The following is a 121,896-nucleotide window of genomic DNA, read 5'->3' as shown; positions in this document are numbered from 1 at the left end:
TTCCTTGTTTGGTTGACACAGGAGCGTCACGCAGTCTGTTGTCTGATTCAGTAGTCCCTCCACACATGACGTCCCGTGACACCATACCCATAAGTGGTTATGACGGACTCCTGACTGATGCCCCACTGACTAAACCTTTAAAAGTAAAGATAGGAAATCACATGTTTTTGTCACGCTTTTTGATTTCCAGAGGAGCTCCCACTAATTTATTAGGAGCAGACATTCTTCAGAAAATAGGAGCGAACATTACTTATCACCCAGATGGCATGGTCACCCTAGCAATAGGAGATGACCCAGAGGGTATAGAAATCTGTAGTAAAATACAATGCTTGGAAGAAGAACCAGAACCGTCCAATACGCCCTCACCGGAAATAGACCAAATTCTGTCTAGCCTTCCGGAAGGGTTATGGGAAACACATCCAGCAGACGTTGGGCTTCTGCCCATACCCCCGGTTACTCTACAGCTGATTCCAGGAGCAGTTCTCCCTCAGCAGAAACAGTACCCACTCAGTGCGCCCCAGGAAGCAGCTATAGAACTACAAGTGGAGGCTCTACTTAAAAGTGGAGCATTAAAAGAAATACAATCACCAGCCAATACCCCATTGTATCCAGTTAAGAAAAAGACATTGGGGGATGGCCCAATAAGGTATAGGATGGTACAGGACTTAAGGGCAATAAACAAAATATTGGCCCCAATAACGCCATTAGTACCGAACCCGCATACCTTACTGTCAGAAATACCATCAGATAGCTCCTCATTTACAGTTGTAGACTTGGCAAATGCTTTCTTTTCTGTACCCCTGGCGGAGGAATGTCAACCATGGTTCGCGTTCCGCCTTCGAAACCGTCAGCTAACCTGGACACACCTACCTCAAGGAATGGCGCATTCGCCAACTCTATACTCACAAGCCCTGCAGACAGTGTTAGGAGAATGGCTACCGCCTGACACTTGTGTATTGTTGCAATATGTAGATGACTTATTGTTATGTTGTCCAGATAACGATACTTGTTTAAAAGCCACTCTATCACTGTTACAATTCCTGGCTGAAAAAGGGTGCAAGGTGAATAGAACTAAGTTACAGGTATGTCAGAAAAAGGTTGTCTTTTTGGGCCACTGTATATCCCAGGGTACTCGACATCTCACTGAAGACCGAGTCCAGGCCATAAGACAAATGAATATCCCACGCAACTTTAAGCAACTTCGTATGTTTCTGGGAATGGTATCATATTGTAGACAATGGATACCACATGCCAGTTCTCTGATGCAGCCATTATATGATTGCTTGAAAATAGTACCCTATGTACTCACAGAAGCAGGTCATGAATCTTTTAGCACCTTAAAAAGGTTACTAATTTCGGCACCTGCGATAGGGATCCCTGATTATACCAAAACATTTCATTTGTACATTGCTGAAATCACGGGACACGCAACAGGGGTGTTGACACAACAACACATCAAACAAAGGCCGGTAGCATACTTCTCGGCGGCTCTCGATCCTGTCTCTAGAGGATCACCGTCCTGTGTACGAGCAGTCGCAGCAGTGTCAATTATCATTGACAAATCCTCAGAAATTGTCTTAGACAATCCTGTAGTGGTACATACCACACATGACATACACGCCATCTTGTCACAGGTCCAACCAAAACCACATATCAATGGCAAGGCAGCTGCGTCTACAATGCACTTTGCTCCTACCCCCCAATGTTACCTTTCAGCGATGCACTTCTTTTAACTTAGCACAGCTTTTACCATTACAGACAGATTTGACAGGGGGGAGTAATGATGATAATGGTGTAGATACAGCACAAGATACTCAGGATTCTGACACACTTTCATTTCATGACATAACATCTGATGAACACGATTGTTTTCAACTTATGGAACAAGAAACCACGGGGTTCCCACATGTCACAGACATACCCATTGCAAATGCAGAACACACACTGTACATAGATGGTAGTAGATTTGCCGATGACAAAGGTAAATATCACACAGGTTATGCTGTGGTAATGGACACACAGGTAATTGAGGCAAAGTCACTACCAGCACACATGTCGGCACAAGAAGCGGAACTAACCGCTCTAGAGAAAGCCCTAGAACACTTGGAGGGACAAGAAGGGAACATTTACACTGATTCCGCATACGCCTACGGTGTTGCACATGATTATGGCCACATATGGAAAGCTAGAGGTTACCTTACAGCAGCAGGCACACCTGTTAAACATGGTGAAGGAATCAAAAGAGTCCTGAACAATCTTCAAAAGGTTATAAGAGTAGCCATCATGAAGATAGCGGCACACACGAGCGCAAAAACAACTGAGGCAAAAGGAAACGCATTTGCAGATTTAACTGCAAAGAAGGCAGCTCTAGGGGAAGTAAGCCCTGAGACCTTAGCCACGGTACAGGTGAGTATGCCCGAAACCACATGGCAGCAGCTAATGGAACTACAGGAACAAGCAGGGGCTATTGAGAAGGACCGTTGGGTTAAGGAGGGAGCTGCACCAGGCCTTGACAATGTATGGAGAGAAGGAGACAAAATATGTCTACCCGCTTCTCTATACCCCGCAATGGCAGTGGCTGTCCACTTACCCACTCATGTCAGCTCCAATTCTATGTATAGGATTGTAAGCCAAGGATGGCTAGCCCCTGGATTCAGTAGTACTGCAAGGAACTACTGTGCTGCATGCCAAATCTGTCTGATTAATAACCCAGGACAGAGAGTGAAAACCCCACGTAAACATCAGGTCCGGGCCCAATATCCCTTTCAGAGACTGCAGATTGACTACATACAAATGCCTAAGAGCGGCCCCTTTGAATTTGTTCTCGTGTGCATCTGCCTATTTTCAGGCTGGCCCGAAAGTTATCCTGTGAAATCAGCTACGGCAAAAGCCACCGCCAAGAAACTGATTACTGAGCTGATACCTAGGTTTGGTCTCCCAGAAACAATAGAATCAGATAGGGGGACACATTTCACGGGAGAAATAATGCAAAATGTGATGGCAATGTTAGGGGTTCAACAAAGTTTTCATACTCCTTACCACCCACAGAGTTCAGGATCAGTAGAAAGAGTAAATGGTACAATCAAGCTGAAAATACAAAAAGCTATGCAGGAGTTGAACAAACCATGGCCTGAGTGCCTACCTTTAGCTTTGTTCTCTATTAGGTACACCCCAACAGGAAAAACAGGGTTATCCCCATATGAAATACTGTTTGGAAGTGCACCTAGATTAGGTTTATATTTTCCTCAAAGTATGCAATTACAATGTGATAGTTTAACTACGTATGTAATACAGTTGCAACAGCGTCTGACTAAAATCCACAAGAGTGTGTATTCTTCTCTTCCAGACCCTAATTCTGTCACAGGTACACACGATCTACAACCAGGAGACTATGTGTATGTAAAGAAACATACCAGAAAGACACTGGAACCAAGGTTTGAAGGTCCTTTCCAGGTGCTATTGATTACAGCAACCTCAGTGAAATTGGAAGGGAAACCTACCTGGATCCACGCTTCTCATTGTAAAAAGGAGCCAGTTGGCAAATGACAACATGTATCTTTTTATTGTTTCAGTAATTCTGGCTAATAGTTTGGTTACCTCACAGAATAAAATACACAAGGATGAAGGATTTTCTAAAAAAATGTTATTACTGAAGTTTAAATATGCTTATGCCCAGAAGTCAGGATATGAGAAATGTTGGATTTGTAGCAAATTACACCCCAGCACAGCAAGTATACCACTGATGGCAGTTCCTATAAACTATACTGATCTTGCTAACAGTAGCATTAACATAATTAGAACAAATACCAGTGAGACAGTAATGTTTAAGTCAAATGGTCTCGCCTTTTTCCCTGATTGGTGTTTCAACTTAGGGAACACAACGGGAGGAAATGGAGAATGCCAAGACAGCAAGTTTAATTTGTCCATTGTCGTATTAAATGGAAGCTTCTATCCCAGTAATTCCAGCACACACCAGACATTATCTGACTTCCTCACTAACATTGTGGATAATAATGTTAGGTGGTTAGTATCCAACTTATCCCTCTATGGATACACCTCTCGTTATAGAAATGATATCAGTTCAAGATCAGTAGCACTGGGAAATAATATATACATCTGTTGTGAGGATAAATGTTATACTTGGATACCTAGAAGAGCTCAGGGATGGTGCTACCTCGCAAGTTTAGTACCAGTAATGGGAGTAGTAGGTGATGAACGAGGTGATCACCTATTAGAAGCTAGCATGCATCCTAGATATCCCCTCAGGTATCGTAGTAAAAGAGAAATATTCCTGAAGAAGGACATGGCATGGGCTTGGTTCCCGTCCTGGACAGGATGGGGTATAGACTTAATGAAACGACTAAATAACTATACAGGAATTATTAATGATGTTTTGGAGAAAAACTCTGATGACATTACTAAGTTAAATCTGGAGACCAGAGCCATCAGACAACAATTAGAATTACATGAATTAGCAATTGAAAGTATGAGTGCAGCATTGACAGGACTCTGTGAAACTACTGAGGACTATGAGTGCTGTACTTGGATACATAACACCAGCATTGAGGTACCTGATTATTATGACATCATTGCACAACACCGTACGGAAGTAAAGAATTTACAAGAGAAGGCCCGAAATATTGGTCGCGACTGGGATCCGTTTGGTGGAACTTTTAGTTTCTCAGGGTTATTCTCTTGGGTTAAGAAGGCAGCAATGACGATTATAGTGGTGCTCTTATTCGTATTTTTCTTTTATGTATGCTTTAAACTGCTCATGTGCTTTTGCAAGAAAGCCAAGGTAAATGATGCGGAAAAGATGGAACTTTTGTGAAGATAGGTAGATTTAGTTTCTTGACATCACCCATCTGTCAGAAAAGCCACTCTTCCTGAATTTTAGATGTTGGTACTGTCCAGGGGGATGGGTGTATACCCCTCTGACAACTCGCGGTCAGGGAGAGTACTCTGGATATAGGCTGACTAGAACTTGTTCAGGTGGACCCAGGGCAAGAGGGAGGGGTGATGTCAAAGGGGGAAATGTAAGGATTAAGGTATATGTTGAAACAAAATGGTTGACCTTATGTCTTACTAAATACATGTATTTTTCTATCCTTCTCTTTAAAATAAGGACTAGTCATCTTTAGTCACGTACTCATCAAGAAGAGGCCGCATCAGCCCTAAAAAGCAGTCTACGCCCAGAAGATTGTCTTATCAGCTGATAACACCCGGAGAATTGTCTTTCCTTTGCAAAAATGTTGTTTTTTTACATTTGCTGATGTTTGCTCTTTTCTGTCTATAAAAGATGTAATAAAGAAGCCTCAGAGCCAGAGTCAGTCAGAGACAGTCAGAGTTAACGACGGACTTCTGAGCAGAAATACTGAATAATACCTCCGTGTCTCTTTGCTTGGATAAGAACTCTAACTAACAATTGGGAAACGGTAACATAACCTGACAAATAGGTGACTTGTTGAGGTCACACCTAACACAAGGGACGTTTACATTCCTTGGAAAAGGTATAAAAGTGATCAAAATTTTTTTTTCTTTAAATGTAAAGTGTAAAAATATAAAAATGTAAGTAAAATAAACAATAACAAAATAAATAATTAAAATTCCCTAGTCCCCGCGTGCTCACACACAGAAGCGAATGCACACATAAATTGCGTCCGCATATGTAAACAACATTCAAACCACACATATGAGGTATCACCGTGAACGTTAGAGCAAGAGAAATATTTCTTGCCCAAAGACCTCCTCTGTAATTCCAAACACGTAAACTGTAAAAAATGTTAAACCGTCGCCTATGGAGATTTTTAAGTACCGAAGTTTGGCGCCATTCCACAAGTGTGCGCAATTATAAAGCGTGACATGTGAGGTATCTATTTCCTCGGCGTAACATCATCTGTCACATTATACAAAAAAATTGTGCTAACTTTACTGTTTTGTTTTTATTAACCACCTCAATACAGTGCAGTTACACCCCCTTCCTGACCAGACCAATTTTCAGCTTTCAGCGCTCTCACAGTTTGAATGACAATTACTCAGTCATCCTACACTGTATCCATATGAAACTTGCGTCCTTTTTTCCACACAAATAGAGCTTTCTTTTAGTGGTATTTAATCACTAGTGGGTTTTTTATTTTTTGTGCTATAAATAAAATAATACGTAAATTTTGTGAAAAAAATGCCTTTTTCTTCGTTTCTGTCATAAATTTTTGCTAATTAGTAATTTTTCTTCATAAATTTTGGCCAAAATTTATACTGCTACATATCTTTGGTAAAAATAACCCACATTAGTATATATTACTTGGTCTTTGTGAAACTGATAGAGTCTACAAACTATGGTGCCAATCACTGAAAATTGATCACTTCTGATCAGGCCTTCAGTACATCAGGTGTACCTCATTTCTTGAGACACTAACAAGTCAGGAAAGTACAAATACCCCCCAAATGACCCCTTTTTACAAAGTAGACATCCCAAGGTATTTAGTAAGTAGCATGGTGAGTTTTTTTAAGTTGTCATTTTTTCCCACAATTCTTTGCAAAATGAAGATTTTTTTTTTTTTTTTACTAAATTGTCATATTATCAGGTTATTTCTCACCCACAGCATATGCATACAACAAATTACACCCCAAAATACATTCTGCTACTCTTCCCGAGTACGGCGATACCACATGTGTAGGACTTTTACACAGCCTGGCCACATACAGAGCACTAACATTGATGTAGTACCTTCAGACGTTCTACGAGCAAAAATTACGCATCTCATTTCTCAACCACCTATTACACTTTTGAAGGCCCTGGAGTACCAGGACAATGGAATTTCCCATAAAATTACCCCATTTTGGAAAGCAAACACCCCAACGTATAATCTGTGAGGCATAATGAGTCTTTTGAACGGTTCATTTTTTTCCAGAAGTTTTTGGAATATGTGGAAAAAATTAAAACGCATTTTTTTTTACACAAAATTGTCAATTTATAAGATATTTCTAACACATAGCATGTATATCCAGTTGCCTACCGCCGCACGCCGATGTACGTCGGTAGAATGGCACGGGCAGGCATAAGGACTTACATGTACGTCCCTTGCCTCCCGCGGGTCGGGGGCCCGATCGGGCCCCCGCCCGGTGCCTGCGGCGGTCGGTTTTCGTCCGGGAGCGATCCGGGACGAGGGGGCGGCCATTCATTCATGGCCACCCCCTCGCGATCGCTCCCGACGAATAGAAATCCCCGGTGACATCACTTTCTCTCCTGTAATGTAAACACAGGAGAGGAAGTGATGTATTCTCTCCTCCGTGTCGGTATTTTTCGTTCCGACACGGAGGAGAGCGGATCGGTGAGTTGCACCAACACTCTACACACACAGTAGAACATGCCAGGCACACTCACACCCCCCCTTTACCCCCCGATCACCCCCCCAATTACCCCTGCCCCCCAGTCACAGTGACACCAATGTCATTTTTTTTTTTTTTTGCATTGGTGTCATTTGTGACTGTAATAACTGTTAGGGCAGTTAGAGTTAGCCCCCTTTAGTTCTAATGTACCCCCCTAACCCCCCCAATAAAGGTTTAACCCCGTGATCACCCCCCGTCGCCAGTGTCACTAAGGCTGGGTTCACATTGCAGCGGTTTATGAGAACGAATGTGATTCGCACCGCACTGCAGTGCAAATCACATCCGATCTCTGTGCGATTCGAGTTCAGCCATTCGCCGCACCCGCCACACCCGCCGCACCCGCCGCAAATTCGCACGGGACCCTTTTTTTGGCCCGCAGCAGAATCGGATCGCATGGGTGTTCACACCATGCGATCCGAGTTTGCAGATCGCACTGCAATATGCGAACTGATCTGGGGGTGTCAGTAACATTTCACTGACACTCCCAGCAGTTCGCATAGGGCAGTGTGAACTGCCGCCGGGAGGCATGCGATGCGGGAACCCGCCGCGGATTCGCGGCGTTTCCGCATCGCTCCAGTGTGAACCCAGCCTAATAAGCGATCATTTTTCTGATCGCCGTATTAGTGTCACAGGTGACGCTAGTTAGGCAGGTAGGTATTTAGGTTTGCCGCAGCTTTTTATAGCGCCAGGGACCCCCATATACTACCGCATAAAGCCCCCTGATTGCCCCCTAGTTAACCCTTTCACCAGTGATCACCATATAACTGTTACAGGTGACGCTGGTTGGTTAGTTATTTTTTTATAGTTTCAGGGCACCCGCCATTTATTACCTAATAAAGGTTTAACCCCCTGATCACCCGGCAGGTGTCATTTGTGACTAATAACTGTTAGGGCAGTTAGGGTTAGCCCCCTTTAGTTCTAAGGTACCCCCCTAACCCCCCCAATAAAGGTTTAACCCCGTGATCACCCCCCGTCGCCAGTGTCACTAAGGCTGGGTTCACATTGCAGCGGTTTATGAGAACGGATGTGATTGGCACCGCACTGCAGTGCAAATCACATCCGATCTCTGTGCGATTCGAGTTCAGCCATTCGCCGCACCCGCCGCACCCGCCGCAAATTCGCACGGGACCCTTTTTTTGGCCCGCAGCAGAATCGGATCGCATGGGTGTTCACACCATGCGATCCGAGTTTGCAGATCGCACTGCGATATGCGAACTGATCTGGGGGTGTCAGTAACATTTCACTGACACTCCCAGCAGTTCGCATAGGGCAGTGTGAACTGCCGCCGGGAGGCATGCGATGCGGGAACCCGCCGCGCATTCGTGGCGTTCCCGCATCGCTCCAGTGTGAACCCAGCCTAATAAGCGATCGTTTTTCTGATCGCTGTATTAGTGTCACAGGTGACGCTAGTTAGGCAGGTAGGTATTTAGGTTCGCTGCAGCTTTTTATAGCGCCAGGGACCCCCATATACTACCGCATAAAGCCCCCTAATTGCCCCCTAGTTAACCCTTTCACCAGTGATCACCATATAACTGTTACAGGTGACGCTGGTTGGTTAGTTATTTTTTTATAGTTTCAGGGCACCCGCCATTTATTACCTAGTCTCACTAGTGTACCCCTAAATTTAGGGGTGTCTACTTTCCAAAATGGGGTCATTTGGGGGGGGTTTGTGCCATCTTGGCATTTTATGGCCTTCAAAACTGTAACGCCCTTAGAAAGCCTGAAGGCGGTGCTTGGTTTTCGGGGCCCCGTACGCGGCTAGGCTCCCAAAAAGTCCCACATATGTGGTATCCCCGTACTCAGGAGAAGCAGCAGAATTTATTTTGGGGTGTCATTTCACATATGCCCATGGCATGCGTGAGCAATATATCATTTAGTGACAACTTTGTGAAAAAAAAAAAAAAAAAAAAAAAGTTTGTAATTTTCCCGCAACTTGTGGCAAAATATAAAATATTCCATGGACTCAACATGCCTCTCAGCAAATAGCTTGGGGTGTCTACTTTCTAAAATGGGGTCATTTGTGGGGGTTTTGTGCCATCTTGGCATTTTATGGCCTTCAAAACTGTAATAGGTAGTGAGAAGTGAACTCAAAAATTTACGCCCTTAGAAAGCCTGAAGGCGGTGCTTGGTTTTCGGGGCCCCGTACGCGGCTAGGCTCCCAAAAAGTCCCACATATGTGGTATCCCCGTACTCAGGAGAAGCAGCAGAATTTATTTTGGGGTGTCATTTCACATATGCCCATGGCATGCATGAGCAATATATCATTTAGTGACAACTTTGTTAAAAAAAAAAAAAAAAAAAAAAAGTTTGTAATTTTCCCGCAACTTGTGGCAAAATATAAAATATTCCATGAACTCAACATGCCTCTCAGCAAATAGCTTGGGGTGTCTACTTTCTAAAATGGGGTCATTTGTGGGGGTTTTGTGCCATCTTGGCATTTTATGGCCTTCAAAACTGTAATAGGTAGTGAGAAGTGAACTCAAAAATTTACGCCCTTAGAAAGCCTGAAGGCGGTGCTTGGTTTTCGGGGCCCCGTACGTGGCTAGGCTCCCAAAAAGTCCCACATATGTGGTATCCCCGTACTCAGGAGAAGCAGCAGAATTTATTTTGGGGTGTCATTTCACATACGCCCATAGCATGTGTGAGCAATATATCATTTAGTGACAACTTTGTGTAAAAAAAAAAAAAAATTTTTTTTTTTGTCATTATTCAATCGCTTGAGGCAAAAAAATAAAATATTCAATGGGCTCAACATGCCTCTTATCAATTTCCTTAGGGGGTCTACTTTCCAAAATGGGGTCATTTGGGGGGGTTTTGTACTGCCCTGCCATTTTAGCACCTCAAGAAATGAGATAGGCAGTCGTAAACTAAAAGCTGCGTAAATTCCAGAAAACGTACCTTAGTTTGTAGATGTGACAACTTTTGCGCAAACCAATAAATATACAATTATTGACTTTTTTTTTACCAAAGACATGTGGCTGAATACATTTTGGCCTAAATGTATGACTAAAATTGAGTTTATTGGATTTTTCTAATAACAAAAAGTAGAAAATATCATTTTTTTTCAAAATTTGCGGTCTTTTTACGTTTATATCGCAAAAAATAAAAATCGCAGAGGCAATCAAATACCATCAAAAGAAAGCTCTATTTGTGGGAAGAAAAGGACGCAAATTTTGTTTGGGTACAACATTGCATGACCGCGCAATTACCAGTTAAAGCAGCGCAGTGCCAAAGTGTAAAAAGACCTCTGGTCATTTACCAGCAAAATGGTCCGGTCTGAAAGTGGATATAGCAAAAATTACACCCCAAAATACATTCTGCTACTCCTCCCGAGTATGGCGATACCACATGTGTAGGACTTTTACACAGCCTGGCCACATAGAGAGGCCGAACATTGAAGTAGTACGTTCAGGTGTTCTAGGAGCATAAATGACACATCTCATTTCATTCCTACCCATCACACTTTTGAAGGTCCTGGACCACCAGGACAGTGAAATTACCCACAAAATGACCCCATTTTGGAAAGCAAACACCCCAACGTATATTCTATGAGACATGGGCTGCAAATAGGTACTCGGGTACTCTGATGGCCTGGTGACAGGTACTCGGGTACTCCAATGGCCTGGTGACAGGTACTCGGGTACTCTGATGGTCTGGTGACAGGTACTCGGGTACTCTGATGGTCTGGTGACAGGTACTCGGGTACTCTGATGGTCTGGTGACAGGTACTCGGGTACTCTGATGGTCTGGTGACAGGTACTCGGGTACTCTGATGGTCTGGTGGCAGGTACTCGGGTACTCTGATGGCCTGGTGGCAGGTACTCGGGTACTCTGATGGCCTGGTGACAGATACTCGGGTACTCTGATGGCCTGGTGACAGGTACTCGGGTACTCTGATGGCCTGGTGACAGGTACTCGGGTACTCTGATGGCCTGGTGACAGGTACTCGGGTACTCTGATGGCCTGGTGACAGGTACTCTGATGGTTTGGTGACTGGTATTTGGGTACTCTGAAGGGCGGTGACAGGTACTCATATGGACTGTGACAGGTACTCGGGTACTCAGATGGACTGTGACAGGTACTCTGGTACACAGATGGACTGGAACAGGTACTCGGGTACTCAGATGGGCTGTGACAGGTACTCGGTACTCTAATGGACTGTGACAGGTACTCGGTACTCTAATGGACTGTGACAGGTACTCGGGTACTCTAATGGACTGTGACAGGTACTCGGTACTCTAATGGACTGTGACAGGTACCCTGATGGACTGTGACAGGTACTCGGGTACCCTGATGGACTGTGACAGGTACTCGGTACTCTAATGGACTGTGACAGGTACTCGGGTACCCTGATGGGCCGTGACAGGTACTCCGGTACCCTGATGGGCCGTGACAGGTACTCGGGTACCCTGATGGGCCGTGACAGGTACTCGGGTACTCTGATGTGCCGTGACAGGTACTCAGGTACTCTGATGTGCCGTGACAGGTACTCGGGTACTCTGATGTGCCGTGACAGGTACTCGGGTACTCTGATGGGCTGTGACAGGTATTCGGGTACTCTGATGGGCTGTGACAGGTACTCGGGTACTCAGATGAACTGTGACAGGTACTCGGGTACTCTGATGGGCTGACAGGTACTCTGATGGGCTGTGACAGGTACTCGGGTACTCTGATGTGCTGTGACAGGTACTCAAATACTCTGATGGACTGTGACAGGTACTCTGATGGACTGTGATTGACAGGTACTATGAGGGGTGGTGATAGGTCCTCTTTATTGGGGGGGGGGGGGCAATCAGTATGATTGGTGTACACTGTATGCGGTAACGAGATGTTACCGCAATCTCCTCCTCACACACGATCGGTGTGTGAGGAGGAGAACCTGGTAACATCCCGTTACCGCAGTTTGTTTACATTTTTGTGATCGGCTGTGAAAGGATCACAGCCGATCACGTGGGTAAACAGCCGGCCAATGGCTGTTTACCAGCGTCGGTGACGAGCAGTGTTCCCGGGGAACACGCCGCCACCGACGTGCACGCGCAGCGCGCTCGCGCACATGCGCCGTGCACGTTCGGGGTGTGACCATCTGTGATCGGCCGTGACTTCATCACGGCCGATCACGTGGTAAACAGCCATAACGAATGGCTGTTCACCCCCTTCGGTGGCGAGCGGTGTCTCCGTGACACGCCGCCACCGAAGAAACAGGGATGCGCGCGCTCGATCGCGCGCATTCCCTGTTTAAACGGGAGGCCGTCATATGACGGCCTCCCGCCACAATAGGTGCACCGCCTGGCTGTCATTTGACGGCCGGCGGTCAGCAACTAGTTAATGAAAGTGTTTTTTTTTTTCAAAACAAAACGCGTTTGAAAAAATTGCTGTGCAAATAGCGTGTAACATAAAAAGTTGCAATGACCGCCATTTTATTCCATAGAGTTTCTGCTAAAATATATATTTAATGTTTGGGGGTTCTGAGTCATTTTATAGCAAAAAAAAAATGCTGATTTTTACATGTAGGAGAGGAGTGCTGGACTTGGTATGGAAGTGATAGGAAGAAGTGTTTTTCTGCCTATAGCAATTAACAAGCAGTGTGATTGTACATTCTACCAGGACAATATGGAACTGTTATGGGCCATTACAGTAGTTGTGACTGTACAGATCCAGCCATGGACATGGAGGTGAGCCAGCTTCTATCATTCACCTTCTACCTCTGTGCAGGCACCACACAGCCCAGCATGCATTGACCCCCCAGGTCTGGCAAAGTTAGACAAAGTTGTCTCTGTGCGCCTGCGCCTGACGTCATCTCCATAGCAACCAACGCCGATCCCGGGACTGTCAACATCGTGTGAGCACCAGGAGTGAGGAGATCGGTGCCGGTGTACAGGTGAGGAGCGCCGACTCATTACCCCCCAGTGTATGTCCTGTGCAGGGCTGGAGATCCGATCCTCACCCTCCCCCACATGGTAGGTTATATTCCATCCTGTGTGCAGAGTGATCAGCAGTCCATAGAGATCTGACACGTATTTTCCCCTAAAAGTGTTCCAACTATACATACTACGGATCTTATCACAGGCCGCTTAACCACTTCAGCCGCGGAGGATTTTACCCCCTCCATGACCTGGACAATCTTTTTGCTATTCTGCACTGCGCTACTTTCCCTGGTAATTGCGCAGTCATGCAACGCTGTACCCAAATTTATGTTTTTTTTCCCACGCAAATAGAGCTTTCTTTTGGTGGTATTTGATCACCTCTGGGTTTTTATTTTATTTTTTTGTGCTATAAATTAAAAAAGACCAAAATTGTGAAAAAAACTATGCTATAAAATCCAATAAAAAAAAATCGAATTACTTCATAAACGTTGGCCAAACTTTATTCTCCTACAATCTTAATTTAAAAAATTTATATTGATTGTTTTGCGTGAAAGTTATAGATCTGAGGGGTAGGTCTGAAATGAGGGGAAGCTCTGCTGATTTTATCATCCAATCATGTGCAAGATAAAATGCTGTTTTTTATTTTCTTTATTTTATTTTATATGCTGTTTTTGACAGGTATCTGTCCCCACTTCTGATAGATCTCGTGGAAGTTCGGCCCCCCTCCTCCTAAGGCTGGGGTCATTCTGCTGCGGTGACGAGATCGGATGTGATTCGCACCGCACTGCAGTGCAAATCACATCCGATCTCTGTGCGATGCGAGTTCAGCTATACAGATAGTATGGCTGAATTCGCATCGGATCCGGCCCAAACTCGCACAGGACCCTTTTTTTGGTCCGCAGCAGAATCGGATCGCATGGGTGTTCACACCATGCAATCCGATTCCTGTCCGAGTTTGCAGATCGCACTGCGATATGCGAACTGATCTGGGGGGGTCATTAACTTTTCACTGACACTCCCAGCAGTTCACATAGGGCAGTGTGAACTGCCGCCGGGAGGCATGTGATGTGGGAATCCACAGCAGATTTGCAGCGTTCCCGCATTGCAGAAGTGTGAACCCAGCCTAAGGCCCGCAGTGGATTCTCAGCGTTCCCGCATCACAGCAGTGTGAACCCAGCCTAAAGCCTAAGGCTGGGTTCACACTGCTGCGATGCGGGAACGCTGTGAATCCGCTGCGGGTTTCCGCATCGCATGCCTCCCGGCGGCAGTTCACACTGCCCTATGTGAACTGCTGGGAGTGTCAGTGAAAAGTTAATGACACCCCCTGATCAGTTCGCATATCGCAGTGCGATCTGCAAACTTGGACAGGAATCGGATCGCATGGTGTGAACACCCATGCAATCCAATTCTGCTGCGGACCAAAAAAAGGGTCCTGTGTGAGTTTGGGCCGGATGCGATGCGAATTCAGCCATACTATTTGTATGGCTGAACTCGCATCACACAGAGATCGGATGTAATTTGCACTGCAGTGCGGTGCGAATCACATCCGATCTTGCCACCGCAGCAGTGTGAACCCAGTCTAATAGTAAAAGTCCTAATATTAAAATTCAGCAGCTACAGTATTTGTAGCTGTTGACTTTTAATTTTTCCCTGGGGTTTTAGTTTTCTAAACATGTTTTGCTAATGGACTATGTATATATTGTATATTCTGAACGTTGATGTGTATTCCTTTGTTTTCTGTTGAAGTTTTATAATATGGTTTTGTTTTTTACTTTTGTATAAAATTGGTCGCTTGATTTTTTTAAATAAAAGATCAATAATTTTCTTTGGTGTCAGTGGGAGGAATAATTCCCCATCTTTTCTGTCACTGAGAACAATAATGCCCCATCTTTGGTGTCGGTGAGAAGAATAATGTCCCATCTTTGTTGTCAGTGGGAGGAATAATGCCCCATCTTTGGTGTGAGTGAGAGGAATAATGTCCCATTTTTGGTGTCAGTGGGAGGAATAATGCCCCATCTTTGGTGTCAGTGGGAGGAATAATGCCCCATCTTTGGTGTCAGTGGGAGGAATAATGCCCCATCTTTGGTGTCAGTGGAAGGAATAATGCCCCATCTTTGGTGTCAGTGGGAGGAATAATGTCCCATCTTTGGTGTCAGTGGGAGGAATAATGTCCCATCTTTGGTGTCAGTGGGAGGAATAATGCCCCATCTTTAGTGTCAGTGAGAGGAATAATGTTCCGTCTTTGGTGTCAATGGGAGGAATAATGCCCCATCTTTGGTGTCAGTGGGAGGAATAATGTCCCATCTTTGGTGTCAGTGAGAGGAATAATGCCCCATCTTTGGTGTTAGTGGGAGGAATAATGCCCCATCTTTAGTGTCAGTGAGAGGAATAATGCTCCATGTTTGGTGTCAATGGGAGGAATAATGCCCCATCTTTGGTGTCAGTGGGAGGAATAATGTCCCATCTTTGGTGTCAGTGAGAGGAATAATGCCCCATCTTTGCTGTCAGTGAGAAGAATAATGGCCCATATTTGGTGTCGGTGAGAAGAACAATGCCCCATCTTTGGTGTCAGTGGGAGGAATAATGCCCCATCTTTGGTGTCAGTGGGAGGAATAATGTCCCATCTTTGGTGTCAGTGGGAGGAATAATGCCCCATCTTTGGTGTCAGTGGGAGGAATAATGTTCCATCTTTGGTGTCAGTGAGAGGAATAATGCCCCATCTTTGCTGTCAGTGAGAAGAACAATGGCCCATATTTGGTGTCGGTGAGAAGAACAATGCCCCATCTTTGGTGTCAGTGGGAGGAATAATGCCCCATCTTTGGTGTCAGTGGCAGCAATAATGCCCCATCTTTGGTGTCAGTGGGAGGAATAATGCCCCATCTTTGGTGTCAATAACAGGAATTATGCCCCATTGTTAATATATTTGGGAGGTATAGGGGTTAGCTAAAGGCAAATAGACTGAGCACTTTACACTCTACAAGTGCAGTTGCTCCAGAGCTTAGTAAATGAGGTAAAGCTTCACTTTGCAAAGAATACCTACTTGTAATCACATACAAAAAGATTACCGCTCCAAAGTAATGACCTCTCCCAAAACAGCTGTCTCCACAATCCCCTCTGTTTGCAACAGGAATCACAATGTAAAAAATGTAGCTGGATAGCCGCACTTCAAAGTATTCAACTTTATTGCAAAAATATGATTAAAATCATGGCATCTAGGCTAATGTACAGACTAACTGCACAGCCGCTGACATGTTTCACACCAGACACGGTGCTTAGTCGTAGCTAATGTGCAGAGTATACATACAAAGTTATATACACACCCATACAATTAAACAAATAAATAAAATATGTGTATAACCTAATGGCAATCAAAGAAGCACCTGTATACATCCAAAGTCCAAAGATTAACCCTTGAATGGATAGAAAAAAGCCCTTTTACACCTAAATGTAGTTGACATATTGAAAATATATATACCGTATTTTCCGGCGTATAAGACGACCTTTTACACTTAAAAAAACTGAGCAAAAAGGAGGGGTCGTCTTATACGCCGGGTCAGCTGCTGGGATGCCTTCTGGATGTCCGGTAATACTGTATGTAGCTTCGGCTACATACAGTATATACCACTGAACCAATCCCAGTGAGCGATGTATTCAAATGAATACAGAGCCTGCTCGGATTGGAGTAGCAATCTCTGTCAATCCGAGCAGGCTACACACAGTAGCCTGCTCCGATTGGCTTTGAGAGTGAGGCACGGGCTGATGATGTAACAGCCTCTGCCAATCCCAGCAGGCTTTGTATTCATTAATAGAATACATTGCTCGCTGTGATTGGCTCCAGCACCAGCAAGAAGGAAGAAGGAAATGGCTCCAGCAAGAACGAAGAAGAAGGATATGAAGCGTCGGAAGCCTCGGAATGGGGGGTCGTCTTAAACGGTGAGTACGGGCAAAACATTTTAAAAACCTGTACAGTTAGGGGGTCGTCTTATACACCGGCAAATACGGTAGTAGTAATAAATAACATGACCAATCCTATCTTTAGAGAGAAGAATACAGGTGCAACCTAAAAAACAAAAAGAAGACATAAAAATATTTTTCATTTTGTATGTAAAAAATTCCATGCATCGGCCAACACACAGAGGAAGAAAAAGAATGTAAGTCCCATTGTGTGTATATGCCAATGCATGGTGCTCACTAAATGACAGAATCACCAGAAAAATCACATACATAAATATTCCCTGAAAAAGACATATCAAAAGAGAAGAGTTACATTGAAGAAGGATTATTCAAATCTCATTACCAGATGTATCTATTCAAGCCCTCTCCTTTGTTACAACGTAGAAGTTGAAATGAAAACAAATAAATAAATAAAACAAGGATAGGCTAATAGAACGATCTGAACCAAATCGTCTAAAACCAAAAATAAATTAAACGTGTGTATATATATATATATATATATATATATATCCTGAAACCAACAAATGAGGCAAACTGGTAAATATATATATATATATATATATATATATATATATAATCCAGCTGATTAAACACTAATGAATATTCAGCTAGTTAATGACATACTCGGTGAGGCATATTAGGCATGTGCCTATCTACCTGGTTAATCGCATACACAGCACAATACTTTAAACTTATGCCCATCAACCAAATAAAAGATATATATAATAGTGTATTGATTAAAACACACTGGTATTAGCAGTTGCCCAGTTAGCTAGAATAATAAATAAATAAAAATAAACTAATAAAAATAATCAAAACCAAAAATAAATAAATATATACATATAACCAGAACCAACGGGTCGGGCAAAGCTGATAAAAATACCTAGCTAATTAATCGCATGCAAAACGTAACATATCTTATCAGACATGCGTCCACAAAAAGATGGAAATATAAATAAATAATGGCATATCAATAGAAACACACATGAGTAATGAAAGTTACTGCAGCAGCAAAAACATTTTTTGATGCACTCTATGCATGCTGCCATATCCAAAGAACGGTTTTAATCAAATAATTCACTTGTCCTAAATATGGAAATCATGATAAACAGGGAACAATGAATAGAATCTGGTGACAACATAAAAAAAGTGAGCCCAGCAGAACCAGATGAAAAAAGCTTATCAGCACCAAACCAGCTACCAATGAGATAGTAACCATACCTAATAACTAAAGAGACTCTAATCAATGTGTGGAAAATCTTTTTACTCATTTTAATCTTTGGACTTTGGATGTATACAGGTGCTTCTTTGATTGCTGTTGGGTTATACACATATTTTATTTATTTGTTTAATTGTATGGGTGTGTATATAACTTTGTATGTATACTCTGCACATTAGCTATGAGTAAGCACCGTGTCTGGTGTGAAACATGTCAGCGGCTGTGCAGTTAGTCTGTACATTAGCCTAGATGCCATGATTTTAATCATATTTTTGCAATAAAGTTGAATACTTTGGAGTGCGACTATCCAGCTACATTTTTTTCATTACTTGTAATCACATGCAAGGAAAATAAAAAGAACAGCATTTTTGCTTGCACATGATTGGATGATGGAAGTCAGGAGAGTTTCTGCTTATTTACTAAGCTCTGGAGCAACTGCACTTGCAGAGTGAAACTGCACTTTGCAAAGTGCACAGTCTATTTGCCTTTGGTCAATCAACCCCTTAGTGTCTTGCATCAGTGGAAGGAAAAGTGTCCCAATCGCCGGATAAAGGCACGCAAAGGGCCACATCTGGCCCCCAGGCCACAGTTTGATGACCACTTGCATAGAACACACTGATAGGCATCCAATTAAAACCGCACATTTTAAAATGTAACATGCAGTTTATAAATGTGAGCCCAAACATATCTATGATACATATTAATATTTTTTTTCATGTAAAAAGTCATATAATATATAAATAAACATGGAACAGGCAAAGGTAAAAAGAAAAGCAGAACAGTTACATGTGTTGTATTTATGTCTCTTCAGGAAAATGATAAAGGACACATCTTAGAGAATCATACTCTTCCAAGCTATTGAACCTTTCAGGCCATGATGGTGCGTCTGTCGGTTGATCTGATTGCGAGAACAAGCAGTCATCTGCGTAGCCGAAAAGATGAGTCCATAGCCCAGTATTTGAAGAGAGTGACTCATCTGAATTATTCAAATAAAAACATTGACAATGTTGTAAGTACCCCTGTGTTGTGAATAGAATGTATAGTTTTCTTCCTTTTTCTGAAATATGACTTTCATGGTTCCATGCATCCATATACATAAATTGATTTACTAAAACTGAAGAGTGCTGAATCTGGTGCAGCTGTACATGGTAGCCAATCAGCTTCTAACTTCAGCTTGTTCAATTAAGCTTTCACAATAACACCTGGATGCTGATTGCTTTCTATGCAGAGCTGCACCAGATTTTGCACTCTCCAGTTTTAGTAAGGCCCCTTTCACACTGGGGCGGTGCGGCCATCGGTGGTAAAGCGCCGCTATTTTTAGCGGCGCTTTACCGTTGTTTTAGCCTTCGGGCTTTCACACTGGAGTGAAAGGGGCCAGTTTTTTCAGGCACTGTAGCTCCTGAAAACCGCCCCAGTGTGAAAGGGGCCTAAATCCACGCCTATGTAGCAATTACAACTGAATGTGCATGATACTTGAAACATCAGAACCCTAATAAATTGAGTTCTGATAGATGGGAGTTTGCTTCCTATTTGTTTGAAATCTATGCAAATGTATTAAAAACAAAAAACAAAACCAAAACAAAAAAATCACATGTACATCAGTATTTATGTCATTCAGTGCATGTCAGAGCACAAACTAAGCCATGAATTCCAAGGAATTGCCAGTAGAGCTTCCGAGACAGGATTGTATCAAGGCACAGATCTGGGGAAGTGTACAGAAAAATGACTGCAGAATTGAAGGTCCCGATGAGCACAGTGACCTCCATCATCTGTAAATGGAAGAAGTTTGAAACCACAATGACTCTTCCTAGAGCAGGCCACCCAGCCAAACTGAGCAATTGGGGGAGAAGGATCTTGTTCAGGGAGTTGACCAAGAACCTGATGATCACCCTGACAGAGCTCCAGCATTTCTCTGTTTAGAGAGGAGAACATTCCAGAAGAACAACCAACTCTGCAGCACTCCCCCAATCAGGCCTGCATGGTAGAGTGGCCAGGCAGAAGCCACTCTCCAGTAAAAGGTACATGACAGCGCACCTCGAGTTTTCCAAAAGGCACCTGAAGGACTCTCAGACTATAAGAAACAAAATTCTCTGGTCTGATGAAACAAACATTAAACTCTTTGGCCTGCATGGCAAGTATAATGTCTGGAGGAAACCAGGCACCACTCGTCACCTGGCCAAAACCATCCCTACAGTAAAGCATGGTGGTGGCAGCATCATGCTGTAGGGGTGTTTTGTCAGTGGCAGGAACTGGGAGACTAGTCAAGATAGAAGGAAAGATGAATGCAGCAATGTACAGAGACATGCTTGATGAAAACCTGCTCCAGTGCGCTCTGGACGTCAGACTGGGGCAAAGGTTCATCTTTCAACAGGACAACAACCCTAAGCACACAGCCGAGATAGCAAAGGAGTGGCTATGGAACAACTCTGTAAATATCCTTGATTGGCCCAATCAAAGCCCAGACTTAAACCTGATTAAGAGATCTGAAAATGGCTGTGCACCGATGCTCCCCATCCAACCTAATGGAGCTTGAGAGGCCCTGCAAAGAAGAATAGGAGAAACTGACCAAAAATAGGTGTTCCAAAACACCATCTCCAATTTGCAAATAAACTTTACTAAATCGGAGGCCCTAAACATAACCTTACGAAAAGAAAAGATAGACTTGTGTCGACAGAAATTCCTATTTAGATGGAATAGTACAGCCATTACGTATTTAGGCATCAAGCTGACCTCAAATATCGGAAATCTATATTCCAACAATCATCTCCCACTCCTCCTCAAAATCCTAAAAGACCTTAAAGCCTGGTCATCAGGATTGTTCTCCTGGTTTGTCAGGGCGTCGATCATTAAAATGAATATCCTCCCTCGACTGCGGTATGTGCTACAAACGGTCCCCATAAAGCTCCCTCACGCCTTTTTTAAATCATACCAAACAATATGCACCAACTTCATATGGTAAGGTAAACGACCCAGGCTTAGCTGCAATAGACTGACCTTACCTAAAATGAAAGGTGGCATCGGACTCCCAGATATTAAGAAAATACTACTGGGCTTGCCACCTAGCCAGAATAGTCGATTGGAACGTCCACACACACACTAAAGCCTGGACACAATTAGAGAATGCAACCTCCCCGTTACCAACACAACAATTACCCTGGATGGACCCCAAATATGTCCCCCAGTATGCAAACAACACCCATGGATCTCCTGTACTTTGCAAGCCTTTCGAATGTCCTGCCGCACACATCACATCTCTTCTACCCACAGTCCCCTGACCCCGATTCAACACAACCCTGATTTCCTAGCAGGTAAATCAGACACATTCCTTACTGGACTCTGGCCACACCCAGAAATACGTGCTCAGCACTTCTTCTCCAATGAACAATTTCTAGCATTACAAGAGCTCCCCAAACAGAAATCCGGACACCCCTTCCCGCAATGGATTTATTTTCAAATAAGACACTTCCTGACATATCACCAGTTTCAGCCCGATTACGCAAGGTCCCTTACCCCATTTGAAACAATATGCGACAAGACAGAACCGCAACGACACGTTATCTCCAGCATCTACTCGCTTCTTTTCTCAGAACATAACCCTGAATCAAATATAGCTACACGCAGTTGGGAAACAGAACTATCTATATCCCTGACAGAGGATGACTGGATAAACATTTACACTAACATCCATAAGGGATCCTCAAACATCTCGGTACAGGAAAATGGTTTCAAATATTTTCTAAATGGTACAAAACCCCCTCCAAATTACACAAGTTCGATCCTAACATACCACCTACATTTTGGAGATGCGCTGATAACATAGGAACTCTCTTACACATCTGGTGGACGTGCCCACAAATCCAACCATTCTGGAAAGAAGTACACCGTCTTACCCACAAAATCATCACACTTTCCATAGATTTCTCACTAGCACAAATGCTCCTACACCACTCCCCACTACCTAAGAAGACATATCAATGCTCCCTAGCACAGCACCTCTTAAACGTGGCAAAAATGTGTATCCCGATCCTATGGAAATCCACCACTCCCCCATCTATCTCGGACTGGATCAAATTAATATCCAAAGTGGCCGAGATGGAAGAGCTAATACATCAGGCCAAAGGCACCCCACTTAGTTACTGGAAAGTCTGGGCATGCTGGCACCATTTCCGAACCTCAGCAGAATGTTTAATGCTGCTAACTTAAACCTAGATACAATATAAAATACCACTTTCAACCCTAACCCAAATACGGACCAGACCGGATGGACGAATGGGTCTTGGGCAGGTCCGCAGTGCGGTATATGCACCCCCTGTCCTCACCTTCTCTGCCTTCACAATATATAACTAGATCGCGAACGACTCTGATCACCACCCCGACTTTCACCACTTCAAAGACACTACTGGACAAGCCTTCAACAGGGGGGCGGCTTGTCTCCTGAAACAAAGCTGAAATAAGTTGACCAAGATGTAGATCCATCCCAAGGCATTTGTGCTATTAGAGGTACGCGGAAAAATTTCCGTTATAGTATTAGCTTATCACAACTCTTGCCCTTGAAAAGGACAATGGAACTTGATATATCTGTGATAGATACCTGGTTTATATGTTAGATTGTTGAAATCTCATTATAGCCAAGTTGTTTACTCTTGTGAATGTTGCATTATGACTTTTCATCCCACCATGTTTTTTTCTTACAATCTTCAATAAAAGGATTTGAAACAAAAAAAAAATAGGTGTTCCAAGCTTGGACCATCATACTCAAAAAAAAAACTTGAGACAGTAATTGGTGCCAAAGGTGCTTTAACAAAGTATTGAGCAAAGGCTGTGAATGCTTATGCACATGTGATTTTTTTCAGTTTTTTTTTTTTTTTTTATAAATTCGCAAAGATTTCAAACATAACTTTTTCAGGTTGTGATTATGGGGTATTGTTTGTAGACTTTTGAAGAAAACAATGAATTTAATCAATTTTGGAATAAAGCTGTAACATAATAAAATGTGGGAAAAGTGAAGCGCTGTGAATACTTTCCGGGTTTGCACTGTAAATGAAAGGAAATCTGTGTGGGCCCACTGAAGTATGAAAATATTTGACAAAAAGGACATTTTTCATTAGTATAAATGCATTAATTGTTAAGTGCATACAAGCCATACATATATGTGTGGGCTGTATATGCTTCTGCAGATTCCTCCTCATAGCTCTTACAGAATTGTGTTCCCAGGATACCTCATCTTTCACTCTGCCTTCACAATGCATTACAGTGATGACTGAACATTTGAGGTTTTTCCTTTCTTCAAATAATACAACGACACTTTTAAGTGGTAATTGGTGTGCTCACTGTGGCTTGTTCACCCCTGTCAGTGGACTTTTCCTGTAATTTCTGGGTTAGACATTGTCTTAGGAGACTCCCCAAATTGCACTTCAGGTGACGTGTAATGCTTCTATCAAGGGATTGCAAACCTTAAAACATAAACTTTGCTCTTTGCAAAAAATTGTCTAACTCAAAGAAAATTTTGTAGTTCTAAGATATAAAGAACAACTCCAATCAATGAGTAAAAACACTCGGCTAAGCTCCACTAAAATTTGCATTGCCCCAAAGCCTAAAGTGAAACTACAGACATAACTTTTTTTGTGATAGAGGGGTATGAAATGGTTAAATGGTCTGTCAGATTTTCATTTCTTTTCTTTTTCCTTTGCATTGAAAATGGTCATCAACACTGAAAGTGGAAATAAAATCTCTCTAACAGATAATATAGCAATAAAACACAATCTTCAACAGAATGCAAAGTCTTATTGTTAGTTTTTACATTAGTATGTATATTTATTAAGGAGATTCCTCTTGTTTCCTCTCCCATTGTTACTGGCCACTTCATCTGTTAGATCTGTGGTCTCCAAACTGCAGCGCGTGGGCTGGTTTCGTCCCTTTGCTTGACTAAATTCGGCCCTCGTGGACTATTCCTTCCACAGACACCAACAATGAAGCACCATCCTTCTTCTGACACCAACAGTGGGGTATTATTCCTCCCACTGACACCAACAATGAGGCATAATTCCTCCTACTGATAACCGCAATAGGGTACTATTCTTCCTATTGACACCACTGATGGGGCGCTATTCCTCTCACTGACGCCAATGATGGAGTTGGATTTCTCCTACTAATACCAATGATGGGGTACTATTCCTCATCCTAATGACCCCAGGCGTTATGTAATTTTTTTCACTCCCACTGACCTCCGAACCTGAGCCATTGTTTGTTTATTGACCCGTGGGCATTGTCTACTCCCATTACTCACGGTCCAGCCCAACTAAAGTCTAAAGTACAGTTGACTAGCCCCTTGTTTAGAAAGATTGGAGATCCCTGTGTTAGATGCTTAATATAATACAGCCCCTGCTGTTGTCCCTCAACTCCCACACACTGATGACAGCATTGCAACTATGATAGACATCACCGCCGCGGTCACGCCTTCACCTCCATCTACACTTGGCCATTCACGAAAAACACATGGCTCAGTGTAGACAGTGACAGAGACATGACACCAGCGCTGGATATACACTAGTATAATTTTCAACGTTCCTTTTTGACTATGGTGGTAAGAAAATTCCAAAGAGCGGGATGGAAAATTTTTGATTTGGTAAAGTCCGTACATTCCAAAATTGATTGTTAAAAGCAAACAAAATCTTGAACTACTTTCAAATGACATTCAAATGTACTGAGAATTCATACAAATTTTTGTTGGAAATTCTATTAGAATATACCCAACTTATCTGTCAAAAGTACATTTAAAGCGGGAGTCCACCGGGACTCCACGTTTTTTTTTTTTTTTTAAAAGCCAGCAGCTACAAATACTGCAGCTGCTGACTTTTAAAATAGTGACACTTACCTGTCCAGCGCGCCCGCGATGTCGGCACCCGAAGCCGATCGCTAGGTCGTCTGTCGGGTCCTGCCGCCGCCATCTTGGGTATGGGAATCAGGAAATGGAGCCTTTCGGCTTCATTTCCCGGGTTCCCTACTGCGCATACGCGAATTGCGCTGCGCAATAAGGACGCTCCCCGCTGCCTCTGGGAGCTGTGTCTTTCCCAGCAGGCAGCGGGGCACTTGCGGGAAGGGGCGGGCACTTGCGGAAAGGGGCGTAAGTTACGCCCCTTTCCGCAGAGAGCTGTCCCGGAAGTGGGTGCAGTTACCTGGATTATCCAGGTAACTGCACCCCCCTCCCCCCTGAAAGGTGCCGATTGTGGCACCGGAGGGGGGGAGGGTTCCGATGAGCGGAAGGTCCACTTTAGGGTGGACATCTTTTAAGACATCTTTTAAGCTGTATTAGGAAAGCTAGCATATTATTACTACACGTCAGAGGTATCCTCTCTAAAGCTAGTAAAAGGCCCTGCATGTAGGCTTTAAGTTAGGAACCTATTAAGTTTACCTTAATTTGAGTTTCATATTATTTTTCAAACAAACTGAAAAGGGTTTCATAGCAGCTCTTACCAGTTATTTTGTGCTGTGCAGATTTTCTCCATAAAACTCAATTTCTTTGAATGTAGTGCTTCCGAATGTGTATCGGGATGTAAATAATTCCTTTCTGAATGTCCAGGCCATCAGAAATTTGTTATGTTTAAAGCAGACAAGTTTGGACAGTTTTATAAACCATAAATAATAAAATGGGTAGAAATTGTAAAAATGAAGAAAAGCAGTTTCCACTGCGATACTCACTTCTTCTTTGACACTGCTCCCTGCAAAATGTCTGCTTTGGTGGTGGCTATTGATCCTCTTCCAGGATTGGCACTCTGCTTCAATCCACTTTGTGTGAGCCCAGGTTACCGTGGACACACCCCCTGGGGTTGCATCACTAGAGGCACAGTGGCGGCGGAGGACTGTGTCTTGACTCCCGAATGAATGAAAGCAAGCAAACATTTATTGATGGGCACTAGGCTATATTGTTGGGCGCTGGTGAGGGTGCATTTGATGGGCATTTAATTAAAAGGGTGGGGTATACACGAGCAGGACAAAGGGGGTGAGTCAGGGGTGGGGCCAAGGGGGTACGGCAAAATTTGGTTTTGCCTAGGGTGTCAAAAATCGTTGCACCAGCCCTGCACATCGGACAGAGCTTACAGTACGATACCGCTTAGAGAGGGGCTAACGTCATAACATGGATACTGTATTAATGCCATTTGGATCACTACCTACTAAAAGAGCAGATATGACGCTGCATTTCTTTTCCAGGAGGATCTATCCATCTGCAGAAACCTCACAGTTTTATACCTGTATGACAACAACATCAGTCGCATTGGAAATCTTGGATTTGCAACAAACCTAACACACCTGTACCTCCAGAATAACCTCATATCCAGCATAGAAAACCTGAGTGGGCTTAAGAGACTTGAAAAGCTGTAAGTTGCCACACCATACCATGACATTTCACCTCCCAGCTTTAAATGTGTTGCGTAGTGACAGTATGGCATAAACATTTTTCTGCAGGTACCTGGGTGGAAATTATCTCACTGTGGTTGAAGGTTTAGAGGGTCTTCTTGAACTGAGAGAATTGCACATCGAGAGTCAGCATATCCCACCAGGAGAGAAGTTACTGTTTGATCCCCGAACGCTCCATTCCTTAGCTGTAAGTATCCATGTTGTATAGCATACACTTGTTGTATAAGGCAAAGAGCACAATGTTATTCAAATTGCGGTAACAAGTAGCGACCAAATATCAATTTACTGTCATAAGAACAGTAAGGAACTGCTATGGTTTACAAATTTATCCTTACCTCATTGAGTAGGTTAGACAGACAGAGTGGGCTATGCATGATATCTGCTTGTACTAAATATATAGCATGACATTTGACATTTCACATCTATGTACCCTGATACTCCGGGATGGTTGGTTGGCAACTTGTTGAACACAATCTGGGCTCGCCAACCCACTATCCCAGAGCATGGGCATGCTCTTCCCTTGTTGGAGGTCAAGGGCCACATCAGAGGGCTCCGTGGGCCACAGGTTGAGCACCCCTCAGTTACATCTTCAGAATCTGAGAACATTACACGTGGGGCCCAGTTCAAAAATGAGAGTGCATAAAAAATGGCCTCACTATCTTAGATCCTGGGACTGTAGCCAACAAACTACTAACTTAACAATGGTTGAAAGGAAACAGAGGTATCAATCCACTTCAGTGGTAAAATGGAGCACATGTGTTATAGATTTGGAGATGAGCAACATAAATCAGAAGACAAAAATCTTTTGGAAAATGAAAACAAAAGAGAGCTTAGAAAGAGAGGGAAAGGAGAAAGGAAGGTGAAGGTGAGGGAAATATGGCGGGGAGAAGAGGGAGGTGTGAAGGCCATAGCCCAAGCCAAGAGTCAAGCTCCAGGTAGTTAAAGCATTGTGAGTGTAGTTGGATCCATAGAGGTGAGTTCATAATAACCAAAGGGGTCAGTTTTTGGGAAATATGTCTGACAAGAAATATCTGACAGAATTCTAGATAACTTCTTGTTAATCATGAAGCCATGAAGACAGGTTTTGACTTCTTAGAAGGTTGATACAAATGATCAAGCCTGATATTTCTCTGTTTACCTCAGAAAGAGCTTGTGCTGGGCTCTGCTGCATTATGGGCATACATGCACAATTTATCTACCTTCTATTTCCTAATGCTATTGTTGAAACGAATAATCTGTCTTTACAGAAGTCTCTGTGTGTACTGAATATCAGCAATAACAATATTGATGAACTGAAGGAGCTTGCAGTCTTAGAAAATCTGACTCAGCTTGTCGCCATGGACAATCATCTTACAGATAATAAGGTAATGATCATTTGCAGAAACTCAGAAGTCCAGTATATGGAAAATGATTGATTATACAAACATAACGGAATGGAAAAATGTGAAAATGTCTCAAAAGACAGACAGTGCAACCAAATACTGTATACGTGGGAACCTAACTTCCATCAGTTTTTTGCCTGTAGGCAAAGATCCATCAATATCAGGGAGAAAAGGGACTATGGGTGTTATAAAGCAGAAGAAAATACGTTTTTGAGTATATTTGCATGGCAGATTGATATCAACAATGTTTTCCAGAAACGGTATTAACTGAAGGAAAAAAAAATTCTACTTATAAAATACTACTTTTTCTTTCTGCCCTACAGACAAGATGGTTGCAAACTAGCCAATTGCTCTAGTCTAGGCAAAACAGACAGTTTTCCTTCCTACAGTGTTTCTACACACAGTCAGTATGCAAAAATGTACTATTTTCATCTTGCTTTGTATAGCTTGTGTTACCTAATTGTGTTCCCATATCCTAAAAAGTATATTTAAAGAGCTTCCCCGAGAGAGTTTAACACTTTTCTGTCACTTGGAAGGTTGGGAGGGATGCTCAGGCCTAGCTCTGCACTCAGTGGTAGAAAGGAGCAATGGTTGTTAGGTAAGGATCGCCTGTTTAGGATATGTTGGCACTGATGATTAGAGAACTGGATCTGGACTTCACATAGCTCTCAACTATGGTTTCCCCCTGGATGTTTAATATACACATATAATCTTTAAATATCCAGCACTTATTCGCTTCTCACTTGGTTCCTGACCTAATCATATCTTTACTGTGGATGATGGTAGCTCAGAGCCATGCAGTGTGCCCCCCACTAGTATAGGCAGACATCTTGGCTGTATAAATAGCCCTCCTTCATCTCCTGCAGTTGATAATATTCCTTACTTGATAGAAAAATTAAGATACAGCATCTATTGTGTAGAGCTGCATGATTAATCTTCAAGAATCTTTATCTCGATTTTTTTCCCTGTTGCGATCTTGACAAAAGTGTTTCTTGATTCTTTCTATGCAGAGAATTCTCTCTGCTCTTCTGAAGCCACAGCCATCAAAAGAAAGGAAGAAAAAAAATGGACAGTCTGTCAAGAAAAAGGAGGATAAGATGGCGCACCTGTTAGCGGGCATCCACTCATCTGCTGCCGCCACGTCCCTCACCTTGTGTCACCGCCACATCATGAGCCGTCCCATTAAAGTGATGGGACTGTTGGCGAGTCAACAGCGGTTCAGAGGAGCCACTGTGGGACAGAGATAGCAGTTGCTCTTTAAAAATGATAATTTAAATCGAGTTCATTTAAATCAAGCTATTTTAATAGTGATTTAAGGAGGAGGTCTGCCCACCCCTGCAAAAATTAAAAGCCAGCAGCTACACATACTGCAGCTGCTCACTTTATAATCGGACACTTACCTGTCCAGCGATGTCGGCACCACAGCTGATGTTTCTATCACCTGTCGGGTGCTGCTGCTGCCATTGCGGTTGAGGGAACCCGGTAGTGAATCATTACAGCTTCACACTGGGTTCCTAGTGTGCATGTGCGAGGCACTGCTGCGCTCTCCTACTGGCGAAGGAGGAGGGAGCCGAGCTGTGACATAATTTGCCACGACCCGGACCCCTGGAAGTGGGGACAGGATACATGTCAAAGACAAGTATCTGCTCCCCCCCCCCGAAAGGGGCCAAATGTGGCACCGAAGGGGGAGGAGACAAATGAGTGGAAGTTCCACTTTTGGGTCTATTCAGACACACAGCCTGGCTTGGCCCCGCTCCGCACTCTTTGCTCACATGTTTTGACAGACAGCAGCAGGAGCCAATGGCTTGATGGAAACATCAGCTGTGGTGCTGGTGTAGGAGTGCTGTGTTCCTTTGCTCTCAGCCAAGTCTATGAGAGCAGAGAAATGGGGGAAAGAGCAGCTGGAGACATGCACAGCGCTGGATCAAGATACCGTTCAGGTAAATATTAAGAGGGAGGCTGCAGGGGAGCTACTAGTAAAAGTTTTTTTACCTTAATGCAGAGAATGCATTAAAAAATCTTTAAACTTTTGCAAACACTTTAAGACCCCTTTCACACTGGGGCGGCGGGTCCATTAGCAGCACATTACTGTCATTTTAGCGGTGCTTTTAACTCACGCTAGAAAGGGTTTAAAGCAACAGTGTTGCGGCGCTTCGGAAGCTCTGCCCATTAATTTCAATGGGCAGGGATGGTGTTGGAGTGCTGTGTACAGCGCTCCTACACCACCCCAAAAATGCTGCTTGCAGGACTGTATTTCACATCCAACAAGTGCACCGCCCCAGTGTAAAAGCACTCTGGCTTTCACACTGGGGAGGCATGAGAGGCAGTTTTCAGGCACTTTACAGGCACTAAAAGCCTGAAAACTGCCTCAATGTGAAAGGGATCTAAGACATCCTCAACAGTAAGGTAAAAACACCCCACTAGCTATGCCCCCCCCCCCCCCCACAGACACACACACTCAAACACTTGAGTCCTCTATTGATCCAGCAATGTGCTCATCTGCAGCTCTTCTTTCTCCACTTCCTGCTCTCATGGGATACACTGAGAGCAGCCATTGGCTCCTGCTGCTGTCAGTCAAATTCTGGAGGAGGGTGTCTGGGGATGTGGCCCAGCATCAATGTATGTGTCTATAGACACACACAGCGCGGTTTGGGAGTGTGCCTGCACAAGTGCCCCCATAGCCCATGGCTTGCTATGGGGGCATTCATAAAAAGATGAAGGGGAGAGCACTGGTGGGAGAACACCAAAAAAGGCTCTGTGCAATATTAATGCACAGAGCAGGTAAGTACAGTAAAGACTTGGTTTGAGAGCGTTTTGCAAGACAAGCCAAAATTTTTAAATAAATTTTGACTTGATATACAAGCGTTGTCTTGATATACAAGTAACGTCATGTCACAGTATGAGAAGAGAGGCACCTCTAATGCCCTGTACACACGGTCGGACTTTCCAACGGAAAATGTGCGATCGAATCTTGTTGTCGGAAAATCTGATCGTGTGTGGGCTCCATTGGACTTTTTCCATCGGAATTTCCGACACACAAAGTTTGAGAGCAGGATCTAAGAAATTTCCGACAACAAAATCCGATTGTTTAAATTACGATCGTGTGTAGACAATTCCAACGGACAAAGTGCCACGCATGCTCAGAATAAATTATGAGACAAAAGCTATTGGCTACTGCCCGCTTTATAGTCCCGTCGTACGTGTTGTACGCCACCGCGTTCTGAACGATTGGATTTTCTGACAACTTTGTGCGACCATGTGTATGCAAGATAAGTTTGGGCCAAAATCCATCTGAAAAAATCTGACGGATTTTGTCATCGGAATGTCCGACCGTGTGTACAGGGCATAAGTCTAGCAATATGGTTACATTTAATGGAGGTACAACATTTAGCAACATATTGCTACACTTAGAGACGCCTCTCTTCTATTTTATACTTGTAGCTCTTGCTGGATTTTGCTTCTAATCCTCTTGTGGAGGCTTCCATTTGTGGATGGACATTTTATGGTTACACAACCTATCACATTGCTATAATCTTTTTATATAGACTATGAACGGAAGGACTTATGAATAAATGGTTGTTGAACGAATCATCTGAGTTTCCATTGTTTCTTATGGGGAAATTCACTTTGATATACAAGTGCTTTGGATTACAAGCATGTTTCTGGAATGAATTATGCTCGCAATCCAAGGTTTTACTGTATAAATGAATATGCATTTTAAAAAAATTGCCTTTAGAACCACTTTAATTTCATTGTATCTACTTTTTATAGTACACTGTCAGATTACCACTTAGATAGCTTTATCATCATGATGACTTTAATGTATTCAAACTCTGCCCTGTATTGATTATTGGAAGAGCATCATGAAAAGATGGATTCATTTTCTTCCTGTCTGGGTTAGGGCCAGGGTACAACATATGGATTTTCTTTTCCCACAGAGATTATGACAAGCAGTCAAACCGGTGACAAATTACTGTCTGAAGTCCTAGTTAAGGATCCCAAGTTAAGAATTTTTCCAATAAGGATTGCACTCCATTGTTCAGATGCAAGTTCATAATGGGCAGTATTAGGAGGGGAGAAGGCTATTGCCAGTGTTACATCCCCTGTGTATGACTTGTGATTTCTTAGTAACTTCTAAGTGATGCTGTGACATGATCATTTATCAAGTAGAGCCTGCATAAAAAGACGCTGGTCCCTCTAGTAATAGTTATTGAAAGGCTGGAAAGTGAGAGCACTTTATTAGAGACAGGAAGGCAATAAACAACTAGAGCGTGTCCAAAGAAGTAATCATATTTCACCATAGAATTAGAGTATTCTAAGATAAACATACACCGGGACCAGCATGTTCTGGGTCATTTATCAAGTGAGTAGCAGTTAGTAAAAAATGCTTCAGAGTAGCAAAAGATTTATCAAAGGCCAGTGCTACAAATTGTGCGTTTCTTTGTAATGTATGACTTTCTCCTTTCCCTGATGAACATTATTAATCTAAAAACCACAAAAATAAACACAACTATTTTCCTTTAAGTATATGTTGTGAAAAGTAGAAGGATGAGGTCAGGGAAAATGACACTGACTGCAGAACATAGTTTTCTGTGTTGCTCATACAAAAGTACCGGTATTTTTTTCTCTTGGATTTTTTTTTTTTTAACAACAAATCCATAATTAATATAGTATGGGATTTTGAATGCAGATGTCATTTTCATTAAATCCAGTTCCATTTTGTGCACCTGAAAGGCATTGGGGTTGATTTACTAAAGCTGGAGAGTGCAGAATCTGCATAGAAACCAATCAGCTTCCAGGTTTTATTGTCAACGCTTAAAGTGATACTAAAGCTTCACTTTTTTTTTTTTTAAATAACAAATATATTATACTTACCTCTATTGTGCACAGAGTGGTCCCGATCCTCGTCTTCTGGGGTCCCTCGGCGGCTGTCTCGGCTCCTCCCTGCTTCTGATAACCCCCTCTGGGAAGCTCTATTCCAAGGGGGTTACCTTGCAGGCATGCACCTGAGCCCTGTATTCGGCATCCATAGCCGCCAACTACAGGACTCGACCCCGCCCCCGGCGAGCCGAGTCATTGAAGTTGATTGACAGCAGCTCAAGCCAATGGCTGCGCTGCTATCAATCTATCCAGTGAAGAGCTGAGAAGCCTGGGCCGAGAAGCCAGCACGTTCATGACGCGGGACTTTTGAGGGCTCAGGTAAGTAAACGGGGGTGCTGGGGGGCCCTGTAAGCATCAGATGTTTTTTCACCTTAATGCATAGGATGCATTAAGGTGAAAAAACGGGAAGCTTTGCAACCCCTTTAACCACTTCCTGACCATATTTTAAGATACGGCACTGCGTTGCAATAAATGACAATTGCACAGTCGAGTGACACTGTACCCAAATGAAATTGATTTCCTTTTATTCCACAAATAGAGCTTTATAAAGTGGTATTTGATCAACTCTGTGTATTTTAATTTTTGAGCTATAAACAAAAAAAGACCAACAATTAAAAAAACAAAAAACTGTATTTTTTACTTTCTGCTATAAGACATACTCAATTAAAAAAAATGTTAAAAATCTTATTTCTTCATCAGTTTAGGTCAATATGTATCCTGCTGCATATTTTTGGTAAAAGAAGTCCCAATAAGCCTATATCAATTGGTTTGCACAAAAGCTATAGCGTCTACAAACCATGGGATATTTTTATGGAATTTGTTTTTTTTTTACTAGTAATGGCGGCAATCACCATTTTTTAGCAGGACTGCGACATTGCAGCAGACAAACCGGACACTTAACTGACACTTTTTTTTGGACCAGTGACATTATTACAGTGCTAAAAAAAATGCACTGTTACTTTACTAATGAAACTGGCAGAGAAGGGGTTAACATCAGGGGCGATCAAAGGGTTAAGTGTGCCCCTAGGGGGTGCTTTATAACTGTGGGGGATGTGCTTTGACTGGGGGGAAAATAGAGATCTGTGTTTGTGCTTAGCAGAAACACAAGACCTCTATTTTCCCTTCTGGCAGAATGGCGATCTGCCTTGTTTACAATTCTGCCTCTCCTCAGAACAATCGGCGGGTCCCGGTGGACATTGCGTCCACCGGACCCGCTGATTGGCTCCCCTTGTGTCCAGTCACAGCTGCAGTGGGGCTCCGGTGGTGTGCACGTGTGCCATGGAGCTGAAGAAAAAAATCACATACAGGTATGTGATTTTGCGCTTAAGCGATGCCCTGCCGCAGTATATGTATGTGGAGCGATCCTAAAGCGGTTAATTGAACAAGCTGACGTTAGAAACTGATTGGCTACCATGCGCAGCTGCGCCAGATTTTGCACGCTCCAGGTTTAATAAATCAACCCCATTGTCTAAAAGGTCCAGTATTTGGGAACTGTTTGGGCTGATGAGCACCTAAAGGCATAATGGCTGTGCAGCCTAAACCTTGGTTCACACCGAAGCTGAATTTGAAATCTCACGACATCAGTTGAAATCGCACAATTTGAAAGCCACATGTCATTGCGACTTTAGGTGCGGCTTGGCTGACATCTGTGCGACTTCATGCACAGATGTCTATGCAAGTTGCACCTGAAATTGCTAAAATTAGTGCAGGAATTACTTTTTCAAATCAGTGCAGCACCGCAAAGTTGGCGTGGCACCGATTTGAACAGTTAAACTGCCAACAATAGGGTGCAACTTGTCATGCGATTTGGACCTGTCAAATAGCGTGACAAGTCGCGCTGGTGTGACCGGGGGCTAAAGGTAATAGAAACCAGTGATGTCAATGAGATACTGACATAGCCACAGGTGTGCCTTAATAACTCTTTTATGTAAATAGTCTTTATTAAGATTTTTCAAAGTACAAAATACAAGAATACAAGAAACATGAAACAAAGGGCAGACAGAAAACGGCTTGCCCAGTAATTAACATATGTCAATTTCACATTGTCTTAGGCCTACTGGCAAGAAGTAGAAGAGGAGAAAAGTAAAATGAAATAAAGAATAATAAAAAGAAAAAAAAAAAAAACATAGAAAACAGAAACCCCAAATCTCAGTTACAAGATTAGAGTTCAGTGATGTGAGTAAATCAATCAATGTAAAGTTCAACAAATACACAGGCCAGGGAGTGTCAGACTGTGAGTCAGACATATCGTAGCTCGAACGTAAGGTGGACATCCGACATCCCTGGGCTGCAACAGTATCATCATATCAGTTAAAACATTATTCTATCGAATATTGTACACATTGGCAATTATAATAGGGGGCCCAAGAAAGGGGAGCAGAAAAGGGGATGGGGAGGGGTGTAATCGGTCTAGTTCAGTCAATCTGGTGGGAGATGCCAGTCAGTCCTTACGTTTGTACCAGGATGTCCAACATTTCCACTTATCATCAAAATACTTTTTGTTTCCCCCTGCAGCTGCTATTAGTGACTCATAGGTGTAATGGGTCTGCGTGGTGGAAAAGACCTCGGCTACGTCCGGGGCTTTATTGTTCTTCCATTGCCTAGTAATGAGAGACCTGGCAATTATCAATATGTGTGTGACTACTATTCTAAATTCTGGAGGAAAATAATCTATTCCCAGATTTAGTATGGCCAGGGCCGGGTTGGGGGGGGTGATAATGCCCGTGATACTAGAGATCGAGCGGAATATGGAATTCCAGTAGCTAGTGAGATGTTTACAAGTCCAAAACATATGGAGTAAGTTGCCTACTTCCCCACAACTCCTCCAGCTCAGCGGAGAACCATTCCTACCAAACTGGGCAACCCTGTATGGGGTAAGATACCACCGCAGGGCAATCTTTTGTGACAATTCCCAGTGGTTCACGCATTTAGAGGCTCTATATATCCACCTAAAAGCCTCCTTCCACTGTGGAATAGTAAAAGTTGACTGGAGGTCGACTTCCCATTTGAGATAGGGGGGTGATTTAACAAAGTCCATTTTACATTGAAATAAATTATAAAATAAGGAGATACCTTTAACAGATAAAAGGGTCGTGTGAAAAAATTGCCAGGCTTCCCTTGAAAGGCGAATGGTGGGTGTAGTAACTGATTTACAAAAATTGTATATTTGGTTATATTTATATTGATCAGATGGAGTTAAGTGAAAACGAGAACGAAGAGTGTCGAAGGGGATAAGGGAGTTTCCATCATATAGGTCAGAAATAAAGTGTAGTCCCTTTTCCTGCCATTTCGTGATTGATAGGTTGGGTATGGTCTGTTGCAAGGTCGATAAGGGTATTGGGATGGAAGTCAATTGGTCAGATGGTAGAGGAAGATTTAAAAAGGACCTCCAAGCCTCTAGGGAGGCACGGAGAGTGGGGGGAAGACTATGTGTTGGAATTGGATGTAGGACGTCAGCCCAAAGCAAGTGTATAAGGTCTTTGGTCGGGCTCAGGGCTCGTTCAACATTGCACCAAGGGGTGTCCACCGGTTGGTGGAACCATTTCCGCAGTTGAGTGAGAATGGAGGCTCTATAGTAGTCCCGAATGTCGACCAGACCCATCCCTCCGGCCGATCTATGTTTGACCAGTAAAGGTTTTGCGCATCTAGGCCTCGAATCCTTCCAAATGAAATATTTAAGTAGAGAGTTAAGAGCCTTAATATGCTTCAATTTTAACGGGATAGGTAGGGTCCGGAAGACATACAGTATTTGAGGTAGAAGTAGCATTTTAAATGTAGCAAGTCTACCTGACCAGGTGAGTTCAGTATTGGCCAAGCGTTTGGCTTCTTTAGTAAGCTTGTCTATGAGGGGCCCATAGTTAGCGTCTGCTATCGTCTTTAGATCAGTAATTTTTATGCCCAGGTAAGTTATACCCTCTTTGTTCCAAGTGTAGGGGAAAGCGTTTTGCAAGGATTCACAAAGAGAGGGAGGAAGTCCCAATGGAAAAATAAGCGATTTCGTGCAGTTGACTTTATAGTAGGATATATTACTAAATTCCATAAGTGTGCTGTGGGTGTAGGGAAGAGAAGTTCGTGGTGAGGTTAGAAACAGGATGATATCATCCGCAAATAAATTGATAACATGTGACCCGTGCGGAAGGTTAAAGCCAGCAATATTAGGGTGGGTTCTGATCCTTTCCGCCAGGGGCTCCATGAGTAAGTTAAAGATAGTAGGAGATAGAGGACAGCCCTGTCTGGTACCATTAGATATAGAAAACGTGGTCGATAACATATTGGACGTATAGACTTGTGCACAGGGGGATGAGTAGAGGGCCATTATGGCCGATAAGATAGGGCCTGTAAAGCCATATTTCTGTAAAGTAAGTCTCATGTATCCCCAATGAATCCTGTCGAATGCCTTCTCCGCATCCAAAGAGAGGAGCAGAGAAGGCACCCGACAGGCCCCAGCGTATTGCATAATGTTAATAACTCTTTTTGTGGCATCAGAGGCCTGCCTACCCGGAGTGAAACCCGCCTGGTCAGGACTCACCAGACCCGGCAGGATCTTGAGCAGTCGCCTTAATAACTCTTGATGCAGCTGCCATGATAATGTCATTGTGACTGTAAGTGTCTCTTGTGTGCACACTGTCTACTCATTTGGGTGTCATGGCTGCTGAATGCAATAGCTTCCAATCACAATTCCTCCATCCATGCTGAAGGAGAAGCTCTTGATTTTATTTTGTTCCGCCCATAAGAATGTTGAGCTGCGTATGGCTTTCGTTAATCACAGCTGCCATATTTCCTGTGTAGCATTAGTATTTTTGTGATTGATTTCCCATGTTGCTTGGAATTGCTATTTAATGTTTCTTAAAACAAGGTTAAATATAGCTCTATGCATATACTGACATGGAAACCAAACAACGTTCAAATATGAACCCCTATCATGAACAGACTCATGTGGTCGACATAGGTTTTTTTAAAGTGGTAAACCCTCACATGTACCCAGTGAAGTGACTAGCCTCAGGCGATACGCAGAGATGAAACAAATCCTCTTACCGAAGTTGTACCTGTTTATCTGCAGCTCCTCTCCCTTACAGCCATTCAAAGTATGGAATTTAGACAGCATTCCTCAGCTCCAGCAGGCAGGGGGTGGGGTCTAATGTCACACTCTGCACAGCACAGAGAGGAGATATGAGTGTAATCTGAGACATAAGGGAAAGAACACACTCCCTAAACAGTCTCATAGGGAAACATGCACAGCTGAAGCTGTCAGGCACCTGCTGTGAGCTGGGTGAGCTGGGGGTGGGGGGGGGGGGCATCTTCTGAGATTGTCTGGTATACTTACAGACCAGTTGTTGTCAACTTATGAGCTAAAGGGGGCCCCAAATGTGGCTTCTGACATCACCAAAGGGCCACACATAATGTTCAACATATGAAATGCTGGAGAGGACTGTCACACTGAGGGTCAGAGACGTGATACAGTTTTGGCTGGGGATGGTGACTGAAGAAGGCAATATGAAACTGGGAACATGTTACATAAGGCTAGTAGAGATCAATGCTATTACCTGAATCAGTGTTCCCACTACAGACTGCTAAGGTCCGAGGGCCGCACATCATATACCAAAGGGCCGCATGCGGCACTAAAGGCACAGGTTGGGCACCAGGGTCATAGACTATCAGAAGGGAGTCATGCAGAGGAATGAGAGAGCAGACAGAAATCACACTAGGTGGTTTGGATAGAGGCAAGTACAGACTATATTGTCAAAAGTATTGGGACGCCTGCCTTTACACACAGATGAACTTTAATGGCATCCCAGTCTTAGTCTGTAGGGTTCAATATTGAGTTGACTCACCCGTTGTAGCTATGACAGCTTCAACTCTTCTGGGAAGGCTGTCCACAAGGTTTAGGAGTGTGTCTATGGGAATGTTTGACCATTCTTCCAGAAGCGCATTTGTGAGGTCAGGCACTAATGTTGGATGAGAAGGCCTGGCTCACAGTCTCCACTCAAATTCATCCTAAAGGTGTTCTGTCGGGTAGAGGTTAGGACTTATGTCTTTATGGACCTTAATTTGTGCACTGGTCAAAATCATTTGGTGGAGGGGAAGATTATGGTTGTTTTTCAGGGGTTGGGCGTGGCCCCTTAGTTCCGATGAAGAGAACTCTTAAGGCGTCAGCATACCAAGATATTTCATGCTCCCAACAGTTTGGGGATGACTCCTTCCTGTTTCAACATGACTGCGCACCAGTGTACAAAGCAAGGCCCATAAAGACATGGATGAGCGAGTTTGGGGGGGAAGAACTTAACTGGCCTGCACAGAGTCCTAACCTCAACCCAATAGAACATCTTTGGGATAAATTAGAGCAGAGACTGCGAGCCAGGCCTTCTCGTCCAACATCAGTGCCTGACCTCACAAATGCATTTCTGACAGAATGGTCAAACATTCTCCTAGACACACTCCTAAACCTTGTGGACAGCCTTCATAGAAGAATTGAAGCTGTTATATCTGCAAAGGACGGGTCAACTCAATAGTAAACCCTACGGACTAAGACTGGGATGCCATTAAAGTTCATGTGCGTGTAAAGACAGGTGTACCAATACTTTTGACATTATAGTGTAGATGGATATGCTATGTATATTTTTTTTTACAACCCCTTTAAATGTATAGCTTTCCTTTGATTTTTTTTTTTTTTTTTTACAGGACTTGGAGGTGGTCTTGAGGACATGGCCAAAGCTCTGGAGAATGGATCTGAGTGGAAACCCAATTTGCCAAAAGCCAAAATACAGAGATAAAGTTATTGTCATTTCAAAGACATTGGGTAAATGATGATATATATACAATTTTCAATCTTTCAGATAGATCTCTTTATTTGTAAGCCCAAGTTGCACCTTTTCCAAGTATTGCAGATTTTACCTTTGCAGATGCTAATCAGGCCAATGTCTTCTGATTTATTTCTGTATTGTAATTGTAATCGTGACCAACTCTCATTTTGACAGAAATCCTGGATGGTAAAGAAATAAAAGAAACGGCCAGACAGTTCTTGGTTAACTGGAAAGCCTCGAGGGATGCCAGAAAGAAAAGCAGGGAAGAAGCCATGGACGGACAATTAGTTTACCAGCAGCTATGTATGTCAAGTATTAGACGATAATAACGTTTTTAAGACAGTTGTGTATGTTCCTTGTACATGCTGACTCATGCATTTGGCACGGGTATTTCATATGTTGGTCATTTTATCTTCCTCTTGGTTTAAGTGTCCTCATTTCCCTTTTCAGTATTCTGTTCTCCAGCGTATTCCACAGAACTTTCAAGTCTGTCATTTTAGTAAGTCTACTTAGCTGTAGTCTGCCCTTCGTACCAAGCAGCAGGACGTATTTTTTAAAGTGACACTAAAGGTTTGATTAAAAAAAAAAAAAATAATAATAACAAACATGTCATACTTACCTCCACTGTGCAGGTCGTTTTGCACAGTGTGGCCCCGAACCCCAAACCTGGTCTTCTGGGATCCTCCGGCGGCTCTCGCAGCTCCTCTCTACATCACATAACTCCCTAGGAGAAGCGCTCTCCCAAGGGGGTTACCTTGCGGGCGTGCTCCTGAGTCCAGCATTTGCATCCATAGACACGAATGCTGGACTCGGCCCCACCAGCCAGCGCCCGCGTCATTGGATTTGATTGATAGCAGTGGGAGCCAATGGCTGCGCTGATATCAATCTATCCAATCAAGAGCCAGGACCCCGTGGAGAGAGGGACAGTGTGTCCCTGCCGAAGAGATGAAGGGGCTCAGGTAAGTAGAAACGGGAGTGGGGGGGGGGGGGGACTGGGAGGCCGGTCACTGACAGGTGTTTTTTCATCTTAATGCATAGGATTCATTAGGGCCGGTTCACACTATTGCGATGGCAGACATCGCATGTAATGCGCAGCGCACTGCTGTCCACATTACATGCGATGCCTGTGTGGGTGTGACGTCAACCATACAGATAGTATGGCTGATATTGCATCGCATTCGGTGCAAACACACACAGGACCCTTTTTTCAGTTTGGACCAGAATCGGATTGCATGTGTGGTCACACATATGCGATCCAATTCATGTCAGAACTCAGTTTGCAGTGTGATATGCAAGCTGAAATGGGGGTGTCGTTAACATATAATGACACTCCCCAGCAGTTTGCATATGGCAGTGTGAACTGCTGTGCGTTCCGGGTGCGATGCGTGAATCTGCAGTCGATTCGCAGGGTTCTCACATCGCACAAGTGTGAACCGGCCCTTAAGGTAAATAAACACGAACCTTTACAACCCCTTTATGTAGTTCTGTCTCCACATCATATTATGGGCCACAGTTTAACCCCATATAATAGTGATTCCCAAATGGTTAAATTGTGCCACAAAACTTCAAACATTTATGACATTTGTTATTATACTAGCAGACATTTTGTAGACTCTTGTATTCTACCACAGAACAGAATAGACTCCATAACCCAGCAATCTAGTGGAGAAACTATCCTACAGGTTGAGAGAGGAAGGGGGGTTCCTGCCAACCCTAGCTAGAAAAAACATACATACGACACCTTGCCAGTACAGCCAAATCCCAGGCCATTTTCATCAACGGAGCTTTTGCACTCATAGACGTTGATTTACTAAAACTCGGAGTGCAACCTGGCTAGGATCATCCATCCTAGACCCCCGCAACATTCTATCCCCTTCATCGTTCGACCAGACCAAACGAAAACGTTTAACACCTCTGGGATATCTGCGTCCTTCAGGCAATACTACTCACAGCTCTATAACCTTCCGCATGCAACCCCCCCAGTTAGGTCCCCTCCATCTTCTGACCCCATGCAGGCTTATGTCCTGGAGACCGCTTTACCTACTGTTGACGCTATGGACGCAGCGACCTTGGACGAGCCCCTGACTACCTTTGACTTTCTACAGGCTATTAAAGCCCTTAAAGTGGGGAAATGCCCGGGCCCTGGCGGCTTTACTCCCCGGTTCTACAAAACTTTTGCCCCCCAGCTTGCTCCCCTTCTGACGAAAGCCTTTAACTCAGTGGACAGTTCTAACCTCCCGTCCAAGAGAATCCTTATCTGCTAACATCTCTATTATCCCCAAACCAGGCAAAGACCCATCCCAATGCAGCAGCTATCGGCCCATCTCCCTGCTCAACATAGACATTAAGCTATTCGCAAAAGTCCTAGCCACCCGTCTGTCCCCTCTATTACCTAAAATTATTCATAATGATCAGGTGGGGTTTGTCCCTGGCAGAGAGGCAAGGGACAACACCACCAAGACGATACATCTCATATCCCTGATCCAACGTAAAGGTCTGAGAGCTTGCCTCTTATCCTTCGACGCTGAAAAGGCCTTCGATAGGGTCAGTTGGAGGTTTCTACAGCTGTCTCTAGAACAACTTGGCCTCGGAGCTCCCTTCATCTCAAAAGTAATGTCCCTATACTCCCGGCCCTCAGCTACGGTCCTGGTCAACGGTACCACATCGGCTCCCTTTGACATTGCAAACGGTACCCGACAGGGCTGTCCCCTGTCCCCCCTCCTCTTTGTCATCATCATTGAGCATTTGGCTTGTGCCATACGACAAAACCCCTCCATTCTTGGTATTCAAACTCCGTCTGCACATCACAAACTTTCACTGTATGCTGATGACCTCCTTGTGTATATTCAGAATCCACACATCTCCATACCGTCCCTACTCAGTGAATTTCAACGTTTTGGTATCTATAGTAACTTTAAGCTCAACATCTCTAAGACAGAAGCCCTTAACATATCCCTTACCCCCTCTACGCTGTCCCTCCTGAAATCCAACTTCTCATTTAAATGGCAGGCCAAGGGGATCTCGTACCTGGGGGTTGTTATACCCTCCAACCTAGCTGATTTGTTTTCTCTGAATTATATCCCCCTGCTTAACCGTATACGGAAGGACCTCGAGGAGTGGGGGGGGATCTTCCTTACCCTGGTTCGGACGGATTAATATCCTAAAGATGGACACTCTACCCAAGTTCCTGTATTTATCTCAAACAATCCCCATCCACGTCCCCAAATCGTTTTTTATCTCCCTGCGCTAGCTGGCAATCAGATTCATGTGGAACAGGGGCCTCCCCAGGGTTAAATTTAAACTACTAACGATCCCGAAGACTTTAGGAGGGACAGGCCTCCCTGACTTTGAGACTTACCATAAGGCCGCTCATATGACTCGCATCATAGAATGGTTCTCTCGCCCTTCCTGCAAGGCCTCGGTGTCTGTTGAACAGGACCTTTCTCCTGTAGATCTCCGAGCTCTTCCATGGGGTTATAAACAGGACTACTCTCGTATGACATCCTTGTCCCCACTGACTTTAGCCTCCCTGACGATGTGGTACAGGACGGGGCTAAACACCACTCTCTCCTCAGATCCGGGCCCCTTGACGTCCCTCTTTGACCATCCTGCTTTACCACAAAGTACAGGGGCAGCCTCCCTAGGACCCTTTAAGCGCACAGAGTGGCCGCAAGCCCGTACATTTGTGCATCCCTCTCAGGGGACCCCGGTCTCCGTGACAGACTCCGGAGATTGGCTCACGGCCCTACATGTGTCCACATTTGCCAAACGCCTACACTCCTCCTCTCAAATAATCGCAAGCTTACCAATTTCGAGGAACTGTGCTCGCTTCCAGAAACTCCCAAACACTTACTGTCCTCCTTATATAACCTACTGCAGACTTTAGCACGTGATCAACTCCCACATTACACCAGGCTGTGGTCTGCGGATTTGGGTGAAGACATCTCTTTGCCGGAATGGCATACCTCTTTTCATTTCACACATAAGTCAACAATCTCCTGCTACTCTCAAGAAAAGAACTACAAACTATTATCCAAGTGGTACAGGGACCCTGCTACTTTACACAGGATTTTCCCGTCTACCCCAGCCACCTGCTGGCCCTGTGAAGCTTCAGTCGGAACTTATATACATGTCTGGTGGGACTGTGAGAGGATCCGCCCCTTTTGGACACAGGTTTTTGAATGTTATAATCTCTTGGCTGATATTCCGGTTCCTATCTCTCCAAAAATTGCTTTACTCTCTATTCTGCCCGGGTCTATTAAATCACAGAGACAAAGATTGCTCCGTTTCTTTATGTCCTCTGCTAGACAGCTGATACCTGCTTATTGGAAGACGACGACTACTCCCCCATTGTCACGGTGGGTATCGATTATGAATGACACCATGAGAATGGAGGAGATGTTGGCACTGGACAATGACACTTATGCCAAGTTTATTACTCAATGGTCGATCTGGCTTCGCTTCTCTTCCTCTGACACTCTAATGAACCAAATCTTGAACGCATGAGGACACTGTGGGCTCCCCCTTACCCTACCCCCCCTGCCCATATTCCTTTCCCCTCCCCCCCTTCCTCCCCCTTTTCCCTCCTCTCCTCTTGCTACTTAGCTTTCCCCTATACCGCCTTGCTCCTCTTTACTTTGCTCCTCTCTCTTCTCTCTTCCTTTCTATCTTTTTTATGTTATTGTCTAAATAATGCCTCATGTAGTAACCCATGAGTATTTCTCACTACTGTGGCCTCATGGATCGGTGAGCAGGCCGTCTGCTCTACTCTCCAAGCTTCCCGCCAGGGACCGGCTATGGCCGATTGTCATTAGCCGGCCTCCCGTAATTGTACTCCTGTTACTGTTCCGGTCTGCATTTGCCTCGTGATGGTTACTGTTTATTGTTTTTACTTGACATGTTTCAATAAAAATATTTTCAACACTAAAACTCGGAGTGCAAAATGTGGTGCTCTGCACAGAAATCGGTCAGCTTCCAGGTTTTCCAACTTCATTGAACAAGCTGAAGTTAAAAGCTGATTGGCTACCATGCACAGCTGCAGCACATTTTGCACTCCCAGTTTTAGTAAATCAACCTCAGTGTTGAAACTTCCATGTTTTATTCAGCTTCCACACCTTTCTATGGGCCAGTAAGGAAGCCCATCTTAATGATGGGGCAAAATGGGTGCGAAAGGTAATGTGTGCAAAGTGAGAAAGAGCACGAAAGCTTTGGTGTGACCAGGAAGATGCCAGAATGGCTCAAGATTCAGGTCATGTGTTTTGGAGTGAAGGTTGCTGCAGTTTAAATTGGTTCATTTTATGCATGAAGGTAAAAAACCTTCTATGTATAGCAGCCCCCCTAATACTTACATGAGCCCAATCTCGATTCAGCGATGTGCACCAGAGCAGCTGTTCTACTGGCTCTTTTCCTCCTCATTGGCTCAGAGACAGCAGCTTTGAGCCTTTAGCTCCTCCTGCTGTCAATCACAGCCAGTGGGGGCGGGAGCTGGGGGGGGGGGGCTCTGGAGTAAGCACACACAAGCAGCTTTCTATGTGGGCAATCAGTAGGGGGGGAGGAGCCAGGAGCACCAGCGGCGGGGCCCAGAAAGAGAAGAATCGGGACTGCTCTGTGTAAAACAAGTATAACTTGTTTGTTTTATTTTTATTTTTCCTTTAGTATCACTTTAAGTGCATCTCTAGAGGTTGTATTCATAAAGAAATTTGTAGAACTATCCATCCTGTGAAGCTGCTGGTACATTCATTTAGTGCAAATGCTGGCCAAAACAAATGTTAATAGGCTATTTTCTTTGTACATGGAATGTTGTTTTTTGTTAAGAATAAAGTAGATCTTTCCAGCTCCATCTAGTGGCGATAATTCTGTATGTTCCTGATTCACTCCATTATGAATGAACAACATTTAATCTGGAGGTAAAATAGCCTTCATAACATTTGTTTTTGCCCCCATTTACACAGAACAAATGTACATGCACTTTCACAGAACAAATAGCTCTTCAGTTTTTTTGTTTTTTTTACAAATACAACCCAAGGTGTCTGCATTTTAAACTTGTAAGCAGTTACATTTTTTTAAGTGACAGAGGTGATGAAGGATCTTCATTCCCATGCTATATTGTCACACAGGCTGGTAAGTATTTTTTTTCCTTTTATAGGGAGAAAAGCAAGAGTGGGAAATTGCTCACTGCCTGCTTCTCTTAAACTTGAAATAGAAAAGTGACCACTAGAATGTGGACCTTTTCATTCCATTTTTTATTGAAGCCCAGTGTGTCTTAAAGTAGAGCTAAAGCCTCCTATTCTTTACAGCCAAGGAAGCTGCAATCTTAGCCTCTTCTTGATCTGCAGTTGGCATGGTGCTGTACATGTGATCAGTGTACATGTGATCAATGTACATGTGATCAATGTACATGTGATCAATGTAGATGTGATCAGTTATTTTTTTTTATAAATTCTTTATTTTCATAATATAGTGATACAGTCTTTCATTTCTAGACACATACACATCTACATCTTATATTTAAACCAAGCCGTTCATAATTTCATCGTGCTAGATTTCTCCTATTACATTACCTATTTCCTTATATTCACTATTATTATTTTTTCTTTTTTTCCCCCCTTAACCTGGTATAGCCCTGGTTATTTATCTTTAAAGAGAAAGAAGCAAATAATAAAACAACAGAAAATAAGAAAACGAAGAGAGAGAAATAAATAAATGAATAAATAAATAAATAATAAAATGTTCTTCTTTAGCCTCCTCCCCCTCTCCCATCCCTCTCCTCCCCCACCCCTCCCCAAGACAGAAAAAGAAAAAAAAAAACGAAAACATACAGGGATCAGCATCTACTGGTTTTGTTCCCTATATAAAATATAGGGTTTCCATACTTCATGATACCTATCTTCTTGCTCTTTCAGTATCATAGTCAGATTTTCCATTTGTTGAATCTCCGATACCCTGCTCATCCATTGTGATTTGGTTGGAGCCAGCGTCGTTTTCCATAAAACTGGAATGCATGCTTTTGCTGCTGTAAGCAAATGCCTTAAGAGAGATTTTTTATATTTTTCTATAGATAACGGAACATCGTGCAATAGAAAAGCCGCCGGATTTTCCCCAAGAGACACATCTGTTATTTCCTTTACTGTTTCCGATACCATCTTCCAGAAATCTTTTACCCCGGTACACTCCCAGAATATGTGTAATAAGGTTCCCTCGGCTCTCTGGCAACGCCAGCACAAATTTGATACTTGTGGGTATATCCGGTGCAATACTTCTGGGGTCCTGTACCATCTAGACAAAATTTTGTAGCCCCCTTCTTGGTATCTAGTTGCTATCGACGCCTTATGTGTGAACATGAAGATCTTATTTTTCTGTAAGTCTGAGAAAGTGACTCCCAGGTCTCTCTCCCATGCTCGTATAAAAGTTAGGTCTTGTGGAGTTTCTTGTTCCATCCGCAGTACGTACATTGATGAGAGGGAATGTCTCAGTGGTTCACCTTTTAAACATATCTGTTCAAACTCAGATAATGTCCTGATCACCGGTATTCTCTGCCTACTTATTCGCAGAAACGCATTTAACTGTACTCGCCTAAATGGGTCCAAATCCTCCCTAAATTCTTGTTCAATCTCTTCCTTATACATGACATGATTATCAATTGAGAAATGTATAATCCTACTGATTCCCTTTCGTCTTAAATCCCTAAAAACCTTATCTGTTAAACCTGGCTGGAAACCAGGAGTGCCCAGTACTGGTATCATAGGGCTTGGATGTTCTGATATCCTGGTTTTCTTAAATAGCTTTTGGACTACCTGTAGTGTGGCACCCACTGTCGGATGTCTCCGTACTTCCTGTGGTATTTCTACATCTGAGAGCCACACTATTCCTTCCAATGGTATCGGGATTATTGCTTGTTCCATATCGATCCAAGGTTTTTCTTTTTGAATTCTACACCAATCTATTACCCGTGTTAGATGTGATGCCTCATAGTAGCCTACTGGATCTGGGAATCCTACCCCTCCTCTCTCTTTAGGTAATATCAGAATGTCCCTACGTATTCTCGCTTTTTTACCTGCCCATATAAATTTTATGAATCTTGATCTCAAATCTCTCAGATATCTTCCCGGGAGTTTTATCGGTAGAGTTTGGAACAAATATAACAACCTAGGCATTACGTTCATTTTGATTATATTGATTCTCCCAAACCATGTAAAAACCGTTTTGTCCCACCGTTCTAGATCTAACTTAATCTGACGTATTAATGGGATAAAGTTTAGTTCCAACAGTCTGTTCAACTTGTTTGATATTTTAGTCCCTAAATAACATATATGGGAATCCGTCCATCTAAACGCGAAATGTGCCGCTAGCTGAGATTTCATTTCATTATTCATTTCTACTCCCATCGCTTCCGATTTGCTATAATTTACTTTAAAGTTAGATATCTCTCCATATATGCGAAGCTCCAGTAACAAAGAAGGTAAAGAAATCCCTGGGGAGGTTATAAAAAACATCAGATCGTCCGCATATGCGGCCAATAGCTCTTCAGTTTTTTTGTTTTTTTTACAAATACAACCCAAGGTGTCTGCATTTTAAACTTGTAAGCAGTTACATTTTTTTAAGTGACAGAGGTGATGAAGGATCTTCATTCCCATGCTATATTGTCACACAGGCTGGTAAGTATTTTTTTTCCTTTTATAGGGAGAAAAGCAAGAGTGGGAAATTGCTCACTGCCTGCTTCTCTTAAACTTGAAATAGAAAAGTGACCACTAGAATGTGGACCTTTTCATTCCATTTTTTATTGAAGCCCAGTGTGTCTTAAAGTAGAGCTAAAGCCTCCTATTCTTTACAGCCAAGGAAGCTGCAATCTTAGCCTCTTCTTGATCTGCAGTTGGCATGGTGCTGTACATGTGATCAGTGTACATGTGATCAGTGTACATGTGATCAATGTACATGTGATCAATGTACATGTGATCAATGTAGATGTGATCAGTTATGACACCAGACATTCGATAGCTTGACACTTCGGTCAAGAGCAAAAGCAACGTTGACAGTTATCATTTTTCGGCATTCCTTGAATGTAACTGTTTTGAGAAACAGCTAAATCGATGAGTTTAGTTGTGCTGTCCTGAAAGTATTTATTGACCAATAAAATGTCCTCAGCCTGCTTACTATTGTTTTTTTAGGTGTAGTGAAGAAGACGTTAATGTTATAATTACACATCTGATTATCAGTGCAGCCATATTTTTTTCTATTATTTATTGTGGAAACAGATAATGTAGAACACCCCGGCTCTCTACTCCCTGTTCAGTATCATAACACCGAATATTTGGACAAGGAAAAAACAAGGTATATGTTTATGGCTCAGATGATAAGTGATCGCAAACAAAACCAAATGCAACGATCGGTAGCAAAGAAAATCATTAACCTCAGTGAAGACACGGTATGCCAATGCAATTTAATGCATCTATATGTAGTTGTGTTTAGTTTGCTTATGGTTTTTGCAAATCAGTGTGGATATTATTATTGCTTTATATATATATATATATATATATATATATATATATATATATAGTTGGTAAGGTTGAAAAAAGACACAAGTCCATCAAGTCCAACGTGTGTGTGTGTGTGTGTGTGCACTTTTATGTCAATATTACATTGTATATCCCTGTATGTTGTGGTAGTTTAGGTGCCTATCTAATAGTTTTTGAAACTATCTATGATCCCCGCTGAAACCTACTTGTGGAAGAGAATTCCACATCCTTACCACTCTTACGGTAAAGAACCCTCTACGCAGTTTAAGTTTAAACGTCTTTTTAAATTCTCTTTCGCTGAAAAGTTTTATCCCTATTGTGGGGTCACCAGTACAGTATTTGTAAATTGAAATCATATCCCCTCTCTAGCGTTTCTTCTCCAGAGGGAATAAGTTCAGTGCTTGTAACCTTTCCTCATAACTAATATCTATATATCATTTTATATTATTATATCATTTAAACTAATTTTTTTCATTTTATGTATCATATTTTGAATCCCCAAACATTATATATATTTTTTTATCAGAGACCCTAGGGAAAAATTGACGTTCAACTTTTTATGTCACAGCACTTTTTCAAACGCGATTTTTGCTTTTCATGAATTAAAACAAAACACTAACGTTAGCCACATTTTTTTGTATAATGTGAAAGATGATGTTACGCTGAGTAAACATATACCTAACATGTCTTGCTTGAAAATTGCGCACACTCGTGTAATGGCACCAAACTTTAGTACTCAAAAAATCTCCATAAGCAACGCTTTCATTTTTTTTACCTGTTAAGAGTTATAGAGAAGGTCTTGGGATAGAATTGTTGCTCTCGCTCTAATATTCAAGGAGATACCTCACATGTGTGGACTGAATGCCGTTTACATATGTGGGTGCGACATATGTATGCGTTTGCTTCTGCGTGCAAGCTCTTTACCTTTTTTTTTTTCTTTTTTTTGTAAACATCCCTTGTAATAGGAATAGTGCATGACAGGTCCTCTTTATGGAGAGACGTGGGGTCAATAAGACCCCACATCTTGCCCACAAGCGGGAAAGCCTGAGATCAAAAAAAGAAAAAAAAAGGCGACCTCGGCTTTCCAGCCGAGTATATGACATTATTTACAACTGCCAAGCCGGGCAGTCATAATGTGGCACCCGGGCCTCCGAAAACAATAGAGATGACCGGGGACCATCTGTTCCCTGGAAATCTCTATGGTCAACTTCCAGTACTGGTGGATTCCTTCTCCGGCTCGCCAATCGCATGGGCAAGCCAGTAGAAACACCCAAGGGCAGCGGGGGGGGGGGGGGGGGGGATCAATCAAGCAGCTGAACTGCATTGACATGAAGGTTGGGTTACTATAAAGCCCCGTATACACTATCAGACTGTCTGCTGAGTTTTTCCTTCAGATTTACCAAAACCATGTAGTAAAAGGGCCTGCCTGATTGCATACACAATGAAACTCCTAAGGTTTGACCTCATATTATATGGTTTTGGTAAATCTGAAGGAAAAACTCAGCAGACAATCTGATAGTGTGTATGGGGCTTAACACAGCCAGCACAGAGTTCTCCCGTACATCAGTCTGCAGGATTCCCCTTTACAGTGAAAGGGGACTCTTAAGTAAAGGGGAATGCTGCGGATCATGATCTAAGGGGGAACTCTGAAGTAAGGGGGGCTCTGGTGACTAGAGACCACCTTCCGCAGAAGGAATACACTAATTTACGGGGGTTACTAATGTAGGGGGGAACCTTTTATATCAGTGCCCCCTTACATGATTGTATTCACTCCCCCTTACATCAGCAACCCCCCCCATCAGACTGGCCTGGCGGCACTGTCACTGACCTCCTCTCTGGTGCACCTCAGTCGGCTCCAGCTTGGTGGCTCTGGTTTTATTCCATAGTCTCCTCTCCACAGTCCACACACATCTGACTCCTCTTATGACCCCCATTTTTGTTTTTCTGAATCACCTCTATAGCATTGGTTTATCGCCTGCTGATCCTTCCAGTAGGGTGACAGTGCCAGCCTAATGCTCTGGCTATACACATATTTCATTCAAAAATGTTTTTTTTTTTTTTTTTTTTAAAGGATTTGTTTGATTTTCTCATTTTTAGTGGGGTCATATTGGTGTTTGTTTTGAAGGACAGTGACAAGAAAATTTGAAGGTGAAGAATAGAAAATCAAATTAACAAATTTTCATACAGTTGATGTGCTTTTTATTCAGGAATTATATTAATTCTAAGACCAAATATTAAAAGCAAGTGATTTTGATATTGATTTAAGCAACATTTGTCCAGTCAGCTAATGTAACATGAAAAAATATATACTAGTGTATGGCCAGGTGTATAACTCCACCTAGCACTTTTTATACACTTTTTATACAGTTACAGCAACATTTCATTTTAAGGTTTAACTCACATGAATAAAGGTAACCACTGTAAGTAATCCCCCAGCAGTGTTATATCGTTTCTTTCAAACCTCTATAACTCTTACTTCTACTGAAGAGCTCAGCCTGCTTACTGTATATAGCTAGAATGAAATTTAAATAAAGATCTATAAAATACCAAATGCTATTATTAATTACATTCAGTTACCATTATAAAATACTTTTCACTATAGTGGGCCTTTAGTGCATGTTTGTCAGAGAATCTATTGAGCATCCTTGCTGAAAGACTGTTGTGAGTTAGTATTGTATTCAGGAGGTAAAGCCTTGAGAATAATATTTTAGCAATGAAAGAAACAGTAAAATGCAATCACTGAACATAATCAACATAAAGCATTGGTCTCCAAACTGCGGCCTGGGGGGCCAGATGTGAACCCTTGCTTGTCTTAATCCGGCCCGTGGGACACTTTTCTTCCCCCTGATGCAAGACACTATTCCTCCCACCAACACCAACAATAGTGCTTAATTGTTGCTAATGACATCAACAACAGGCACTATCCTTTTCACTGGCACCAATGTTGAGGCACTATTCTGTCAACTGACACCAACCAAGAGGCACTATTCCTCCCACTTACACCAACAGGGCACTATTCCTCCCACTGACACTAACAACAGGGCACTATTTATCCCACTGACACTAACAACAGGGCACTATTTCTCCCACTGACACTAATAACAGGGCACTATTTCTCCCACTGACACCAACAATGTTGCACAGAGGATGCTGGGACTGTGACATCATAAGGGCCGGGGACATCACCCGGTGACCCCGCCCACCGTCCCTGTATAAATCACCGCACAACGTGTCCCTGTCATTGCGGCCAGAGAGAGCGTTGAGTCAACATCTCAAGGAAGAAGAAGAAGAAAAGAGAAGGCGACGATGACGACAGAAGACCGGGCCACCGCTAGTAAAAGAGCTGGAAGAAGGAGCGGAGGCCCAGCAAGAAGAACCGAAGAGGGGGACAAGACCCCCGAATTAGGAAGAAGACCCCTGGGCGGCGACGAAGAAGAAAGCTGGGCTCCTCCGCTAGTAAAAGAGCTAGCAGAAGATAGCGGAAGAGTCCGGTGAGAAGACCCCCCCAAGACGGAAGAAGACCCCCGGAGCTGTGCAATAAATTATTTTAAACCCCTGTGTAGTGTTTTTTTTTTTTTTACATTTTTTTCATCAGGTGAATGGGTAGGGGTACATTGTACCCCATACTCATTCACATAGGGTGGGGGGCCGGTATCTGGAGGCCCCTTATTAAAGGGGGCTCCCAGATTCCGATAAGCCCCCCGCCCACAGACCCCAACAACCAACAGCCAGGGTTGTCGGGAAGAGGCCCTTGTCCTCATCAACATAGGGACAAGGTGCTTTGGGGTGGGGGAGCCGCACGGCCCCCCTTCCCCAAAGCACCCCCCATGTTGAGGGCACGCGGCCTGGTACGGCTCGGGGGGGGGGGCACTCGCTTGTCCCCACCCCCTTTCCTGACTGGCCGGGTTGCGTGCTCGGATAAGGGTCTTATATGGACCTTGGGGGGGAGCCCCACGCCGTTTTTTCGGCGTAGGGCTTCCCCTTTAAGTCCATACTAGGTGACGGGGTCAGCGATGTGTCAACTTCCTTCTCTAGTCCCGGCTACCTGGAGCCGCGTTCAAAATGAACGGACTTTCCTCCGTGTGTGGGCAAGTCAGTTCATTTCAAAAGTCCGGCGGACTCCTGCCATAGTCTGCTGGAAAAGTTTGGTTGTGTGTGGTAAGGTCCGCTCGTTCGGAAAGTCCAGCGGACTTTCCAGCGTTTTGTCCGCCAGACTAAGTCCGCCGGATAGTCTGATAGTGTGTATGCGGCATAAGGGTTAATAACAAGTTCAATGTACAATAAAAAAAAGAAAACTTTTTTTTTTTTTATTAGGTTGTTTAACTGACAGCATCTGCAGCTATTAGCTCATTCCTTTGATCTGTAGATTGCACCTTCCACCAAGAGCTATGCTGTTTCCACATGCTGGCAGCTTCAGAGAGCTGCGTACTACAGAGAGCTGTGTACTACAGAGAGCTGTGAACAGTAAGATCTTCAAACTATGTTCTATACTGGAATAGACTGCTGTAATGCACAGTAAGAGTTACACTATGGAGGCTCTTGTATCTTTTACATGGGGGATGAGCATTGCCTAGAACATCTTGCTATCACCTGAGTTGCTATAGCGGGGACCACTCTTCTAACCTCATATAGAATCCTTGACTGGGAAAGGAGTCACGAGCTTTTGCAGATCTCCCTAAAAAGAGATCTCTAAATCTGGTAAGTGTGAGTCAGTGTGAATAGTGGTGGAGGACTCTTTCTATTGGAACTTGTCACTGCTTCTTGGGTGTTTTTTTCGTGGTGTCACCATTAAACAGACCATTTAGTGGAACTTTGATTCTGACCTGGTTTTTTTTCAGGACTGTACTATTAATTTATTGGTTTATTTGTTTTTAGGTTATGTTATTCCACTGACTGGTTTGAATATTTTCATCTATATTTAATGCATAAATGTTTCACTAGTCTCATTGATATTTTGAGGCAATTTATTTGTATAGATGAATGGAACAGATTAGATACAAAAGTAACCATGTTATTTAGTGCCTGAACAATGTTATTAAACACTGAGAGTCCGTTCACACAGGGGCAACTTGGGATCCGACTTCAAGTCGCCCCAAGTCGCCTCAGGTCGGACAACATTTAAAAACCAATGTAAGTGAATGAGAGCCGTCTTAAGGGCCGGTTCACACAGGGGGCGATGCGAGGCGACACCGACTTGCCTCGCCGCGACCTGCCGCGACCTCAGCGGCGACTTGCAAATGACTTCTGTATAGAAGTCAATGCAAGTCGCCCCGAGGTCGCCCAAAAGTAGTACAGGAACCTTTTTTCTGAGTCGGAGCGACTCGAGTCAGAACGGTTCCATTGTACAGAACGGGGGCGACTTGTCAGGTCGCGGCGAGGCAAGTCGTGTCGCCTCGCATCGCCCCCTGTGTGAACCGGCCCTAATGCACACTACTGAAGTCGCTCCGACTTCAAAAGAGGTTCCTGTACTACTTGAATCCGACTTGTAGGCGACCGGTACCCATTGATTTCAATGGAAGTCGCCTCCAAGTTGGATTTCTGTCTATACGGAGGCGACTTTGACAGAATTATTAGCTCTGAAGGGGGAACTCCACGCCAAATTTCTGCAAAAAATTTGGCGTGGGTTCCCCCTCCGAGAGCATACCAGGCCCTTAGGTCTGGTATGGATTCCAAGGGGAAACCCCTACGCCGAAACAACGGCGTCCCCCCCAGATCCACACCAGACCCTTATCCGAGCACGCTACCCGGCCGGCCAGAAAAGGGGGTGGGGACGAGCGGGCGCCCCCCCTCCTGAGCCGTACCAGGCCGCGTGCCCTCAACATGGGGGGGTGCCTTGGGGGAGGGGGGGCGTGCGGCTCCCCCACCCCAAAGTACCTTGTCCCCATGTCGATGAGGACAAGGGCCTCTTCCCGACAACCCTGGCCGTTGGTTGTCGGGGTCTGCGGGCGGGGGGCTTATCGGAATCCGGGAGCCCCCTTTAATAAGGGGGCCCCCGGATACCGGCCCCCCACCCTATGTGAATGAGTATGGGGTACAATGTACCCCTACCCATTCACCTGTGAAAAAAAGTACAAAAAAACACAACACAGGGAAAAAATATTTTATTGCACAGCTCCGGGGGTCTTCCGTCTTCGGGGGTCTTCTCGCCGGACTCCTCCGCTATCTTCTTGTAGCTCTTTTGCTAGCGGAGGAGTCCGGCTTTCTTCCTCGCCGCCGGCCTCTTCTCCCGACTTCGGGGGTCTTGTCCCCCTCTTCGGTTCTTCTGCCGGGCCACCGCGCCTTCTTATAGCTCTTTTACAGGCGGTGGCCCGGTCTTCTGTCGCCGCCGCCGCCGCCGCCGCCGTCGCCTTCCGTTCTTCTCCTTCTTCTTCTCCTGGAGATGTTGACTCGACGAGCTCTCCGGCCGCAATGCCAGGGACGCGCTGCGCTGCCACTTATATACTGACAATGGGGCGGTGTCACGTGGGTTGATGTCACATGGGTTGGTCACATGGGTTGATGTCACATGGTAAGGGGGCGGGGTCACCATGTGACATCAACCCATGTGACACCGCCCCATTGTCAGTATATAAGTGGCAGCGCAGCGCGTCCCTGGCATTGCGGCCGGAGAGCTCGTCGAGTCAACATCTCCAGGAGAAGAAGAAGGAGAAGAACGGAAGGCGACGGCGGCGACGGCGGCGGCGGCGACGGCGGCGACAGAAGACCGGGCCACCGCCTGTAAAAGAGCTATAAGAAGGCGCGGTGGCCCGGCAGAAGAACCGAAGAGGGGGACAAGACCCCCGAAGTCGGGAGAAGAGGCCGGCGGCGAGGAAGAAAGCCAGACTCCTCCGCTAGCAAAAGAGCTACAAGAAGATAGCGGAGGAGTCCGGCGAGAAGACCCCCGAAGACGGAAGACCCCCGGAGCTGTGCAATAAAATATTTTTTCCCTGTGTTGTGTTTTTTTTGTACTTTTTTTCACAGGTGAATGGGTAGGGGTACATTGTACCCCATACTCATTCACATAGGGTGGGGGGCCGGTATCCGGGGGCCCCCTTATTAAAGGGGGCTCCCGGATTCCGATAAGCCCCCCGCCCGCAGACCCCGACAACCAACGGCCAGGGTTGTCGGGAAGAGGCCCTTGTCCTCATCGACATGGGGACAAGGTGCTTTGGGGTGGGGGGGCCGCACGCCCCCCCTCCCCCAAGGCACCCCCCCATGTTGAGGGCATGCGGCCTGGTATGGCTCAGGAGGGGGGGGGCGCCCGCTCGTCCCCACCCCCTTTTCTGGCCGGCCGGGTAGCGTGCTCGGATAAGGGTCTGGTGTGGATCTGGGGGGGACCCCCACGCCGTTTTTTCGGCGTAGGGGGTTCCCCTTGGAATCCATACCAGACCTAAGGGCCTGGTATGCTCTCGGAGGGGGAACCCACGCCAAATTTTTTGCAGAAATTTGGCGTGGAGTTCCCCCTTGAGCTCATTCTCTGCTTGGCCATGGCAAAAGTCGCCTGGCCTGGGGCGACTTGTAAGTCGTCCCAAGTCAGGTTGAAGTCATCACAAGTCGTGTTGAAGTCGTCCCAAGTCGCGCTGTGATCTTAACTCAAGTCGTGTCCAAGTTGCCTCACTCAAGTCGCCTACAAGTCGTGTTGCCCCTGTGTGAACGGACCCTGAGTGCTCTTTTGTTTTTTGTTTTTTTTACAGCAGCAGCTACTAGAACTGCTGTATGCACATATGCACAGTTGAGAATTGCTAGCAAGTGGGAGAAGTGTGTGAGTGTGTGTGTGTGTGTGGGGGGGGGGGGGGGGGAGGCAAAAGGCATGAATGTACTACCCACAACCTGTGTACTTTGATGACATTTTTTGGGGCATGCGTAGCACGTCCAATTTTTTTAACTAATAAAAATGACTTCTAAATTGGATGCTATACAGTGGAATATGATGTACAAGTGTATGTTTGACTTGATCCATTTTTATTGGAACTTGTCAAAGGTCTACATATTTATACTTTTCTACTGTATGTTACTTACTATTCAAAGGTGAATAAGAATATGTGAACAAAATACTTTTAGATTTTACACTCAAATGAGAAAAAATCTAATAAAAATTCTTTATAAATAATTAATTTCATGTAATTTTCCGACATAAAAGCTATTTTAAATGATTAATAGTACTTCTTTAAACATCACGTAGCACGTGAAGGTTTAGTTGTCATCTATATGAGTGTTCACGAGCGGTCTATAGCACCATTTTCCAGATAAGCATTCTTCCTTATTATCTACAGGTATTTTTTTAGGCACTTTCCTTATGCCGTGTGCCTGAAAATGTTGTGCTTCACCGCTTTATGCTTCACTGCTCAAACTCAATGTCTGCATTAGGCTTTTTCCAAAACCTGGAAGAATATATGCAAATATTATATTTTCTTTTATGGCTTTGAGTGAGAAGTGGAAGCGAATTTCAGCATAATTAGTTTTCTTTTTGCCCTTGTGAATATATCATCCCATGACAAGAACTTGGAGGCATTCCTGTTGGCATGTGGCAGAAGTCAATGGAGTGTATATTCAAGCCCTTCCTCTTTGCTTTAGCGTTGGTAGCAGGTAACTTGGCGATGACATCAGAAAAACCCTTCCACAATGTGTTTATTTAGCGTGATGATAAATGAAAGCAATATTGTGTAAACGACAGGCAACGCTAAAGAAAAAAAACCAACCAAGAGTTGTATGTGGCAGTAGAAAGGACCTTTTCAGAGTGCCAGTATTAAATTGTAGCTTTGTATTCTTCCAGGGGCCAGTCTTGCAGATGGAATTAATGAGCCATATACTTTGTGTTCTTCACACAGCTTTGATGACAGATATGTAATTTATACTTTCTGATGATACTTATAGTGAACAAAAACATGATGTCTCATTTTATAGCCTAAGTACAACCGTGTATGTGGGCACATGCCTTTTTTTCACTTATAATCAATCACGCGTTTAAAAATATACATATATTGTACGAATAATTCAAGAAAGTATGAGACACATAGATCCTTCTGTGGGTTTTGGTGGTACCACTACAAAGCTGCACAAGACTCCTCCCTTATAATACAGGATTCATCATTTTGCTAGGTCTCTAAATTAGGTTAGTTAAGGGGTAGGCAACCTTGGCACTCCAGCTGTGGTGACAATAGGAATCATGCCTGTGATTGTCAGGGTCTTGTAATGTCTAGTGGGACTTGTAGTTTCAAGCAGCTGGAGGTAAGTTCACCTTTAGTAACATGTTACATTTTACACTTATATTTAGGGTGTAACATGTAACATGTTTATAACTGAGTTAAGAGAAAAATAGGGATTTTAACGGTGCTAGGAAGTAATAATAGCAAAAAAAAATATAGCAGGAAAATTGCAAATTTTATATAAATTTTATTAAAGTCAAAGTTAAAATTATGTATACATAGAACATAACAATGGTATACAAGGGTGGTCTTAATGGTCAGATGTAGATTGAATAAAGGTGTTTTATTGCACATTAGCCCGACATGTTTCGCAGGTACGCTTCTTCAGGGGATGTGCAGTTTATCAAACAATAGACACTATAAATATAAAGAAAGACACGAACATAAAACAGTCCGTTTGGTCACACCGATATTTTGGGGTCAGTTAGTGGCTGTATGCCATCTGGCAGTGGTTTGGAGTGGGTTGCTTGGTCCCGGGGTAAGCGTTGTTCACCATTTTTGTGATGCCGTTTCGTCGTTCTGCTTCTATTATTTATTTTTTGAATTTTCTGGTTAAGGGAAGGATTATTGCATTAATTTTAATCTATTATGTAATGCTGATAATTAGTGTTTTATGTTTGTGTCAAATTTTAACTTTGACTTTAATAAAATTTATATAAAATTTGCAATTTTCCTACTATTTATATTTTTTGGTATCATTACTTCCTAGCACCGTTAAAATCCCTATTTTTCTCTTAACCCATTTACATTTTCAATTTTTGGGATGTGGTGCCTATCTCTATGGGTGCTTCTTCTGTAGTTGAACCAAATTTACTATTTACCTTATGTTTATAACTGAGCAGCCTCAGCACCCCCATTGTGAGAATGGGCCGTGGATTTTCACCCTGCACCTTCTGTCACAATGTAAAAAAAAAAACATTAATTTACAAAGTTCTGTGAAAGGGAGAACTACAACTACCCTCAACAATTGAGGCTGATGGCTTGTAGTTCTCAATACAATACTAGGACACTGATGAACACTCTTGGTAGTTCATTGATCCCTCCTGTCATTAAAGTGGAGGTTCACACAAAAATTGAACCTCCGCTTTTCGGAACCCTCCCCCCCTCCGGTGTCAGATTTGACACCTTTCAGGGGAGGGGGTGCAGATACCTGTCTAAGACAGGTATCTGCACCCACTTCTGGGCATAGACTCCCACGGGAGTCTATGCCTCTTCCTGTCCCGCCGTGCTGTCTGCTGGGACACACACGGGTCCCAGAGACGGTGCGGACCATTCTCATTGCATTGCGCTACTCGCGCATGCACAATAGGGAGGCGGGAAGTGAAGTCGCAGTGCTTCACTTCCTGATTCCCTCACCGAGAATGGTGCCGTCAGCAGCCGAGAGCCGAGCGTTTGCTTGGCTTCAGCTGCCATCATCGCTGGACTCCAGGAAAGGTAAGTGTCCATTTAGTCAGCAGCTGCAGTATTTGTAGCTACTAGCTTTTAATCATTTTTTTTTAGGTGGACTCCCTCTTTAAGGAACTGCCTGCTCATATTATGTGCAATCAGACAGCTACACTGACAGTCTGCAGGAGCCTGCACCCATGATCAGTTGATCTTGCATACAATGCTTTACAGACTCCTAATAATTTTAATACCAATTGCACGTTTTTTTTTTACCTGCAAAAAGGATGTGCATTTATTTATTTTATTTTTTAAAAGGGTGAACTTGTCCTTTAACCACTTGCCTACTGGGCACTTAAACCCCCCTCGTGACCAGACCAATTTTCAGCTTTCAGTGCTCTCGCACTTTGAATGACAATTACTACTGTACCCAAATTAATTTTTTGTCCTTTTTTTCATACAAATAGAGCTTTCTTTTGGTGGTATTTGATCACCTTTGGGGGGTTTTTTTGCGCTATAAATGAAAAAAGACCGAAAATTTTGAAAAAAAAAACTAATTTTTCTTAGTTTCTGTGATAATATTTTGCAAATTATAAATTTTTATTCTTAAATTTTGTCCACAAATTATACTGCTACATATCTGGTAAAAAATAACCCAAATTAGTGGATATTATTTGGTCTTTGTGAAAGTTAGAGAGTCTACAAACTATGGTGCGAATCATAAAAAATTTAACACACCTGATGTACTGCGACCCCAACAAGCCAGGGAAGTACAAAAACCCCCCCAAATGACCCATATTTTGAAAGTAGACATTCCAAGGTATTTAGTAAGATGCATGGTCAAGTTTTTCATGTTGTCATTTTTTCCCACAATTCTTAGCAAAATTAAGATTTTTTTTTCCCACAAAATTGTCATTGTAATAGGTTATTTCTCTCACATGGCATGTGTATACCACAAATGATACCCCAAAATACATTCTGCTACTCCTCCTGAGTATTACGATACCACGTGTGTGGGACTTTTTCACAGCCTAGCCACTTAGAGAGGCCCAACATGCAGGGAACATCGTCACGTGTTCTAGGAGCATAAATGACACATATCATTTGTTGACTACCTATTACACTTTTGAAGGCCCTGGAGCACCACTGATGTGGCACTGATACGTGGCACTGATGGCACGTGACACTGATGTGGCACTGATGACATGTGACACTGATGACAGATGGCACTAATATGTGACACTGATGACACGTGACACTGATGACAGATGGCACTTATACGTGACACTGATGGCAGGTGACACTGATGACAGATGGCACTAATACGTGACACTGACATGTGACACTGATGACAGATGGCACTAATACGTGACACTGATGACACGTGACACTGATGACAGATGGCACTAATACGTGACACTGATGACAGTTGGCACTGATATGTGGCAATGATGACAAGTGACATTGATAACAGATGGCACGTGACACTGACAGGTGGCACTGATGACAGATGGCACTGATGACATGTGACATTGATGACAGATGACATTAATATGTTGCACTGATGACACGTGACACTGATGTGGCACTGATGACACATGGCACTGATATGTGGCATTGGGGACAGTTGGCACTGATACGTGGCACTGGGGACAGTTGGCACTGATAGGTGGTACTGGGGACAGATGGCACTGACAGGTAGCACTGGGGACAGATGGCACTGACAGGTACTGTGGGCACTGTATTTTCAATTTTTTTGTGTACACTCACAAACTGCAGCACGGAAGCTCTCCCTCCTTACACGCGGTCTATGTGTGAGGAGGGAGAGCCAGCAATGAGAGATGATCTCATATGTTTACATATGAGATCATCTCTCATTGGACACTCTGATCGAGTGCTATCTGTGCACAATCTGTGATTGGCTGTGTCCAAGGGAAGTAAACAGGAGGACGTCCAGGGGCGCCCTCCCGGCAATTGGCGCCGCACTGTAGTCATCTTTCAGTTATAGCGCAGACGCCTAGTGGTTAAAAAGACACAACAGTGGAGGGAGATTTATTAAAACTGTAGTAAACAGAATCTGCTGCAGCTTTGCATAGTAACCAATCAGCTTCTACCTTTAACTTTGTCAATTAATCTTTAGCAATAGAACCCGGAAGCTGATTGGTTAATATGCACAGCTGCACTAGATTTTAGTAAATCCCCCCTAGTGTGTTTTCAGTAGGTATACATTGTGAGTCTTAGTGGTCTATGGCATCAGGCAGTTTAGATACTGTAACATCTGTCTTGACTTTAGTTGTCAATGCTAAAATATTTATATATATATATATATATATATACAGGATCTCACAAGTGAGTACACCCCTCACATTTTTGTAAATATTTTATTATATCTTTTCATATGACTACACTGAAGAAATTACACTTTACTACAATGTAAATTAGTGAGTGTACAGCGTGTATAACAGTGTAAATTTGCTGTCCTCTCAAAAAAACTCAACACACAGCCATTAATGTCTAAACCGCTGGCAACAAAATTGAGTACACCCTTAAGTGAAAATGTCCAAATTGGGCCCAAAGTGTTAATATTTTGTGTGGCCACCATTATTTTCCAGCACTGCCTTAACCCTCTTGGGCATGGAGTTCACCAGAGCTTCGCAGGTTTCCACTGGAGTCCTCTTCCATTCCTCCATGACAACATCACGGAGCTGGTAGATGATAGATACCTTGCGCTTCTCCACCTCACCTTCTGCTTGAGGATGCCCCACAGATGCTCAATAGGATTTAGGTCTGGAGATATACTTGGCCAGTCCACCACCTTTACCCTCAGCTTCTTTAGCATGGCAGTGGTCATCTTGGAGGTGTGTTGGGGTTGTTATCATGTTGAAATACTGTCCTGTCACCCAGTCTCTGCAGGGAAGGGATCATGCTCTGCTTCAGTATGTCATAGTACTTGTTGCCATTCATGGTTCCCTCAATGAACTGTAGCTCCCCAGTGCTGACAGCACTCATGCAGCCCCAGACCATGCTTGACTGTAGGCAATACACACTTGTCTTTGTACTCCTCACCTGGTTGCCATCACTCACACGTAACACATCATCTGAACCAAATAAGTTTATCTTGGTCTCATCAGACCACAGGACATCCATGTCCTTAGTCTACTTGTCTTCAGCAAACTGTTTGTGGGATTACTTGTGCATCATCTTTAGAAGAGGCTTCCTTCTGTGACGACAGCCATGCAGACCAATTTGATGCAGTGTGCGGCGTATGGTCTGAGCACTGACAGGCTGACCCCCTACCCCTTCAACCTCTGCAGCAATGCTGGCAGCACTCATACATCTATTTCCAAAAGACAACCTCTGGATATGACACTGAGCATGTGCACTCAACTTCTTTGGTTAACCATGGTGAAGCCTGTTCTGAATGGAACCTGTTATGTTAAACCATTGTATTGTCTTGGCCACCATGCTGCAGCTCAGTTTCAGGGTCTTGGCAATCTTCTTATAGCATAGGCCTGTTTCAGGGTGGCTTCTTTCTCTTACAGTGTCCTATGAAGCCACCCTTGCATGCATGAAATTTAGGCATGTCTCCCTAAATTGTGTCCATCAATAGAAACAAACCGCCCTATAGCCTGTGATGGCAAGGCACACTCCTGTTCTTCCCTCCCCCTTTTTTTCCTGCTAACAGACTGGCTCAAAACTTTACTGTCCAATGTTAACTCTTTCCTGTAAGGAATGGAAGTTCAGGGAACCACTAATAAGAGATCAGGAGCCAGCAGCACTGATTGTAAGTCCACTGATTGTAAAGAAAATAAGTCTCAATTCCAAGGGAAGTGTGGTTAGTCTGACCCCACTTCCCCTGGAATTGAGACTTATTTTCTTCCTGGGGATTTACCATTCTTCTTTTCTTTTTGCTTTATTACAGCACTCAGTACCCCTATTTCCATGCCCTATAGATAATCCATATCTGGTTTCCTTTGGATGGGAACACTTGGCATCCATATGGGGCAGGCCTTTAACGGCCTTGATATGACATCCATGTTCTTTGGAGGAATGCTTCTGCCAAATATGCATATTTTTTGTAAGTGTATGTTCTATGATCAACGGATCAACATAACATTTATAGGTATGAAATTGTATTGATGTTTTACTAATATGGGCTGTTTTTTCTGAAGTGGTATTATACCCTGAAGAAGATTTATAACATAATTTTGAAACGCATTGGATATCCCTTTCTTTAGCGTTCCTTATTAGAAACCACAAATAAAGCGAGCAATGAGTAGACTGGGACTACCACTTTGTGGTTCAAAATAGCTTATGTGCAATGTTTGCAATTTTTAATCATTTAATGTGCAATGTTGACAATTTTTCAATGATGTGTTGTATAATCAACATGAGATCTTTTCAATACATTTTTCTATAAAAAAAAATAGAAATTTTTATACACCTACAATTCTTTATGTATATTTTTTATTGTCCATACAATCTCACCTTTTGAGGTTATTCATATGTTATCAAGGAATGGTGGCAAGCTACATGTGTGGCCTCATGAATCACCAGAATTATCAGAATTTTAACAAATAGTTATTAAATGTGTTTAATCTGTTAAGCTAAAAAAACAGTGAGGGTTTATTATTCCTTCAAGGATGAATTACTCCACAATATCTGCAGCCACAGTGGTTGGTAGAGGGCTTGTTTCAAAGCTTGTTTACTGCTTATTAAGAATCTGTACAGTAAATACTGGAATATAAATTGCTTGACTAAAAGTTCACTTTAAGGTTTTCAAATTGTAGCAAAAAATTATCATAACTAATATTTCTCCTTTAAAAAGGCTGTGTCACCAAGAACGAGTGTTTTGATATGTAGCAGTTAACAAAGTAAAGAAACATGTTTCCACTGAGTCTGTAAGTGCTGATTAACATTACAATGTAATACCAAAATCACTCCGGATAGTTATTTGAATAATTATCTGCATGTTTTCCGATGGGGAGTGTTAAGTGGTTTCTGATTCTATGCAGCTTTCTGCTGAAAGAGAAAATGGCAAGCAACTTAAAGAGAACCTGACAGTGTTCCAGAATTACTCATGATTGCTAACCAAAGTTAAAGCAACATTTACTTATTGTTGCAATCCCTCCAGATCCAAAAATGAGAGTGCTTCTCTAACTACCAATCAATCCTGCCTTGCTGCAGAGCTGGCACATTTCCACACGGTTAGGACACGTGGCATGGTTAGGAACTGGCACATGATTAGGACACGTGTGTTCACCTGTCAAGCTTTTCAGCTGGGCGGAAGTGACTTCATTACATTGATGCATCAAAGTGGATTCTATGTAATAATTTGGTGGCAGGCAAAGGAGAGCACTCTGAAAGGTCCAACTTCACCCACCTACCTACTACTGCTGGAACAGAGAATGTGAAAAATAGGTTTTCGACGGTGGTAATCAGTTTATAATTCACAAGAGAGGTGAGTGTAGGTGGGGCGGTTCACTGCAAAGGGGACCTCATTAAGATCTGTAACAGGTATCTTAGCTATGCACAGCTATCAAGATGTCTCTCTGCAAGTATGGTCCTTATGATCTAAGAAAGAAGTGGCCATTGCTCTATCTAACAAGGGGGAATTGTCCAGGTGCAGTCCATATAAAATATGCACAAACATATACCGTAAATAGGTGCTCTCCAAGAAACTTGGCAACAGAGATATTCAAAAGTATAATTTATTCAGGTAGACATATTGACGAGGAGCTGCACACCTTTCCCAACAATTGGAGTAAATAGCAATAAATACATTGTATTCTATTACTGTGCAAACGTTTTAGGCAGCTGTGAAGAAATGGTGTAAAGTAAGGATGCTTTGAAAAATATATATTTTAATTGTTTATTTTTATCAATTTACAAAATGCAAAGTGAGCAAACAGAAGAAAAATCTAAATGAAATCAATATTTGGTGTGACTACCCTTTGGCTTTAAACCAGCCTCAAGTATTACACTTGCACACTAAGTACACTTGCACAAACTCAGGTATTTCGTAGGATTAGAGTCAGGTGTATGATTGACTGATTGTATCAAGAAGGTACTAATGATCATCTATTTCATATGCAGGTTAAACACAGTCATTAACTAAAACAGAAAAAACTGTTTAGGAGGCTTACAATTGAGTGAGGAACAGCCACTAATGTGAGGTTGTGGAAGACAGTTGAATATCGCAGGCCATACAACACCATGGCAAGTCTGAGTACAGCAACAAGACACAAGGAAGTTATACTGCATCAGCAGGGTCTCTCTCAGGCAAAGATTTTAAGGCAGACTGGGGTTTCAAGATGTGCTGTTTAAGCACTTTTGAAAAAGCAAAAATAATTAAGCTCCATTAAGGACCATAGATGCAGTGGTTGGCCAAGGAAACATAATACAGCAGATGAAAGACACATCATGCTTACTTCCCTTCAACATCAGACGATGTCATCAGAAGATGTCCAGCAGTGCCATCAGTACAGAACTGGAGAAAACCAGTGTGATCCAGGTACACCCATCTAGAAGTCTGGTCATGAAGTGGTCTTCATGGAAGATTTGTGGTCAAAAAGCCATACATTCTTTGTGGAAACAAGGCTAAGCAATTCAATTATGTATGAAAACATAGCAACTGGGGTGCAGAAAAATGGTGAGAGGAGCTCTGGAGTGATCAGTCAAAATTAGAAATTTGGAGACAGTTTTTTCATGAAGGGCTGGAAAGCGGTACAATAATGAGTGTCTGCAGGCAACAGTGAAGCATAGTGGAGGTTCCTAGCAAGTTTGGGGCTGCATTTCTGCAAATGGAGTTGGAGATTTGGGCAGGAGGGTCAATGGTGTCCTCCATGCTGAGAAATGCAAGCAGATTCTTATCCATCATGCCGTACCATCAGGGAGGGGTGTGAGTGGCCCCATATTTATTCTGCAGCAGAACAACGACTGCAAACATACAGCCAGTGTCATTAAGAACTATCTTCAGTGTAAAGAACTACAAGGAGTCCTGAAAATTATGGTTTGGTCCCCAGAGAGCCCTAATCTCAACATTTTCAACTTTGTCTGGGGTTACATGAAGAAACAGAAGGATTTGAGGCAGGCTACATCCACAGAAGATCTGTGGTTTGTTCTCCAAGATGTTTGGAAGAACCTACCTGCAGAGTTCCTTCAAAAAGTGTTTGCAAGTGTACCTAGAAGAAATGATGCAGTTTTGAAGGCAAAGGGTGGTCACACCAAATATTGATTTGATTTGGATTTCTCTTCTGTTCATTTACTTTCCATTTTGTTGAGAAAAAATTAACTATTAACACTTCTATTTCTAAAAACATTCCAAATTGATAGTATTTTTTTCACACCTGCCTAAGACTTTTGTATAGCAATATATATTTGAAAATGTATGAATGTCATACCTGTTTTTGTGTCTGTTTTGATACTTTACACTTTATAATACTACTCAGAACACTAGTCCAGTCTTTTAGCATAATTGGGTTGTATTCACCTTGTATACACCCTGTGCAGAGCACACATACAGCCTGAATGCATACATATATACATATCAACTACATTCAGATTAATCCCAAGACATTTTTCTAATGCCCATGTCTCGTTGATATTAATTGAAAAAGTTTTGTATAAATACACTCTGTAAATGTGTTTTATAAGAAACAATAATGCAGTGTTTTGGCAAACGTGGCCTAATTTTATATATTAATAGCGTTAATGAAACCAGTGAGGTTTTTTTTTTTTCAATCCTTGCTACAGGTAATTCTTCATAAATTTAACATTGCATAATTTAGCATTATTTAGCTTCAAAATATTGCCATCTAGTTGCTGTATTTACTCATTAGGATTCCCAGTCGAAAACTAAAATGTTTTGCTACTGAAGTTTTCTATTACAGGCATCAAATAGGTAATAGAGCTGCAAGATGTCTATGCATAACTAATGCATTCTGTGCTATATTTTACATTATCAAAGCAGTCAGACTTCATTCTTAGTAATCAGTTACTTTCAGATTGCATTAGCTGGTTTATTTTTTAACATAAATTTAGATATGAGTGACTGAGCCCTAGTACAAGGACCTATTCTAAAACAAAACAGATTAGATTTGAATGGAAAACCAGGCTAAATACTTTAATTATGAAAGCAGCAGTATAAAAGTATAGATGGCATATGAACTTTTTTTTAAGTGCAAACTGCCTGTGCTACAGGTTACATGTAAGCTCCCCAATTTTTTTTAATTTTTATATAATAACTGTAAAGTATAACAAATAAGATAATAAATAGTTTAATAAAATAGCTAAAAAGAAAAACAATTTTTTTTAAAATGCCACCCCCCCCCCTCCCCACGCGTACAAGTACATATGTGTGCTTTGGGTGCATGGGTACAGAAAATATACATATTAAAGTGTCACTAAACCCACCACAGTAAAATGTGTGTGTATATGCAGTAAAGTGTGCTTGTTATACTCACGGTGGAACCTAAGGGGTTAATCCTCTGCATTGTGTATGTTCTTTGATCCTCCTCTTCTTTAACTGACTCCAACCCATCTCCTGAGGCTGGGTTCACACTAGTGTGAAATCCAATTCGCAATAGTAGAAGATTTTGATCGGCTCTTCTATGGAGCCGGTTCACATATCTCCTCTGCTGTTCCGGTTCAAATTTGCACAGGTGCCCTGTGTGTCTTTTGGTTCATTTCAGGGCTGAATTCAGCCAAAAATGTGGGCTGAAATCAGACCTGAAACGGTGAATGGGGATGCACTGGATGCATGCTGTGAGCCGCATGTGGCGATAGTGTGAACCCAGTCTAACAGAACAGAGCATTGGGAGTCAGGCGGCATATGCTCTGTTTGATGTGTATTGCTAGAGAGTTTTTCTTTTTTCTTGAGAGGATGCATGTGATCAGAACAGGGCCAATCAGCACTGTCCAGACAGAGGGTCAGGGGAGAGTGGAAATTCATTCTACTAGCGCAAGTACTGTGTGACATAAGGAATTGCAACTGACACCATTGTATTCTACATGGTCTCTGCTTCAGAAAATATAGAATGGTTTGGGGGTTTTCAATTATCGTCAGGCCTAAAATGTGCTTACTTTATTGTTTCTTACACCCATTACATGTTATTTATGGCCTTGACAATTCCTTATGTACATTTGAATGGTAATTCCCACCTTCTATTCTTGTTGTATACAAAACCATCAGATATTAGATATCTCTGTCTTTTGTATATGCTTGTTACTGGACCATACTTCGCTGTAATGGGACCATTCGGTCCATATGTTTGTATAGGTTGTTTGTAAGAAAGAAACAAAAAAAAATGTAAAAAACAAAATAAAAATATAGTTGATTTAAAAAAAAGTGCATTTATTAAAGAAAAAAAAAAAAGACTCTAGTGCTGCTAGTGCAGAAATGTCCAGATGATCAGATTTGAAGAAGGCATGTCTGTCCTTGCTTAACATTTGACGTGAAACTGGGCACTGGGATATTCCGTATACAACACTAGGTACGATTATAAGGAGTGCAAGAAAGAAGAACATTTTGAATGATTCCTGGTATAAGCAATACGCTCTCATTCTTTAAGTCCTGCATAAGAAGTATGAGTCATTGCTTGCCAAGACCTGTCTATAAACTTCTATTCAATAAATAACTGTGCCTTCCAGAATCCCAAGTATCTTGACATGTATTGTGAGAAAGATTAATTTGTATCTATCTGTGTAATACCAATTTGTCATTAGCATCGGGGTTTTGTCTGTTTATTGTTTCAGTCTGAGCTGTGTAATTAGGTTTGTAATGTTGTGGTTTGTTTTGTCATTACAGACAATTAGCTGTAAAGGATCCTGCAAGCTCACTGCCTGGACAAGACGTTCTTGAACCGCACCTACAAAGTCAAAGTAATGCTCTGAGTAGATGAAGACGGGTGCGCTGCACCATCCATCTCCAATACATAAAGTAGCACAGCCAGCTAGTTCACCCACTGCAGTTCTAATCAGAGTATGTTTTCAAATTGAAGTATGGCCGAATTTTCTTTTATGTTTGCACAGAAAAAAACAGGTTACCTCAAATAAAGTGCCCCAATCTCTGGCTGCTGCTGTGTTTATTAAAGATGAATTCCAGGTTTGGCAATTTTTACTGTACATAATTACATTGGAATTATGCAGTTTGCAGAATTTTACAGTTGGAATCAATGTAAGTATGTATGTGCCATACCAGTTGGAATTGCATGGACACTGGAAATCACTGTAGTAGGCACAGCAACTATAGTACTCTTCACCAGGTTCTTGGTCCCACGCAGAGCGGCTGCCCTACTGTATTGTGAACACAAGAGGTTTCTCTTCTCACTCAGCATAGGCACCATTCAGGGAGCACTTTGCATTTTCTCAATGAATGCAAAGTGTCCAATTGGATGAGGTGGGGAGGTGAAGTCGCAATCTCCAACATGTCCAAAGAGAGAATACTTTGCATCCAATGAAAAAATGGAAAGTGTTTTCTGAATGGCACCCATGCTAAGCAGGCAACCTCCTGTGTTCAGTAAGCAGCAGTGCAGCTGGTCGATATAGGACTCAGTAGCCAGTTGCAATTACTGTAGTAGCGGTGTCTACTATAGTGAGTTCCAGCTTCCTCGGGAATCCCACAAGTATGACACATGCATACTTACATTAGTCCATGGTGGACCAATGTACCTATCTAAAAATTGCCATACCTGGAATTCAGCTTTAAAATGTACATTTATATTCATCCTTAGTTTCCTGTTAGCATGGAATGTCTGGTGCTGAGTAGTGGCGGCTGGTGGCCCCCCCCCCCAATCCCACCCCACCCGTTCGCTTGCTGTCTGCCGGTCGATCCGACACTTACCCAATCAAGCAGTGGCGGGTGATGGGAGGCTTCTGCTTTGTCTCTCCCCCTCCTAGGCGCTTGGCCCCCAATAGGATCGCCTGTCCTTTCAGCCAATTGGGTGGCAGTTCTCACGACCCAGTTCCTGATTGGCCAGGAGGAGGATTAGTGTGAGAATAGGGAATATACATTCGCTATTGTCACACAACTGGGTGGGCTTGGAGCGCAGTGCTCTGTGCCCCGAGCCCACCCTTTTTTGAAGCCAATTAGAGCCTCAAAAAATAACACCCCCCCCAATGGAATCCATGGTCCGTCGCCCTGTATGTACTTCAGGGGGCCGGACTTATGGATTGCGGGGATTGCGCCCGTGTACCCCTTATGGATGGGCCATCACTGGTGCTGAGACTTGTTCAAGCTGTAGTACAGATATCACAGAAGGTCACTTGCTCAGAACCTACTCCATTCAGCAGACCTTGCTCTTAGTGAAAATAAGGCAAGGCTTTTTCTGAATGGAAGAGATAATGAGCAAGCAACCTCCTGTAATATCTGCTCTGTAACCAAAACTACAAGTCTTTATACTGAGAGGAAACTGCAGCCTGAATAAAAATAACAGTTCTAACAAATGCTGGAGCAGCTAGAGATGAGGCACACTTCATTGGAGGTAATTTTATTTTTATTGTGAAAACGTACTTTTTTTTTGGACATACTTGCATGCATTTAAATAACAAAAAAACACATAGTGAGAAGAATGTATAGGATGCCTTAGCTGACCTCTTCTTTTAAAAATATTGGTTGCCTGATTGTAATTCTGAACCACTGGCTTCAACTTTGAGCACCTGCATGATCAAGATGCACATCAAAAGATCTTACTTTAAAGGAGAAGTATGACTAAAAGCTCATTTGGCCATACTTCTCCTGTGGATCTCAGGAGTGCACTTAGTTCTGCACTCCTGTGACCCAGATTCAGTTGACAGCGGGCTAAAATCCACTGTCTGCTGACGTCACAGAGCCTGTCCAGCCTCTGCAGTCGGCTCAGACTCTCAGCGCTCCTGCCCTCTCCACAGTCTGGAGCTCCAGCGAGCTCTATAGGGTCAGAGCAGAGAGTGACAGTCAATGCTCTCTGCTCAGAGCAGACCTGAGAACTGAGTAATCAGCAAAGCTAGAGCGCTCAGTTCTTGGTGTAGAGTCGGCAGGGGATAGCTGCAGTATCCGATCGATGCTGGAGCAATCCAGGTGTTTTTTATTTTTGTTTTTTTTATATGTTTTTTTTCTCTCCCACATTTCTCTATTAAGGGAAATTTTAAAAAATAAAATGTTTTAACCAGACAATATAAAATCACACCTTTAATCAATCATATTACAAAATAAGTTCTTCTACTTAAAGCTGAACTCCAGGCAAACAATTAGGTACACAGATGAAACGCATATATGGGAGTTGGTTTGCCCACCAAAGAATTTATATTTATGTCCATACAACTGTCAGATTAAGGCTCGGTTCACACAGGGGCGACACGACTTCAGAACGACTTTGTGAGGCAACTTGGAGACGACTTGAACACGACTTTTAGACACAACCTGGGGAGACTTACAAGTCGCCCCAGGCCAGGCGACTTTTGCCATGGCCAATCAGAGAATGAGCTCTGAAGGGGGAACTCCACGCCAAATTTCTGAAAAAAAATTTGGCGTGGGTTCCCCCTCCGAGAGCATACCAGGCCCTTAGGTCTGGTATGGATTCCAAGGGGAACCCCCCTACGCCGAAAAAACGGCGAGGGGGTCCCCCCCCAGATCCACACCAGACCCTTATCCGAGCACGCTACCCGGCCGGCCAGGAAAGGGGGTGGGGACGAGCGGGCGGCCCCCCCCTCCTGAGCCGTACCAGGCCGCGTGCCCTCAATATGGGGGGGTGCCTTGGGGGAGGGGGGGCGTGCGGCCCCCCAACCCCAAAGCACCTTGTCCCCATGTTGATGAGGACAAGGGCCTCTTCCCGACAACCCTGGCCGTTGGTTGTCGGGGTCTGCGGGCGGGGGGCTTATCGGAATCTGGGAGCCCCCTTTAATAAGGGGGCCCCGGATACCGGCCCCCCACCCTATGTGAATGAGTATGGGGTACAATGTACCCCTACCCATTTACCTGTGAAAAAAAGTACAAAAAAAACACAACACAGGGTTAAAATATTTTATTGCACAGCTCCGGGGGTCTTCCGTCTTCAGGGATCTTCTCGCCGGACTCCTCCGCTAGCAAAAGAGCTACAAGAAGATACTCATTCACATAGGGTGGGGGGTCGGTATCTGGGGCCCCCTTATTAAAGCGGGCTCCCGGATTCCGATAAGCCCCCCCGCCCGCAGACCCCGACAACCAACGGCCAGAGTTGTCGGGAAGAGGCCCTTGTCCTCATCAACATGGGGACAAGGTGCTTTGGGGTGGGGGGGCCGCACGCCCCCCCTCCCCCAAGGCACCCCCCATGTTGAGGGCACGCGGCCTGGTAAGGCTCAGGAGGGGGGGCCGCCCGCTTGTCCCCACCCCCTTTCCTGGCCGGCCAGGTAGCGTGCTCGGATAAGGGTCTGGTGTGGATCTGGGGGGACCCCCATGCCGTTTTTTCGGCGTAGGGGGTTCCCCTTGGAATCCATACCAGACCTAAGGGCCTGGTATGCTCTCGGAGGGGGAACCCACGCCAATTTTTTTTTCAGAAATTTGGCGTGGAGTTCCCCCTTCAGAGCTAATAATTCTGTCAAAGTCTCCTCCGTATAGACAGAGATCCGACCTGGAGGCGACCTCCATTGAAATCAATGGGTACAAGTCGCCTACAAGTCGGATTGAAGTAGTGCAGGAACTTCTTTTGAAGTCGCAGGCGACTTCAGTAGCGTGCATTAAGACGGCTCTCATTCACTTACATTGATTTTTAAATGTTGTCCGACCTGAGGCGACTAGGGGCGACCTGAAGTCGGATAGCAGTCGCCCCTGTGTGAACCGAGCCTTACACAAATATGCAACACAGCATAGCCTAACAGGACTAATCAGTAGCCTGATTTTTTTGTTCCATGTAGAGATCTCCATCACACTGCTAGCCTGCAAATGAACAGTAAAAGCAGTAGCCTATGGACATTATCTCTCTGTCACTCTGCTTGCTACTCCTATCTGCATACTGCTTGCACTACAACACAGCTGATTGTCTTTTTGTGTTGCTTCTCACTCCCCCATTCTGAGCTTTGCTTTACAGTAGATTTCAAGAGGCGGGTTAAATTCAGGTACCCCTTGGATTAAAAAAAAAAAAAAAAGGGGGGGGGAGGGGGGGAATTAATGAACTGAGCTGCATTATTGATGTCTTTTTCTGGCTGGAGTTTGGCTTTAAATGAGTAGCAGAAGCTGTGGTTTCAGATGTAATTTACAGTGCCACCAGTAGAAGAAATTTGGCATCTCCATACATTTACTTGTACATACATAATACACGGGGACAAGACTCAAGAGAACCTTTATGTGAAAAGCTTTTTTTTTGTAAATAGAGTTAAAAAGAAGGAAAAAGAAACACTTTTCTTAGCATTAGTACTTTGTACCATGTTTATTTTGCTTTCAGGATTTTCATGTTAAGTTACATTCTTAAATACTTCTGTTTGCTGGATAAAAATGTGCAGTGCATTGCATAGCAAAATAAATATTGTATTTATTAAATACTTTACATTAAAACCATCTGCTGTCGCTTTTCTTAATTATTATAACAGTGTTAGCTAATATTTTTATGGTGTTGTTCTTATTCACTCACGTATTCACACTGGCAAAAGAAAAAAAAAAAACAGCAACCAACTTTGTAGAACCCTTCCCAGGCCCATGCTACTGTCCTAGGTGGGTGGGCATCTTTTCTATACTGAGAAAAGTTTATCCATTTTTACTAGTCATTTTTTCTTTTTTCCAAGAGTAATTGTTCTTCAGCCAAGTCTTCTGCACATGCTGCTTGAACTGGTCTTTCTGCAGCTTTTTGGAGGCCCTACCCAGACCCCGCTGAACTGGACAATTGAGGGGCCTGCTTGGACTGTGACCTTCAGACTTTGGGCTCCACATTGTGGTACTTTTCTAGACCTTTGTGTACTGTGTTAGTTAGCCATGGACTGCTTTCCAGGGCTAGAACTGTGGCATAACCTCTGGTGTCATCTCTTCTCTAAAGAATCACTTTCTGAGCACCGTAGCTACTTACATATGGTCAAAAGTATTGGGGCACCTGCTTTTTACATGCACATTTGGCACCTTTTGGGGAGGAAGCGGGTATCTGTTAGATTGGCTCCCCTCCTCCTTCACCCGCCGCCGAGCCATTCAGAAGGCGCAGTGCACTTCGTACATGCATAGTAGGGAACCAAAAGGCTTCACTGCCAGTTTCCCTTACCACGAATGGTATCGGCACACCCGAGAGCTGATGGAAACAGCTGGGGTGGCGATATCTGTGGATTCCTGGACAGGTAAGTGTCCTAATATTAAAAGTCAACAGCTACAGTATGTGTAGCTTCTGACTTTAATTTTTTTTGCCTGGGGGGAGGGAACTCCGCTTTAAATCTACCCCAGTATATCTGCTATAAAAAAATAAATAAATAAAAAAACCTTTCCTTTTTGTATTTTTTTTTTTTTTTGTGCTAATAATCTGCTTTAATTCACTCAGTTGCTTTTCTCCTGTTATTTTCTTGTTACTGTGTAAGGCTGAATACACAATGTTGCATAACATGCTTTTTTATCCTGCTCTCTAGGTAGTGTTTTACCATTACTTTTGCTATCACAACCTTCTTGTTGGTATTGTAGCAGCTGTTTTGATAAAATCAATGTTCACAAAGATTACTACGCAGGTTATCACTTATTACAATAACACAGGAAGGTGTAGTGTGAGGTAGTGGTTGCTGTGATAAATCTGTGGAATCTGTAACCACATGAGAATCGTGCCATACATGTGCAGATGTACATACATTTATTGCAAGTGGATTTTTTTTGTGCCAATTGAAAGATAGCTAAACCCAAGAACAAAAATGGTATATATTAGTAGCTTACCAGCCCTCAGATATGGTAACTACAGTAGTTTTAATGCAGAAGTTTAAAAGAACATTTTTGGCAAGTACAGAAAATACCTGTTGATCTTGCCAGAAATGCAGTGTCCTATTCACTTTTTGTTAGAGGAGCCCATCTAAGGACTTGTAAACTGCAGTATATTACCTTTTATTTAGATATTATTTAAATCAATGTGTGGATGGAGTTTAAGGCTCGATTCATATCTATGCATGTTGCATTTTGAGTGACGTTTTTGCCGCGATTTTGCAGAAATTAGCATTTTGCTTTTTTTTTACACTGCATATAGCTGGATGCTAAGGAGGGGGCCGGGATCCCGGCCGCCGGGTGCTTAACAGCCAATGAGTCATCAGCTGTCAGCGGGTTTCCCTGCTAAATGTAAAAAAAAGAATTGCTGGCTAAAAAAAGAAAACTGCGTGGGGTCCCCCCCAGGTTCATACCAGGCCCTTGGGTCTAGTATGGATTCGGAAGGGACCCCCTATGCCAACATTTAAAAAAAAATGGCTTGGGGTCCACCCCAAAATCCATACCAGACCCTTAGCCGAGTATGCAGCCGGGCAGGTCAGGAAAAGGAGGGGACGAGTGAGTGCTCCCCCTTAACCATACCAGCCTGCATGCCCTCAACATGGGAGGTGGGTGCTTTGGGGCAGGGGGGCTCTGTGCCCCCCACCCCAAAGCACCTTGCCCGCATGTTGAGGTGGACAAGGGCCTCTTCCTGACAATCCTTGCTCTGTGGTTGTCGGGGTATGTGGGTGGGGGCTTATCAGAATCTGGAAGCCCCTTTTAACAAGGGGGCCCCCAAATGCTGTCCTCCCCCCTATGTGAATGAATATGGGGTACATTGTACCCCATACCATTCAGATCTGTCCACACTGATGTCAAGCATGTCTTAGATAACCATGGGGCGTGGCCACCAGATGATGTCATCTGGAGACCCAGCCGCCTTGTGACATCACCGCCTGGGGCATGATGGGTCTGTGACGTCACAAGGGGGGGCCTCCCGATGACATTATATGATGGCCACACCCCCATCATTATTTAAGACATGCTTGATATCAGCACGGACAGATCAGCGGAACGCAGCATCGGAGGAGGGTCGCCGGCGGGAGCAGGAAACAGCATCGAAGGAGGGAAATTGGCAGCAGAGGAAAGAGAACACTGAAGACAGCAGAAAAAAGAAGCAGCGAGAGAAGAAGACCGGAGGAGGAAGATGCAGGAGAAGATGGAGGAAGAAGCGTGGAAGAAGATATTTTTAATAAAAGACTTGTCAAAAACTGTTTACTGTGTTTTTTCACATTACACTATTTTTTTAGGTGATTTGATTGTTTCTGATCAGGATGCACCCACCCATTTGGAGGGCTTACTTTGTTATAAATATCAGTTTTTAAATCAAACATGTATGCTTTGATGAAGGCTTCTTAGCCGAAACGCATCAATGTATAGTCTGTACCCGTGTACCCATGGAACTAATAAAGTGCTTTTATTCAAGGGCATCCGAATTGCCAGCCTTCCTGATTTAAGTAGTTGTCAGGAAGAGACCCCTGTCCCCATCAACATGGGAGCAAGTTGCTTTGGGGTGGGGGGGCCCTATTTTGAGGGCATGAGGCCTGGAATGGTTGGAGGGGGGCGCTTGCTCATCCCCTCACTTTCCTGACCTGCCGGGCTGCATACTCGGATAAGGATCTGGTAATGATTTTGAGGGTGACCCCAAGTCATTTTTTTCTTTTAATTTTGGCGTGGGGGGGTCCCAAGGGCCTAGTATGGACCTGGGGGGGACCCCACACTGTTTTATTTCACTTTTTTTTTTAACCGGCTAGCCCGCTAACAGCTGATGACTCATCTGTTGGTAAGGATTTGGCGGCCGGCTTCCTGGCCCCCTCCTTAGCAACCAGTTATATACAGTGACTGTACAGCTTAAAAAAAATGCAAATCGTGTCTAATCGCAGTAAAAACGCGGTACGTACATTTTGGATGCGGGTCCATTGAAGTCTATTACATGCAAAATGCTGCATTTTGCGGGGAAAAAAGTCCCCGACCCTATTCAAAAATGCAGAGGTACAAAATGCATTGATGTGAACATGTTCCATAGGAACCCATGTTAAAAAAATTCCCTGCATTTCTAAAAAAATGCATCAAAAAACACTTTAGTGTGAATCAAGCCTTACTGTGTCCATGCATGTGGGGTAACACCTCACCCAAAGGCATGCTCACAAATGCATTGGTACCCCTGCATTTCTGTCATATAATGTACTACTTCGCCAAGAAAATTGGTGCATTTACAAATGTTTAGGCTCCGTTCACATCTAGGCATTGCTATTTTACAGGCATTTTTCGGGTGTTGTTTCAGTCGTTAATGCAGTGTTTTTGTACAGGCGTTTTGAAGTTCAAAAGGTCACCAATGCAAAAGCAGTAAAGTGCCTGTAATTTGCCAAAAAATAAGCTCATATACTTTTTTGAGCGACGGGCGTTTTGCTTTTGGTGACAGATCACACAGATGTGAACAAGGGCCATTAAAATGAATGGGATTTGTCTTGCTGGGTGTTTTTAGAGGCAGAGGCTTAGAGCAGAAAAACACCCAAAACACCTACATGTGAACGGAGCCTTAGGTATTCTCATGTTTGTTTCTTTTGTTTGTATTGGTATGACACAAAAAAGTGGAGAAACAAAAAGCCAAATCTCCAAATCTGATGCATTCCACGTAAAATTCCAAAAAAGGATTGGACAAAATTATTGGCACCTTCTCAAAATTGTAAGAAATGATTGCATTCCAAGTTTATGATGCTCCTGCAATTTGTAATTAAACTCATCTGTAGTAATTAACTGGTGCTGACAATATAGAAATCACACCGGTGTAGTGTCATATTTTGCTGCCTATCACAGAATGCTACGGAAGTGACGTTGCCGCCAGAAATTGCATACTGCGCATGCGCAAAGCGTTCCAAACACTCGCGCCGTGCGTTCCAACATAGTTTTGGCAATACAGTTCAGCGAAACCATCACATAATGTTACGGAAGTGACGTTACAGACATCACAAACACTGGGCCGTGCGTTACAACACTAATACTTCCCTTGTTACCTAGTATAATTTTTTACCAACCATGCTGAGCTACGTGTCGTGTTAGGTCTCTCTCCTTGCCCTTTCAGATGGAAAATGGGACTAGACAGGGGTGCCCTCTTTCCCCCCTTTTATTTGTATTATCGTTAGAGCCATTACTCTCTACGATTCGAAATAACCCGGAAATTACAGGAATTGAAGTGGGGAAAGAGGTACATAAATTGGCTGCCTTTGCAGACGATGTATTGTTCTATATTAGCAACCCTAAGAACACATTACCCAAGTTAAATAAGGCCCTGGAATATTATGGGGAATTGTCGAATTTTAAAATTAACCAAATAAAATCAGAAATTTTCAACCTTAATAAACAAGAAGTACAACAGATCCAAAAAGAATGCAAATATGCATGGAGTAAAGGGTTGAAATACCTAGGTATAAAACTGGCAAATTCCTTAAAGAAGATATATCAACTAAATTACATCCCACTATTAAACAAAATGAAAAATGAACTTGGAAGACTTGGTAATAGTCCATTATCATGGCTGGGACGAATAAACGCATTAAAGATGTTTATCCTCCCAAAGATCTTATACAAATTCCAGATGATGCCGATTGAAATCCCTGCTGGTTATTTTTCAAAGTTGAAATCCTTATTGCTTAAATTTATTTGGAAGAATAAAAAACCAAGGATTTCCTATTCAATATTAAAACAGGGAAAAAAGCGAGGGGGGCTTGCAGTCCCGGATATACACAACTATTATAAGGCAATGGTGCTGTCTAGAATTGTCGAATGGGTGGGCGAGACAGGAAATGAGAAAAGGTGGATACACCTAGAATACACATATAGTAAGGCACAATTAGATAAAATAGTATGGAACCCTCCAAAATTTAGGGTTCTGGATGCGAACACAAATGAGCTGACACGAATAGCATTAAAAATTTGGGATGGGGTGTACAAAAAATTAAATGGGCACTTTAATTCACCGTTTATAGCACTGAAGGAAAATGAGTTTTTTCCCCCTGGGAAAAAGGAAATAGGAGGTAATTGGATAAAAAAAGGAAAAATACAAATAAGATATTATGAAAGAAGGGAAACTTATAACACTAAGGGAATTAGCACATAAGGGCTTAATGGTAATGTGCAAATGGCGGTATCTCCAGCTGGCCCATTTTATTGGAAGCTTACCTCAACCAATAAGATCTGGAGAGGAGCTGACCATGTTTTCCCCTCAAACCTGGTGATCCTATGGGGGCGGTCATTCAGGAGGGGGTATTGTCAGGGCTGTGCTCAGCCCTTCCTTCTCTGAGCTGGCCGCTCAGTTGTCGGATAATTGCCAGCTCCTATCTCTCCATAGTGACTCACCTATTGATATTCTGCTTGTCAGTCCTGCTTACTTAAGCCGTCCAACCCAGAAGATCTCTGCCTTCACCTTGGTCGACATCACAGAGACTTTCTCCAGCGCTCCTGTTAAAGACTTGCTTGGCTGACATTCCTTCTGGCTCCAGATCCTGCTTGCTGTTCCACTACGCTGATTCCTGACTTTCTGGCTTGTCTGATTATTCGTTCCGGTGTTTTAACTACGTGTTTTTTACTTTTATTATTAAACAAGTGTGATTTAATTGTATATCTGTCTCAGTCTGATTCATGGTTTCTGACAGGATTATCTGACATAATGCAGGGGTGCCAATATTTTTGCACCCCTTGAATGACTTCAACCCAGGCTTAGAGCAGTTGAAACAACTTTTAATGAAAATTCAGCAAAACATAAATAAACTTCCTTTCCCTAGCTAACTCTAATTGTGGCTGCCCCAATGTACCTGCATAGGGAAACTCCTTTTGGGTAAAGTCCACAATTGGACGAACTTGAGCAGAGACGTTCATGGTTACAGGAATCCCGATGAGTTTGTGTTTGACCAGAGGTCTCAGCAAGCTTCTGCATTCTCGTTCTCGTGTGCATTTTCTAGTCCCCTGGGACCCGGACCTCTCCCCTTTTATATCACACGAGTAGGATGCTGGACCCCTTAAAAAGCCCATGAACATGATCAGGGAAAATGCCAAGAAATATTACCCCCTTCCCCCTGACCAGAGCAGCCAAGTAACTTAACTAAACATACAGTATTGTAGGCAACCTGCCTACAAATGGATCAAGCATAGGACATTCAATATTCTCAGCTGATGCCCTCCTATCCCTAATCCGAGTAACTTTGTAGTATATTATGCATACGTGAAACAAAGCTCCCCTGATCATAGCGGACACAATAGACAATTTTTTAGCATTCTTTATAAATTTTCTATGAATAACAAGGTAGAAAGTACCACAAAAATCCTAGAGCACATACGCCATTTCACAACAGGTTATGGTGCATGTAAAATACAATCTACCTGTTTAACAAAAGTGGCCTTCGGGTATGTAAAATAGGCATTTGGGTATGTGTTAGAGGAGGGTGTTGGAGGGGGTGGGGGTTGCAAATATCATGGAGTTGGTCTTTGGAGAAGGACAAACATGGACTATAAGTTATTCTGGGAGTCTGGCTTGACAGATCAGTACATTTTAAAAATAGCAGCCATCCCAGCTTCAGAAACGGAGACAAATCTCTTAATAGGTTGTATTTAGAAACCTAAACAACTATGTCATTTCAAGTATGAAGAGTTTTTGTTTAGACCAGAGCGTTTCTCCAAAGAATGCGCCTCAATCTTTGTCTTATATGTAAAGTGACAAGTGGAAAGTGAGTAATAATGTTGATGAAGTTGACCAGTTTATTGACACAGGCTGTAATCCAGCAAGTTGTTTAATTCCCAGCTCTCAATACATCAGCACAATATCTCTTAATGTTGAGACTCTGTGGAAAATCTTATCTTGCCAATTTGGATTTCTAACAAATGCTGATAATACTCCATACCAGGAAACTATTTCTAAGAGAGCAGCAGTCAGCCTAATTCTCCATCATTATGGTAAGTTATCTGTTTAATTTGCCACCACAACAAAAAAAAGGCCAATATATATAAAAAAAACGAAGTAAATTAGGTGAAACAATAAAAAAGTTAATTGACACTAAAATGTAAAAAGTCAATAATGAATAAAAAGGGAAGTCATATAAAGAAGGCATAGGGGCTTTAGGCTGCATGATCCACAAGTAATCAAGCAGTGATTCTAGGTGTCTACTGACACAAGATGATGGCGACATGTATGTTCTAGTTGCTATTGGGAATGTTTGTGCCTATGGAGCAGGGAAGGAGAGCTCTCCAAGAGTCAGTCTGCTACAGAGACTAATGAACAGGGTTTAGCCATTAAAAGCTATTGCTTCTTCACCCATGAAGAAGGTGTCTACAGCATAGATGTCCTACAGATGTAAGGACTTTCTCAAGTCTGACCCTTACCAACCAGAACCTCTAACATCTATAAGTACCTTGCCTACATCTTACATTTGTAATATGTGGTTTTACCCACAAAAGGATTTGTATCTCCATCCATCCAATCTTGAGATTTATACAGCCTCGCCACACAGAACAGCTTTGTTGGTGACCTGATTTTTCTCTATTCTAATTCAGCTTGTTCACCCCGTGACCTGTGATTGGACAGTGACTGATAAGCTCATCCATCTGCTCCGTTCTGTCTCTTTATTTAATGTCCATACAGGTGCATGCATGTCTCCTTGAACTTGGCTGCTATTGATGCCCCTTCTTCTCACAGCCTGAATTCTATTGCATAGTGGTATATAAGAGGCTGATATCCAGACAAGCTTTATTAGTTGTGAATGCTTCCAAATATTTTTTTGATAAACTTATATATACATTCAGGAGTGTACTTAATATCTGCCTAGTGTTTGGTTTTGTTGCGGTAAGCTAAATGTTTATTGAAACGCTTTCCTTTATCTTAAAGATGAAATGTCCATACTGATTTCCACCAAGTGAATTGCTCTTCATATATTTACTATGTTGAAACTTAAAAGGATGCTGAATTTGGTAAACATGGTAGACCTCTCCATAAGATGACTCTGCTGTTGTATGAACAGTCAGGTAGAATACGTTTATCATTATCAGAAATAATGTTGTCATTGAACTTTCTTCTGTTTCAATCGTTTTTATTATTTTTTAAACAGAAAAACATTGTAAAAAGTTACAAAATAGAAAACCAACTATGATATCATTATTTACATCCAGCACATTATTAGTAGGAGAACTGTAAAAGAAAAGCACCCTAAAAGTATTATGGGTAGGCAGCACAAAGTGTATGCCCATTATCAAAAAAAAAAAATAGATCAAAGAAATACTACAGTCTCCCTTTAATAAGGGAGACTGTAGTATTTGTAGTTTTTGTACAATTTTAATTATTAAACGTAAGGGGGGACGGAGAAGATGGGAGGGAGGAGAAAAGAGAAGTATAAGAGAAAAGGAAAGAATCCCATCCATCCAGAAGCTCCCCACCACCCACATTTCCAATTGCCATTAAAGCGGAGTTCCACCCAAAAATTGAACTTCCGCTTTAAGCACTCCTCGCCCCCTTACATGCCATATTTGGCATGTCATTTTTGGGGGGGGAGTGGGTGCTTCATTAGGAGGGGGACTTCCTGTCCCACTTCCTCCTTCTGCCCAGGGACTGCATAGGCGACTCCTCCTTTCGCGATCTCCTGGGACATGTGACAGGTCCCAGGAGATCGCCTGTCCACTCCGGGAGCGCAGCGCGACTGGCGCATGCGCCATGCGTGCCCGACCGTGAAGCCAAAAGCTGTCAAGGCCGGGTGCCCAGAGTGGCAATGGAGGCGCTGGCGGAGAGGAGGGGGAGAGAAGCGACACCCCATTCGGCAGCATCGCTGGACCGTGGAACAGGTAAGTGTCTCTTTATTAAAAGTCAGCAACTACACTTTTTGTAGCTGCTGAATTATTAAACATAAAAAGCCTGGAACTCCGCTTTAAACATCAGGTGCTTTTAAATAAGAAAGCCAGGGCTTCCATATCGTATCAAAAAGTGCTTGTTTATCCTGTAGGACAAAATCCAGGTCAACTTTCACTTCAACAGGGCCAAGTAGACTACAGGGCTATTCCAAGCTGTTGCAATGGCTATCTTAGTCGCTAAAAATCTAAAATAAATTAGGACCTGTATTTGTCTCGTGACATGAAACTTTCTTGATATCAACCCATGTATTGCTGGGTATGGACATAAATGAATGCAGACTGTAGACGCTTCACTCTGTGAGTACTCCAGAGTATTTCATGTAAGAATAATGTCTTATTGCTCATTTACATGCTTCCTGCAAATATTTTCATCATGCGGAAAGCGTGAAAGAGCAACGATAAATAGGAGTTTCTGTGATTGATTGTGCTACATAGTTTAATGACTGAACTTAAAGTGGTTCCACCCAAAAGTGGAACTTCTGCTTTAAGTAGTCCTTGCCCCCTAACATGCCACATTGCGCAATGCCCGCCCGTGAAGTCGAAAGCTGTCACAGCCGGGTGCTCACAATCGCTATGATGGTGCGCAGAGGAGGGGAAGAAGAGTGAGGCTCCAGGCGCCCGCATCGCTGGACCGTGGGACAGGCAAGTGTCTGTTTATTAAAAGTCAGCAGCTACGCTTTTTGTAGCTGCTGACTTTTAACCACTTCACATCACGCCCATATTCATATGATGTCCACAGGAGGGATCTCCCATCCTCAGCGGGCATCATATGACGTCCTGAGCTTCCCGGCCGCCTGAGCGTCCTTTGGGAGCCGATGCGCATGCCCGGCAGCCACGATGTCCTCCGGGCACCCACGATTACCCGATAACAGAGCAGGACCGTGGAACTGTGCATGTAAACACACAGATCCACATCCTGCCAGGTGAGAGGAGACCGGTGGTGTGTTCCCAGTACAGAGGAACACCGATCTGGCTCCTCCCCTTGTGAGTCCCCTCCCCCTACAGTTAGAATCACTGCCTAGGACACACAGTTAACCCCTTGATGCCCCCTAGTGTTAACCCCTTCCCTGCCAATGCCATTTATACAGTAATCAGTGCATTTTTATAGCACTGATCGCTGTATAAATGTGAATTGTCCCAAAACGGTGTCAAAGTGTACGATATGTCCGCTGCAATTTCACAGTCACGATAAAAATCACAGATCGCCACCATTACTAGTAAAAAAATAAAAAAATAATAAAAATCCCATAAAACGACACCCTATTTTCTAAACACTATAACTTTTGCGCAAACCAATCAATATATGCTTATTGCGATTTTTTTTTACAAAAAATATGTAGAAGAATAGATATCGGCCTAAACTGAGAAAAATATTTTTTATTTTTTTTAAAAATTGGGATATTTATTATAGCAAAAAGTAAAAAATATTGTGGGTTTTTTTTCAAACTTGTCGCTCTTCTCTTCTTTTGTTTATAGCGCAAAAAAAATAAAGACCGCTGAGATGATCAAATACCACCAAAAGAAATCTCTATTTGTGGGGAAAAAAAATGATAAATAATTAATTTGGGTTACAGTGCTGAAAATTGGCCTGGGCAGGAAGGGGGTGAAAATGCCCTGTACTGAAGTGGTTAATAAAAAAATGTGTGGCACTCCGCTTTAAGCATTTTATTGTTTTTTGATACAGCAATAAAATTTACATTGGGACAAAATTCTTCCTGTAATAAATTTATATACAATTGGGTGTAAGTCTAGTCATAGAACACTGCACAGCACAAATCAATTTACAATATTTTTATTGTGTTGGTATGAGCAGTCTCCTAGAACACCAGCATTCGTTTAGTAAAAGATTTGTTGCACTGGAAAAGGTTTTCTGGTTCCCCATTGTTCTTGCAGTTTGTGTAGATATGAGCTGACTATGCATATCGTTACATACTATGGCTGGTGGTTTTGTGTGGCTGTTGAACTCAGTTTCCTGCATGCATAGCCATAGTTTTCAGTATTGTGACTCCACTATGGAGATTCACTCTGGTGATCATGTCACTGAGAGTGAAAAAGACTAAAAATACAACATTTTGAGTTGTATAATGATAATAGGGGTAACCTTCCAATGGGGACACTTGTTCCAGTGACTACTGCCTAACAAACGGGGAAAAAAAATGAACAAATGACCTCATCCACACAAAGTGGATGGAGGAATCCAGTTTAGAGGATGAGGTGAGGATCGGGCTCTTTTTACCCCAACACTTCATATTCCTGATATGTCTGCTGTACCATGTACTTGTATGAGAAGTATCCAGCTCTCTTTGTATTGCTTCCTTTGTGTGAAATCCTTGGTATTCCTGCCAGTCCCTCTGCTTTCCTATTAAAAGCTGACCACACTAAGTAGGAGAGCACAGCGTGGTCAGTTCTCTAGCTATGCTGAGCACTCAGTGTACTCTCCTCCAATGATCAAACTTGCCCTGAACAGTCATTCACTGGGAAGATCAGTGTGCTGCTTCTCCTCCCCCAGCTCTTATGCAGGGACTGCGGCTGTTAATTGTTCAGAAGGGGCTCTGGGTTGTTTTGCATGTCTTTCCAGGTCTGTGTTTCTCTTGAAATGGTCCTGAAAATAAGTAAATCTCTTCCTTATCCTATCTCAGAAGAAGCAGGGCAAAGATTTGTACTGTGTGGTGCCAAGATCTGCCCAATTGTAGTCCCCCTTACAAGCTGCTTACTGGGATCTTTCAAGTGGTTTTCAATGTTATCCTCTGAATCCTCTTGTATTGAATTGTATTGTAACTGTACTGTCTACCTTCATTTTTTAAAGCGTTGCACAAACGGTTGACGCTATATAAATCCTTTATAAAATTAAAGTAATTTGCTGCTTTTATCATCTGTTTTAGATTACAGTGAATTTTTGTTAGTGTTTTTGTATCAATAAAGTTGCATAGTATTGTTTTCTTTTCGATAGTAAAAACAATCTCTAAAATAGGGGTGTTAAACCTTCTAACCTTACTGGGCCACATTGGAAGAAAAGGAATTGTCCTGGGTCACACATAGAATACACTAACAATAAGGATAGCTGATGAGCAGGAAAAGTCGAGCAGATCACAAGTTAACGGTCTCTAATCAGGCAACATAAAACATAAAACCACTGCAATATTTGATACTGTTTTGATTAACTAGTGCATCAATATCTGGTTTGATGGATGTAGTAGCAATTCTCAATGAATTCTCAAGGTGCTCAAATATTTTGGTTCTAATTTTGCCTTTAGGGCCGGTTCACACTGCGAGGCGAGGCGAGGCGACACGGCTCGCCTCGCCTCGCTCCCGCAAGTCGCCCCCATTCAGTACTATGGAACCGTTCTGAGAGGAGCGACTCGAGTCGCTCCGACTCAGAAAAAAGGTTCCTGTACTACTTCGGGGCGACTTCGGGGGCGACTTGCATTGACTTCTATGCAGAAGTCCTCTGCAAGTCGCCGCTGACCCCCCCTGCAAGTCGCGGCGAGGAAGTCGGAGACGCCTCGCCGCGGCTCGCAGTGTGAACCGGCCCTTAGTGTGCTTCACCCTTGAACATAAAAAAACAAATGTAAAAGTGCTACCTATCCTGCTAGCTCAAATAATTAAATATTATGCAAACACTTGTTATAGGTTAATGAATCAAACAAATATAAACGTGGTAATAGTGATGATGACCCCTCAAAGGTCAACAGAAACCAAAAAAAGGCAATTCGAGTTTATAGTGACATATCACACTTGTGAACCATATACTCAAAAGTAACATGCAGTTTAAATAACCATAACAAACTGCTGGTTGCAAGCTGAACAGTGGAGCCTTGAGTGGAGTGTGAATAAGTTTTGCTTTTTGCCTGCTGGTGACTGCTGGGTTGCATTTTTAGGTTCTTTTGGGGCTTTTTCTTGTAGCTTTTATACCCTTTTCTGTCACTTTTTAAATAGTGTTTTTTTGTTTTTTTTCTTCCTTTCCTTCCTTCAGCCTACTAATTAAGGGGAGGGTTTAATTGGGCACAGGTGCTTGAGGTCTATATAAGCTTGGGTTGAACTCATTTGAGCCTGCTCATCTTGAGTTTGTGAGAACTCTGTCTAAGTTGAACTGGTCAAAGTGGTGAGTTAAAACCCAGAGTTGAAAACAGGAGGTTATAACAGGGGTCATAGTACCTGTGTAGTGTGAGTACCTGAGTGTTGCCTGAGTAGTGTGTGTGTATCATTAGTAATTGTGTATTGTGGGTGCACAGTGGTCTGTGAGTACCTGTGTACTGTCTTGTTGAGTATTAGTGTCAGGAAGCTAGTTGTTATGTAATTTGGACTGGGTATAATCTCTAATCCTCATTAAATTAATAGGTACGATGACTGGCGGGTGTGGAGAGGCGACTCGGTGTACATCTTGCGGCATGTATGCGTTCCTTGATCATCTGATCGAGGGTGAATACTGCTGTGCAAAATGTAAGCACATTGTTTCCCTGGAAGCCCAGGTTCTGAATCTGGGGAAGCAACTGTCAGCACTGAGAGGCCCCTCCACCCTAAATAAGAACCAGGATAGTACACGGCAGGCGCCGGCAGGGGCCAGCACAGAGGTGGGTGGAGACAAGGAGGTGCAGGCAGTAGCAGAGAGTAGATGGGTGACAGTCAGGAAGGGTAGAGGGGCAAGTGCCAGGGAGGCCGATCCAGGGCTGGAGCATCCCAATAAGTACGCTCCATTGAGTGACATTGGTGATCCCAGTCAGGGACCAGCACTGCTGGAGCTGAGAGATTCTCCTAGCTGCCAGGAGAAGAACTCCTCCAGTGAGAGTGGGGGGGAGAGAAGGGAAAGGAAAGACAGATTCTGGTGGTAGGGGACTCAATTCTTAGGAGGACAGAGAGGCCAATCTGTAACAACAACCTGAAGTGCTGAACTGTATGTTGTCTGCCGGGCGCTCGGGTTCGGCACATCACGGATCTGGTGGACAGATTACTGAGAGGGGCTGGGGAAGACCCAGCTGTCATGGTGCACGTTGGCACCAATGACAAAGTCAGAGGCAGATGGAGTGTCCTAAAGAATGATTTTAGGGACTTGGGAGCTAAGTTGAGGAAAAGGACCTCCAAGGTAGTATTCTCAGGAATACTACCAGTACATCGAGCCACACCAGAAAGGAAGAGGGAGATTAGGGAAGTAAACAAGTGGCTCAAAAGCTGGTGTAGTAAGGAGGGGTTTGGTTTCCTGGAGGACTGGGACGACTTCTCAGTCGACAACCGGTACTATAGAAGGGATGGACTGCACCTAAATGAGGAGGGTGCAGATCAGCTGGGATTGAGGATGGCCAAAAAGTTAGAGGGTTTTTTAAACTAGGTGATGGGGGGGTGGGTTCAGAGATAGAGATAGTCAGCGTGGAGCATATTCCAGAGGGTAATAATAGGGGCATTAGTGGTGGGGTAACCGAAGCACATAAACCCAAGGTAAATATAGTAGCAAGTCCTAGTTGTAATCTTGGAACACCCAAGAGGATAGTGTGTGACCGGTCAAAATATATTAATACATTAAAATGTTTGTTTGCCAATGCCAGAAGTCTGCCAAGCAAAATAGGCGAGTTGGAAGCTCTGGTGCATCAGGAGAGCTATGATGTAATCGGTATTGCTGAAACTTGGCTTAATTCCTCACATGACTGGGCTATTAATATTCCTGGCTATGCACTCTTTCGGAAAGACAGAGTAAAAAGGAAAGGTGGAGGGGTCTGTCTGTATGTGAGAAATAATCTCAAAGCAAGTGAGAAAGAGGACCTGGTGGGCGTAGAGTGTGATGAGTCTGAGGCATTATGGGTAGAACTGCATACAGATGCGCGTAGTTCAAAGTTAATCATTGGAGTTTGTTATAGACCACCCAATGTTAATGAGGAGGTGGAGACTCAGCTCCTTGCACAGATAGAAAGGGCTGCAAGGGCTGGGACAGTGATAATAATGGGGGATTTTAACTACCCAGAAATTGACTGGGGTAATGGCACTGCTGGGACAGTTAAAGGGCAAAAATTTGTAAACCTATTACAGGACAATTTTATGGTACAGTTTATTGAGGCCCCAACTAGGAATGATGCTCTGTTGGACCTGGTAATCTCAAACCATGCAGAACGTATTACTAATGTTCAGATAAAGGAACATCTGGGTAGCAGTGACCATAACATGATTTCATTTGATGTTAGCTGTAAGCAAAAATCACATACGGGAAAGATAAAAACACTTAATTTCAAGAGAGCAAATTTTCCAAGGATGAGGGCTGCTCTCCAGGACTTAGACTGGGAGAGAATATTGGCACCAATGGGCACAGAACAGAAATGGGAATTCTTCAAAAAGCTTGTTTGTGATCTCACGGCAAAGTATATTCCCATGGGCAATAAGTTTAAAAGGTTAAAAATAAAGCCGATGTGGCTCACGGCCAAAGTTAAAAAAGCTATAAACTATAAAAAAAGAGCTTTCAAAAAATATAAAAATGAAGGAACACTAGTGTCATTTAAATGTTACAAGGAATTTAACAGAATATGTAAAAAGGAAATCAAGGATGCAAAAATTCAAAATGAAAGACAAATTGCAAAAGACAGTAGGACAAACCCCAAAAAATTCTTCAAATATATTAATAGTAAAAAGGTTAAGTCTGAGCATGTAGGCCCTTTGCAAAATAATCTGGAGTGGGTGACTGGGGACAAAGAGAAGGCTAACTTATTAAATACTTTCTTCAGCTCTGTGTATACAAAGGAGCATGGGGGAGCTCATGTCCACAATGGGGGTGGTACTGACGCAGCCCCTAATCCACAATGGCTCATAAGTGATATGGTCCAGAAATATTTGGACAGAATAAAGGTGGAGAAAGCACCTGGACCTGATGGCATCCACCCACGGATCCTAAAAGAATTGAGCTCTGTAATTTCAAAGCCATTGTATCTAATTTTTAGGGACTCATTAATGACAGGAATAGTACCACTGGATTGGCGCAGGGCCAATGTGGTGCCTATATTTAAAAAGGGAACAAAGTCCTTACCAAGTAATTATAGACCCGTTAGTTTAACTTCTATAGTTGGGAAGATACTGGAGGGATTAATAAAAGACCACATAGATGAGTTCTTGCAGGAAAAAAATATTTTGAGCAACAGACAGCATGGATTCATGAAAGACAGGAGTTGTCAGACAAACCTGATTTCTTTTTATGAGGTGGTAAGTAAAACCTTGGACAGAGGGGTGGCGGTGGATGTGATATATTTGGATTTTGCAAAAGCATTCGATACTGTTCCGCACACACGGCTCATGTGTAACTGTAAAGTCTACAGGTTTGGAAACATCAGTTTGTAGATGGATAGAAAACTGGCTAAAAGACAGAATTCAGAGAGTAGTGGTTAATGATTCTTACTCTGAATGGTCTAAGGTTATGAGTGGTGTACCCCAAGGTTCAGTGCTGGGACCCTTACTTTTTAATATCTTTATAAATGATATTGGGTCTGGGATCAAGAGTAACATTTCCGTCTTTGCAGATGACACCAAGCTATGTGGTGCAATAACGTCCTTACAGGATGTCTCCAATTTACAAGCAGACCTCAATGCTCTGTCTAATTGGGCGACTACGTGGCAGATGAGGTTTAATGTTGAGAAATGTAAGGTTATGCACTTGGGGGCTAAGAATATGCATGCATCATACACGCTAGGGGGAGTACAACTGGGGGAATCCATAGTGGAGAAGGATCTGGGGGTTTTGGTAGATCATAAGCTCAATAATAGCATGCAATGCCAAGCTGCGGTTTCCAAAGCGAGCAAAGTCCTTTCTTGTATTAAGAGAGGTATGTACTCCAGAGAGAGAGATATCATTTTGCCCCTGTTCAAATCATTAGTAAGACCTCATCTGGAATATGCCGTTCAGTTTTGGGCACCAGTTCTCAAAAAGGATATCGGGGAACTGGAGAAAGTGCAGAGAAGGGCAACCAAACTGATAAGAGGCATGGAGCAACTCAGCTATGAGGAAAGATTAGAGGAACTGAATTTATTCACTCTTGATAAGAGGAGATTAAGGGGGGATTTGATCAACATGTACAAATATATAAGGGGTCCATATAGGGAACTTGGTGTCGAGTTATTCACTTTAAAGTCAACAAAGAGGACAAGGTGGCACTCTTTACGTCTAGAGGAGAAGAGATTTCATCTCCAAATACGGAAAGGTTTCTTCACAGTAAGAGCTGTGAAAATGTGGAATAGACTCCCTGCAGAGGTGGTTATGGCCAGCTCAGTGGATTGCTTTAAGAAAGGCCTGGATTATTTCCTAAGTGTACGTAATATAACTGGGTACTAAAATTTATAGGTAAAGTTGATCCGGGGAAAATCCGATTGCCTCTCGGGGGATCAGGAAGGAATTTTTTCCCCTGCTTTAGCAAATTGGATCATGCTCTGCTGTTTTTTTTTTGCCTTCCTCTGGATCAACTGTGGGTATAGAATTGGGTATATGGGCTGGTATATGTATGTGTGTATATGTGTATATATATGTATAGTATATTTTATTTTATTTATTTTTATTTTATTTTTTTTGGTTGAACTGGATGGACTTGTGTCTTTTTTCAACCTGACTAACTATGTAACTATGTAACTATGTAACACAGCAGTCTTAAATGGATACTGTAAATAGTCTTTGTAGTAGGTCTTCTTGAAATGACCAGTGACGAAACATGTCGGGGCGGAGCCTGTGACATCGTTGCGTACTACCAAGAAGCAGATTACCACTGGAGAGCACAGGACAGAGAATCTGCAAATGAGTGACCAGCATGGGGTTTTTTGATCCCAACTGTACAAAGTGAGCCATTTGTGTGCACTAAAGCTAGTGCACTTATAAATGTGAGTGTGATTATTTTTATTTAATAAAGACCAATTTTTATACAGTTCAACACTGTGTTTGTTTTTTTCTGCTCTTGTGATGTATGTGTATGATGCACACGGTCTAAGGGAACAAGAGTCTAGGAATCACCAGGAAAGCAGCCAGCCATTGGATATATACCCGTAAGGGAAATGCCATTGTAGACACCTGGGAACGTCTCCCTTGGAGGTGAGTGAATATTGTGACCGGTGGAGGGCACTTTTGTTTTTTCGAGAGAAACACAATATTTGCACTGAACTTTTATTAGATCTCTGATTATTCACAGAGAGTGTATGAGCGTGTGCACTAAGTGAATGGACTGGATTTTATTATCACTTTTCTATAAGGACTATATACAGTATCCATTTAAGATTGCTGAGTTGTTATGGTTATTTCAACTTCATGTTACTTTTGAGTATATATAAAATGTTTCACAAGTGTGATACAGTGCCTTGAAAAAATATGCATACCCCTTGAAATTTTCCACATTTTGTCATGTTACAACCATAAACGTAAATGTATGTTATTGGGATTTTATGTGATAGACCAACACAAAGTGGCACATGATTGTGAAGTGGAAGGAAAATGATACATGGTTTTCAATTTTTTTTTTTACAAATAAATGCAGCATCCTCTAGTGTGCTAGAAGGATAGTGCATGTTTCGTGAGAGTAGGTAAACTTTCAGGTTTGGCTGGCAGCCAAGCCTGGGTGTGTTTTGATCTGGGTTGGGAGTGACTCAGAGTAGAGCTGGGTGTTTTACAGGCAGCGTCACCAAGTCATCCCACTACTTTCCAGGAATGTTCTAGTGTTTTCTATAAAGTAAGGAGTAGAGGGGAGGTGGGGTTGCTTGGGATGTTTTGAGGAGCCCTGACAAATCCCCAAACTGGATTGGGAGGGGCAGGCCTCCTTAAATACCCAGGGTCAGCCCAACTGGGGGAGGAGTTATTCGTGTGGAAGCTGTAGATGGAGTGTTAGGCTGTCGGGGCCTTTGAGGGAGCCCTCCAGTCTGGGAGGGGGCTGACGTTGGGCCTGGAACTCGGGCAGGACCCTTCTCACAACACATAGTGGTGTCCTGGACAGGTGGAATGGGAGCAAGAGAGGACAGCGGGAGAGCACTGCCAGACAAACTCTCCAGGAGAGGAACAACAGGTTGCAGCCAAGAGTGCTGGTGAGTGACACACAGTCAAGAGAGTGGCATGCCTGAGAGGACTGGTAGAGTGCAGTCTGAGATGGGTGCAGAGCCAGTAGAGTGGACTGGGGTGTCACGGGCAGTGGAGAGAGGTAGTTTCAGCCATGAGGGCTGGCAGGGCCTGAAGATGTGGTACTGGGCTCAGTAGCTACATGGACAGCTAGGACTACCATATCTTGCTACACTAAAGGGGACCTTGGTACCTGCCTTCAAAGGGCATTCCCTTTTGGCCTGGCTGAGCCAGTGGCAGGCCTATCAATCAGTGTTAGCTGGTCCGGGAAGTGCAAGTAAGTGATGTGCTGGAGCTGTTGAGGAGAGATAGTCTGTAAGCAAGTGATGTGCTGGAGTTGAAGATTGGAGTTGTATATACCGGAGGTGTATATAGTCGGCCCCATGTATATGTTTCTGCAATCAGAAAAGAGTGAGAGTGATAACACCAAAATTAACACACCTGCTCCCCATTCACACCTGAGACCTTGTAACACTAATGAGTCACATGACACTGGGGAGGAAAAATGGCTAATTTTACCTAATTTGGACATTTTTACTTAGATGTATACTTTCTTGACAGTGGTTTAGACATTAATGGTTGTGTGTTGAGTTATTTTGAGGGGACAGCAAATTTGCATACTACTTTACATTTTAGCAAAGCATAATTTCTTCAGTGTTGTCACATGAAAAGATATAATAAAAAATTTACAAAAAATGTGAGGGGTGTGCTACTCACTTTTGTGAGATACTGCGTGTGTGTGTATGTATATATATATATATATATATATATATATATATATATATATATATATATATATATATATATATATATACATATACATATACATATATATACACACACACACACTCACCGGACCCTTTTTTTTAGGTACACCTGTTCAATTGCTTGGTAACACAATTTGCTAATCAGCCAATCACATGGCAGCAACTCAATGAATTTAGGCATCTAGACGTGGTGCTGAAATTCCAACTGAGCATCAGAATGGGGACGAAAGGGAATTTAAGTGACTTTGAACGTGGCATGGTTGTTGGTGCCAGACAGGCTGGTCTGAGTATTTTGAAAACTGCTGATCTACTGGGATTTTCACGCACAACCATCTCTAGGGTTTACAGAGAATGGTTCAAAAAAGAGAAAATATCCAGTGAGCGGCAGTTATGTGGACAAAAATGCCTTGTTGATGTCAGAGGAGATTAGACAGACTGGATCGAGATGATAAAAAGGCAACAGTAACTCAAATAATCACTAGTTACAACCAATGTATTCAGAATACCATAAAAGGAATGGATGGCTGCACACCAAGGTAGTAATGAATCTCTTTATTGTAAAAACCGTTACATGAATAACACCACAGGACAGGCAAACAGGTACAGGTAGACACGTTTTGCACAGCGACGCTGTGCTTATTCATTACCCTGAAATGTTCCACTGACATCCCTTAAATAGGGCACCCCCCCATTGGCGTCCGCAGGTAGGGGCAAGGGGGGGGGGCAAGCGCCCCCCCCCCCCCCCTGGAATCAGGGATCGGATCAGGAGTGATGACCCCTATCACCCCTCTCTGTCACCCCCTCTCTCTCTCTCTCTATCTCACCCCTCTGTCTTTTTCACCCCCCCTCTGTCTCTCTCTGTCACAGTCCTCTCTGTCACCCCCTGTCTCTCTCTGTCACCCCCTCTGTCTCTTTCTGTCACCCCCCACCTCTCTCTGTCACCCCCCCGTCTCTCTCTGTCACCCCCCACATGTATGCAGTTTCTGACAGTCTCTTGGGTTATGTATGCAGTCTCTGGTCACCTCTTGTGCCATGTCCGCAGTCTCTTAAGTCTCTTGGGCCATGTATTCCATCTCTGACAGTCTCTTTTGCCATGTCTGCAGTCTCTGACAGTCTCTTGGGCCATGTCTTCCATCTCTGACAGTCTCTTAGGCCATGTCCACAGTCTCTGACAGTCTCTTGGGCCATGTATGCCATGTCTGACAGTCTCTTTTGCCATGTCTGCAGTCTCTGACAGTCTCTTGGGCCATGTCCGCAGTCTCTGACAGTCTCTTAGGCCATGTCTGCAGTCTTTGACAGTCTCTTGGGCCATGTATGCCATCTCAGACAGTCTCTTTTTCCATGTCTGCGGTCTCTAATAGTCTCTTAGGCCATGTCCGCAGTCTCTGACAGTCTCTTGGGCCATGTATGCCATCTCTGACAGTCTCTTGTGTCATGTCTGCAGTCTCTGACAGTCTCTTGGGCCATGTCCGCAGTCTCTGACCATCACCTGTAACACGTTTGCAGTCTATGACAGTGATAATGTGATAATGACATTGTTGAAAAGGGTCAGAGCATGGGTGACCTTAAAATGATGCCCCTCCCTGAATAAAGTTCTGCGGATGCCCATGGCACCCCCTTCATGTAAAACACAGGTGAGGATGAACCGGAACATCTAAAATCACTCTCAGCTGTATACCTCATTAGAACAATGAAATCACATGAAGTCAATCAGAACTTTGGTTACTACATGCTGAGAGTGACAAGGACATAGACATACACAGAAATCATAGCCAGTCAAAAGAAAGAAAAGGGAACATGGGAGAGACCGAAAGAAAACAATCTATGTCTAAATAAACATCCCATCTAACGTCCCTGTCTGGCCCTATAAACACTCTATATGAATTACAAAAATAAGGATACATGTAATAAAGGCAAACAATTATTGAATAAAATGCTAAATGCATAGAATTTAATTATATTGTTGAAAACCACAAACAAACTGTGTCAACATAAAATGTTATAAAAGAAAAAAGGAAAAAGATTTGTGGACAAAGAAACAAACATAGAAAAAACACACACACATATTATGTCTCAATAAGTAAATTATCATAAATGAATTTGTAACCTATGTGTGTATTGAAACAAACCTTGTCTGGATGGACAAGTGTACATATCAAAATATAAAAATAAATATAGATTTAATATAATTTGATTTAATTTGATTTGAAAACTGGATAGAAACCATGAAATATGATGTCTACATAGAAGCATGCATAAGGGTAGGATATATGCACAAAATGCGTGAAAATGCATAGGGAGTGCATAAAGCTGCATGAAAAAAAATTGCATAAAAAAAAATCGGTGGTGCGCACGTGATGGCACGGCGGCAAATTTAAAGGGACCTACCTTTATGCCCATTAAATGCTATGGTCTACCTGAGTATTGTTGCTGACCATGTCCATCTTTTTATGACTTCAGTGTACCCATCTTCTGATGGCTCCTTCCAGCAGGATAATGGACCATGTCACAAAGCTCAAATCATCTCACCACTGGTATCTTGAACATGACAATAAGGTCACTGTACTCAAATGGCCTCCACAGTCATCAGATCTCAAATAGAGCACCTGTGGAATGTGGTAGAACGGGAGATTTGCATCATGAATATGCAGCAACTGCGTGTTGCTATCATGTCAACATGGACCAAAATTTCTGAGTCTGTGTCCAATACCTTGTTGAATCTATGCCATGAAGAATGAAGGCAGTTCTGAAGGCATAGGGGGGTCCAACCCCGTACTAGCAAGGTGTACCCAATAAAGTGGCTGGTGTGTGTGTGTATGTGTGTGTGTATATATATATAGATAGATAGATAGATAGATAGATAGATAGATAGATAGATAGATAGATGCTGTATATATACAGCATTATATTTAAATACATGCAGGGACATTTAATGTACTTGTAAATTGTAACTGAGTGACATCTAAAGCTGAACTCCGGGATTCTAGATTTCAGGTTTCTCTCCCCTGGCTCAGTTAAAATGCTGCCATTCTGTAAGAGAAAGGGCCTTACTTTTTGAGATGTCAGTAAATTTATAGCACCATGATGTCATTGTGGTCTTCTGAAAACTCAGATCTCGCCATATGTCACCTCCACACAGGGAAAGAAAACAAAGGGAAATGCAGGAATTGGTGGGCACATGTGCGGGTGGAAGTGAGGGCAGTGTGTGTGTGAGGGCACAGAGTCTGAGACTTACTGCGCACTGTCTAGAGTACTCCGGAACAGATTTCTGTACTTCAGCCCACCCAGCGATTCACAAGGGACAGACTGCCACATGTAGCAAGATTTCAGGAGGACAGTGCTGTGCTTAAAGCGGGCTTCCACCGCCGTTTTTTTTTTTCAGTCTTAATCTTCATAAGTAACTATTCTAATTTAGTTACTTACTTGTATCTGTTCTTTAAGTGTCCTGCATCAGTTTTTCGCCCGCATAAAGTGTTTAGAAAAACGTCTCCAGACGTTTTCCATTTTGCCTGTGGGCATGTGAAGCCCACAGGCAATATCTTCCGGGACACAGTGCAGCTAATGTCCCAGCATGCACCGCCCGTCTAATCTGCGATCTTGCGCATACGCAGATTATACCCCTCGAGCGCTGACAACAGCGAGAACTCAAGCCTGGGCGCCGCACAGACTCCTGGGAAATTAAAACAATGATCCCAGGAGCCCCTGCAGGCGACAGGAAGAACTGACCTGTCGCTGAAGCCCCACCCATATCCGCAGCAGCACCGCCCCTTTCCAGAATCTCCAGGGGCAGGAGATTTGAAACAAGAAGAAAAGAGAAGAAGACATGAGCAAGGTAAGGGGGATATCTAGCGATTAGGGAAGGGGGGGATCACATAGGCATAGGACTAGGAATTCGGGTGGAGCTCCGCTTTAACACTTCCCATCCCTTGCCCTGGGAGAACTTCAGAGCAGCCAGGTGGGTTGGTCAATAAGCAGCCAGGGGGGCTAGTAGTTCTTTCAGGCAGTAGAGCTGGGAGCAGTTCTACAAATGAGAGGAGATAACCCTGTATGCAGTTTGCCACATACTGTGCTATTTTCCAAAAAGGGACTGAGAGCTCTAATGCCGCGTACACACGACCGGACTTTTCAACATCAAAAGTCCGAAGGAATGATTCCGGCAGACCATTCGATCGTGTGTGGGCTGCAGCGGACTTTTGATTTGCAAAAGTCTGACAGACTTTAGAAATGGAACATGTTTCAAATTTTTCCGACAGAACTCTGCCGGACCCAGTTCCTATTGAGAAATCCGCTCGTGTGTATGCTGGTCCGAGGGACAAAAACCGACGCGAGGGCAGCTATTGGCTACTGGCTATGAACTTTCTTATTCTAGTCCGGTCGTACGTGATCACGTTCAAATCCGTCAGACTTTGGTGTGATTGTGTGTGGCCAAGTCCGTTCATTCGGAAAGTCCGTCAGAACTCTGTCAGAACTCCGTCAGAACTCCGTCGAAAAGTCTGTCGGACCTAGTCCCTCGAAAAGTCCGGTCGTGTGTACGCGGCATTAGTCCTCATGGGACTGTTTTTGATCACTTATTGCCGTGTACACATGGACTTTCCGGCAGAAAAAGTCAGACGGAATCATTTCATCTGACATTCTGATCATGTGTGGGCTTCAGCTGACTTTTTTTTTTTTTCGAAAATTCTGATGGACCTAGAAATAGAACATGTTTTAAATCTTTCAGACGGAATAAATTCCTATCGGGAAAACCGTTCGTCTGCATGCTGCTCCGACGGACCTAAAACAACGCAACAGCAGCTATTGGATAACTTCCTTTTTCCAGTCCCGTCGTATGTCACTGCGTTCTAAATGATCGGACTTTGGTGTGATCGTGTGTAGGCAAGTCCGTTTCAGCGAAACTCCTTCGGAAAAAACGTCAGAGTTTATTCTGACGGAAAAAACAGCCATGTGTGCCATGTGACTGCTGGTGTCCGAAAAGGAGAACAGTCCAGGATTTTGTACATAGAAAGGAAGTTGTCCCTGTTCAGTTATTACCCCTAATAAAACAACAAAACCAAGCTCAGAGACTTCTTGTCTCCAGATGCGAGTGAACAATGCTTGTTGCCTGGCTGTGCAGGAATAGCGGAACCAGTTGTCAGCAGCCCTTGCAGGGGTAGTGCTACCTAAGCAATTGCCATTTTATTTTTAATAAAAAGCTTGTTTTCACAATTTTTTTCATCCTTTGCTGTATCTCCGTGCTGCTGCAGCCTTTGGTGTCACGTCCTGTTTACATGCCCTTCAGCGATGGCTCCATGGCAGTTTTCAAGGTGGGTTACTTCATAGTGACAGTAGGACATGTCTGTGCAAAATGTGTTAGCACAGAAATGTGTTGTATACTATCCATTGGGAAACCATGTGATAAGGTGACAACATGGAGTACAGTTGGGACACAGGGGCAAAGTGTTGTCACCCTATAACAGGAAGTGCCTGCCCAAGGACCTTTATGTCACAAGCACCAGTTATTATTTTAATAAAGGCTGCACGTTTGAAATATTGAAAATGACTTTAGAAATGACTGTAACATGGTAAAGTTTATATGATATTTTGATATGAAATTACATATACTTTAGGTCTCTTGTATTTTACTGTTGTTGTTCTTTCTCTGTATTACACAGTGTAAAAATATGTGATTGTGACTGCTGGAATAGGAATGAATGGAAGGAAAGCCAGGCTGAGGAAGCAGTTGAACCTATGAGCCATGGTCTCAGTTACTAGCCTGCAGCTCTACTGTCACCCAACTCCAATAAAAACAGCAGTGTGCAGGGCTAATAGAATCTATTACTCCAGCAGTATAATCACTCCTTTCATTAGGGACTTGATATTTAGGCAGTTAAATAAATATTATTAACCACTTAGATGCTAGTGGGCATAAGACACCTAGAAGAGCAGTCTATAGACTGCAGTGGGTTTGAGGATCAATGGCTGTCCATCTATTCTGACCTGGATGGTGCTTTATGATGGGAGTTTTTAGTATCCTGGCTGGTATCAACAATAAAAAATAAAAAAATAAACAGAGCCATGTATGTCCAGCTTCTACAAAGACACTAAAGGGGAAATTAAGGGGTTGATTTATTAAAGCTGGGGAGTGCAAAATAGTGTGCAGTTCTGCATAGGAGCCAATCACCTTCCATTTTTTTGTTTTATTGTCAAAGTTTAACGGCTTTACCCCCCGGAAGATTTCACCCCCTTCCTGACCAGAGCACTTTTTGCGATTCGGCACTGTGACGCTTTAACTGACAATTGCGCGGTCGTGCAACGTTTCACCCAAACAAAATCGATGTCCTTTTTTCTCCACAAATAGAGCTTTCTTTTGGTGGTATTTGATCACCTTTGCGGTTTTTATTTTTTGCGCTATAAACAAAAAAAGAGTGACAATTTTGAAAAAAACACAATTTTTTTTACTTTTTGCTATAATAAATATCCCCCAAAAATATATAAAAAAAACAATTTTTTTCCTCAGTTTAGGCTGATATGTATTCTACATATTTTTGGTAAAAAAAAACACAATAAATGTATATTGATTGGTTTGTGCAAAAGTTATAGCATCTACAAAATAGGGGATAGTTTTATGGCATTTTTATTATTCATTTTTTTTTTTACTAGTAATGGTGGCGATCTGAGATTTTTATCGGGTCTGCAACATTATGGCGGACGCGTCGGACAATTTTGTCACATTTGTGGGACCAATGGCATTTTTACAGCAATTAGTGCTATAAAAATGCATTGATTACTGTAGAAATATCACTAGCAGTGAAGGGGTTAACCACTAGGGGGAAAACAAGGGGTTAATGTGTTCCTAATTGTGTGTTATAACTGAAGGGGGGAGGGGGCTGTGTAGGGGAGATGACAGATCACTGTTCATACTCTGTAGTGGAGTGATCACGGGAGCCCGGCGGTCTAGTGGCCAAATATAAAAGCGACGTAACATGATAGCGATTTACGCAGCCAAGTACAACTGCGGCGGCTGGTTGGCTAGCAGTTAATTGAACAAACTGAAGTTACAAGCTGATTGGCTATAATGCACAGCTCCACCAGATTTTGCACTCTCCAGTTTTAATAAATCAACCCCAAAGTCTTCTCTTGTACATCTTACTTCATCTTTTCTTGATTGGAAATGTCCCACGGGTATAGGGTTAATGTCTACAGCAATCTCTGTATTCCTTAAAGTCCAACTACAGGCAAAGAAAAAAAAATGATTTGCAGTGCCCAAATGGCAAGGGTTAATAGCTAGTTTTATCTGGGGGAGAGGAGACACAGTTTTGGTAGGGTAAACTGTGGGAAAGCTGTTTAACCACTTGCCAATTGCCGCACACCAATATATGTCGGCACAATGGCAGCAGTGGGCAAAAGAGCGTACCTGTACATCCCCTTTAAGTGGCGGGGCTTGCGGGACCAGTAGACTCGGTATCTGCCGGTCTCCCGGCGATCGTGTCATGGAGCCGCAGAAGTGCCTATGTAAACAAGGCTTTTCCCCATTCTGCCTTGTGTCATGACAGAGATCACTACTCTCTGTCATAGGGAGCAGTGATCGCTGTCATGTGAGTTGAAGCCCATCCCCCCACAGTTAGAATCATCCCTAGGACACACTTAACCCCTTCATTGCCCCCCCCCCAGTGGTAAACCCCTTCACTGCCAGTGTCATTTACACAGTAATCAGCGCCTTTTTTTTAGCACTGATCACTGTATAAATGACAATGGTCCTAAAATAGTTTCAAAAGTGTCCGATGTGTCCGCCATAATGTCGCAGTCACAATAAAAATCACAGATCGCCGCCATTACTAGTAAAAAAATTAATAATAAAAATGCTATAAAACTATCCACTATTTTGTAGATGCTATAGCTTTTGCGCAAACCAATCAATATATGCTTATTGCAATTTTTTTACCAAAAATATGTAGAAGAATACATATAGGCCTAATCTGAGGAAAAAATTGCTTTTTTTTTTTTAATTGTCGGTCTTTTTTTGGTTATAACGCAAAAAATAAAAATCGCAGAGGTGATCAAATGCCACCAAAAGTAAGCTCTATTTGTGGGAAAAAAACAACATCAATTTTGTTTGGGTGCAACGTCGCACGACCGTGCAATTGTCAGTTAAAACGACACAGTCCCGAATCGCAAAAAGTGCTCTGGTCAGGAAAGGGGTAAAATCTTCCCGGGCTGAAGCAGTTAAATTGCCTCAAAAACCCCCTAATGGGCCCCCTTCCACCTCCAGGGCCCTCAGCAGACAGCTTGTTAGGCCATTGGAGTACATGTAGCATTGAAATATGTATGTTTCAATAATTTTATTTTATACTATTTTACTAAGCTAAGATTTCAACATTTTTCTTGAGTACTCATTTGATTCAACAATGACTTTTATAGCGAGTCACAGCGGATATTTTTGATGCATACGATTGTAGCGAACCACATTGTCATGTCTTGAATACATTATTGTAAAATATAGAATTTGTTTGATATTATACACAAAATAAGTCTGCTACAAGAATGCTGATCACTTTTTATTGGTTTTCCCTTTGCATTATATGAACTCAGAGTGATAATTGTTCTGTTTGACAATATTTATCGAGTTGCTGCTCCTTGGCCTGTCTGTGTCAGTTGATAAATGGCTCCAGTCTGTCAGTCCCAGGTGAGTACAAGTTGTCCAGCCTCTATACATATTGACACAGGGAAGCTGTCAGTAGCAGAGAGAGTGACAGCTTGTAAGAGGCCAGGATAATGTGGACAAAGCCTCTGCCCTTGTCCTCCTACCCCCAAAGAGAGCTTGGGATGGTCCCTTGGAACCTGCCATGGAAAAAGCTGAATTCACTATGAAGTGGTAATCTGATACATGGACTTCACAGGCAGCCCATGGGGGGTATTTCATTGTGTCAACTAATATATTTACTTTTCTTCACTCGGGTCAACAGTACATTTCAGCCCTTGGAAATTATAATTAGTGCAAAAATAGAAAAAGACAACATTCATCTTGCAGCCTGTGCTTCCCAAATGCAGAACGAATAGCTTGTAAAGAGCCGATCATTGAATTATAAAGATCTATATATTATTACAGAATGCAATCACATAGAGATAACAAACAATTCGCATACTGTATTATGAAATATAGCAAGGCTCTACAAACTTTACAGTACAAGGAACACATCTTAAGAATTACACATTTTTGCAAGCCAACAAAAAAAATATATAGTTTTCCAAATGAATGAACAAAATTGCCAGAAGGAATAACTTTACATCAGAAGCCTCCATCGGCATCAGTCATTCCATACCTCCCAACATTTTGAAATGGGAATCAGGGACACCTACTAGCAAACGTATGTAGGCATAGGACACTCCCCCTCCCACGCCTCTTAAAGGGGACATAACCCAAAAATGTTTATTTAAATTCACAAGTGCTTTTTTTACCACTAATATTCCTTTATATTGGCTTTTCAAATTTACAAATGCAGGAATTTATAAATTGCATGAAAGGTTTAGCACTGGGAAACACTTTTTGAAAGATAAAAAGTACATTTTATATACAACTATATAGATCAGACCAAAATGAGGGACAAGTGAGGAGGAAAGATGGGCTCCAAATCATTGACAGTCCCTCGCAATCAGGGACAGTTGGGAGCTATGAGTAGTCCACATTTACATCAGAACCTTCCCATCCCATTAGAGTCTCCTTTCCACATCAGAGCCCCCTCCCCTTCACATCAAAGTCCTCCTTCCACATCACAGTCCCTCATTTCATATTAAACGCCCCCTTTCACTCTCGAGCTTCCCCCTTTTCACGCATGCCCTCTTTCACATGAGTCCCCCTTGCACATCAGGATCCCTCTTTTCACACCAGAGCCTCCCTTCTTTTACATCACAGTCCCCCATTTCACATGCCACCCGCGAAGATGGTGGACCTTGCCCCATGCAGAGAGGGAGACAGAGCAGAGCGGAGCAGGAAGCTGGATGAGAACACATGAGAGACACACAGCAGTGCTGATAAGACAGCGGGAGCTTCTGGAGTTCATTTTTCATATTAACAAGCTGATGATTGGTTTCTAGGCCCACCTAGCAACCAATCACCTTGAAAGTTTACTCCAGAAGCTCCCACTTTTTTTTATGGGCTCTACTGTGTGTCTGTCCCGTGTTCTCATTCAGCTCCCTGCTCCACCCACCTCCACCATCTTCGCTGGTGCCACAGCATGCTCAGAGCGAAAGAAAAGGAAGAGGAACTGCCAGACTCAGTTGAGAGCAACTCTCAAAACTCAGAGGTTCATGGGGTGGATTGAAACCGTGTGTGTCATGAGGAAGCTGGGCATTGCAGAAAATTAATACAATGAGGGGTTCAAGCTGGGACTTGTAGTTGTAGTCCTTCACTTTTGGGGGATGTGACCCCCCAAAAGGGAAGGACTACAGGTTCCAGCATGAGCCCCTCAGAGCTGAGGATGTGACACCCCCCCAACTAGTGAAGCACTACATGTCCCCGCATTAACCCGTGAGATCTAAGGGGTAACATCCTAAGATCTCAGGGGTTCATGATGGGACCTGTCCTTGAATTTTGGAGGGAGTCTAAGAGATTCATGCTGGGACTTATAGTCCTTCACTTTTGGAGGGAGGGGTCACATCCTTAGGGTTCATGCTGGGACTCTCCCAAAAGTGAACGACTGAAAGTCCCAGCATGAACCCCTCAGAGATAAGGAGATGACAATCACCCAACTAGCACTCTTATAGGAAGAGATGGGGCCTAACATAGGAGGGGTGGGGTTTAGAGATGAAGGGGTGGGTCCTAAACAGGAAGGAGTGGGGCCTGAACAAACTATATAAATTTTAGTATTTGATTTTAGTCTTGCTTAGGGCAGCACAAAACCCAAAATAAGGTGCTGAATGACTCATCAAGGTTGATTTACTAAATGCAAATAGGCTGTTCACTTTGTGAAGGGAGTTTCCCTTAGCTTAGTGAATACTAAAAAGAACGTGACCTGTTTGGACCCCAATGCAACATAAGCATGCCTCCATCCCTATAATAATAAAAGAAAAATGAAAGTGGATTGTGGGACTTTAAATGAGGCATGGATATGTGTTTGAAATGGTCTAGGATACCTAAAATGTTATTCATTGTCCCTGTCCCTGCAGGGGAAAATCTGTATACCCATAAAAAATTGCTAATCAATCCAATAAATTAAATACAAATACTGAATAGTAGGTATATATAATGTATCATAATATATAATACATGGGTCATGCAACAAGAAGCATAATTAATTTTAGTAATAATCATATTGACATATTTAATGTATATAATGGATAGACATAATTGGTACAAGCAATCACAATTAAAAAATTGAATGGACATACAGAGCAGGTGAACATGGTTATCCTAATAAATATAACTATAAATGAATAAAAAAAATTCATGATTGTAGCAAACTTGACTTGGCATCCCTGAGTATGGACTCTACGCATTTCATGGCGATTTCAGCCAATCATCAGGAGTGGGATGCATCAAAAATCGCTAAATAAAGAGATGAAATAAATGAGTAAATTGGTTGGTCACAGTCTCAAATGAAAAATCATTGCTTTCAAAAAAAAAAAAAAGAGTAAATAAATAAAATAAATTAAAAAAATAAATATAACACATTTTTTTTCTCATTTAAAACGTCATTATTCATCATAGCTTTTATCATCTAATTTTTATTTTATTTTACTTCACTATATTTATTTTTTTTAATTTATTTTATTTATTTACTCTTTTAGATTCTGATCTGTGGCCCATATATGCATACCTCATACTCTGGCATTGTGGTGTGGCTGTTCGCTTCTCCCGTTGGCCGCTGTTTCCCACTGACCCTTCTCCATTCCTCCATGTTCCTTGGAGAGCTATGGCTTAGGGTGAAGGGGATGTGTCCCCGCCTCAACCCCGGGGGAGACGGTTCATTCAGTGCCACCATCCTATTCCCTTTTTGGGTCTGTTGGGTTACTTATCTGAACGTGGCCAAAGGTAATGCATTCACATTCAACACCTGCTCTCTTTTTGAAAGCAACGATTTTTCATTTGAGACTGTGACCGACCGATTTTTGATGCATCCCACTCCTGATGATTGGCTGAAATCGCCATGAAACGCGTAGAGTCCATACTCAGGGATGCCAAGTCAAGTTTGCTACAATCATGAATTTTTTTTATTCATTTATAGTTATATTTATTAGGATAACCATGTTCACCTGCTCTGTATGTCCATTCAATTTTTTAATTGTGATTGCTTGTACCAATTATGTCTATCCATTATATACATTAAATATGTCAATATGATTATTACTACAATTAATTAGACATGTGCCGAGTAAAATATTTCGTTTCGTAATTTCGTTTTCGTCCGAAAACTTAATTTATTTAGTTACTCCCGAAATTCATTTTTATTTATTTCGTTTTCCACATGAATTACGATCGAATCTGTCTTTGAAGGCTTATGGTGTCTGTCGAATGTATAAAGAAGATTAGATGGAGCTAGTATACAGCATACTTTAGAACCCTATTAAAGTCTATGGGACTCCAACGTTCAAAATCTAAAGTGCTAATTGTAAAGACTAATTTGCAAGTTACTGTCCTAAAAAGTGTTTGGGGACCCGGGTCCTGCCCCAGGGGACATGTATCAATGCAAAAAAAAGTTTTAAAAACGGCCGTTTTTTCGGGAGCAGTGATTTTAATAATGATTAAAGTGAAACAATAAAAGTGTAATATTCCTTTAAATTTCGTAGGGGGGGTTGTCTATAGTATGCCTGTGAAGGGGCTCATGTTTCTGGTGCTTAGAACTGTCCCTGCACAAAGTGTCATTTATGCAGGAAAAAAAGTCCTTTAAAATCACTCGCAGCTATTATGAATTGTCGGCTCCGTAATACAGAGAACACTCATTGAAAGTCATTGATAAAAAAATAAATAAATAAATAAAAAAAAAAGCGTGGGGGTCCCCCAAATTCAATTACCAGGCCCTTCAGGTCTGGTATGGATATTAAGGGGAACCCTGCCTCAAATGTAAGAAAAAATTTGACATGGGGTTCCCCCTAAATATCCATAACCAGACCCTTCAGGTCTGGTATGGATATTAAGGGGAACCCCGCGTCAAATGTAAAAAAAAATTGCCGTGGGGGTCCCCCTAAAAATCCATACCAGACCCTTTATCCGAGCACGCAACCTGGCAGGCCGCAGGAAAAGAGGGGGGGACGAGAGAGCGCCCCCCCTCCCTCCTGAACCGTACCAGGCCACATGCCCTCAACATTGGGAGGATGCTTTGGGGGGTCTGTGACCCCTCAAAGCACCTTGTCCCCATGTTGGTGAGGACAAGGGCCTCATCCTCACAACCCTGGCCGGTGGTTGTAAGGGTCTGCGGGCGGGGGGCTTATCAGAATCTGGAAGCCCCCTTTAACAAGGGGACCCCCAGATCCCGGCCCCCCCCTGTTTGAAATGGTAAGGGGGTACAAAAGTACCCCTACCATTTCACAAAGAAAGTGTAAAAAATAGTTAAATAAGACAAACACACTTTTGAAAAATTCCTTTATTAAAAATAAAAAAAAATAAAAAAAGATTCCAGCGGCAGTAATCCACTCTTGCTATCCAGCGACGGATGGTCATCTCTCCAGCGATGTCTCATCTCATCCAGCGCAGCATATCCATCCTTCTTCTGTCTCCGCGGTGGAGACACTGCAAGGATTCCGGTGGCCTGACGTTTCTTATATACGGAGGGCGGGGCCACCCGTCACCTGACCCCGCCCCCCTCTGATGCAAGGGGAAACCCGGGGTTCCCCGTGACGTATGGGTGACCCCGCACCCCTCTGATGTAACACAGGCAGGTTTCCGTTACATCAGAGGGGGCGGGGTCACCCATACGTCACGGGGAACCCCAGGTTTCCCCTTGCGTCAGAGGGGGGCGGGGTCAGGTGACGGGTGGCCCCGCCCTCCGTATATAAGAAACGTCAGGCCACTGGAATCCTTGCAGTGTCTGCACCGCGGAGACAGAAGAAGGATGGATACGCTGCTCTGGATGAGATGAGCCATCGCTGGAGAGATGACCGTCCGTCGCTGGATAGCAAGAATGGATTACCGCCGCTGGAATCTTTTTTTTATTTTTTTTATTTTTAATAAAGGAATTTTTCAAAAGTGTGTTTGTCTTATTTAACTATTTTTTACACTTTCTTTGTGAAATGGTAGGGGTACTTTTGTACCCCCTTACCATTTCAAACAGGGGGGGCGGGATCTGGGGGTCCCCTTGTTAAAGGGGGCTTCCAGATTCTGATAAGCCCCCCGCCCCCAGACCCTCACAACCACCGGCCAGGGTTGTGAGGATGAGGCCCTTGTCCTCATCAACATGGGGACAAGGTGCTTTGAGGGGTCACAGACCCCCAAAGCATCCTCCCAATGTTGAGGGCATGTGGCCTGGTACGGTTCAGGAGGGAGGGGGGCCACTCTCTCGCCCCCCCCCTCTTTTCCTGCGGCCTGCCAGGTTGCGTGCTCGGATAAAGGGTCTGGTATGGATTTTTAGGGGGACCCCCACGTCAATTTTTTTTTACATTTGACGCGGGGTTCCCCTTAATATCCATACCAGACCTGAAGGGTCTGGTTATGGATATTTAGGGGGAACCCCATGTCAAATTTTTTCTTACATTTGAAGCAGGGTTCCCCTTAATATCCATACCAGACCTGAAGGGCCTGGTAATTGAATTTGGGGGACCCCCACGTTTTTTTTTTAATTTATTTATTTATTTTTTTATCAATGACTTTCAATGAGTGTTCTCTGTATTACGGAGCCGACAATTCATAATAGCTGCGAGTGATTTTAAAGGACTTTTTTTCCTGCATAAATGACACTTTGTGCAGGGACAGTTCTAAGCACCAGAAACATGAGCCCCTTCACAGGCATACTATAGACAACCCCCCCCCCCCCCACGAAATTTAAAGGAATATTACACTTTTATTGTTTCACTTTAATCATTATTAAAATCACTGCTCCCGAAAAAACGGCCGTTTTTAAAACTTTTTTTTGCATTGATACATGTCCCCTGGGGCAGGACCCGGGTCCCCAAACACTTTTTAGGACAGTAACTTGCAGAATCTTTTCTCTCTGTCAAATCTTTTTTCTCTGTCGAATATTTTCTCTATATAATCTTGGACTAATAGAGGTAAGGTTAGGCACATTCGACCACAGGTTCTATAGACAGCTTGTTAGTGTCAGAGCCACGTCGAATCTCCTATTCTATATCGAACTGTTGTAACAATGAAAACGAAAATAAAGCATTTATTTATGTCGGATCTTTCGTTTTTCGGATTCTGTGCTTTCGTTATCGTTTGTCAAAACGAAAACGAAAATAGCTGAAATTCGGACGAAAATGCATTCGGACGAAAACGAATGCACATGTCTACAATTAATTATGCTTCTTGTTGCATGACCCATGTATTATATATTATGATACATTATATATACCTACTATTCAGTATTTGTATTTAATTTATTGGATTGATTAGCAATTTTTTATGGGTATACAGATTTTCCCCTGCAGGGACAGTGACAATGAATAACATTTTAGGTATCCTAGACCATTTCAAACACATATCCATGCCTCATTTAAAGTCCCACAATCCACTTTCATTTTTCTTTTAGCTTAGTGAATGTGGCAAAAATTTCCTTTGCAAAGAATATCCAATCACATGCAAGGGGAAAAACAGCATTTCTGCTTTCCCGTGATTGGGTGATGGAAGTCAGCAGTGTGTCACCTCTTTTTGTTTTTTGGTTTTTGGCTCAGACCAGTAATATCATGCTATTAGTGAATTTTTACTTTCATCTTCAAGGTGGTTTCCCAGTTTTCAGTCTTAATCAGTCCACAGACATGAAAAGACAGTCGCCCTATCTAGCCAGGTCAGCCTACGATCTAATGTCTGTGTGTACAGACAGGCAACTGCCCGCCAACTACTCTCAGAGGGAACATCAATTGAACAGGTTAGAACACTTTTTCTGATTGCTGTTCCATCCCCTTGAGATTACTAGAAGTGTCTGCCCTCTCCTCTCTCCTTTTTACACCCCCTCCCCGCTAAAATCACATAAACAGGAATGTTCAGCCCTTAATGGGCTTAAGGGAAGTTGGATCAGACCTAAAAGCGCTGATGATTAAAAAAAACTAAATCTGTAAGGCAGTTGCATAATGTGCTAGTATGCATCGCAGCTAGCGCATTATGAACTTACCGTGGAGTGAAGCCCTCCAGCACTGTGCTGTCACGGCTGAGAGGGCTGACATGCCCCCCCCCCCCGGTCTTTCTTCTGGGTTTGCACACTCCGCTTATCTGATTGGCTGGAGCTGCGATGATGTCATTGCTGCCCGCGGTTTCGGCACAAAGCTCTGACTGTGCGGCAAGGTATACTGGACCTTCAGAAGGCATGCATCGGTGGTGTAACTGCCTGTATTCAGGGTTAATATCTCCTAAATGGTGCACGTTTAGGAGATATTCATTTTACCTACAGGTAAACCTTATTATAGGCTCACTTGTAGGTAACAATCACCAAGCAGGCTTTACTACCGCTTTAAACAGGTGACTACCTTAATATGTTAGAGGCAACCTTGAAATACATGTAAGATGAAACCTACCACTAAGCATCCCCATAGACATGAGATGACAGTCCTGTGATCTGGCTAGTTTGTGCTGAGTGAGGTGTATACCCAGTGAAGTGACTAGCCTCAGATGATAAACATAGATGAAACAAATCCTCCTACATAAGTTTTACCTGTTTATCTGCAGCCCTCTCTTCCCTACCTAAAGCACACATTTTACACAGCATTTCTGAGCTTCAGAAGGCAGGGGGCAGGGTTCTGAAGTCACATACTGCACTGCATAGAGCAACCTGCTGAGTATAATCTGAGACCTGAGTAGAGTGAATGGAAACACACCCCACTACACTTGCAATCACCTGTTGTGTACTGTAGGGGGCGGGGCCATCTCCCAAGATTATTTGATGTTGGCTAAGGCCGCGTACACACGCGCGGACTGTTCGCCCAACTTTGTCCGTCAAACAGTTTCGGCAAACAGTCCGCTCAAAATTAGCATGGACGGACATGGCCACACACGACGGACGAACAGTTTGCTGAAACCGTGCGCGATGACGTGAACGGCACGTACGACGGGACGAAAAATACGACGTCCTATACACTGCATTATAACTTTCGGCGTGAAAATCTTTTCTGAGCATGCGCGGAACTTTGTTTGACGAACAAGCCTACACACGAGCGGACTGTTCGCTGAAACAAGGTTTCAGCGGACAGTTTTTCGGAAATTCCGAAAAACCTTGTCCGTCAAACTGTCCGCTGAAACTGTCCGCTGAAAGCCCACAAACGAGCGGACTGTCCGCCCAAACACTGTTCAGCGGACAAAGTTGGGCGAACAGTCCGCCCGTGTGTACGCGGCCTAATGCCCTGTACACACGGTCGGACATTTTTCCGATGGATTTTGGCCCAAACTTGTCTTGCATACTCACGTTTGCACAAAGTTGTCGGAAAATCTGATCGTTCAGAACGAGGTCACATAGAACATGTACAACGGGACTATAAAGATGGGACTATAAAGAGGCCAGTAGCCAATAGCTTTCATCTCGTAATTTAGTCTGAGCATGCGTGGCACTTTGTGCGTCGGAATTGTCTACATACGATCGGAATTTAAATGATCGGATTTTGTTGTCGGAAAATTTTAGATCCAGATCTCAAACTTTGTGTGTCAGAAATTCAGTTTTAGTAAATCCCCCCAAATGTGCTTTGGGTTGAAGCAAGTACACAGTATAGATACTTTGTTAATGTTTCATTTTGGGGGTTTTCAGTCACTTTAACGGTCAGTCAGACAGTTAAGAGACAAGCATTGTATGCCTATAGCCAGCATTAGATGTGAAACGCAAATCTCTGCTTCTCTGCTTACAATACAGGGAGACAGGAAAGCTGGGCATACACTGGTAGATTTTTGTTAAAATTAACATTGATTTGACCTCAGTAAACACAAAAAAATATGAATGTTCCAAAAAAGAGAATTTTTTTGGAAAATTATATCTGATGGAACCTTTTGTCAAATTTACTTCCTAATATTCATCATTCACTGAGGAATCCGATATCATTAGCAATAAATTCATACTTGAATTTTCTGAACATGAAATTACCCCTCTGCAGTGGGAGCGTATGGGTCACATTGGTAATTTCCTCTACAGTATGTATATATTTATTTATTTCACTTTCTTTTTATTTTTTGAATTATTAACAAAGAATGTACAGTAATTGCCAAGAAGATGTAGCAATGCGACGTTTGAGTGTTCACAATACATGAATATCAAGATATTAGACCAGTGATTCTCAACCAGGGTTCCTCTAGAGGTTGCTAGGGGTTCCTTCAGCACTGGGCAAATTTCTGCCTCTCAGGTAAGTTCCCACTGACACCATTGATCTTTTTAACTATCTGTAAGGATGTCATTTTTCCCAATGACCACAAGTGTAAGGACCATTCTTCCCACTGACCATTACACTAATGTATCACGGGTTGTAGATTTCAAATTTTTAGCAGGGGTTCCCTCAGATCACGGAACTAATTCAAGGGTTCCTCTGTGTTGAAAAGGTTGAGAAAGGCTGTATTAGACAATCATCATGCCAGTATGCAATACATACAATAAAATTGTTGAAACAAGTGAAATGTCTAAAGTCTTATACTAGAAGCACAGGTACATACTAAAAGTACACACAATGGCGAGCGTTGACAGAGTTTACACAAGCATATGCATATCTCTAGATAAATCTTAGACATACTGTATGTATTAGTACTGTTGGAAATATGTGAAACCAAACAATTACCTAAATTAAAGCGGAAGATGCAGGTTTTTTTTAAACTTGTACCTACATTTAATCTTATACTGAGGTTTACCTGTAGGTACGGTGAATATCTCGTAAACATGTACCATTTAGGAGATATTCACAGTGGCAGCAGTCAGTAAAGTCACTGGCACATGTACAGTGTGCTCTCCAGGGCACATGCATCATCATTGACCTGGCATGAAGTGCAGGCGGCAGTGACAGCGCTTTGTTTAAAAGGTAAATCTGCCATATTGTGCTATTAGGATTTCGTTTGGCCCAATGTAAGTATGCAAGTGCCATACCTGACCGATCCTGGTAAAAGCTGGAAATCACTGTAGTAGAACACTACAGTCATCCTATCTGGCTTCAGGGTGGCTGCCCTGCTGCTTAGTGAACACAGGAGGTCACTTGCTCAACAGGGGCACCATTCAGAGAACCCATATATTTTCTCAAATGCAAAGTACTTTTCTGATGGACAAAGTGGAGAATGGGGGTGGTGAGGTCACAATCTCCACCCTGTTAAATCAGACAATGCCTTACATTTATTGAGAAAATACAAAGTGCTCTCTGAATCATGCCTGTGAAGAATATAACAATATAAGTGATAAAATATAAAAAATATATATATACATTTATAAATTTCCAAAGTTCCAATTATCAATAGTATATACATTTCATAGTGCATACGATATACATTTCCCAAGTTTTCATGCTGTGTCTCCAGCCACCCAGTGCAAAATATACGCTCACCTCCAGATGTGGACGCCAATTATAAAATCGAGGTCATAAAGGCTTATATCATCAAAACCGAGGGGAAGTGTATAGAAATCTTCACATATGTAGTGATGGGTTGTTGGTTATTGACTATTGACTGTTGATTATTGGAACTTTCAACTTTCATTTATACATTTTTATTTTTTAAATATTTTTTCACTTATATTGTTTGCACTACATCTTTTGGAATTATGAACTTGTATAGTGTGGTGGAAAGCACTGTTGATGTTTAGCAGAATTCAATGATTGAAAATCCCTTTTTTTGGTATATTTACACTAGGATTATTACTGCACTGATGACTGTTTATTTATATAATCACTCAGCATAGGACTTGGAAGCTAATGATGAATACTACTGTAATGACCACCTTCCACAGGGATCAATCAGAAATAGCATATGCATACTTGCTTTGGTCCATGCTGGACCAATGTAACTATACAAAAAAAATCTAAACTTCAGCTTTAAAGTTTAACCAGTATAACTCTTCCCCCGACCCCGCATTCAGCCATCCACTGTCCCCCCAAACTCACCCCTCCACGGTCCCCCACACTCAGCCCTTCAGCGGCTTCCTCAGCTTCTCCTCCCGGCCAACCCGATCCGCCTCCTGTCCTGATTGGCCGAGAGGAGAAGCTGAAAAAAAATAGCGAATATTGATTCACTAGTGTCACAAGTGGGTGGGTTCGGGGCGCAGTGCTCTGCGCCCCAAGCCCAAACTTTTTCAAGCCAATTAGAGCCTCAGGCTCTAATCATGTGGCTTAAAAAAAAAAAGACTCATAGAGACCTATTAGTATGGTTCCTCTGCATGCATACCCGAATGTAAACTAGAGGGGCAGTGCCCCTGTGCCCCTTATGGATTGGTCACTCCTGAGTATAACTAAAGATAAAACGTTTTCTTTGGTTTTGGATAGAGTGGAGATGGATAATAACACCTATTAGGTTTTTATTGCTGTCTATGTCCCTTTTAGGGAGATTCACCCTCTCTATTTGTTTTATTTACCATTATCATTGAAAGTGAAAATTTTGGGTTGTCCCCAGAAAAGTAATAGAGAGGAAATCTTCCAATGGGGCAGTGGCATAGCGTGGGGGGGGGGCAGGGGGTGAAGTGGCCCCGGGCGAGACATTTAGGGGGGCGCCAGTATGTGTCACTACTGGCTGCCTCCTCCTAATTTTACGTTCCTGTGTCCCTCTCGCTCCGGCCGCCATGTACAGTGTCTGGCACCCTGTGATTGGGCGTATGGGGGTCATGTGAGGCGTATGGCTGGCCTGGCCTGTGGTTGCTCCTGAAATCCCACCTCCGCACATGACCCCCATACTCCCAATGACAGTGTGCTGGACACTGAACATGGCAGCAGCCAGAGGGCGGGGGAGACAAGCAAAAATGTGAGCCACCGTGGCCGCTGTCTTCTGAGGAGACTCTTCCCCTCCTCCTATCCTCCGGACCGATGCAGGCCAGGACTGTAGACAAGAAGGTGAGTGAGAGTCATGTTTCTGGCCCGGGGGGTGGGGAGGGGTATACAGAAAGAACAGTGTAGTATGGTGGGCAGTGTAGTATGGTGGACAGTGTAGCGTAGTATAGTGGGCAGTGTAATATGGTGGTCAGTGTAGTATGATGGGCAGTGTAGTATGGTGGTCAGTGTGGCGTAGTATGGTGGACAGTGTAGCGTAGTATGTTGGTCAGTGTAGCGTAGTATGGTGGTCAGTGTAGTATGGTGGTCATTTTAGCATAGTATGGTGGTCAGTGTAGCGTAGTATGGTGGACAGATTAGCGTAGTATGGTGGTCAGTGTAGCGTAGTATGGTGGTCCGTGTAGTATGGTGGTCAGTGTAGCGTAGTATGGTGGTCAGCATAGTATGGTGGTCAGTGTAGTATGGTGGTCAGTGTAGCGTAGTATGGTAGTGTCAGGGCTGGCTTAGCCCTTCCTTCTCTGGGCTGGCTGCTCAGCTGTCGGCTAATCAGCTGTTCCCGATCATGCTTGTCTGACCTGCCTACTTAAAGCTGTCCCGCACTCTTCATCTCTGCCTTCACTTTGGTCACATCACAAGAAACTGTCTCCTGCGGTTCTGTTTAAAGACTGATTTGCTGACATCCCTTCTGGCTCCTTATCCTGCTTGCTGTTGCTCCACTTGGATCCCTGACTTCTGGACTGGCTAATTACCGATCTGGTTATTGAACTCTGGCTGACTACTCAATCCAGTTACTGGACTCTGTCTATGCTTTGACTACGCTTTCTCTATTTACCTTTTTATTTTTATTTAATAAACAGTGTGATTTAATTGTACTTATGTCTGTCTGATTCATAGTTTCTGATAGTTGGTCAGTGTAGTATGGGGGTCAGTGTAGTATGGTGGACAGTGTAGCGTAGTATGGTGGTCAGTGTAGCGTAGTATGGGGGTCAGTGTATCATAGTATGGTGGTCAGTGTAGCGTAATATGGTGGTCAGTGTAGAGTAGTATGGTGGTCAGTGTAGTATGGTGGTCAGTGTAGAGTAGTATGGTGGTCAGTGTAGTATGGTGGTCAGTGTAGCGTAGTATGGTGGTCAGTGTAGCGTAGTATGGTTGACAATTTAGTATGGTGGTCAGTGTAGTATGGTGGTCAGTGTAGAGTAGTATGGTGGTCAGGGTTTGTATGGTGGTCAGTGTAGCATAGTATGGTGGTCAGTGTAGCGTAGTATGGTTGACAATGTAGTATGGTGGTCAGTGTAGTATAGTATAGGTGAGAGTGTAATGTCACAGGTGCCAGCTGACCTACAGCAGTAAAAGCAAGACAAAGATCAGTTCCGCAGCTGATCTGTGACATAGGGGGTAAGGGGTTTTATACTGTACTAGTCAAAGGGACTCATTGAGTGCTAAAAGTCCACGCGTTAGGGGGCGCAAATGACTTGCCTTGCCCTGGGTGCTGACAACCCACACTACGCCACTGCAATTGGGACACTAGTTCTGGTGACCTGACAGTCCCCAAGAGATTCCTTTAATTTGCAGGGATTCCATCTCACGTCCTGTTTAGCAATGAGACAGGAAGCAAAGGTAAATCTCCCAAATAAAACACAGGTGGCAAAAAAAATAAAAAATCTGACAGGGGTTATACCCATCCCTTCCCAGATAGCAAGGATAGCTTGCCACAAATTTGTGGCAGTGTTGAATTGTAAGTCTGATAACTTGCTGCGAGTGTACAACACTGACGAGTTGTACACTTGCAGAGCCCTTGAAGCAAAAGTTCTAGTTGACACTTTTCCAATTTGTAGCAAATTAGTGTGGCAAGTCTCTAGTAAGGATGAGCTCTGGCACACTCTACATGCAGGGCCCGCCAGGAAGTTTGCACTGTGTGGCGCTAATCACAGGCAGTGAGACATTTCCTGATCTCTGCAGCTGCGCATTGGGACAATGTCTCACTGCCTGTGATTAGCACCGCGCAGTGCCAACTTCCTGGCGGGCTCTGCAGGTGGGATGTGCGAACACGCCGGAGCTCATCCTTAGTCTCTAGCAAGCGCAAAGTTGCAGTGGTGAGTCTACAGCAAGAGCTCTGCAAGTCTACAACATGAAAATTCAGCAACAGTGACCCCTGTGCTGGGATGACTATTGCACACATAACTAAACCTGAACTTGCAGCAGACTTGCAGCATGTTTTGCAAATAAAGGTGATCTGGAGTCAAACGTGAAGCCTGGCAAGTCTAGCAATAGCATTGCAAGTAATTTTCAAACTTGCAGCACAATTGCTTGCTATCTGGATTACAAGTTCAAAATGGGGAAAAAAAGTTTTGCCCATAATTCTTACCCACCGTTGGCCATCATATTACGTCCTGGGCTTTAAGTGGTGATATGCCTCCAGCTGCAGGCATCATTCAGATATCTTTTTTTCAGCCAGTTATTCTCTCTAAAGTAAAAGCAATCATGACAGCTGTTTAGCCACTTGATTGCTTTTACAGGTGGCAGGAGGGGACGCCCCCCATCCCGCCGCCCTCCGATGCTTCTCTGGTCTCACCCGTGCGATTGGGGAGCCAGAGAATGAAACCGCCATCTGTATGACCCTCGGAGGCTGAAAGCGACGTCACTTCTGGTGCCGGCAGATGTAAACACTGTTGTTTTATTTTTATGCTGGCTAACCTGAGTTAGTTTTTTTTGTTTTTTTGATCTCAGTCTTTCAAGCATAGAAGAGAGATGTCTTATAGACCCCAGATCTTTCAATAAAGAGGACCTGTCATGCCCCATTGCTATTACAAGAGATGTTTACATTCCTTGTAATAGGAATAAAAGTGATCAAAAAATAAAAAATTAGGGGAAAGTGTAAAAAAAACAAAAAAAAAAAAAACAATAAAAAAATAAAATGCAAGTGTCACCGTCCCATCGTGCTCCCATGCAGAAGCGAACGCATATGTTGGTCACGTCCACTTATGTAAATGGTGTTCAAAACACACATGTGAGATATCGCCACAAACGTTATTTCAAGAGCAATTATTCCAGGGCTAGACTTCCTCTGTAACTCTAAACTGGTAACCTGTAAAAATGTTTAAGGTGTCGCTTGTGGAGATTTTTAGGTATCGTAGTTTGTCGCCATTTCACAAGTGTGCGCAATTTTAAAGCGTTAGGGCCGGTTCACACAGCGAGGCGCGGCGAGGCGTCTCCGACTTGCCTCGCCGCGACCTGCGGGGACCTCAGCGGCGACTTGCAGAGGACTTCTGTATAGAAGTCAATGCAAGTCGCCCCCGAAGTCGCCCAGAAGTAGTACAGGAACCTTTTTTCTGAGTCGGAGCGACTCGAGTCGCTCCTCTCAGAACGGTTCCATTGTACAGAACGGGGGCGACTTGCGGGAGCGAGGCGAGGCGAGCCGTGTCGCCTCGCATCGCCTCGCTGTGTGAACCGGCCCTAACATGTTAGGTATCATCTATTTACTAGGTGTAATATCATCTTTAACATTATACAAAAAATTTGGGGTAAATATTATGTTTTTTTTTTAATTCATGAAAGTGCACGTTTCCAAAAAAAAAAAACCCTTTTGAAAAATTGCTGCACAAATACTGCGTGACATGAAAAAATGCAATGACCACCATTTTATTCCCTAGGGTCTCTTCTAATATATATATATATATGTATATATATTTTTTATGTTTGGGGGTTCTAAGTAATTTTCTAGCAAAGAAAAAAAATACAGATTTTTGCATGTTTTGCATGTTGGAGAGGAATGACAGAATTGGACCATAGATACAGTGGATGTAGATACTCAAGTGTCCATGATCTTCACACCGGTTCACTTTAATGTAGCTGGAATAAATGTAAATACTACAAAATACAGAGCTCTCTCTGTCTAGGGACGTGGTTTTGGTATTAAAATAGCGATTCCCCTGTATTCAGAGTTCAGAGAGTGCTCTAGGATGACAAGGTGTCACACTGTCCCTGTAACTTTGGGACAATAACTTTGCAATGCCCTTTTTACAGTTTCTCCTACATTTTACATCAATAAAACCAGGCTTGGTTTCTGCTTGAAGACAGGGAGCAGTGACAGGACATCTGTGACACTGGGAGGAGGACTGTCAAGTGTGACACTTGTAATTCGGTCCCCAGGGTTCTGCAGTGACCCAGGTAATGGGATCGGCTCACACATGCGCACTGGTTGGTTCAGGACATTTGATCTCCGGGTGGGGTGTGCATAAGAGGGCAGTCAACTAGCTGAAAATCTGTAGATCATTTCAAGCAAGACCACCGCCTTGTCTGCTGGTGAGAGTGAAGCCGGGCCAGCCCTCCAGACAGCTCCTGGATCCAGTGATGACAGCCAGCTCCATCTGATGGTCTAATTCTGGGGATCCACTCACTATCAGTCCTCCAGAGCTGAACCTTCACTCTACTCTGGGTTCAGGTAAGGATGGATCATCTCACTCACCCCATCATCATCATCTCTCACCCCAATAAGTCTATCTCCTATTACTCACCCCATCCCTCTCCCGTCATCATCTTTCACCCCAATAAGTATATCTACTACATTACTCACCCCATCCCTCTCCCATCATCATCATCTCTCACCCCAATAAGTACATCTCACATTACTCACCCCATCCCTCTCCCATCATCATCATCTCTCACCCCAATAAGTATATCTCACATTACTCACCCCATCTCTCTCCCATCATCATTAGCTTTTACCCTAATAAGTCGCCCCCCCCCCCCCCCACTAACTTTTTCCGAATTCGGGAGGAACCTACTTAGATCGTTCAGTTTGCACTTCTAGTCATGGAAAAGACTCCGAATTTAGTATGAAGTTTTATAGGGATCAAAACTTTTTACTGTCAAGGCGTTTTGTAAATCAGAAATCCTATATGGCGTTTTCAGCCTATTAACCTATTAACGGGGGATATGTGCTGCTCCTCCAAGGGATCGCTGCTGCTCCTATCACACAGTGTATATTATACTGTGTATATATATATATATATATATATGATGTTGTTAGATCGGGATTCCTGAAAAAAAGCGAGTTCTAGAAAGATGGTGTCGGCAAAAATAGTGTTTATATTTAATATATATTTATATTTTTTAAATATATATTTAATTTAATATATGTTTATATTTAATATAATAATAATATTAATAATAATATATGTGTGTGTATATCTATATCTATCTATCTATATATAGATAGATAGATATAATATATAGATATATATCTATCTATATATATATAGATAGATATAGATAGATATATACAATATATATATATAGATAGATATATCTAAATAAATATATATATTTGTCAGTGTATATTTCATTTGTGTATAATGTGTATTATTGTACACACCTATAGCATCGAATTATAGTTGTTCTTGTGTATATGATGCTATTAAATAAATCATTTAGAAGCCACATCTGCCCACCCAAATGTTTTATTAAAACTTGAAAGAGAAACACAATTATAATTATTTGTTTATATATATGTTTATATAGAGAGAGAGAAAGTTAACATTAAAATTCACTCATTACAAACAACGTTTATCTCTGTTAGTGACAAAAAAAGACATTTTGTATCAGGCAGCACTGTGTGATTTGTAGTATATTACAAATATGAATCTGTCTGAAAATACATATGTACTGCTCTGAAGATGAGGAACTGGAATTATTAAGCTATTCTTTATTTTTTATGCATAGCCAGTAACTAGAATCATTCAAGTAGGTTATATTATAATATATAATTATTATTATTATTATATATATTATAAAGAGCTACTAATAAATTCAAGTTGCAGAAAGAGGAATATTTTTTTGCTGGGACTTGTAAACAAGGATTCAATTATCCAATAGTGTTATGAGATATTTACCTTTAAAAATATCAACAATGACAATAACAATATCATATCATATATATATATATACAGGCATACCCCACTTTTAAGTACACAATGGGGTTTATTTACTAAAGCTGGAAAGTGCAAAATCAAGCTCACGTCTGCATAGAAACCAGTCAGCTTATAACCCCAGCTTGTTCAATTAATCTTTGGTAATGAAACCTGGAAGCTCATTGGTTTCTATGCAGAAGTGAGCCTGATTTTGCACTTTCCAGCTTTAGTAAATAAACACATTGTGTATTTAAAAGTGGGGTATGCTTCTATAATAATTATAGCATGATCCTCTATGCACATTTTGGTAAATAGTGAAACTTATTTT

General features: G+C 42.9%; 2 protein-coding genes across 3 annotated transcripts in view; both read left to right on the top strand.

Moving 5' to 3' along the window:
• Positions 1 to 13,176: 13,176 nt before the first annotated feature.
• Positions 13,177 to 72,461, top strand: PPP1R42 (protein phosphatase 1 regulatory subunit 42). Of its 2 annotated transcripts, XM_077492829.1 has the most exons (10): positions 13,177 to 13,267; positions 19,238 to 19,435; positions 26,635 to 26,801; positions 26,890 to 27,028; positions 28,089 to 28,205; positions 39,783 to 39,900; positions 40,079 to 40,207; positions 49,156 to 49,325; positions 54,874 to 54,875; positions 69,793 to 72,461. In XM_077492829.1, the coding sequence occupies exons 2-10, from the start codon at positions 19,301 to 19,303 to the stop codon at positions 69,884 to 69,886; spliced, it is 1,071 nt and encodes a 356-aa protein (XP_077348955.1). In that variant the 5' UTR covers positions 13,177 to 13,267; positions 19,238 to 19,300; the 3' UTR covers positions 69,887 to 72,461. The 2 variants fall into 2 exon arrangements, with proteins under 2 accessions (XP_077348955.1, XP_077348954.1); XM_077492828.1 differs by lacking the exons at positions 49,156 to 49,325; positions 54,874 to 54,875 and having other exon boundaries at positions 13,201 to 13,346.
• Positions 72,462 to 119,853: 47,392 nt separating this feature from the next.
• Positions 119,854 to 121,896, top strand: part of TCF24 (transcription factor 24) — a 23,429-nt gene continuing 21,386 nt past the window's right edge. Inside the window, exon 1 of the mRNA XM_077492827.1 lies at positions 119,854 to 120,100. The gene's annotated coding sequence lies outside the window, so the exon portion shown is untranslated. The remainder of the gene's footprint in view (positions 120,101 to 121,896) is intronic.

The sequence above is a fragment of the Lithobates pipiens genome, unplaced genomic scaffold (genome assembly GCF_037356315.1).
Source record: "Lithobates pipiens isolate NorthernLeopardFrog02 unplaced genomic scaffold, aLitPip1_a1.2 Scaffold_19, whole genome shotgun sequence".
Taxonomy (NCBI): domain Eukaryota; kingdom Metazoa; phylum Chordata; class Amphibia; order Anura; family Ranidae; genus Lithobates; species Lithobates pipiens.
This window is presented reverse-complemented; position numbering and strand designations above follow the sequence as displayed.

Coding starts and splice junctions, on each gene's coding strand:
- PPP1R42 (XM_077492829.1), top strand. CDS start 19,301: ATGATGGTGCGTCTGTCGGTTGATCTGATTGCGAGAACAAGCAGTCAT. Junction 28,206..39,782: donor ATCATCTTACAGATAATAAG/GTAATGATCATT, acceptor TTTTTTTTACAG/GACTTGGAGGTGGTCTTGAG. Junction 40,208..49,155: donor ATTAGTTTACCAGCAGCTAT/GTATGTCAAGTA, acceptor TTGTGGAAACAG/ATAATGTAGAACACCCCGGC.